General features: G+C 38.0%; 1 protein-coding gene across 26 annotated transcripts; it reads left to right on the plus strand.

Annotated features, from left to right (window-relative positions):
* The first annotated feature begins 11,358 nt into the window (after positions 1-11,358).
* Positions 11,359-105,676, plus strand: SNX14 (sorting nexin 14). 26 transcript variants are annotated; one of them, XM_015136867.3, is made up of 29 exons: positions 11,359-11,421; positions 31,373-31,493; positions 33,328-33,404; positions 33,485-33,563; positions 38,105-38,148; positions 40,847-40,934; positions 48,225-48,309; positions 56,140-56,296; positions 57,625-57,700; positions 58,445-58,489; positions 58,598-58,678; positions 58,769-58,883; positions 62,226-62,381; positions 62,684-62,808; positions 63,593-63,651; positions 66,692-66,718; positions 68,641-68,773; positions 74,871-75,072; positions 78,438-78,521; positions 80,357-80,457; positions 82,529-82,640; positions 90,364-90,404; positions 90,528-90,647; positions 96,078-96,201; positions 96,471-96,635; positions 96,811-96,906; positions 103,117-103,208; positions 103,886-103,942; positions 105,164-105,676. In XM_015136867.3, the coding sequence occupies exons 1-29, from the start codon at positions 11,363-11,365 to the stop codon at positions 105,200-105,202; spliced, it is 2,760 nt and encodes a 919-aa protein (XP_014992353.2). In that variant the 5' UTR covers positions 11,359-11,362; the 3' UTR covers positions 105,203-105,676.
* The last annotated feature ends 15,080 nt before the right edge of the window (positions 105,677-120,756 follow it).

Below are 120,756 nucleotides of genomic sequence, written 5' to 3' on the forward strand. Positions count from 1 at the left end.
CCTTCATTTTCCACTTGTTGTTAGGTATCCTTCCTTTCTTACTGTCAGGATTATAATACTTTAAAACTGATTACCTTATACATGCCTCTAGACTAAAGAGAGGCAAAACAACATATATAATGTACTTACTCATCTTTGTCCATCACAGCAGTTTATTTTATATATGCATAGTCTTGCTCACTCTTGAATGCTAGAAATTTTAAAAGTTACCACTTTCTTATATGATGCATTGAAATATTACTTCACATCAGTTTTCTCTTTGTGCTTCTGATTTCCTTAGATGTTTGGTGATTCTTTACTCATATTTATCAAATAAGGAAATTAGGAAAACTGGTGTTGTCTACTGAGATGGCTTTCTGCAAGTTCTGTGTGTGTGAGAAAATGAGGACTAATAGCCTTTATTTTTAGCTTTTGTGGGAGCATTGAGGCAAGTAGGGTACCCTCTCCAGTGTCAGAAGAGTTTTCAATTGCAGGAGTTCTGACCCCTCTCAAGGTTACTCACTTTGAGAGGGAGGTAGACCCTAAAAGCAATTTTACCTATCAAGTCTCAGCCCTTTCACTCCTGCAAACTAGGAGGTCTTGCTTTTTCCTTCCCACTCATTCCTCCCATGGAAATTGGCTCCTGTTGTTTGTAGCAAAATTAATATGAGCCTCATTTCTTCATCTTTTGTATGAAGGAATATGAATTTATCTTTTGTATCTAAATTGCAATTTAGTATAAAAGGTGCTAGTTTTAAAATAGAACTGGTAGTAAAACACAGTAGCATGGTGCATCTTCTGAATTAGGAGAAGTCTTAATCTGTATTATCACTTCCATGTTGCTGCTCATTTAAAATATATTGTCTTGGAAAAGTCAGTAAGTCTTACTTGGGAAGAGAACGGGTACATAGAGGACATTTTGTGACTAAGGATGCAAATTTAGTGACATTCTTAATTGGGAAAAGCATATTATTTTGGAAGACCTTTTTTGTTTTGTTCTGTTGTTTTTGAGACAGGGTCTCTGTTGCCCAGGCTGGAGTGCAGTAGTGCAGTCATGGCTCACTGCAGCCTTAACCTCCCCGGCTCAAGCAGTCCTCCCACCTCAGCCTCCTAAATAGCTGGGACCATGGATGTGTGCCACAATGCCTGGCTTTTTTTTTTTTTTTTTTGAGATGCTCTTGTTGCCTAGGCTGGAGCGCAATGGTGTGATCTTTGGCTCACTGCAATCTCCGCCTCCTGGGTTCAAGTGATTCTCCCAACTCAGCCTCCTGAGTAGCTGGAATTACAGGTGCTCGCCAACCATGCCCAGCTAATTTATGTATTTTTAGTAGAGATGGGGTTTCACTACGTTGGCCAGGCTGGTCTTGAACTCCTGACCTCAGGTGATCTGCCCTCCTCAGCCTCCCAAAGTGCTGGGATTATAGGTGTGAGCCACCGTGCCCGGCCAGTTTTTTTATTTTTTGGAGAGATGAGGTCTCCCTATGTTGCTGAGGCTGGTCTTGAACTGTGCTCAAGGGATCGTCCCACCTTGCCTCCCAGTGTGCTGGGGTTACAGGTGTGAGCCACTGCACCTGGCCTGAAAGGCCTTTTTGGAAATAGGTTCAGAAAATGTTTTCGCATTTAGTTTCTGAACATTTAAAGCTAAACCATTGAGAATTTCTTTTTCCCCATTCTATTTAACAGTTTGCCTTTCTGTCTTGTTATTTTCAGCAAGGCAAAATTTTTGGCAGGTAATGCAACATCATTTCTTACTGTGGCAGGGATCTCAAACCTACCTTCCAGATTTGATGTTCTGGGGTTTGATGAGAGTCCAGGTTAATTTACTTGTGGAATATATTCTATACTTCTGTCAACTCTGTGATTAGGGAGTCTGATTTTCTACATAAAGGCAAGTCAAACTTCTTGAGTCACTTTGCCTTGAAGATATTAAAACAGCTCTTAATTAGGTTTTGTGATATTAAATATTGACTGATACCAAGGAAGAAACTGACTTGCAGGGTTACTGGTACCAACAATCTTGGCTAATTTTTTTTTTCTTTCTTTTTTGAGACGGAGTCTCGCTCTGTCGACAGGCTGGGGTGCGATGGTGAGATCTCGGCTCACTGTAGCCTCCGCTTCCTGGATTCAAGTGATTCTCCTGCCTCAGCCTCCCAAATAGCCGAGACTACAGCTCAGCTAATTTTTGTATTTTTAGTATAGACGAGGTTTCACCATGTTGGCCAGGCTGGTCTTGAACTCCTGACCTCAGGCCATCCGCCCGCCTTGGCCTTCCAAAGTGCTGGAATTACAGGTGTGAGCCACTGTGCCCAGCCTAATCTTGGCTGAGTTTTCAGTGGTAACAGTATTTGGCCAGCCACACATACAAATGTACATACATTCATAGATATATACACACATAATAGGAAACTAAAGATGGAAATAAATCATCTTTAGTAGACCTGGATCTTTCAGTTAAAATTTATGGACATAAAATGCTCTTAATTTCTTATACTTGTGTCTTTTATTCATATGGCTTTCCCATTCTGACAAGCCTGATCTGTCTTGTATATTCATTTTCCACATATATTTACAAAGGTATAGGTTGGTGAAGTAAAATACTGTCTGTGCATTAATGTAGTTTCCTCATTTCAACGACTTAGGTAATTTTTTCAGTTCTAGATGAGACACTGAAAATCTGTTAATCATTGGGCCATTTGATGGAAGCAGCTATGTACAAACATTTAACCTCTGAGCCTGAGTTTCCTTGTAAAAGATATTTTTCCAGTCTCAATCATATCCTATGAATATAGGATTTGTAGGATCGGGCCTTTTTTTTTTTTTTTTTTTTTTTGGAAAATTCTGCCTAGAGAACTTTTGACGTTATTTCATTCATGCTTTTATGTGGAGATTTATTTTCACAAAAGAATAAATGTTGCATTAAAAAGTAGACTTAATTCACCCTGTAATTTCTTACATGTATGAACATTTGGTACATTATTTTTGTGATAGCTCTTTGAAATATGACTCTTGAAAGTTGAGGAAGCTAACACTGAAGCCCTGTATATTCTTATATTCTGATTCTGAGGAGGAATACTATCAAGCCCTCATTAGTCCACAAAGCATTATTCCAAGTTATTCCCAAACTTCCCTAAATTACCATGGTAATGCATGAATTGGCAGTTAACCCAAATCACATAGATGTTAGCTAATACATGAATCTACTTTGTGGTAGTAACACAATTTTAAAAAGTTTTAGAATAGGTGTTCATATATTCTATGTTTCTTAGTTTTGAAATTCTAGTCAAAATTCTCAATGCTAATAGATGAATGAACCTGATAAGGAAATACAAAACAGTCTAACTGCTAAACCAACCTCCTCGATTTTATTTATGTTAATAATTGTTCTCTAACAATTACAGGGCCACCATATAGTCCAAAATAGCATCGATGTTCTGATTACCAGTGACTCTACCCAAGTAAACTGTCTTTATGCTGAAAGCCCACATATTTAATTATCAGTAAAACATTTTATTGCACCTTTTCTAGTGAGCTTGGTGGTTTTGGAATGATGCTTCTTTTAAGTGGGTTTTCGTCTCCCCCCCCCCCTTTTTTTTTTTTTTTTTTTTTTTTTTTTGAGACAGAGTCTCCCTCTGTTGTGCTCAGGCTGGAGTGCAGTGGCACTATCTTGGCTCACTGCAACCTCCATCTCCCAGGTTCAGGTGAGTCTCTCAAGTAGCTGGGATTACAACTACCATGCCTGGCTAGTTTTTTGTATTTTAAATAGAAACCATAAGTTTAGGTTTAAGTTTCGCCATATTGGCCAGGCTGGTCTTGAACTCCCGCCTCAGGTGATCACCTGCCTGCCTCGGCCTCCCAAGGTGCTGTGATTACAGGCATGAGCCACCGCACCCGGCCTCCCCTCTTTTTAAGAGTTGTTCACAGGATACCAGTGTCCCCATATGAAAATTATATATTTTAAAGACTTAACCCCTATGGCATTAATTACATTTACCTAACCTTGAAAAATCTTGGCACTTTGCCAGATTATTTCATCTTCCATCCTTGTTTTTATTTTCCTTTTTTCTCTGTATACTTGTTTCCTTGATCACATCTACATTACAGTCCCATATCACATCTGTGGGGACTCCTGTTTTAGTGTCAGGGCTTCCTTGATCTCTGTTACGTGCAGTTTTGCATTTCAGCTGTCTGCTGAACACATTCAAGTGCTCTTCTCCATCAGCAACTGTCTCATTAATTTCTCATTTCATATCCAGTCACATTTGATTATTTACTTGAAGAGGCCTGAAATGTCCTCTGTCCAAGTCCTGCCAGTCCTTTAGGAAGTTCAGATCTGGCATAACTCCTTATAAATAAGTTAAACTTTTAAGTGGCACATTTAATTTTACTGGTTCTCTACATCTAGCTCCAGAGTCTACAACAGTATTGTCAAATAGAAATGAAATGCAAACCACATATGCAATTTATTTAAAGTTTTATGGTTTGGCCCCAGTTCATCCTTCCAGTGTTATCTTCCATTAATACTGTCTATAAAGAAACTGCCTGCGTTTTGTTTCTTTGGCTTGTCTCACAGTTTCTGATGTCTTGAATTCTGCCCCATTTTCTTCAACCAAAATAGGTTAAAGTCATCTTACTATAGGCACATTAGAACTACCAATATCGTATCCTTGAGGAATAAGTATAGTTTGGAGAACATTAAAAGTCTTGGCTTTGCCTTCTAGGGACAAATAAGGCTATTTGCTAATTTTTCTTCTTTTCTTGGTTTTGTTTTTTTTGAGATGGAGTCTCGCTCTGTCACCCAGGCTGGAGTGCAATGGTGCGATCTTGGCTGACTGCAACCTCTACCTCCTGGGTTCAAGCTATTCTTCAACCTCAGTCTCATGAGTAGTTGGGATTACAGGCGTGTGCCACCACACCCAGCTAATTTTTGTATTTTTTAGTAGAGACAGGGTTTTGCCATGTTGGCCAGGCCGGTCTCAAACTCCTGACCTCAGGTGATCCGCTTGCCTCAGCCTTCCAAAGTGCTGTGATTACGGGCATGCGCCACTGTACCCAGCCTTTATTGTGGTATAGGTTTGTGATACAAAAAATTTATCAACCTCTGCTTAAAGATAACTTCAGGAGCAAAAGTATAGTTTCACTATTGTTTTTTAGACAGGTCTTGCTCTGTTGCCCAGGCTGGGTTGAAGTGGCACCGTCTTGGCTCTCTGCAGCCTCCATCTCTGGGGCTCAAGGGATCTTCCCACCTCAGTCTGGGACCACAGGTGTGTGCCACCGCACCCGGCTAATTTTTTTTTTTGAGGCAGAGTCTTGCTCTGTCGCCCAGGCTGGAGTGCAGTGGCATGATCTCAGCTCACTGCAACCTCTGCCTTCTGAGTTCAAGTGATTCTCCTGCCTCAGCCTCTCGAGTAGCTGGGACTATAGGTACTCGCCACCATGCTTGGCTAATTTTTGTATTTTTAGTAAAGATGAGGTTTCACCATGTTGCTCAGCCTGGTCTGGAACTCCTGACCTCAAGTGATCTGCCGGTCTCAGCCTCCCCAAATGCTGGGATTACAGGCATGCACCACTGTGCTTCGCCCCTAATTTTTGTTGTTGGTTTTTTTCATGTACAGAGGTTTCACCGTGTTGCCTAGGCTGAAAGTCACTGTTTTAAAACATGTGATGTCATTTGAAAATCTGATATTTCTACGCTTTGCAATAGCAGGAACCTTCAATAGCAGGAACCTTCAGAATCATTTAAATTATAACTGCTACCCTTACAGTTTATTTTTTTGGCAGTGTGTATCTGGTAATTACAATCTTCTTTCCTCCACCATGGTAAATAATAGTTTCATATGTTGCTTTACATAGTAGAAAACACGATGGAACTTGGCAGAGGCTGAAGAGTAAATAGATTTAAACCAATTTAAAAATAATTGTGTTAACATCTGGAAACTCAGTACTTGCAAGGGACTATCTAGATAGGGATATTTGTCACAGGTGTCTTAACTCTAGTTAAAAATTGCTCTAGTTCTGCCATCAGTGTTTCTGTGAGCATTCTTAAAGCTTTCTTTTTAGCCACAAGAAATAACTGAAAGCTGATGTTTTTATATATAAGCATTTTTTTTTTTTTGGTAGTGATAGAACTGTTCTTTGAACATCTGGGGACAGCAGAGTTCTTAATTGTCTTGAGTACTTAAGGATATATCTTGAATTGTTTCACAAAATTGAAGACCATAGGCCATAACGCTAAAACTTCAGACTGTTTTAGAATCTTGTGTTCATGTGAGTTAAAGAAAAATTAAAATGGTAACTGTCTTTGAATATATAAGGGAAATTTTACAATAAAAAATTTCAGAATTATTATTCAAGATTTATACTTAGATATATTATGTTGAGCTTATTTTCTGGAATCAGCTTACCAAAAGAGGAAAAGTTTATTTTTAGTGAAGGTAAAAATTGATTTTAATTATTTGGTAGCAACCCTTACTAGTAGAGTAAAAGCTGAAGTACTAATATTAGTGATTTTCGCAGTTCTGAACCAAGCCTGGTTGCATGGTAGTTTTTGGGACAACAGCGAAGAGCTTTAATTTTTATGTTTTGGGAAATAGCTTGTGAGAGGTAAGAAGGATTGCAAAGTTTTTCCAAAATATTTTATGAAGTTAGTGAAGTCAGTTGAAATCTGTATTTAAACATTTGAAGGGATATATAGTTAACATTTTTTAAATGAAAGGAAACCACTGTCTGCAGTTCAGAAATAAGATGGAGTGTTTTATTTATTTAAGAGGTAATTTTAAAAGTAAACAAAAGCATTGGCCTACAAGCCTATAAGAGAATGATGTTAGATTGTAAGTGCTTTTTCTAATCTTTAATATTCATCAACAGGTGAGTATATTTTCAGTTTCCAAGCAGTTATTAACTTACATTTTCTGAAATTATAACTAACTTCCTACTTCTCCAAAAGTGAGACTTAAGAGGATGGCTATTTCATCATAAATTAGAAAAATGACTACAAATATGAAATGGTTAAATTTTTTGGTACTAAGATAATGAGACCATCCAGAATTTTATGATCAAAACATGGCTTTTAACCAGGGAGTATCTGTAGTTGAGCCACTGGCTCTATAACGTTGTTAGTTCTTTGTATCTTCCCAAAATGGAGGTTTTACCTCATGGCCGTAAAAATAAAAGAGGGTTAAATGTGAAAATAATAACTGCATTTTGAACATCTCAGACCCTCCACTCATAAAAATTACTTAATGTTCCTCTTCCTTGCATTACATACTTTCCATTGTAATAAGTTCCTGCTTTGAAAACCAAGGAAAGGAACATTTTTTGAAGAAGGCAGTTCAGTGGCTTCTTTAACAGGTGTTTTATCCAGAGGTTGATCTGTAGGGATAGGTTGTAGGGGAGAAGAGGGTGTTATGAAACATAAAATTAAGGCTGTAAAAATAACATTAGGGATGTCACAAAAGGTGAAATATAAACCATTATCATTTGAGAAAAGGGAAAAACAGGGCTTTGAAAATGCCTGTCATTTGATAGGAGGCATCTGTAAGGGAGGGACTGAAATGGCTCCCAGGGGTACCATCCTCTTCCCGATATACCTGTGCCATAAAAATAGTGACCCTCAGCATGTTAAAATGTGGTTTCCATTCAGGGTCATCAGAATTTAGGCCTAATTTCTGCAATTCAGGTATTCAGCATTACCTTGCAAAATTATTGTACCAACATAAAAAGCATTTTGTTGGTGTGGTGGGGAGAATCAGGTTAAATTAAGTAGAAGCATTTTGGAAACTGTGCCTAGTACTTCATGACTTCTGAAAATTATAAGCGAAAACAGAGATAAGTCCTATTCTTTGCTCACATTATTTCCCACAGGCCTTTCCAGATCTTTATAGCTAAAAATTTCCCTTTTGCCATTAACTGTCATTAAGAAAAAAAAAACGATTACAGTCTTTATGTATAAAACTGCTGCCCTTTATAACATTTTATGTGACTTGTTTGCTTCACTAGATTGTAAGCCTTTGGAGGTCAGAAAAAAATGCATCTAAATTAATTGTTATCTGCCACCACATCTAGCACAGTGCCTTACACTTACTTGCTATTCAATAAATATATTCATTAAAATAATGGACATATTACTGGATTGCAGTTTAATGTCTATGAGCCCTTTAAATACATTATCAAATTTTAAACTTTTTATAGTTTGTCAGTGTACACCTAGCACATATGTGACCTTTGCAGCATTTATTAAAAAAAAAAAAAACATTTAATTGTACTGGCTCTCCACAGCTAGCAGAGTCTATAACAGCACTGTGTAGTAGAAATACAATGCAAGCTACATATGTAATTTTAAGGTTTCTAGCTACCTTAAAGTAAAAATACATTTAGGCAATTATTTAATTGTAATTTAATATGTAATTTATACATATTAAATTACATTTTATATGTATAAATTTAATATGTAATTGCCTTAAAACTAACTTTAATTTACAATTAATACAGTTTTCATGCTAAGTCTTCGACATCTGATAGGTACTTTACACATCACGAGTTAACGAGCCACATTTCAAGTGCTCAATGGCCACATGTGGCTTCTGACTATTGTATTGGACAGTGCAGATGTAGAACTTTAGCATAGGCACTCAGCCTTTCTGGACCTCAGTTTTCCTAGAAATCAGGTATTTAATATGTCATTTTCATTTTAGGTTGTTGTAATCCAAATAAAAACTAATTGGTTTAGCTCATTGTCATGTTTATAAAGCCATAAAATTTGAAAAAAAATTTTTGTATTGTACAAAGATATTTAACAGGCACTTTGCAACTTTCCACGAATTTTAGTGGCCCCCCCCCACCCCCCGGTCAATTTTATGAAGATAGCTCTGTTTTAGAGTTGAGGTTGGAGTGAGATAGATCAAGTTAATCTTTTTTTTTTTTTTTTTTTTTTTTTGAGACGGAGTCTCGCTCTGTCGCCTGGGCTGGAGTGCAGTGGCCAGATCTCAGCTCACTGCAAGCTCTGCCTCCCTGGTTTACGCCATTCTCCTGCCTCAGCCTCCCAAGTAACTGGGACTACAGGTGCCCGCCACCTCGCCCGGCTAGTTTTTTGTATTTTTTAGTAGAGACGGGGTTTCACCAGGTTAGCCAGGATGGTCTCGATCTCCTGACCTCGTGATCCGCCCGTCTCGGATTACAAGCTTGAGCCACCGCGCCCGGCCAGATCAAGTTAATCTTGCTAACATGTTGCTAGTAGGAGATAGAGCTAGTTTCAGAACCAGCGTTGATTGTGGATATTCCATATAACCTCTCGAAAGTTCAAAACTTAATAAGGTTGGGGAAAAAGTTTTGAGCTCTGTGTGTGTAAAGGTGGATTCTACACCATAGGCTAAAGACATTTAATGAAATGTTATTTCCTTAGATCCGTAGCGACAAAAAAATTTAAGTTTCTTAATTTAGTTGTGGAAATTCTCTGCCATAAAGAATTTCCTCATGGCAGAAGTTTTTTACGTTTTTTTCCTTTTCTAATCAGAAGAGCAATTTGGAAATTTAAATTGTCTATTATCTAGTTAACTTATTCTAATTGCCTCTAAGAAATCAGATGGGAAATAAGTCTTTTAATTGGATATTGTAGTGATGTCTGATTTGAATAGAACTCAAAACATTTTGTCTTTAAAATATACTGGCTCTTGGTGAAAAGAGTAATTTCAAAATAAGGCTTTAAAAGGAAGCAAAAATTTTAAGCAGAATAAAAGGCAACATAATTTACCAGACAAGTTAATAATTTACATTATTTGTCATGAGATTAGGTTTTTAAAAAGTAATTTACAAAAGTGTAAAGCACTCAAGTCCATAGGAGGCACTTGATACATGTAGATCCACTCAACATACACCTCATATATTTTAGTATAAACAGATAATTCAAAGACGCTTAACTGCCAAAGTGAAATAAATGTTTAAATATGTATCTAGAAACATTTTTAAAAAGTGGTAAGCTTTCCTGTGATGTTACATTGTAGTCTTTTAAATGGTTTAGCCACAAACGGAAAAGTGTATTTGTGATGTTTAGACAATACCTAATCGTGAGGATCAGTGAAATTGTTTACTTTTATACACCACTGTGGAATTGGTACCACCATTTTGCAAAGCAGTTTGACTATCAAGAATATTTGTTTTTACACCCTTTGACCCAGTAATTGTATTAAAGTTGATTCTAAATAATTAGAAATGTGCATAGGTTTATGATCAAGTATGGTAATATCAGTGGACTTTAGTGGTTAGCAATAATGGAACAAAGGATGGTACATTCTGATAAAGGAAAATAATGCATCATTAAAGATCCATGTTTTTGTAATACGGTAAAATATTCATGAAACTACATACACCATTAAAAAAATTTGTTTCCCCACTTTGAAGGGTAAGATCCTAGGAAAGAGAGATGACAGGCGCAGGCTTTGTCCTTAGAACGTGTTCAAATCCCGGTTTTGTTAGTTTTATGATCCTAAGTTCCTCTGTCTCAGTAATTTACCTGTATAATGATTGAAACTATATTACTGTACCTATACCATGGGGTGAATGCATGAAGGTCAAATTAAAGTGCTTAGTGCCCCGCCTAAGTAAATTTTAGCGATAATAGTCTTACAGAAATAAAAATGTAGAAATGTGATGAATTAGTAAAGGGAAAACCCCATGAGACTCTATAAGACGGATTTTACCTAATCTGCCAACCTGCCTCGTCCAAGCACTCGGATTTTGGTTGGGTTCCCGAAGCCGGCGTGAATTGAGCTCTACCTTGCCCGTGAGCGCGCAAAAGAGATTTTGTTGGTGGGGTGGCGGCCTGGTGAGTTGTATTCTTTATTCTAGGGTTGTTTTACTCGCCACCCACCTGGCCCCCAACACGCCCCCTTTAAAATACCGACTCAAAGGTCCTCCCATCCCCCTCTCCCTTAGGCGTCACGCAAAGCTCGGACCTGGGCCGACCCGGAACCGAGTGTACGGTGAGGCGCGGAACGTTGCGGGGTCGGGGAAGCGCTATCACCCGCTCCATCCCTGTGCAGGTTCGTATCACGAAGACTACAGTTCCCAGCAGACTCCACGAGCTCCGGTTGCCTCTCAGGCAGCGCCCGGCGGCTACGGGAGGCTGTAATTTCTTCTGGGCTCGCCACAACCTTCTTCCCTCTCCTCCGCAATACAGCAGTTACCGGGTCCTGGGGCTGTCCTTTGATTTCCGGAAATGGCCAGTCGCCAGTGTTGTCAGAGTTTCCACGGAAGACTGCGCGCTACTCCGGCCAGGAGGGCGGAGCGGCGAGACGCTAGAGGCCGTGCGCTGGGTGACGACTTCGGGCACGTTCTACGGCCGTTCATCTGGTCGGCTGGGGACGGCGGCCGCGCACGCGCGGCGGGGGGCATGGGGCGTGGGGCTGGGCCCAGCCGGACGCGACCGCAACCTGCGGCGCCTGACTGCCGGTAGGCGGCTGTGTGTGTGCGCCGCCGAGTCGGTGGGGCGGGGACGCGAGGTGTGGATGGGGGCTCTCCTTGACCTCTGGCTTAGCTAGTAGCGCAACCTCGGCCTCGCAGTTACGGAGATGGTGCCCTGGGTGCGGACGATTGGGGAGAAGCTGAAGCAGCGGCTGCGGCTGGACGTGGGACGCGAGATCTGCCGCCAGTACCCGCTGTTTTGCTTCCTGCTGCTCTGTCTCAGCGTCGCCTCCCTGCTTCTTAACAGGTAACGCCGCAGCGCGGAGCCGGGGCGGCGGCTTTTCTCCGAAGCTGCGGACTCCCGGCCAGTGCTGCTTAACCGTGCAGAAACCGCGTAGCTGCGGGACTGGGGTCCAGTGGGGAGAGCGAGCTCCGCAGAGGAGCGGCCTCGGGGAGCTCGGCCGAGCGTTGGGGCCGGAAGCACAGGCCGGTGGGGTGGGGTTGATTGCCTCCTTTCCCGAGGCTGCTTCGTCTCCTGAGCTACCTTTTTCTCATCCATTTCTCAAAACGAGTCCTTCATCTTCGTTGCTTTTCAAAAGTGAAATCCGTGTGTCGACTCAAATTGAGACTGTACAGAGACAGTCAAGTCAGCTCACGGAGGAGGTTTCGATCGTAGCCGCAATTTTAGGCAAAATCCGCACACCCCCAGCGCGTTCTTCCATCCCCCCACTCCCCACACCCTCAGCTTGCAGCTGAAGCTTTTCCCGCAGTATTGTTGAATAAAACAGACGGCCATAAAGATTTGTTGGACAGAAATCAGAAAGCAAAGTGGTACCTGTCGCAACGTCCCTAGAATATTCTTAAGAGGACTTGATGCCCCCTCCCCCACCACAAAAAACCTGAAATATTCCGAAAGGTTAAAGTTGGTAAATTCAGTTGACATTTTGAAGTCAGAAGATTCTGCCCTCGAAAGAGACTTGTTTTCCTTAATTTTGCTGTTTCAAGAAATTGTTGCGATGCAATTGGTAGTATAGGAGACTTTTCCATTAAAATTAACACCAGATTTGCTTTTGGTGGAAGAAAATCTGAGAGTTGTCATTGACATTACTGTTTTCTCTGATGTTTTGAACAGACAGCCATTCTTACTCTATCTTTTTTTTTTTTTTTTTTTTTTTTTTTTTTTTTGAGACGGAGTCTCGCTATGTCGCCCAGGGTGGAGTGCAGTGGCCGGATCTCAGCTCACTGCAAGCTCCGCCTCCCGGGTTTTTACGCCATTCTCCTGCCTCAGCCTCCCGAGTAGCCGGGACTACAGGCGCCCACCACCTCGCCCAGCTAGTTTTTTGTATTTTTTAGTACAGACGGGGTTTCACCGTGTTAGCCAGGATGGTCTCGAACTCCTGACCTCGTGATCCGCCCATCTCGGCCTCCCAAAGTACTGGGATTACAGGCTTGAGCCACCGCGCCCGGCCTACTCTTTATCTTAAGGTAGTTGATTCCCAAGGATAGCAACGGAGGAATGCACAAGGAATTTGGTAGCTTCATTTTTCTCTGGCATAACCGTTATTTGTGACTATGTTGAAGTTGGAGTTCTTCCTTAGAAGTGGCCTTGCTTTCTTGTTGATTCTTGGTTTAAATATTATTGAGCTTAAATAGTAGTTGATGTTTTACTGAGAAGTGTGCTTTGTAATGGTGAGATGTTTGAACTGTAGAAGTGTGGGAGAAGTGGGATCCTTAACAGAGGGAAAACTAATTATTATTTGGTTTCTGTCATCTGGAAGGTATTCCAAGCTAGACTAACAGGTTTAGTACAAAAGACATGTAAGCTTAATATGATTTTTATTTTATTTTTTTTGAGATGGGGTCTCACTCTCTTGCCCAGGCTGGAGTGCAGTGATGGGGTCTCGGCTCACTGCAACCGCCATCTCCCGGGTTCAAGTGATTCTCATGCCTCAGCCTCCAGAATAGCTGGGACTACAGGTGGGCACCACCATGCCCGGCTAATGTTTTTGTATTTTTAGTAGAGACGGGGGTTTCACCATGTTGGCCAGGCTGGTCTCGAACTGCTGATCTCAAGTGATCCACCCAAAGTGCTGGGATTACAGGTGTGAGCCGCCGCACCCAGCCCATGTGATTTAACTTTTGTTCATGGATTCTTACCTACCTCTTTTGGTAATTGGGTCAGTTTAGGTTTCTAAGGTAGGACAGCCTTCTAGTAGGAGCAGGTTGAACTAGATTTCTGAGGTCATCTACTTATGGTCATAACATTGAGTGTTATGTGTTATTAAAAAGCATAGGATACCATCTGATCTGTATACCATCTAACCTGTACCCTGTATTTCTTTTATGCAGAGAAGGTAGGAAATACACGTAAATGTTACTTGAGTGGTTGGGTTTATGAGTGAAGCTGTTTTTGCATATGTTTTGATGTTTTCCATTTATTCCTGCTGTAGTCAGCAAAAGTGATTTTAAATACTGTAGAACTGTCTTGAATAAAGCAATGATTATGTATCCCTTTTGCAGGAAAAATCTTTTGGAAGGTGCCGGATGGTGTATGTAGCATGCTTTTCAGTGTATATGTGTGATTAAAAAAGAAACTTATGTGTGTATTCACGTACACACACACAGATGATAAGAGTATCTCTGAAATGTTGTTATACAAGAAAACATGGGCCCTTCTGAGATGGGGTATACTAGGTACATCTATTCTGAAATAAAAAATAATTTTATATGAAGTTGATCCTTGAACAGTGCAAAGATTAGGGCCACTGACCCCTGTGAAGTCAGAAATCCGAGTGGAACACCATGGGATCCATACAAAGTACCACTAATGATACTGGGAGTACTCCTGAGAAGCAGAGAAAAGTAATGACATTACAGAAAAAGCGGAAATGCTTGATATGTACTACGAATTGAGGTTTGCAGCTGTTATTGCTTGTCATTTCAAGGTAAATAAATTGAGTGTAAGGACCGTTGTGAAAAAAGAAAAGGAAATTCATGAAGCCGTTGCTGCAGCTATGCCAGCAGGTGTGAAAACTTTGTACTTTTTGCAAAATACCTTTTTATGTTGTATTGAAAATTTAGTTTTTTGTGGGGGCTGAATTGCTATGAGAAAGGTGTACACATAGACTAATGCTATTCAAAAACAAGTGAAGTCATTGTATAACAGCTTAAAGCAAAAGGAAGGAGAATGATCTAAAACTGGATAATTTAATGCCAGCAAAGGATAGTTTGATAATTTTAGGAAGACGTCTGGCTTGAAAAATGTCAAGAGAACCAGAGAAAAAGCCTCTGCTGACCAAGAGGCAGCAGATGAGTTCCCAAACACCATTCAGAAAATCACTGAGGAGAAAGTATTAAATATATCTTCCTGAACGTGTGTTTTTTTTTGTGAAAGCAAGTTTATTAAGAAAGCGAAAGATTAAAAGAATGGCTACACCATAGGCAGAGCAGCCTTGAACAGGTTTTTAATGCTGATGAAAGTGACCTGTTTTGGAAAATTTTTTAAAAAAAATTTATTAGTAAGGAAGAGAAATGAGCACCAGGATTTAAGGCAGGAAGATATATGCTAATTCTACGGTTTTATGTACATGCAGTTGGGTTCCTTGTCTATGAAGTGTCTAACCCCCTAGCTTTGAAGGAAAAAGCTGCTAGTCTTTTGGTTATATAGGAAGGCCTGGACAACAAGAACCTTTCTTTCTGAATTAATTTCATTGATGCTTTGTCCCTGAAGTCAGGAAGTACCTTGCCAGCAGGGATTGCCTTTAAAAATTCTTCTGATACTGGACTATGCCCCTGGCCAACCAGAACCCCATGAGTTCAACAACAAAGGCATGGAAGTGGTCTACTTGTCCCCAGACACAATGTCTCTAATTCAGCCTCTAAATCCAGGGGATCATAAAGACCTTTAAGGCATTACACATGGTACTCTGTGGAAAGGATTGTCAGTGCTGTGGAAGAGAACTCCAGTAGAGAGCACATCATGAAAGTTTGGAAGGGTTACACCATTGAAGATGCGGTCATTGTTATAGAAAAAGCCGGTCATTGTTATAGAAAAAGCCGTAAAAGCCATCAGGCTTGAAACAGTAAATTACTGGTGGAGAAACTACGCCCAGGTGTTGTGCATGACCTCACAGGATTTACAGCAGAGCCAATCAAGGAAATCATGAAAGAGATTGTGGATATGACAAAAAGGTCTTTCAGGATAAGGATCTTAGAGAAATTCAAGAGCCAGTAGACATCACACCAGAGGAATTAACAGAATACAACTTGATAAAGATGAGTGCTTTGGAACCAGTGCTAGGCAATGAGGAAGAACACTTTGAAGAAACAGTGCCAGGGGCCAAATGCAGTGGCTTATACCTGTAATCCCAGTGCTTTGGGAGGCCAAGGTGGATGGCTCACTTGAGCCCAGGAGTTCAAGCCTGGGTAACACAGTGAAACCCCATCTCTACAAAAAATACAAAAAATTTAGCTGGATGTGGAGGTACACATCTGTAGTCCCAGCTACTCGGGGGGCCGAGGTGGGGAAGATCAGTTGAGCCTGGGATGACAGAGTGAGACTATCTCAAAAAAAAAAAAAAAAGAAAGAAAGCAGTGGTGCCAGAACACAAACTGACAGTAGACAATCTGGCAGAAGGTTTTCAATTATCAAGACTGCTTTTGACTTCTTTTATGACATGGACCCTTCTATGATACTGGCCCTGAATCTAAAGCAAATGGTAGAAGAAAGATCGGTACTATATAAAAATGTTTTTAGAGAAATGAAACAGCAAAAAAGTCGGGCAGAAATTATGATGTATTTCCTTAAAATCGAGTGTGCCTGCCACTTCTGCATCCCCCTCTACCTCTTTCGCCCCTGCAATTCCTCAGACAGCAAGATCAGCCCCTCCTCTTCAGCGTACCTAATGTGAAGACAATGAAGATGAAGACCTTTATGATGATCCACTTAATAGTAAATATATTTTCTCTTCCTTATGATATTCTTAATAGCATTTGTTTTCTCTAGCTTACATCATTGTAAGAATACAGTATATAATACATGTACAAATTAAGTGCTAATCAACTGTTACTATATTGGTAAGGCTTTTGGTTAACAGTAGACTATTAGGAGTTAAGTTTTGGGGGAGGAAAAAGTTGTATGTGGATTGTTGACTGCAGGGAGACCAATGTTTCTATAATGTCTTTATCAGACTTAGGAATTAAAATTATATTAGCCCTTTTATTTATTTTTTTGAGATATTCTCACTCCATCACCCAGACTAGACAGTGGCATGATCTTGGCTCACTGCAACCTCCACCTCCTGGGCTCAAGCAGTCCTCCTACTTCAGCCTCCCAGTAACTGGGACTATAGGTTGAACTAATTTTTTAAGTTTTTTTGTGTACAGACGAGGTCTCACTATATTGCCCAGGCTGGTCCCAAAAACTCCTGACCTCAGGAGATGCACCTGCCTCTGCCTCCCAAAGTGCTGGGATTATAGGTGTGAGCTGTCATGCCTGGCCTAGCCCTTTAAATGAGCAGTTCCCCCGCCCCCACTGAAACAGTTTGTATAAGGTAGGTATCTATTTCATGAAAGTTTGGTAAAACCATTTGGGCCAGGGGCCTTTTATTGGTAACCAGGATTCTAATCACTATTTTAATTTCTTTAATGATAATTGCTCTGTTCAAACTCTCTAGTTTTTCACTTACTAGTTGCCAGCATTTTTATCTTTTAAAAAATTTATTTAAGGTGGAATGTGGTGGCTCATCCCTGTAATTCTAGCACTTTGGGAGGCCAAGGTGGGAGGATCACTTGAGCCCAGAAGTTTGAGATCAGCTTGGGCAACATGGTGAAATCCCGTCTCTCCAAACAAGTAGTTGGGCATGGTGGTGTGTACCTGTAGTCCCAGCTACCCAGGTGGCTGAGGTGGGAGGATCACTTACTTGAGCCTAAGAGGTCGAGGCTGCAGTAAGCTCTGATCATGTACTTGCATTCCAGCCTGGGGTGACAGAGCGAGACTCTGTCTCAAAAAAATTTTTTTAAAGTTATTTTCTATAGGTTTTCCATTTATTAATATATAGTTGTTCATAGTCTTATTTTTTATTTCAGTATAGCTACGGTTACTTTTTTCATTCTGTGTTTTATATATTTGTATCCTTGATCTGTCTTGTTAGAAGTTTATCTTTTTAATTAACTTTTGATTTTGAAAATTTCCAAGCATACGTAAGAGAGTGTAAAATACTTGCAAGCATCCATTACTCAACTTTAACAACTATCCATATTTTGCCATATTTTTTTTTTTTTTGCCTAATCTTTTAAAGAAACATCTTGTAGAGTGGGTGAGGTGGCGCATGTCTGTAATTGTAGCTCTCCGGGACGTGTAGGTGGGAGGATCACTTGAGGCCAGGAGTTGGAGACGAACCTGGGCAACATAGAAAAATGCTATCTCTCTCTCTCTCTCTCTCTCTTTTTGAGATGGAGTCGCACTTTGTCGCCTAGGCTGGAGTGCAGTGGCAGGATCTTGGCTCATTGCAATCTCCACCTCCTTGGTTCAAGGAATTCTTGTGCCTCAGCCTCCCAAGTAGCTGAGTAGCTGGGATTACAGGCGTGCACCATCATGCCTGGCTAATTTTTGTGTTTTTACTAGACTCCCAACATGGGGTTTTGCCATGTTGGCCAGGCTGGTCTCAAATTCCTGACCTCAAGTGATCTGCCCACCTCAGCCTCCCAAAGTGCTGGAATTACACACCTGGCCAGAAAGACCCTGCCTCTACCAAAAAAGAAAAAGAAAAAGAAAAAGAAAGAAAAAATAGCCAGCCTATGGTCCTAGCTACTTGGGAGGCTTAGATGGGAGGATTGCTGGAGCCAAGAGTTCAAGGCTACAGTGAGATATGATTGTGCCCCGACACTCCAGCCTGGGTGACAGAGCAAGACCGTGTCTTTATAAAAGATAGAAAAAAAAAAATCACTTCTATATAAAACTATATTACAAAATTAACAATAATTGGTTAATACCATCTAGTAACTACTCCATAATAAAATTTTCCTTGTTGAGTAAAAATGTATAGTGCAGTTGTTCTAATTGGTATCTAAACAAGTTCTCCTCCTATTTGGTTGCTACATCTCAAGCTTTTCTAAATGTCTTATCATCTAGAATAAGGGTTGACACATTTTTTTCTGTAAAGTGTTAGGTAGTAAACATTTTAGGCCTTGTATACCATGCTAGGTCTCTGTTGCGTATTCTTCTTTGTAAAAAACCCTTTAAAAATGTAAAACCTTTCTTAGTATGAGGGGTATACAAAAACAGGTATACTTTGGCCCACAGGCCATCATTTGTCAACTGCTGATCTGGAAGGTCCCTCCTCACCATTTCTTTCTCCTTCACATTGACTTGTTGAGGAAACTGGATCATTTGTTCACATTCTGGATTTTGTTGATGGTTTCCTTGTAGTGTCTTGTTTTTTAATGCTCACATTTGTATTTTTGGTAGTCAGAGTGTTTGATCTATAGGCTCAATTGGATGTAGTTTTTTTTTTTTTTTTCCGTGGGGGGAGTGGTGCAAGTGGGGGAGTGGTGCAAGAAGACTTTAGTGATGCCATGTACATTCCATTGCATCACATCAGTGGATATGTAAGATGGGGTTGCTTCGTTTTTAATGGATTCAGTTAATGTCAGCTGATAATGTGTCCAACAAACTTACTCTTTGGTTTTGCCATTTATTTATTTCCTGAATCAGTTACTTAATTATGAGTTACAACATGGTTATTCTCTAATTCTTTCATTTCTTCTGTATTTTTAAGTTTGAATTCTTTTTTGTAGAATTGCTTTACTCCATCCATTAGGTCTATTTAGTTATTCTGATAGACAGTTCAAATTGGAAAAGTAGGATAAATGATTATTCTTTATCAATTCTTAGAGGAGTAATTGGTACCCTACTAAACTCCCTTAGTATCCAGTTAGAAGTTTGGTTGTTTTATTAATTTTTCCAAAGAATTAGCTTATATTTTGTTAATTTGTCATTGTTATCTATTTTGTTGATTTCTGCTCTTGACTATTTCCTTCCTTTTTGTGTGATTGGATTTATTGTTTTTCCCCCCAAGTTTCTGAATGCTTAGCTTATTGGTTTTCAGTGGTTTTTTTTTGTTGTTGTTGTTTGTTTTTTTTTCATTATACTTTAAGTTCTGGGATACATGTGCAGAACGTGCAGGTTTGTTACATAGGTATACACATGCCATGGTGGTTTGCTGCATCCATCAACCCATCATCGACATTAGGTATTTCTCCTAATGGTATCCCTCCCGTAGTCCCCTACTCCCCAACAGGCCCTGGTTTGTGATATTCCCCTCCCCTGTGTCCATGTGTTCTCATTGTTCAACTCCCGCTTACGAGTGAGAACATGTGGTGTTTGGTTTTCTGTTCCTGTGTTAGTTTGCCGAAAATGATGGTTTCTAGCTTCATCCATGTTCCTGAAAAGGACATGGAACTCATCCTTTTTTATGGCTGCCTAGTATTTCATGGTGTATATGTGCCACATTTTCTTTATCCAGTCTATCATTGATGGGCATTTGGGTTGGTTCCAAGTCTTTGCTATTGTGAATAATGCTGCAGTAAACATACGCGTGCATGTGTCTTTATAGTAGAATGATTTATAATCCTTTGGGTATATACCCAGTAATGGGATTGCTTGGTCAAATGGTATTTCTGGTTCTAGATCCTTGAGGAATCGCCACACTGTCTTCCACAATAGTTGAACTAATTTACACTCCCGCCAACAGTGTAAAAGTGTTCCTGTTTCTCCACATCCTCTCCAGCATCTGTTGTTTCCTGACTTTTTAATGATTGCCATTCTAACTGACCTGAGATAGTATCTCATTGTGGTTTTGATTTGCATTTCTCTAATGACCTGTGATGATGAGCTTTTGTTCATATGTTTGTTGGCTGCATAAATGTCTTCTTTTGAGAAGTATCTGTTTGTATCCTTTGCTCACTTTTTGATGGGGTTGTTTGTTTTTTTCTTGTAAATTTGTTTAACTTCCATGTAGATTCTGGATATTAGCCCTTTGTCAGATGGATAGATTGCAGAAATTTTCTCCCATCCTGTAGATCGCCTGTTCACTCTGATGATAGTTTCTTTTGCTGTGCAGAAGCTCTTTAGTTTAACTAGACCCCATTTGTCAATTTAGGTGTTTGTTGCCACTGCTTTCGGTGTTTTAGTCATGAAGTCTTCGCCCATGCCTATGTGCGGCATGGTATTGCCTAGGTTTTCTTTTAGGGTTTTTATGGTTTTAGGTCTTACATTTAAGTGTTTAATCCATCTTGAGTTAATTTTTGTATAAGGTATAAGGAAGGGGTCCAGTTTCAGTTTTCTGTGTGTGACTAGCCAGTTCTCCCAACACGATTTATTAAATAGGGAATCCTTTCCCCATTTCTTGTTTTTGTCAGGTTTGTCAAAGATCAGATGGTTGTAGATGTGTGGCGTTATTTCTGAGACCTCTGTTCTGTTCCATTGGTCTGTATCTCTGTTTTGGTACCAGTACCATGCTGTTTTGGTTATGGTAGCCTTGTAGTATAGTATGAAGTTATGAAGTTAGGCAGTGTGATGCCTCCAACTGTGTTCTTTTAGCTTAGGATTATCTGGCTATATGGGCTCTTTTTTGTTTCCATATGAAATTTAAAGTAGTTTTTTTCTAATTCTGTTAAGAAAGTCAATGGTAGCTTGATGGGGATAGGATTGAATCTATAAATTACTTTGGGCAGTATGGTCGTTTTCACGATATTGATTCTACCTATCCATGAGCATGGAATGTTTTTGCATTTGTTTGTGTCCTCTCATATTTCCTTTAGCGGTGGTTTGTAGTTCCTCTTGAAGAGGTACTTCACATCCCTTGTAAGGTGGATTCCTAGGTATTTTATTCTCTTTGTAGCAATTGTGAATGGGAGTTCACTCATGATTTGGCTCTCTGTTTGTCTATTACTGGTATATAGTAATACTTGTGATTTTTGCACATTGATTTTGTATTCTGAGACTTTGCTGAAGTTGCTTATCAGCTTAAGTTGATTTTGGGCTGAGACGATGGTGTTTTCTAAATATACAATCATGTCATCTGCAAACAGAGACAATTTGACTTTGTCTCTTCCTATTTGAATACTGTTTATTTCTTTCTCTTGCCTGATTCCCCTGGCCAGAACTTCCAATACTATGTTGAATAGAAGTGGTGAGAGAGGGGATCCTTGTGTTGTGCCATTTTTCAAGGGAATGCTTCCAGTTTTTGCCCATTCAGTATGATAATGGCTGTGGGTTTGTCATAAATAACTCTTACTATTTTGAGATACATTCCATCCATACCTAGCTTATTGAGTTTTTAGCATGAGGGGGTGTTGAATTTTATCAAATGCCTTTTCTGCATCTAGTGAGATAATCGTGGTTTTTGTGATTGTTTCTGTTTATGTGATGGATTATGTTTATTGATTTGTGTATGTTGAACCAGCCTTGCATTCCAGGGATAAAATTGACTTGATCATGGTGGATGTGCTGCTGGATTCGGTTTACCAGTATTTTTTTGAGGATTTTTGCATCAATGTTCATTAGGGATATTGGCCTGAAATTTTGTTTTTTTGTTGTGTCTGCCAGGTTTTGGTATCAGGATGATGCTGGACTCATAAAATGAGTTTGGGAGGAGTTCCTGTTTTTCTGTTGTTTGGAATAGTTTCAGAAGGAATGGTACCAGCTCCTCTTTGTACCTCTGGTAGAATTTGGCTGTGAATCATCTGGTCCTGGGTGTTTTTTGGTTGGTAGGCTGTTACTGCCTCAATTTCAGAACTTGTTATTGGCTTATTCAGGGATTTGACTTCTTCCTGGTTTAGTGTTGGGAGGGTATCCAGGAATTTATCTATTTCTTCTAGATTTTCTGGTTTGAATAGAGGTGTTTATAGTATTCTCTGATAGTAATTTGTGTTTCTGTGGGATCAGTGGTGATATCCCCTTTATCATTTTTTATTGTGTCTATTTGATTTTTCTCTCTCTTCTTTATTAGTCTGATTAGCGGTCTATGTTGTTAATCTTTTCAAAAAAAAAAAAAAAAAAACCAAAAAAACCAGCTCCTGCATCCGTTGCTTTTTTGAAGGTTTTTTTTTTGTGTGTGTGTGTGTCTGTCTGTCTGTCTCCTTCAGTTCTGGTTTTCAGTGTTCTTTATGACTGATGAATATAGGGTTTTCCCCTTTTCTTTCCGATTGAAGAGCTACCTTTAATATTTCTTGTAGAGTAGGTCTGGTATTCATGAAATCCCTCAACTTTTGTTTGCCTGGGAAAGTCCTTATTTCTCCTTCATGTTTGGAGGATATTTTTGCTGGAAATACTATTCTAGGGTGAAAGTTTTTATCCTTCAGCACTTTAAATGTGTCATGCACTTTATGTCATATGTCTTTCCTGGCCTGTAAGGTTTTCAGTGAAAAATCTGGTGCCAGATGCATTAGAACTCTATTGTATGTCATTTGTTTCTTTTTTCTTGGTGCTTGTAGGATCCTTTCTTTATCGTTGACCTTTGGGAGTTTAATTATTACATTCCTTCAGATAGTCTTCCTTAGGTTAAATCTGCTTGGCGTTCTTAATCTTCTTGTACTTGAATATTGATACCTTTCTCTAGGTTTGGGATGTTCTCTGTTATTATCCCTTTGAATAAACTTTCTACCCTGCTCTCTCTACCTCCTCTTTAAGGCCAGTAACTCTTAGATTTGCTCTTTCAAGGCTACGTTTTTGATCTTGTAGATGTGTTTTGTTATTTTGTTCTTTTGTCTTTTCTGTGTATTTTCAAATAGTCTGTCTTCAAGGTTAGTAATTCTTTCTACTACTTGATCACTTCTACTATTGAGACTCTAATGCATTCTTCTGTATGTCAGTTGCATTTTTGAACTCCAGAATTTCTACTTGATTCTTTTATTTCAATATCTTTTTTAAATTTATCTGATAGGATTCTTTATTCCTTCTCTGTGTTATCTTGAATTTCTTTGAGTTTCCTTAATACATCTATTTTGAATTCTCCATCTGAAAGGTCACATATCTTTGTTTCTCCAGGATTGGTCCCTTGTGCTTTATTTAGTTTGGTGGGCCGTGTTTCCGTGCATGGTCTTGATGCTTGTGGATGTTTTTCAGTGTCTGGGTATTGAAGAATTATTTGTTGTAGTGTTTGCATTCTGGACTTGTTTGTATCCTGTCCTTGGGAAGCCTTTCCTGATATTTGAAGGGATTTGGGTATCATCTACATTTTTGGTCACCGCAGCCGTATTTGCATTAAGGGGTAATGCAAGCCCAGTAACGCTGTGGTTCTTGCAGAGTCACAGAGCTACATCCTTGGTGGTCTTGGATAAGATCTGGGAGAATTCTCTGGATTACAAGGTAGAGTCTCCTGTTCTCTTCTCTGACTTTCCCCCAATCAAGTGGAGTCTCTCTGCTGAGCTGCCTGGAGCTGGGGGAGGGGTGACACAAATAACCCTTTGACTGCCACCAGTAGGAGTGTGCTGAGTCAGATCTGAAGCCAGCACAGGCGCTCGGTCTCATCTGAGGCCCACTGTAACCACTATCTGGCTACTGACTATGTTAGGGCTCTATAATCAGCAGGTGATGAAGCCAGCCAGGCTTGTGTCCTTGCCTTCAGGGTGGCCCTGGATACGGGGTGGGTCCAAAGATGCCATCCAGGAGCCAGGACCAGGAGTTGGAAACCTAGAAATCTACCTGATGCTTTATTCTACTGTGGCTGAGCTGGCACCTATACCACAAGACAAAATCCTTACCACTCTTCCTTTTCCCCAGGCAGAAGAGTCTCTCCCCATGTCAACTACCACCGTAAGCCCATGAGAGTGCTGCTAGACTCTTACCAATCTAACTACTACTGTCAATGTTTACTTAATGCCCAAGGCCTCTTTATTCAGCTTGTGAATAGTGCCAGGCCTGCAACTCACCCTTCAGGGCAGTGGGCTCCCCTTTGGCCCAGGGTAGGTCTAGAAATGGCATCTAGGAGCCAAAGCCTGGAATTGGGGACCCCAAAAGCCCTCTTGGTCCTCTACCCCACTGGCCAAGCCGGTACCTCAGCTGCAAGACAACATCCCCTTTACCTGTTTTTCTGCTTTTTTGAAGCAGAGGAAGTCTCTCTTTGTAGCCATCAGAGCAGCGAATATGCTAGACACATCTGAGGCCAGCATATCTCAGAGTCTTACCCAAGACCTACTGTGTGACTACCTGGTTACTGCTGCTGTTTTATTCAGAGTCCAAGGTCTCTTTAGTCAGCAGATGATGAATCTGCCAGGATGGGTCCTTCCTTTAAAGGCAGTGGGTTTCCTTCTGGCCCAGGGTGTGTCTAGAAGTGTTGTCTGGGAGCTAGGATCTGGAGTGAGGGCCTCATTACTCTGCCCAGTTCCCTGTCTTCCTGTCCCTAAGATGGTATCGCGCAAGTTGAAAGACAAAGTTATCTTTACTTTCCCCTCTCCTCTCATCAAGCAGATGGAAAGGGTCTCTTTTGGACCTGCAAGCTGTGCTGCCTGGGACTTGGAGAGGGGTTTCACAAGCCTTCCCTTAGCTGCCCTGGCTGATGTCTCACTAATTCACATGCCCTCCAAGTCTACTGGCTTTGAGCCCCAGCACAGTAGTAGGACTTGCCTAGGCGTTACAGTCCTTGTGGCCTAGACTGCCTTTCAAGTTTACTTAAGACCTTTCAAGTTTATTTAAGAACTCAGAGCACTTTAACCTGTGGTGTCAAGGATTGCTGAAACTCAGGTTTGGACTACTGGGATGAGCGGTTGCCTTCTGGCCTGGACATGTGTAAATGCCCCCTTTCTGGGCATCAGCTAAGTTCTTCCTGGTGTTGGCAGCACTGAGTTTCAGTGCAAATTCTCACAATTGCTGTGTTGTCCCTCCCTCAAGCCATGTGCTTTCCTTTGCCATGTGGCCACTTCTGGGGGCTGGAGAAGGGGTATTGGCAATTTCAGGATTGCCTTTGCTACCCTCTTCCATGCCTCTTTAAGCAATATGAACTTAAAATCATGTACTGTGATCAGTCACCTGGTTTTTGGTTCTTAAATGAAGGTTTTTTTTTTTTTGTTTAGATGGTTGTTAAATTTGGTGTTCCTGTGGGGAGGATGATCAGAGGCTTCTATTTGGCTATCTTGTTCCTCCTCTCTCTCTCTTTATGATTCTTTTGTTTACTTTTTTTTTTTGCTGTTTGCTTGGCTATCGTTTCAGTTATCTCTGTAGGGAACAGGTATTTTTCTTGCCCATGCCTGTCACCTGGCTCTTGTCCTCTTTGGGGCTGGTCACTTGGGTGATGATGGCCAGGCCGTCTGTGGGTATGTGGGATGCCAGCTATTGACCTCTGAAATCTTTTTTTTTTTTTTTTTAGACAGAGTCCTGCTCTGTCGCCCAGGCTGGAATATAGTGGTGTGATCTTGGTTCACTGCAACCTCCGCCTCCCGGGTTCAAATGAATTCTCCTGCCTCAGCCTCTGGAGTAGCTGGGATTACAGGCACACACCACCATGCCCGGCTAATTTTTTTGTACTTTTAGTAGAGATGTGATTTTACCACGTTGACCAGGCTGGTCTCGAACTCCTGACCTCAGGTGATCTGCCCACCTCAGCCTCCCAAAGTACTAGGATTATAGGTGTGAGCCACTGTGCCTGGCTACCTCTGAAATCTTAAGAATCAAATATGTCACTTACTCACCAGTGTCAACTTCTTTCATTTAGTCAGTCACACTGTCCCTGCTTCTTGGCATTTCAATCTCTTGACTCTACTTTCTTTCTATATGTTGTCCCTCTTCTGTTGTTAGTTACTTTCTGATGCAGTTTAGAGTCAGTCTAGCTTAGATACATAGCCTGGTCCATCAGTCGCTTCATGCAGTATCCTTAACTCCATACCTTCCATTCTACTCATCTGTCAAAATCCAAATCTGGGATCAGTAGTGCTGTTTGCTTTTTTTAGGTTCATATTCTGAAAACTGAATATTGGTGGAAAAGATCCCACAACTGAAAGTTCATTGTGTTCAGCCTCAGTAATGTCCAGCAGTTCCCCAGGAACTTCTCTTCCCTTCTCCGTGGCAACTGTGTCAGAATTTCCCCCGTCTTCTAGAACCTCTGTTATTTACTCCCTGTCATGCTACCTTTGTCATTTACTCTCAGGATCTCCTGTTTTATTTAAAAGCCATTATATGGCTTTTAATTCTTGTTACCAAATCTACAAATGTAACTGCATATTCATTCTTCTATGCATCCTGTGTAGTATTGGGAAACAGATAGCTCTATAATTTATAACTGTTTCTTCCATTTAGATTCTGGATCCTAACAACTCCTATCTTGTATAAGATATTATTCACCCAATTATTTCTGTTTTTCTACTTCTTTCCCTCTTGCCTCCTTTTCTCCTATATCACCGTTTAAATGTCATCAGGTTTTTAACCAAAAACCTTAACTTATTGTCCCCCTCCAGTTACTGTGTTAGCTCTCCTTTTATTTAGAAAGAGAATTATCGGCCGGGCGCGGTGGCTCACGCCTGTAATCCCAGCACTTTGGAAGGCTGAGGCGGGCGGATCACAAGGTCAGGAGATCGAGACCATGGTGAAACCCCGTCTCTACTAAAAATAGAAAAAATTAGCCGGGTGCAGTGGCGGGCGCCTGTAGTCCCAGCTACTCGGGAGGCTAAGGCCAGAGAATGGCGTGAACCCGGGAGGCGGAGCTTGCAGTGAGCCGAGATTGCGCCACTGCACTCCAGCCTGGGCGACAGAGCGAGACTCCGTCTCAAAAAAAAAAAAAAAAAAAAAAGAAAGAGAATTATCTACATTTACCAATCCTGCTTCCTCACCTCCATGTCACTCCTCAATCTGTTGTAGCCCTTTGCCATTCTAAAATTGTTTTTACCTAATCAGTGCCTCTTTTATCGTGAAAACGAATGGGCACCTCTCAATCTTTATTTTACAAACATTTGGTCATGTTGTCCACTTCATTTCTCTAGAGTTTTTTGTTTGTTTGTTTGTTTGTTTTTGACCTTGCCAGTTTTTGTGACTTGACCCTTGGTTTTCTTTCCAACTCTTCTAATTGCTTGATTCCTTTATAAATTTCTTTTCCTCTGCCTAGTTCTTAAATATCTTATGCTCATTTTTTTTTTTAACTCTGTAGATTCTCCCTGGGTCGTGTCATTTATTCCTGTGGTTTCAGTGATATTTATGTTGATAATTTCTAAATCTTTATCCTTATCCCATATTCTCTCCAGAGATTGAGACTACCCAATATTTAGGTGCTTGTGGAACATTTCTGTATAGCATGTTTTAAAATACCTGGAACTTAACATGTCCAAAGAGAACTGATTTTTCATCTTTCTCTTCTGCTTACTTTATTTATGTATTTATTTATTTAGACGTAGTCTTGCTGTGTTGCCCAGCCAGAGTGCAGTGGCGTGATCTCGGCTTACTGCAGCCTCCACCTTCCAGGTTCAAGTGATTCTCCTGCCTCAGCTTCCGTAGTAGCTGGGATTACAGGCATGTGCCACCATGCCCAGCTAATTTTTATTTTTATTTTTAGTAGAGGTGGGGTTTCACCATGTTGGCCAGGCTGGTCTCAAACTCCTGACCTCAAGTGATCTGCCTGCCTTGGCCTCCCAGAGTGTTAGGATTACAGGTATGAGTTACTGTACCTGGCCCCTTCTGCTCACATCTAATCAACTACTTAATCCTCTTAATTTTTCCTCCCAGTGTCTCTCAAAATAATTCACTTTTTAAGATCTCTAAGTCTCTTTCCTAGTTTAGACCATCACTGACTCTCATAGATTACTGCAGTAGTTTTCTAACTAGCCTGTGTGTTTCCGGTCTAGGCCATTCTCCATATTTCAGCCAGAGTGGTCTTCCTATTATTTAATCTAATGATATCCTCCTGACAACTCTTGAGAATTCTTTTTTTTTTTTTTTTTGAGACGGAGTCTCGCTCTGTCGCCCAGGCTGGAGTGCAGTGGCCGGATCTCAGCTCACTGCAAGCTCTGCCTCCCGGGTTCACGCCATTCTCCGGCCTCAGCCTCCCGAGTAGCTGGGACTACAGGCGCCCGCCACCTCGCCCGGCTAGTTTTTTGTATTTCTTAATAGAGACGGGGTTTCACTGTGTTAGCCAGGATGGTTTCGATCTCCTGACCTCGTGATCCGCCCGTCTCGGCCTCCCAAAGTGCTGGGATTACAGGCTTGAGCCACCGCACCCGGCCGAGAATTCTTTAAAATCTTCTTAAATCTTTTCATTGTCTCATAGGTATTACTCTTGATGGTAGATAACAGAAACTCAGCTCACGCTAGGTTTAACAAAGGGCAAGCCTTGGAAGGTTTTGTAAGTGCAGAAATAACTGGAGTGTAGCTGGGCCCCAGAAACACATGGAAGCAGGATTTGGAATACTGCTAATACTTTCTTCCCCTTCCTTTTTCTCCTCCTCTCTGAATTCTGGCATCATTCTCTTCTCACTCCTCTTTCCTTTAAGTGACAAAGCATATGGCTGTCAGTTTTATTACAGCTTCACATTTCTAATATCATGAGATGAGTGAGACTGGTTGGACCCCAGTTCATGCAATTTACTCTGTTTAAAATGTCTGTTACCTACCAGGTTGTTTCAGATGGTGTCCATCCCTGAACCAGTCAGCTGTAGGTAGGGAAGAAGATGCTGTGATTGGCCTATTTTGTTGTTGTTGTCATTTTGTCTATTCTTAATCCGGTCTTGGGTGAGGGAGATAGAATCTTTTTTTTTTTTTCGAGACGGAGTCTCGCTCTGTCGCCTGGGCTGAAGTGCAGTGGCACGATCTCAGCTCACTGTAAGCTCCGCTTCCCGGGTTCCCGCCATTCTCCTGCCTCAGCCTCCCGAATAGCTGGGACTACACGCGCCGCCACCACGCCCGGCTAGTTTTTTGTATTTTTTTTTTTTTTTTTAGTAGAGACGGGGTTTCACCGTGTTAGCCAGGATGGTCTTGATCTCCTGACCTCGTGATCCGCCCATCTCGGCTTCCCAAAGTGCTGGGATTACAGGCCTGAGCCACCGCGCCCGGCCTAGAATCTTAAGGAGATAAAAGCTCTTGTTCCCATTTAAACTTCATGAATAGAGAGTGTAAAGAAAGAACACTTTGCAGAAGAGATGGTAGTCTCTACTGAAGCTACAAATTATTAGATCCCTACAGTGCATTTTCTTGTAAGATAATACGGGCAGTCCCTGCTTTGTCTGGTAATGAGGGTCTGTAAAAGTGATTGTGCAAGCAGAAACTGTGCAAAATGGTTTTAATCAATGGGAAAATTATGATTGAGTTTTAAAAAATTTTGTCAAAACATTGAGAACTCTCATTGTCAGTTGTAATAGTATAGAGAAATTAAAAAATAGTAAAGTGAGTAGTACACTGTAATTTTAAACATTAGAAACATTGAAAATTAAAATGTTTTATTTCTTTGTAAAAAATATATTAAGAGTAACTTAAACAGTGTTTGTCCTCTTCTCATCTGATAACATGGGATATGGAGCGGATATCTTTTTCATGCATATGTGAATTACCATACTCCTAAGTTTGGATCAACTTTCAGTGTTTTATCCAATGTTGTGAAATCTCCAAGAGTTCCTTTGCTGGTATCACTTCTTCTGGGACATTTTCATCCTTGTGCCACAACCACTCTTCTCATTGATGTCAGTAAGTTCACTACCTTTCTCTGGCTGCATAGAATCTGTGGAACAGCAGCACTGTCATCATTCCCACAGTCAACTATTTCTTCTGTAACTTCATTTACATTTGATTTGAATTTTACTTCTTGCATTATCACTGTTCATTTCTTTGTTTCTCTTTAATATTTGTGGGCCAATGGCCATTTTTGTAAAATGTATTGCAGATTTATTATTGGGAGACAAGGAGGTAACACAACTCCATGGTTTCCTGTCTGTGCATGCCCTGAAGAACACCAATTTGCAGTGAGTGACCTGTCACTGACAGAACCGATGTGATTGGTCACTGATCATGATGTACATCTGTTATTTATATAGTGATTTGTGGACTGATGAGTTAGCAGCAGAGTTTGTACTTTATACAATTACTCATAGTTTAATATATAATACTGGGGTCATTGGCATTTGAACTGTGTTGTGGGGGACTGGTGTTATTTAGTACAATCATGGTATCTGAATTTTTGCATATCAGAACTGCAATGTGAGGATTGCCTGTATTAAGACACACATTGCCTATTATATAACACTGTATTATTTGGCTTCTGCTTTTGCTTTTAGATTCATCTCAAGGCCTTCTTCCTTGGAACTGTGCTCACACAGACCTAAGCCCATGTGTTTCTCTCAAGTTTGAATTCCCCTGCCTCTTCTCCACATACCTCTATCCTATCCTCTTCTGTTTATTTGCTCCTACTTACCCTTTAAGTTTTTCTGTAGATATTGCTTTCTCTGAAAAAAATTTTTCTGTTCTTTTCAAATTTGTTAATCAGCCTGTGGTATTCCCATATCTTATAAATTTTCTGTTATAATATCACATATGTGATCACATAGTATTGTGCTTATTTTTACTTACATGTCACCATTACTAGACAGTGTTTTCCATGCAGGTAGAGACTATATGCAGTGCAGTTCTTTACTATATTCCCAAGGCACCTCTGTCTAGAACAAAATAGGTAATACTTAGTAAAATTTTGTTGATTTAGTGAAAAATAATCAGAATTTTGGTGGGATATGAATACTACAATATCATCAGAAGGTATTCTGTAAGAATGTAGTATAGACTAGTTAAACATAGGTACCAGTTATGAAATATTGATCATTTATTCTTCCTTATACTTTAAATGAAATATATATTTGATAGCATACATTTTATGATTCTTGTATTTAATACATTACAGAAAATTAATCATAATTGGAAAAATTGCTTCAATCTGATATTGTAGGTGCTTAATGAATGCTTGTTAAATCAGTGACTCAGTAACTTAGAATTATGCATTTTCTTTGGTTCTAATAATTATTTTCATTTATTTTTAAGGTATATTCATGTTTTAATGATCTTCTGGTCATTTGTTGCTGGAGTTGTCACATTCTACTGCTCACTAGGACCTGATTCTCTCTTACCAAATATTTTCTTCACAATAAAATACAAACCCAAGGTAAAATTATGTGTTCTTATTGTTAAGATTCAATGTGATCAATGTGTATGAGCCTAAGCTGTTTATTATTTGAAAGCCTGCTAAAGCAGTGTATTTTTTTAATTTACAAAAATTTTCTTTTAATTTCTTCCCTTTTTTTTTTCCTAGGTACTGTGCTAAAATTAGTGATTTAAAAAAATCCATCTAATTATTTAATAATGGAAGTCCATTAGAAAATTTTCAAAATAAGATTTGTATATGTGTATGCTTTTAAGGCATACAGTTCTCCTAGAGGAGCTATAAAGAGAAATTATTGTACAAAAGTTTCAGAAACTTGGAATCCACAATTTTAGGGTGTCCTCTATTAACCATGAGGACAATAAATTAAATCAGAGGTTCACAAAGCTGGTTTTACAGTAAATCTCCTGGGGAATTAACAGATTCCTGGGGTGTACCACCAGATTTTGATTGAATAGTTCTGGGTTAAAGCCTTGTTATCAGTACTTGTTAGAAGCTTTCCAGCTCATTCTGAGGCACAGACTCAGGAAATTCTGGGTTAAATGATCTAATCCTGTTAAATTCTTAAATGTTTGTGTGCTTCATAGAAACAGAGATATAATTAGGCAGTTTGTATAACCAAAGTAATTTATTTCCGAAATTTAATGAAGGGTGGTAATGTGGTGAATCTCTCTCTGTAAAGCAAGGTTCTGGTCTGTAGATTAGGGTTTAGTGGGATATCTTTTTCTTTTTCTTTCTTTTTTTTTTTTTTTTGAGATGGAGTCTTGCTCTGTCACCCAGGCTGGAGTGCAGTGGTGCCATTTTGGTTCACTGCAACCTCTGCCTTCCAGGTTCAAGTGATTCTCCTGCCTCTCAGCCTTCTGTGTAACTGGGATTACAGGCACATGCCACCACGCCCAGCTAATTTTTGTATTTTTAGTAGAGACGGGGTTTCACCATTTTTGCCAGGCTGGTCTCGAACTCCTGACCTCAGGTGATCCACTTGCCTCGGCCTCCCAAAGTGTTAGGATTACAGGCGTGATCCACTGCACCTGGCCTAGTGGGATATCTTTAAGTCTTAATAATTCTTTAAGTTGATATAGTATCTTGTCTTGGGATACTCAGAGGAAACACAACTGAAAGTGGTGCCCCATATTTGATCAGGAACCGTAGTAGTTACCTCGTACCTTTGGCATTGAATTCAAGATTTTGGAGAAAGAGAAAATAGTTTTTTCGTATTATACCTTTGCAGTAGAGTGTCACTTTCTTTTTTCTTTCTTTTATTGAGACAGGCTAGAGTTGCACAGGCTAGAGTGCAGTGGCAGGATCACAGCTTAATGCAGCCTCAAATTATTGAGCTCAGGAGATCCTCCTGCCTCAGCCTCCTGGGTAGCTGGGACTATAGGCATGTGCCACTACACCTGTCTAATTTTTTTTTGGTAGAGACAGTGTTTTACCATGTTTCCTAGGCTGGCCTCAAACTTCTGGGCTCAAGCCATCCACCTGCCTTGGTCTCCCAGAGTACTAGGATGATAGGTGTGAGCCACTGTGCCTGGCCAAGTTACCACTTTCAAATGTAGACTGAAGCTTTTTAAAGTGATCATAAAAATTGATTTTAACTTTAAACTTGGAAATTTGGGTTAGGTATTATAAGGCATTTCATGTGGTATTTTTTTCTCTGACAGTTTAGTTTAGCCAGTATTATGTATTACAAAGAAAGGTTTCACTGTTAAAGTAGACAGAAAATGTTCTTTGAATTTATACATTGATTTTAAAAACTTCTGAAAAGTTGATTCTTTTAAATAAAGATGATATGTAAAGACAGATCTCCCCACCACCTCTCATTTTCCTTTTTTAGCAGTTAGGACTTCAGGAATTATTTCCTCAAGGTCATAGCTGTGCTGTTTGTGGTAAAGTGAAATGTAAACGACATAGGTAAGTTAAATTTTTTTTATTTGTTGATCCTTCTAATTACATTGGATTTCAAGTGATTTAGTTGTATAATTTTTCTTTAGGCCTTCTTTGCTACTTGAAAACTACCAGCCATGGCTAGACCTGAAAATTTCTTCCAAAGTTGATGCATCTCTCTCAGAGGTAACTGATTTACTTAATATTATTAATAGAAAGTGTTAAATGTCTGTGGAAAATTTTTCCAGAATTTTTTATCAAAAAATTTAATTATGGAGCATCTTAATACATGTCACTTAAATCAGTTCTGAGTTAGGTAGTTGATTATTGCAGACTAAACAGCTTGAATAGTAAGTTAGAAATGTTTTTGAATCTCATGTTTAATTTAGACATTTTCAGCTAAGGAAAGCACTGGTTTATCTGAAACAGTCATAAAGATGAAAACAGTCATCTTTATGATAGGGCAGCAGAAATATCATTTTGTAATTCCAAAAGGAACTCTGGACTGCAAGGAGCAAATCAATATATATATCTTACTGAACTATTACCCCAGTTTTGACACTAACCGCAGGGTAGAGAAGGGAATGGGATATTTTTCATTATTTCTGCATAATACAGGAATGGAAAGCATGTTCTCTTATCTTTGTTATAGTCAGATTTTATATGTATCTTTTTGGTAACATGTTTTAGTTGTTTTAGAGACTTGTCTTCTCAGTGGATTTGACAAAACACTCAAGTCCCGGAAGGCAAGGAATGGGGTCTTATTTGTTCCTAGCACCAAGTATCAGGTCACGTATATTGTTGGTAGCTGATCAAAGTGTATTGAATTAAATTGGATGCTAATTAGTTGAAGAATAGCAGTAGGCATCTGAATCCCACTTAATTCTTCTTTCTCCCATTTTGTATCCTGCATAAAAGCCCATTAAAACTTGGCATTTTTTTCTTTGCTTCTCTAAGGCCTTTTTTTTTTTTTTTTGAGATAGAGTCTTGCTCTGTCACCCAGGCCGTAGTGCAGTGGCACTATCTCACCTCACTGCAACCTCTGCCTCCTGGATTCAAGCGATTCTCCTGCCTCAGACTCCCGAGTAGCTGGGACTACAGGCACACACCACCATGCCCAGCTAGTTTTTTTTTTTTAATCTTTTTAGTAGAGACGGGGTTTCACTGTGTTAGCCAGGATGTGGTCTTGATCTCCTGACCTCGTGATCCACCCACGTTGGCCTCCCAAAGTGCTGGGATTACAGGCGTGAGCCACCGTGCCCGGCCTCTAAGGCCTTTTTCATCTTGAAGATGCCCTGATTTAAGACTTCTAATATGGTAGCTCCTAGCCACGTGTGGTTATTAATAAACACTTGAAGTGTGCTAGTCCAAGTTGACATGTGTTCTGTGTATAAAATATATAGCGGATTTTGAAGATTTCGTAAGAAAAGACTTAGAAAAAAGGAATGTAAAGTATTTTTTTTTTTTTTGCGACGGAGTCTCACTCTGTTGCCCAGGCTGGAGTGCAGTGGCGTGATCTTGGCTCACTGCAACCTCCACCTCCCGGGTTCAAGCGATTCTCCTGCCTCAGCCTCCCAAGTAGCTGGGACTACAGGTGCACACCACCATGCCCAGCCAATTTTTGTATTTTTAGTAGAGACAGGTTTTTACCATATTGGCCAGGCTGGTCTTGAACTCCTAACCTTGTGATCCACCTGCCTCGACCTCCCAAAGTGCTGGTAGTATAGGAGTGAGCCACTGCGCCTGGCCAAGTATCTCATTTTTTATATTAATTACATGTTGAAATGATAATATTTTGGATGTGTTGGGTTAAATAAAATATAAAATTAGTTTCACCTGTTTCTTTTTACTTTGTAAAAAATGTAACTACTAGAAAATTTAAAATTAATGTGTGACTTACATTATATTTCTGTTGGAGAGTGCCAAGTTGAGGTTTGTTGAAGAAAACTTCTAACAAGAGTATTATTTGTGTCTTTGGCATGTCATTCATTCATAAAAATGAAAGGACTTATATAAAACCTGTGGTCCAGTACCTGGCACATACTGGTGCTCAGTAAATGTTAGCTGTCACATTTAAGAACATATTTTGGTATCTTATAGGTAGGAACTGGGCTAGGCCCTAGTGATTAAAAGTGAAGATGGTCCCTTTCTACCAGGAACTTTAGTCTAGAAGTGGAGGCAGGCATATAAACAGTAATCACAATATAATTTAATGCAGGCAATAATGGAAAAAAAATTAAAGTATATAGATTAGTATAGAGGAGAAGTTCATAACTATTGAGAGGGACAATGAGATCGGAGAACTAGAGGTTTGCCAGACTAATAGTGTGGGAAAGGGTATTTCAGGATTTGGGTAGAGCTTTCAAAAGGAAAGAGAGGCTTGAAACAAGGTGGAATGTTCAGCAAACTGGAGAGTAAAGTGTGAGGGAGGATATGGGCAATAAGGAAACAATATTCTAGTAGCTAGTATTTATGATATACTTACTGTATATTAGGCATTGTGCTAAGCTCATTATTTCATGTAATCTACATATAACCTATGAAGTGGGTACTATTATTGATAATTTTACCAAAGGTAAATGGAATTTAGAATTTTAATAATTTTCTCAAGTTTCATATTTGGTTGATTACAGAACTCAATAAAAAACTCAGGTCTGGTTAAGTTCTTAATCAGGATTGTATATGGCCCTTTAAAAATAAGACTATCAAATGACTTTAAGGGCTATGTTGATGGAACTTAGATTAATTGATCCAGGAAGTCGATGATTTTCTAGAATTTTTAGATGTGACTCATAGGGTACACTGGGAGTGAAAAGGAAGTGATGCAACTGCTTCATGCCAGCAGGTCCCTTTCAAAATCAGTGCAATTTCACCTTTCTTATATATTGAGGATTTCATGCAAGAGGATGATGTGGTCAAATGTATGTTTTAGGTTACTTTGGCAGCTCTATTTAGGATAGAGGGGAGCGAGCTTGGAAGCAGGGAGTTGAGAGGCCATTGCTGCAATATAAGGGGTAAGAAAATGAGGACCCACTGGGCGCGGTGGCTCACGCCTGTAATCCCAGCACTTTGGGAGGCCGAGGTGGGTGGATCACCTGAGGTCGGGAGTTCGAGACCAGCCTAACCAACATGGAGAAACCCCATCTCTTGTAAAAACACAAAATTATCTGGTCATTGTGGCACATGCCTATAATCCCAGCTACTCGGGAGGCTGAGGCAGGATAATCGCTTGAACCCTGGAAGCGGAGGTTGAGGTGAGCCGAGATCACGCCATTGCACTCCAGCCTGGGCAACAAGAGTGAAACTCCGTCTCAAAAAAAGAAAAAGAAAAGAAAAACACTACTTAGGATATAAAATCAGTAGGACTTGATTGGTTGGATGTGGGGAATAAAGGAAGAACAAATGTTTAATGATAACTTGTTCTAGTCTCCTCTCTATCCTATTCATTGTTCATTGTTATCCCTGTTTATATGTATTTTCATTTCCCAACACATATAAACAGTGCTTAGTGTTTGTACTAAAACATCTAAATTATTGTTCCCTTAATATTTAAACTAGAAAATTCACAATCTTTATTATTGCTGCCAGAGAAAATATATGATCTGATTTTGGAAGCATTAGATTAGATATGTTGTTTTCTTCCCTCCCTACTGCTTTTGTAAGTTACTGCCCAATGTTGCAACTCCTTGTAAAAATTATGACATACTGCTATACCCAAATCCAAGAAATGGAAGATTTAACACCCACGGTTTGTTTTATTTTGTTTTGTTACTTTTTCACTTACATAACTTATGTACTGATTTGAGTGTACAGGTAAAATTTTCACAAAGCGAACATATCTGTGTAACCAGCATTCAGATCAGGAAACAAAACATTACCAGCATCCCAGAACTCCCCTTTGTGTTCCCCTCTAGCCACTATACTCCCTTCAAAAGTAACCACTAACACCTAATTTTGACCCCTTATGTAAATCTTAGCTGCTTGTTTCTTCATTATATTCTGAAAATACTGAGTTACAAAGTTAGGAATGGAAAGGACTAACTTGCTGTTTTTCTTCTTTCCATAGCACATTTTTGGTTCAGTTAAGCTTCAGAGTCAGCAACAATTTATTTAACTTTTTGTTTGATTATGGAAATATTTAGAAATATGTGCATGCCATTCTAATAGTAACTTTTCCTATTTGTGAAATTTTTATGATTTTCCAAGTGTTTTTTCATATGTTTTCTTTGATCCTCACAATCATATAAGGTTGAAATATACATTTTGTTATGTGAAAATATTATATTACTGTCGTTTTTTTTTGTTTTGTTTTTTTTGTTTTTTGAGGCAGAGCCTCACTCTGTCGCCCAGGCTGATGTGCAGTGGCAACATCTTGGCTCACTGCAACCTCTGCCTCTCAGGCTCAAGCGAAACTCCTGCCTCAGCCCCCCAAATAGCTGGGACTACAGGTACACGCCACTACACCCAGCTTATTGTTGTGTTTTTTGTAGATACAGGGTTTCATCAAGTTACCCAGGCTGGTCTCTAACTCGTGAACTCAAGCCATCCACCTGCTTTGACCTCCTAAAGTGCTGGGATTACAGGTGTGAGCCACTGCTGCCGGCCTGCTGTCTTTATTTGTGATAATAAAATTGGTTCTTGGTAATGTTACATATTACCAAATAGTACCGTTTATTTTCCAAAAACTAATTCGTTTTATTTTTCTTTAAAAAATAATTTTTATGCAGGTTCTCGAATTAGTGTTGGAAAACTTCGTTTATCCGTGGTACAGGTATGTTCTTTTTATAAGATCTTTTTTCTTTGATACAGTGAATACTACTAAGTTAAGCATGTTAATGACATGTTTTTGGTGTAGACTAGGATTTTTCAACTTTGTCATTGTTGACATTTTAGCCAAAATAATTATTTGTTGTGGGGGCAGTACTGTGCATTACATAATTAGCACCCCTGGCCTCTCCCATTAGATACTAGTAGCAGACATCTCTGCCACCAGTTGTGACCAATAAAAATGTCTTCAGAGGTTGCCGGATATGACCTGGAAGGCATAATTGGCCCTAGTTAAGAACCGCTGATGTAGGCATCAGTCAGTTAATAATTTGGTGATAAAGAGGAAGAAAACTTAGTCTGTGTTTTGAAAGAAAAGTAACTTGTAGAATTCCTTATCACTTCTAAATATAGTGATTTAATAATTTTGTATGCAGTTTTCACATTTGAAATAATTATACCTTTTGGAGGGGAATCTGTATTCACATATTTCATTAAATTGAAAGATAGCTTCAGTAGTTTTCCTGGAGAATTAATTGGTTTTTTTCCCCCAAGTACCTTGTTTTTGGTGTATGCCATGTATGTACAAGGGCCTTATGCTTTTGAAGATACAGAAAATCCTTTAGATTTGACAGAAATCTATTTTGAAATTAGAGAGATCCAACTTATATCATGTAATAAATACATATTTTCTTTTTTTTTTTTGAGACAGAGTCTCGCTCTGTCGGTGCAGGCTGGAGTGCAGTGGCCGGATCTCAACTCACTGCAAGCTCCGCCTCGCGGGTTCACGCCATTCTCCTGCCTCAGCCTCCCGAATAGCTGGGACTGCAGGCGCCCGCCACCTCGCCCGGCTAGTTTTTTTTGTATTGTTTTAGTAGAGACGGGGTTTCACCGTGTTAGCCAGGATGGTCTCGATCTCCTGACCTTGTGATCCGCCCGTCTCGGCCTCCCAAAGTGCTGGGATTACAGGCTTGAGACACTGCACCCGGCCATAAATACATATTTTCTTAAATCAGCATCATGTGTTTAATATATATTTGAACACTTGCACCTCCATGGCTTGTACATATGATGTTTAATGACATCTACCCTAGTTTTATATTGATTCAGTCTATTTTGAATTTTCTTTTCTTTTTTTTTTTGAGATGGAGTCTTGCTCTGTTGCCTAGGCTGGAGTGCAGTGGCGCCATCTCAGCTCACTGCAACCTCCACCTCCCAGGTTAAAGCCATCCTCCCACCTCAGCCTCCCAAGAAGCTGGGATTACAGGTGTGTGCCACTATGCCTGGCTAATTTTGTATTTTTAGTAGAGACGGGGTTTCGCCATGTTGGTCAGGCTGGTCTCAAACTCCTGACCTCAAGTGATCTGCCCACCTCGGCCTCCCAAAGTATTAGGATTATAGGTGTGAGCCGCCATGCCTGACTGAAATTTCTAATTAAAAAAAAAAGCCGGGCTTAGTGGCTCAAGCCTGTAATCCCAGCACTTTGGGAGGCTAAGACAGGCGGATCACGAGGTCAGGAGATCAAGACCATCCTGGCTAACACGGTGGAACCCCGTCTCTACTAAAAAATACACAAAAAAACTAGCCGGGCGAGGTGGTGGGCGCCTGTAGTCCCAGCTACTAGGGAGGCTGAGGCGGGAGAATGGCGTAAACCCGGGAGGCGGAGCTTGCAGTGAGCTGAGATCCCGCCACTGCACTCCAGCCTGGGTGACAGAGCGAGACTCCGTCTGAAAAAAAAAAAAGCTACTAGTTGAATTCACTCAGAGTGTTTAAGACAAATTTAATATCGTTTCTATGCCATATTTTCCTGGAGAGCTATGTAAATTTAAACATTTGATTCTGCCTTAAATATCTGGCATTTGTCATTTAATTAAAGCTGATGGTGAGGCCTTTTGTAAAATGAATCTTTTTTTGAAGACTCCCTTACCTTCTCCCATCTCTGCATTATGACACTTTAGACATAAAATCTAGTTGTATTTCTAAGTGTGAAAGTAAATATTTTCTTCTCAGTTGTAGCTATTGATGCTGTAATATCCCTTTCTTTCTTTTGGGAAGCATGGTTGATACAATTATCTTTCCTATTCTGCCAAGAAAGTTAACAACACCATCATTGAGTTACAGATATCATCATTTCTTTTCTGCCTTTAATTAGGGAAGTGTTCTAATTCTAGGGCCCTTCAAACATCAGGAAAATGTAACTCCTCAGTTGAAGGTTGTCAGAATTTCTGTTTTACAAAATGTCTGAGTTTCAGTTCATTAAATTTCTTTTTCAAATGGAGCATACCTTTTTTGTTTTAATTTTAGAATTTATATTATTTTATAAGTATTTTAAACTAGTTAAAAATTTTGTATTAATTCTATTGCTTCTCCAAAGTTATTCATTGTTTTATTTCTTTGAACTTTCTTTGATGTTGCTTAGAACATGATCTCAGTATTGTAAAAATAACACTATGTAGTTGTGTATATCTGCAAGGAAATATATGTTATAATTTAGTTAATAGTGATTATGTCTTGATGCTAGATTCATGGTAGATGTTTTATTTTTTGTACATTTCTTACTGTTCTACAGTGAAATGTATTATTTGTAAATGAAAACAGAAAAGTTGCTTAAGTAAACAGAAAAAAGGAAAAATTTCCCTTGGTTTGTAGAAAGTGAAACTGTATTTCTCTGAACTTCTGAATATTTGTTTTTCTCCTTATTGAAGGGATGTGACAGATGATGAATCCTTTGTTGATGAACTGAGAATAACATTACGGTTTTTTGCATCTGTCTTAATAAGAAGGATTCACAAGGTATATATTTTTGATGAGAAATTTGGGAATTTGGGGCTTTATCATTTAATGAAAGAGATTTAAAACAATTTTTTGTGGGTACATGGCAAGTGTACATGTTTGTGGGCTACATGAGATACTTTGATACAGGCATGTGGTAAGTAATAATCACCTCATGGAAAATGGGGTATCTATCCCTCAAGCATTTATCATTTGTGTTACAAACAATCAAATTATACTCTTTTAGTTACTTTTAAATGTACAATTAAATTATTGACTATAGTCACCCTGCTCTATCAAATACTAGGTCTTACTCTTTCTAAGTGTATCTTTTAGGAGATTATTTCAAACTTTTTTTTTTTTTTCTCTAGACGGAGTTTTGCTCTGTTGCCCAGGCTGGAGTGCAGTGGCATGATTTCGGCTCACTGCAAGCTCTGCCTCCCAGGTTCACGTGATTCTCCTGCCTCAGCCTCCCAAGTAGCTGGGACTACAGGAGCATGCCACCACACCCGGCTAATTTTTTTGTATTTTTAGTAGAGACAGGGTTTCACCATGTTAGCCAGGATGGTCTCGATCTCCTGACATTGTGATCAGCCCACCTCGGCCTCCCAAAGTATTAGGATTACAGGCGTGAGCCACTGCGCCCAGACTTAACCCTTATTTTTACTTTCTCGTATACCATGTATATTTGTTTTGTCTTCATTATTTTAGATTAAAAAATTAGTGAATATTTTTTGATCCATTGATCAGTTTTGCTTTCTTTCATTTTAATGCTTAGTTATTTTGGTTTGTAGAAATTAGAAATGAAAAGACAGCTATAGAAAAAAGTCATGTTCCAGCCATCAGAGAAACGTAAATGAAAACCACAGTGAGATAGCATCTCACACCAGTTAGAATGACGATCATTAAAAAGTCAGGAAACAACAGGTGCTAGAGAGGATGTGGAGAAATAGGAGCACTTTTACACTGTTGGGACTGTAAACTAGTTCAACCATTGTGGAAGACAGTGTGGCGATTTCTCAAGGATCTAGAACTAGAAATACCATTTGACCCAGTGATCCCATTACTGGGCATATACCCAAAGGATTATAAATCATGCTGCTATAAAGACACATGCATACGTATGTTTATTGCGGCACCATTCACAATAGCAAAGACTTGCAAACAACCCAAATGTCCATCAATCATAGACTGGATTAAGAAAATGTGGCACATATACACCATGGAATACTGTGCAGCCATAAAAAAGGATGAGTTCGTGTCCTTTGTAGGGACATGGATGCAGCTGGAAACCATCATTCTCAGCAAACTATCGCAAGAACAGAAAACCAAACACCACATGTTCTCACTCATAGGTGGGAACTGAAGAATGAGAACATTTGGACACAGGGTGGGGAACATCACACACCAGGGCCTGTCATGGGGTGGGGGGAGGGGGGAGGGATAGCATTAGGAGATATACCTAATGTAAATGATGAGTTAACGGTGCAGCACACCAACATGGCACATGTATACATATGTAACAAACCTGCACGTTGTATACATGTACCCTAGAACTTAAGGTATAATAATAATAAAAAAAGAAAAAAAGTCATGTTCCAGTTAGATGAATTTATTGAGTAAATAGCAATGATTGTGGTCTACTTTAAAAAATATTTTTCTCAGCCAGGCGCGGTGGCTCATGCCTGTAATCCCAGCACTTTGGGAGGCCTAGGTGGGTGGACCACTCGAGGTCAGGAGTTCATGACCAGCCTGGCCAACATGGCGAAACTCCGTTTCTACTAAAAACACAAAAAATTAGCCAGGTATGGGGGCGGGCATCTCTAATACCAGCTACTCAGGAGGCTGAGGCAGGAGAATTGCTTTAACCTGGGAGGTGGAGGTTGTAGTGAGCCAAGATCGCGCCATTGCATTCCAGTCTGGGCAACAAGAGCGAAACTCTCTCTCAAACAAAATGAAACAAAATAAAACAAAACAAATATTTTTCTTGAGCTGTATTTTGTGCATATTTGGATCGTTGCCTATATATATTTGTAGTATATTGTCTGTAGACACACTTTTCTACTGCTTTGTCGGTTCAGTATTGACACATTGAACATATTGACAATGTATTAATATACAATATCTCTGCCACTAGTAATAAAGATTAATCTTGTTAAATTATTCTATACCTATTTGAGAAATGAACAATATAGTCAACTGCTAGAGAAAAGATGTGCAAAAAACATATAGTAGTTCGCAAAAAAAAGATACAAAATGGCCAGTAAACACTTGAAAGTATGTTGTCTCACAGCAAATAAATATGTTTTAATGAGATACTATTCTTTTACTTATCAGACTGGGAAAGGTAAAAAAGAGTGTTAATATCTAGTAATGGTGATGTATGGAAAACAAGCTCAAATTCAAATTGATATAATTCTCACATTTGAGGGCAGTTTGGTAATCTTTATTAAGACTTAAAAATATCTATACTCCAGGCCGTGCGCCGTGGCTCACGCCTGTAATACGAGGTGGCTGAGACGGGCGGATCACTGGAGGTCGGGAGTTTGAGATCAGCCAGGCCAACATGGTGAAACCTCATCTCTACTAAAAATACAAAGAAATTAGCCTGGTGTAATCGCGCGCACCTGTAATCCTAGCTACTTGGGAGGCTGAGGCAGGAGAATCACTTGAACCCAGGCGGCGGAGGTTGCAGTGAGCCGAGATCGCACCACTGCACTTCAGCTTGGGCAACGGAACAAGACTCCGTCTCAAAAAAAAAAAAAAAGTATGTTCAAAGATTTATTGCAGTATAATTTATAAGTAAAACTGAAAAGAAAAATTGATGTCTACTAAGATTGTTAGTTGAGTAAATATAATACATCCTAATTATAGAATTCTACACAACCATGAACAATCATTTTGTAGAATAATACTTTTTTTCCAAGGGAAAATATTTATCTTAAATAGTCAAGTAAAGGGAATGCTTATATGCTGCTGGTGGGAATGCAAATGAGTTCAGCCACTGTGGAAAGCAGTTTGGAGATTTCTAAAAGAACTTAGAACAGAATCCAGAGGAATATAAATTGTAGACATGGAATCAACCTAGATACAACCTAGATACCCATCAGTAGTGGACTAGATAAAGAAAATGTGGTACATATACTCCATGGAATACTACACAGCCATAAAAAGCAATGAAATCATGTTCCTTGCAGCAACATAGATGCAGCTGGTCCTAGGTGAATTAACATAGGAACATAAAATCAAATATTGCATGTTCTCATTTATAAGTAGGAGCTAAACATTGGGTACACATGGACATAAAGAAGGGAGCAATAGACGTGGTGACCTACTTGAGGGTGGAGAGTGGGAGGAGGATGAGGATCAAAATACTACTTATGGGTACTGCATTCATTACTTGGATGATGAAATAATTTGTACACCAAACCCCCATGACATGCAATTTACTCATGTAACGAGCCTACACATGTACTCCCTGAACCTAACATAAAAGTTAGAAAGAAAAAGGAAAAAAAAATACAAAAGAAAAAAGAAACAGTCAAGTGAACAGGCTGGAAACTTAGTATGTGTGGTATTTTTCCACTTTGAAAACAAAGTTCATATATTAAAGCTTATTAATCCATATATTAAGGACATATACCTCATCACTGTTAACTCTCAAGTGTGGTGGTGGGCTGATGCTGATTTTTTTTTCCATGCACTTCTTTATATTTGTCTTTTTCTATTGCACGTAGCTTTTATCACTTTTGAAAATAGTTGATAAACAGTAATCACGTTGTTTAACAGTCTTGGATAATTGACTCATAATATTTAAGTGGAATAAAAGAGTAAGAAATATCAATTGGTTGATGGCACACCATTTAAATTATACTTTGGAATAAGTAAAAATTGATTTATCAAAATTAATTTTGATTGCCATATTACAAGTAGCTAATAAACATTAGTTAATAGAACAATTCTGCTATGTTAACCTTTTCTTTTTTTTTTTTTTTTTTTTTGAGACAGTTTCACTTTATTGCCCAGGCTGGAGTGCAGTGATGTGATCTCGGCTCACTGCAAACTCTGCCTCCCAGGCTCAAGTGATTCTCCTGCCTCAGCCTCCTGAGTAGCTGGGATTACAGGCATGTGCCACTACTGCCTCGCTAATTTTTTTTGTATTTTTAGTAGAGATGGGGTTTCACCATGTTGGCCAGGCTGGTCTCGAACGCCTGACCTCAAATGATTCACCCGCTTCAGCTTCCCAAAGTGCTGGGATTACAGATGTAAGCCACTGTGCCCAGCCTTTTTTTTTTTTTTTTTTTTTTTTTGGGAGTCTTGCTGTGTCACCCAGTCTGGAGTGCAGTGGCACCATCTCGGCTCACTGCAATCTCCACCTCCCAGGTTCAAGCAATTCTCCTGCCTCAGCCTCCGGAGTAGCTAGGATTACAGGTGCCCGCCACCACACCTGGCTAATTTTTGTATTTTTAGTAGAGACAAGAGTTTCACCATGTTGGCCAGACTTGTCTCGAACTGCTGACTTCAAGTGATTCACCCGCCTCGGTCTCCCAAACTGCTGGGATTACAGGTGTGAGCCACTGTGCCAGGCCTATGTTAGGCTTTGGACTAGCTTAGTGGATTCTAAATTAATAGCACCTAATACTTGGAGTGTTTTATAGGTATATATGTATGTATTTTGTTAATAGTTTTATTGAGATATAATTTACATACCATGTAATTCACCCATTTAAAGTATATGATTTGATAGTTTTTAGCATATTCAGTTGTACAACCATCCCCATAGTCAATTTTAGAACATTTTCATCACCCAGAAAGAGACCTTGTACCCTCTAGCCATAAACATCACCTCTTCTATCCCTTCATCCATAGCCAACCACAAATCTTCGTATATCTGTGGATTTGTATGTCTATTCTGAACATTTCATATACATGGAATCATACAATATGTGGCCTTTTGTGACTGGTTTCTTTTACTCAGCATAATGTTCTCAAGGTTTATCCATGTTATGTTATAGTATGTATCAATATTTCACTCTTTTTATGGCTAATATTCCATTGTGTGAATGTACTACATTTTGTTTATCCATTCATCAGTTGATGGACCTTTGTATTGTTTCTACCTTTTGTCTGTTATGTGCCTATTAGCATTTGTGTACAAGTGTTCTTTTTGTTGTTGGATATATATTTTCACTTATCTTGGGTATATACATAGGAGTACAATTGCTGGATCAAATGGTAACTCTGTGTCTAACAATTTGAGTAACTGCCAGACTATTTTCCAAAGTGGCTCCACCATTTACATTCCCATCAGCAGTATATGAGGATCTCAATTTCTCTACATCCTTGCCAGAACTAGTTATAATCTCACTCTTTTATTCTAACCATCCTAGTAGATGTGACATGATATTCCATGGTGGTTTTGAATTGCATATCCCTGATGCCAATAATGTTGAGAACTTATATGTTTATTTGCCATTTGTCTGCCTCTGAAGAAATGTCCGTTCAGATTCCTTACCTGCATTTTAACTGGGTTATTTTTTTATGACTGAGTTGTAAAAGTTATTTATGTGGATACATGTCCTTTATCAGATAAATGACTCACAAAATATTTTCTTTGATTTTCTGAATTATATGATGGCTCCTATTTTATCTGCATCACTATCCTGGAAGATAAATGGGTCATTATTATATTCATTTTATAGAAAGGTATTAACTTTGTTAAAGTGTTAGCAGATGTTAGCAGATGTTAAAGGGCAAAAGATTAGGCCTTGGTCATCTTACACCTTCTACAATGTTCTGTTCATGATTCTGTTGCCTGCATAATGTAAATTGGAAGTTTGGGAATAATGAAAACAAAGAATCATTTAGGGTCTACAATTTTTTAAAAATCAAAGTTTAGTGACAGACCCATTATTTTACCATTTTAATTCTGACCTGAATTCCCTAAAGTGGAACTTACAAATAAAAATCTTACTGAGTATTCTCAGAAGACAAGATTTTACAAAATGTTTGAAAACTATAACATCTTGTTTATTTGATAAATATGAGAGTAATTTATAAGCGAGTACCAAGTGGCCAAGGGCAAATGAAGGAGTGATGTTATTTTCGACAAGGTGTAATACTAGCAAGAATATCCCTTCTTACTGAATGTGTTTGATCTGGGTTTTATCAGCAAATCATTAAAATTTGAGGGTTTATGATCCATCATACTTACTAGATTAATCACCCTGGGATTTTGTTCCCTTCTTTAATATGGAGTTTAAAAAGAATTGAAAAATTAACACTATTGTGATGGAATTTTCTCATGCCTTTGATAAAGGAAATATATAATGTATTAAGTTTTATGGTGGAAAACAGGCCTATTGAAGTCCAATAAATATGCTTTTTGTTGATTTATTTATAATTTATTTTTAGTTATTGTTTTTCCTGTTTTCCGTGTGTGCATATAAGCCCTCAGCCCTCCCTCACTAACCTATCATGATCACTGCAGCTTCTAGCCTTTAGGTTGAAAAATCTTGATGGGGAATGATGAAACTTAATTTTATTCTAAAATAGGATGTTTCCATATATCTTGAAGCCAGGATTCCTGCTGGGCATGGTGACTAATGCCTTTAATCCCAGCACTTTGGGAGGCTGTTGGGAGGCTGAGGTGGATGGATTACTTGAGTCCAAGAGTCGGAGACCAGCCTGGGCAACATGGCGAAACCCCGTCCCTACTAAAAAATACAAAAAATTAGCTGGGCATGGTGGCATGCGCCTGTATTCCCAGCTACCCCGGAGGCTGAGGTGGGAGAATCACCTGAGCCTGGGAGACTAGACTGCAGTGAGATGGTGCCACTGCTCTCCAGCCTGGGCAGCCGGTGTAAGACCCTGTCTCAAAAAAACAACAAAAACCCAAAAAACAAACCAGGATTTATCTTGTAAGCTGAATGAGAAAGTTCATTTTCAAGTAATTTCTTACTAATCACAAATTTACAACATCAAAGGAATAATAAGTTACTTAAGTTACTGGAGTTTTCCTTGAATGCATTTAATACGAAGAACATGTAAAGAAGCTAGGAATAAAGATACTATTTTGTGGGAAAGATTTAGTATTTAAGGTATACATATTAAGATTAATTTTCAGTACTGTGGGTAAAAAAAATTATCTAATGTTACAGTTTAGTATGATGCAGGAATATAAAGTGTTATTTTTGAAAGATTCTGAATACTTCTAATTTTTAAGATATATTCCAATATCATAATTGTAGTGTACTTGCCATTGTAACTTAGTGATAATTATTTTAAAAGTTTTAATGTTGAATTTTTTAGGTGGATATTCCATCTATTATAACCAAGAAACTATTAAAAGCAGCAATGAAGCATATAGAAGTGATAGTTAAAGCCAGACAGAAAGGTAATACAGTTTTCTACTATAGTTTGAGTGATTTTGTTTTTATACACCAATTTTCACCTGAAATATCTAAATATGAGTACTGATTCATTAACTTATATATTCACAGTTGATGTGAGAGTATTCTTTTAAACTGAAATCTCTTTCAGTAGTTTGTTAATACTGTGTGAAAACTTGAGAACCTTTAAAAATTAAAATAAAAGTTAACTTTACCGCTGACACTCGTAGTCAGTTTTGAATGATAATCTGTTTCTCTGAAGTAGCATTCATTTCTCTTCACCCTTTCTCCTTAATGATTTCGATGGTTTTGATCTATTCTAGCCCATCCTTTTTATTGCTGCTAGGTTACTTTTATGATATGACAAGTCTCATATTGTCTTTCTGCTAAAAAAAATTCAGTGACTGTCATAGCATCTAAACTGTGTATTTAAATCCTTTTCTGTCTAGTCAGATATTAGATCTAGTCTTGTCTTTCACTATATTATGCTTTAGCCATGATGACCTGTTTGCTGCTTCTCATGTATGTTCTGTCCTTTTTACTATCATGATTTGCACATAGCGTATGTTCATTAAATGTTTTCCCTTCCTTCTTTCCTTTCCTTCTTTCCTTACCATATCCTGCAAGATGTTTTCTGAGTGAATGAGTGGAATCCTCATTTGAGACTTTTCATGCTCTAAGATCAAGCTCTAAAATGTTTCTTTTTAACAAAACTACTTCTATGCACTATACTTAGTTTGTGAAACTGAGATTTTCCTTGTATTTGCATTTGGTATTCTTTTTTGTCAATGGTTTCTGAAGTATCTTCTGCAGAATACCACTCCACACACATGACCATATGACCAGAAGAGGTTTCATGGTCATATTTTTTGTTAATTACTATTGTATTCCCCTTGTAGAAATTCCCATAGGTAGGAGCACACCAAAAGCTTTGGGTAGTCCCGCAGCAGTGAAATAGCTTTAACCTTAACATAGCACGTTCCAAATTCATTTGAGCCTGGAACCACTTTTCTCCCCCACATAGTGTCAATTATTTTAATCAAAAAACATTTTGGGCAATTATGCTATAGGTAGATTTGAAGTTAAATGAAATTATTAGTTTATTTGCCCTTTGATATGAGTATTTCCTCAGATATCAGAATTGTTTTAAATTATATATTTAAAAATTATTCTGTGTTCATCTTATAACAAGTAAAAATAATTTTACCTTCAACATAGTTTAAAAAAAAGATGAGGCTGGGTGTGGTGGGCTCATGCCTGTAATCCCAGCACTTTAGGAGACTAAGGTGGGCAGCTCACTTGAGATCAGATAGAGTTCAAGACCAGCCTGGCCAACATGGTGAAACCCATGTCTACTAAAAATACAAAAATTAGCCAGGTGTGGCAGTGCTACACAGGAGGCTGAGGCAGGAGAATGGCTTGAACCCAGGAGGCGGAGGTTGTGGTGGGCAGAGATTGTGCCATTGCACTCCAGCCTGGTAGATAGAGCGAGACTCTATTTAAAAAAAAAAAAAAAAAAAAAAAAAGAATGTGAAAGAGTTTGAGTACACATAACTTTCTTTTTCTTTTTAAATTGGAAAAAATTTTTCTTTTAGAGATGAGGTCTTACTATGTTGCTCAGGCTGGTCTCAACCTCTTGGGCACAAGCAGTCTGCCTGCCTCGGCCTCCCAAAGTGCTGTGATTCCAGGTGCGAGCCACTGTGCCTGGCGAAGTACATATAACTTAATTGTCGTGTTGTAAAGGCTACTTTACTGTCAGAAGAATGTATAGGAAAAGTATTTTTCTTTAAATCAGTAGATACTATGTTTTAGAGCAATTTTACATTTACAGAAGAATTATTGAGCAGAAAGTACAGTGAGTTCTCATATACTCTCATTTTTTCCTAGCATTGAAATCTTACATTACTTAATACATTTATTATAATCAGTGTACCAATATTGATACATCATTATTAACTAAAGTCTGTAGTTTAGGTTTTTGGTGTTTTTTGTTTGTTTATTTGTTTGTTTGTTTTTGAGACAGAGTTTTGCTCTAGTTGCCCAGTCTGGAGTCCCATGGCACGATCTCGGCTCACTGCAACCTCTGCTTCCTGGGTTCAAGTGAGTCTCCTGCCTCAGCCTCCCAAGTAGCTGGGATTACAGGCCTGCACCACCACACTTGGCTAATTTTGTTATTTTTAGTAGAGACGAAGTTTCACCATGTTGACCAGGCTGGTCTCGAACTCCTGACCTCAGCTGATCCACCCGCCTTGGCCTCCCAAAATGCTGAGATTACAGGCATGAGCACCATGCCTGGCCGCATTAGGTTTTACTCTTTACGTTATGCATTCTATGGATTTTGACAAATGTATAATCATGTATTCATCATTACAGTAGCATACTGAATAATTTCCCTGCCCTAAAAATCCCCTGTGCTTTCTCTGTTCATCCTTCTTTCCTCTGAGAATCCCTGGCAACCACTGATATTTTTACTGTCTCTACAGTTTTGACGTTTCCAGAATGTTATATAGTTGGAATCATACAATATGTTTGAGATGGATTTCTTTCAGTTAGCAATATACATTTAACCTTTATCTTTTCATGGCTTGATAACCCATTTATTTTTACTACTCAACTATATTCCATTGTATGGATATACCACACTTCGTTTATCCATTCACCAATTGAAGGGCATCTTGGTCCAATTTTTGGCAATTATAAATAATGCCGTTATAAGCATTTGTAGGTTTTTGTATGGAACAATTATTTTTAATACAGTTTTAATTTTGTTCTAAAGACAAAGACAAGAAGCCTCTCAGACTATGAGTAAATGGGGTCATCTTTAAACTTTTAGTAGAATTGATGAGTTCAGTAAAATCCCCAAATTAGTTTGTCTCTATGAGAGTGACGTTATATATATATGTCACATTGGTAATCCCAGCACTTTGGAAGGCTGAAGCTGAAGGATCACTTGAGCCCAGGAGTTTGAGACAAGCCTGGGCAACATAGTGAGACCCTGTCTCTACAAAAAAATAAAAAAATTTGCTGAGTGTGGTGGCATGTGCCTGTAAGTCCTAGCTACTTGGGAAACCGAAGCAGGAGGATTTCTAGAGCCCAGGAGTTTGAGACTGCAGTGAGCTGTGATCACCCAATTACACTCCAGCCTGGGCAACAGAGCAAGACCCTGTCTGAAAAAAAGAAGAAAAAAAAAGGAGAGTGATACATAATATAAACTAATTTGACTAAAATTTATCATTGAATTTTTGTGAGAGGAGTTGCTAATTTACTACTATGCAAAAAATCATCCTCAATTATAAAGTCACCCTAAAATGTTAGATTGGATTCATTAATAACATTGTAATCATCATAATTAATGAAGTCCATAGAAGTAAAGGCTCAGAGAATTAGGAGGGCCCTTGTTTTATTCCAAGATCCCAGTGTTCTAAATATTATGATAGTAAATTAGATAGACTTGTAAAAAAAGGTTTTCAAATTTTTGATTTTTCATTTCTTTTAATGTATAAATTTGTTTTCTGAGTTCTTTGGCTCTACATGTGAGCATAAATCAGGAAGTAAAGTTTCATTTCTTCATCCATAGTTGTCTTCTCTGTCTTGGCATTCTCTGCTCAATCTTCTTCTTGAGAATAGGCATTATATAGAATTTGTCTATGTAAGTACTTCCATGGCTCTTAGAAATGTTGAATATATATATATGTGTGTATATACACATATATGTATGTATGCAATATATGAATATATGTGTATATTCAACATTTATATACATATATATATATATATAATGTAAATTGGATAATGATTGTGTGGGACTTTACTCCAGACTTTCAACCTGAAGTTACCTCTTTATCATGGATTTTGTGGACCTTTCCTTTTGTGGTCTGAAAACTGCCAACTGATTAGGCATTAAATATACTGGTGATCAGTGGAAATTAATCCGTGCTTTGTATTCTAGCATCTCTGTTTTGCTTATATTCCCAGTTACGGTGTTTTCCCCCACTTTAAAATATTTTGCCTGATTCCTTTAATTTCTTATCACCTAGGATTATAAAAGTCCCTTATGTCTGACCATAGTAGATTCCAATCTGGTGATTTAATTTATATATTATGTATGAATGCTTAATCACACTAAATATTATAATTACTTACCTATATTATATTATGACTTTTCAGTGTTAATAACTGTTTACTGATACAGATTCTTTTTTGTTTTTTGAGAAGGAGTCTTGCTCTGTTGCCCAGGCTGGGGTGCAGTGGCACAATCTCGGCTCACTGCAAGCTCTGCCTCCAGGGTTCACGCCATTCTCCTGCCTCACCCTCCTGAGTAGCTGGGACTACAGGTGCCTGCCATCAAACTCGGCTAATTTTTTCTGTATTTTTTTTAGCAGAGATGGGGTTTCACCATGTTAGCCAGGATGGTCTCGATCTCCTGACCTTGTGATCTGCCCACCTCGGCTTCCCAAAGTGCTGGGATTACAGACGTGGCCACCATGCCTGGCCTGATACAGATTCTAAGGCTCAAAGGGATTGTTTCATTTGTTTAAAATCTTATCAATAAAGAAGTAGAACTGGGACTTAGCACAGCTTACTGTGCTAAGATACTGTGCAGAGTTCTGACTTTTATGTTCATGATATAAATTTCTAAAAGACCCATGCCCCAAATTCTAATGAAAAACAGCTTGGCAAATAATTTAAAATGCATTTCTTATAAAAACTATGTCCTTTGCTAATCCCGCTTTAGACCCACAAGTCCAGATAGCCTTGATTTACCTTTTTAGTACTGTTGCCAAGCTGAACTCGGGTCTGCTTTCCCAGTGTGCAGAAAAAAAGCAAGCACTGACACTGGGATTTTCAGCAAGGGAACGTGAGGCATTTATTGCTAACAGGGAGAACAAGGAGCTACTGCTTACGACCTGAATTCCCCAGTGGCATACAAGCAAGGGTTTTTAGACTTGGGGTAAATCTCAAGAAGCAAAAGTTACATGTAAAATTGTAAGTCAGTACATGAAGGTTATACATGGGTTGACTCAGAAAGCTGGGATATCTTGAAGTGGGGGCTTACAAGTGATAGGTGGATTCAGAGTCTTTGGTTTGCAGTTGGTTAAGAAAGCAAGGCTTTGTCTAAAAACCTGGGGTTAGCAGAAAGGAATGTTAGGGCTTGATCTGTGGGTGTAACTCTCTCCAGGCCCCTCAGGAAGAAATTTAGAACAAAGAACAGTGGTTAGAGTTCAGTCCTCAGTTCCCCCTTGTCTGAGGTCTCCATGACAGTGGTTGACATGTTCTATCTAGTGGGTGTCCAGGTTTCTGAAAAATAATTCAAGGACCTATGTTACAATTTTATCTTTAGTTTCTGTAGGGAACCAAACATCTTGGGACTCTGGCTTACTTGGGTGGCTGTTGTTTATGTTATTATTTTATTGTTTAGCAAGTTATTCACTCACTTTCCTAATTGCTGGTTGTAGGGCTAGCTTAGGTGCCTGCAATTTCCCTTGGGACTCAAAAGTTTTTTCTTTATTTTTATGCTGAGGGTCCTGGCAGGCCCCTAAGAAGGATTGCTGCTCCATCTCAGTACTCACACTGTTGGAATGCATATAATGCCTTTTTTTGTGTGTATGAATATGCTTGCATTCTATTTCAATAAACACAGAAGGAAATAGTTCTAAAATAAATGCCATTGAATTAGGGTTAAGATTCCCAACACAGACTCCATGATTTGAAAAAACTGCACCGAGTGCAGAAAGGGAAAAGCATCACTTGCCTTTCCACTTAGTCTTTTGAGGTCTATAGAAGGAACAATACTATTAATTTTACATTTGAAAATACTAGTTATTGCCAGGTCTAAAAAAAAAACTTTGCTAACATAACTTTTATTATCAGTTAGTATTTATTAAGAAATCTATCCTTTCATGGGTTTCTACTTTAAATAGTATTATATTTCCTATGTCCTCTGCTCTGGGCAGAAGATCCAGAACTTAACCATGAAGCCAGATTCTATTGTGAACACAAGTTCTCTGAAAAGGGATTTGAGAGTAAAGAGACTTCGTTTCAGGAAACAGTGTGCAAACCAGGGAAACATAGCCTTCTTCTGAAACAAAGCTGCATTCCAGAGGACAAAGAGTTCTGGTTTTATAGCAAGAGTGCCTTCCCAGGTTCCCAATCAGGCCTCTTTATGCAGATGAAGGATTACAATCTGATTGGTCAGAGTGGCTGAGTTCTGATTGGTTGATACTGCTGAATCCTGATTGGCTGGGACAGGTGAGCTTACATTGGTTGGTTCAGGGGAGCCCTGATTGGTTGGTTTCCAGGCCCCAAACCAGAAATTTGACAGATGTTTCTTTGAAATCGCTTCTAGAGGGAGGGGATTTCCAGCCACAGTTCATCTTGGCTCCCAACCACAGGAACTGGTTTTGCTTGATTGTAGAAAGGGAGGTCGTATGAAAAAGTTTCATAGCATCTTTCTGAGAACACAGAGTATATAACTGCTTCCTCACCAGCTATAGTGGCCTGGATCTATTTTAAATTTGAGTTTCTCAGCTAGGGGGATTCCATTTTGTCTGAGGGCTGAGGGCATGTTTTGATACTCTAAATGCTTTAAAAGGTTACTTGGATGTGAAAGCAGATGCAATTGAAGACTTTTGAGGCCAGGTGCAGTGGCTCATGCCTGTAATCCCAGCACTTTGGGAGGCCGAGGTGGGTGAATCACCTGGAGTCAGGAGTTCCAGACCAGCATGGTCAACATGGTGAAACCCCGTCTCTACAAAATATATAAAAATTAGCTGGACGTGGCGGTGGGTGCTTGTAATCTCAGTTACTAGGGAGGCTGAGGCAGAATTGCTTGAACCTGGGAGGTGGAGGTTGCAGTGAATCGAGATCATGCCATTGCACTCCAGCCTGGGGGTAAGAGCGAAACTCTGCCTCAAAAAAAAAAAAAAAAGAAAAATTGAGGCCTATAATCCCAGCAGTTTGGGAGGCTGGAGTGAGCAGATTGCTTCAGTTCAGAAGTTTGAGACCAGTCTGGGCAACATGACAAAACACCATCTCTACAAAAAATACAAAAATTAGCCGGGCACAGGAATGCCCGCCTGTGGGCCCAGCTACTCTGGAGGCTCAAGTGGGAGGATCACTTGAGCCGAGGAGTCGAGACTACAGTGAGCCAAGATCACACCACTGCATACCTCCAGCCTGGGTGATGGAGCGAGACCTTGTCTCAAAATAATAAAGATAATAATTTTGAGTAGGATAGTTTTTGCTTTTGGAGAGGATAAAGAAGATAGAGCATTTGGCAATAAAAGCCTTATGTGTGCTAGAAATTGTAAAAGTTGTTTTCTCTAATTTTTTTCCACTTAATCATTTGCTATTATTTTATATAACTTGTAGAGACATAAGTTTAAATTTTTGTTTGCAAGAGGGTCCATTTATCAATTTATTGCAAAATAAACAGACTTCTAATAAAGTGCACATTGAAAAGAGGTTAGGAAAGGAATGACTTGGTTACATATTTTTTTTGGAAACATTTCCATTTACTGCAGCCTTGTAATCTCTGCCTCCTGGGTTTAAGCAATTCTCCTGCCTCAGCCTCTTGAGTAGCTGGGACTACAGTTTTGTGCCCCCATGCCTGGCTAATTTTTGTATTTTTTGTAGAGACGGGATTGCGCCATGTTGGCAAGGCTGGTCTCGAACTCCTGGTCTCAAGCGGTTTGCCTGCCTCGGCCTCCCAAAGTGCTGGGATTACAGGCATGAGTCACCACGCCCAGCCCATGCTTTTCTATTTGTTAGTGGAAATGACCGAAATTATTTAATATCACTTAACTTGTTTCAATATTTATCTTTGATCTCTATAGTGAAAAATACAGAGTTTTTACAGCAAGCTGCTTTAGAAGAATATGGTCCAGAGCTTCATGTTGCTTTGAGAAGTCGAAGAGATGAATTACACTATTTAAGGAAACTTACTGAACTGCTTTTTCCTTATATTTTGCCTCCTAAAGCAACAGACTGCAGGTATAAAAAGACTAGACAATATAATAGTATTTGCATAACATGCCATATGTATATTGCTATTTTTGATTATGATAGGAGTACACTAAAATTTGAGGTTAGCCTATGAATAGCTTTTCATTTGAAAAAATGTATTAAAGTATTAATATATAATTTATTAATTATGGTCTTAAAATGCCAATTTAAGTGCTATTTGTGGTGTGTTGTGTAGCTTAGAATTTTTCTTTAAAACTGATCTTGGACATAAAATATAAATATGAATAAAAATTTTTTATATCATTATATTTTATTTCATTGGTGTTCCCCTTTAAAGACATGCACATTATAACTATAATAGGCAAAAACACTTAAACAAACTGTATAGATGAGTTTATGTTTCAAGGTATCCAACTGGGAAAAAGAATTGGAGGTTATTTAGTCTGTTCTTCATTTTTCTGGCTGGAGCATGTTTAGATTATTCCGTAAGTTACCTTGTTACTCTTACCCTAATAACCATTAGAGGAGTAATCATGTCTTATTTTTAGTGATATTTAAAGTGATATACTTTAAATACTACTTTTTGTTTAAAATTTTTATGTGATTAAAATTATTTTAGTATTTTGAACTGCATGATTTTTATACTAGACTAGTTTATAATAGTAAATATGATTATAAATATATTAATAATATTAAATATTTAAATATGTATTAAACATTTAAGTACTCTAAGGTAGGAAGTATTTTCTTTTTATTTTTATTTTTTGAGATGCAGTCTTGCTCTGTCACCCAGACTGGAGTTCAGTGGTGTGATCTCAGCTCACTGCAACCTCCACCTCCCAGATTCAAGTGATTCTCCTGCCTCAGCCTCCCCATTAGCTGGGATTACAAGCGTGCACTACCACACCCAACTAATTTTTGTATTTTTAGTAGAGACGGGGTTTCATCATGTTGGCCAGACTGGTCTCGAACTCCTGACCACGTGGTCCCCCCACCTCAGCCTCCCAAAGTTCTGGGATTATAGGCATAAGCCACCCTGCCCAGCCAATAGAGAGTATTTCCTAATGTCCTCCACATTCCTCCTGTTAAGGAATACTTTTTTTTCTCTTAAGTAATATTCTATTTTAGCCACGTAAGAACTCTAACTCTTTGCTATTCAACGTGTGGTCAGCAAACCAGTAGCATGAACACTGGTTGAGAGTTCGTTAGAAATGCAGAATTTTAGGGCCTAACCAAGACCTACTGAATTATAGTCTCCATTTTAACAAGATCCTTAGGTAATTCATATGCACTTGAAAGTTAAGAACTAATATAAATCACTAAATATAAACAGTTATTATTGTTTCTTTTTCCAGATCTTTGACTTTACTTATAAGAGAGATTCTGTCTGGCTCTGTGTTCCTTCCTTCTTTGGATTTCTTAGCTGATCCAGTAAGACTTAAATTTTTTTTTTAAATTGTTACAAATTACACTTAATATAAAATTTAGTATCTTAAACATTTTTATGTATATAGTCAGTGATATTGAAAACATTCATGTTGTGCAAACATCCCCATTCCCCATCTCCAGAACTCTTCATCTTATGAAACTGAAACTCTACATCTGTTAACAATAACTCCTCATTCCTTCCTCCCTCCAGCCCTCCTGGCAACCATCATTCTGCTTTCTGTCTCCATGAATTTGACTACTCTGGGTACCACATATAAGTGGAATCATAAGTATGAGTCTTTTTGTGACTGGCTTATTTCACTTAGCATAGTGTCTTCAAGGTTCATCCATGTTGTAGCATGTGTCAGAATTTCCTTCCTTTACAAGGCTGAGTAATATTTTATTGTATGTGTATAACATGTTTTGCTTATCTGTTCATCCATTGATGGACACGTTGGATGCTTCTACCTTTGATCCAGTAAGATTTTGAAGAATTAAGAATGATTTAGAAATACTTTAAATGCCAAAATCAGAATAGCTTTTATTTGTCCATTTTCACAAAGGTTAAGAACCTCTTTTGTAGATGTAAAAAAACTGCTGTAATACATATGTACAGATTTTTTTACCACTGGTCCATTTATTTTTTCATTTTTCTAGAAACTTACATAATATGATACAAGTTGTGAAAATTCTTGGGAGAATACAGTAGTGGAATTATTTTGACTTATGTTTATTATTTTCCACTAGGATACTGTGAATCATTTGCTTATCATCTTCATAGATGACAGTCCAGTGAGTATTGAATGTATTAGAAAACAGTTCAGATTGCATTGAATTTTGATTTTGTATGTCAAATCAAGTGAGAATTTTACTGAGTTAATAATTCTCTTTCTTTCAAAGCCCGAAAAAGCAACTGAACCAGCTTCTCCTTTGGTTCCATTCTTGCAGAAATTTGCAGAACCTAGAAATAAAAAGCCATCTGTAAGAATTTTCAGCAATAACACCTTTTTGATATAAACAATTTTAGAACTCATTTATGTAGCTTAAACTTAATCTTTCTCTTATGTCAAGGTGCTGAAGTTAGAGTTGAAGCAAATCAGAGAGCAACAAGATCTTTTATTTCGTTTTATGAACTTTCTGAAACAAGAAGGAGCGGTGCACGTGTTGCAGTTTTGTTTGACTGTGGGTGAGGCTTACCTGTGTATTTTAAGAAAGTAATTTTTAAACTTTTTAATGTATTTGAATATTTTAAATCAGATCTGATGTTGTGGTACCCATCTATCATTGTACTAAATTTCATATGCTCCATTTTCTTTTTTTTTTTTGTTTGAGATGGAGTTTTGCTCTTGTTGCCCACCCAGGCTGGAGTGCAATGGTGCGATCTCAGCTTACCGTAACCTCCACCTCCCGGGTTCAAGCGATTCTCCTGCCTCAGTCTCCCGAGTAGCTGGGATTACAGGCATGTGCCACCACCCCAGCTAATTTTGTATTTTTAGTAGAGACGGGGTTTCTCCATGTTGGTCAGGCTGGTCTTGAATTCCCAACCTCAGGTGACCCGCCCACCTCGGCCTCCCAAAGTGCTGGGGTTACAGGCATGCGCCACCACGCCCGGCCATCTACTCGATTTTCTAACAGCATCTGTGAGTTTCTCCCAAGTGCCAACTCCTTTCCAGATTGGGAAATAATCTGTCACTAACTTCATTCAAATCCTAGTAGCAGAAAAATAAAAGCTACTAAAAGTACAGTATAATGAAAATATTTTAAAGACCCAAACTGTAACCCATGTCAATATCACTTCACAGTTTTTGTAAAGGGTTATTTTGTTTAAATTATCAAATATAAAAATACCTCATTTTGATTATAAGCTCTCTAGCTTTATAGATTATTAGATTTATAAGAAACTTTATAGACTATGAAAAAATTATTTTTAATGCATTTCTTTTTAAAATATAACTTAAAAAATTGAGGTATAATTTATACAGTGAAACTCAGAATTTAAATGTATAGTTTGATCAGTTTTGCACATGTGTGCATCCATGTAACCGGCATCTTTATCAAAATCTAGAACATTTATTTCTGTCAGCCCAGAAAATTCCCTTAGGATCCTTCCCAAGAGATCCACTCTTTCCCCTACTCCTGCCAAAGCAATCGCTAGTCTCATTTCTCTCACCACAGATTAGTTTTGCCTGCATAATTTTTTTTATATAGATTGAATCACATAATATGTATTCCTTTGTGCCTGGCTTCCTTCACTCAGGGTAATGCTTTTTAAAGTTCGTCTATGTTTTTGTCTAAATAAGTAGTTTGGGCAAGGCGCGGTGGCTCATGCCTATAATCCTGGCACTTCGGGAGGCCGAGACAGGTGGATCAGTTGAGGTCAGGAGTTCCAGACCAACCTGGGCAACATAGTGAAACCCTGTCTTGACAAAAATACAAAAATTAGCCAGGCATGTTGACTCATGCCTGTAATAGCAGCTACTCAGGAGGCTGAGGCAGGAGAATTGTTTGAACTCGAGTGGTGGAGGTTGCAGTGAGCTGAGATCGTGCCACTGCACTCCAGTCTGGGTGACAGAGTGAGACTCTGTCTCAAAAATAAATAAATAACATAGTTTGTTCTTTGCTGAGTGGTATTCCATTGTGTAAATACATATATCTTTTATTACTTTATAACTATTACTAGGTGTAGACACATTTGAGATTGTTATATCTTCTTAATGAATTTATCCTTTTATCATTATAAAATGCTCCTCTTTTGTCTTTGGTAATGTTCAGTCTTGAAGTCTACTGTGTCTGATGTTAATGTAGCCACATCATCTTTCCTTATGTTTGAGTGTGCATTTGTATATCTTTTTCTATCTGATTGAAATGTTTAATGTATTTCTAGTAAGCAGCACATAGTTGCTCTTGCTTTAAAAAACTAATTTAGTAATCTTTGTTTTTTAATTGGTATCTGTAGTACCTTTACACTTGATATATTTATTACATGTTTATTGTTAGGCCTTCCATCTTGGTGTTTGTTTTATATTTGTCCTGTATATTCCTTGCCTTTCTTTTACTCCTTTGCTGCCTTTCTTGAGGTTGAGTATTTTTTAGTATTTTGTTTTATCTTTCCTATTGACTTTTTGAGTCTGTTCTGTTATTTTTTTGATTGATCAGATATTATTTTTTTTTTCATTTATCATAGTCTTAATTTAAAAATATTTTACTACTTCAGGAGCAATGTAAGAACCTCAGTGTACCTCAGAGCTTCCCCTCCTGTCTATTGTGCTCCTGTTGTTATGTATTTTAATTCTTCATAGGCTATAAACCCACAGTACATTATTTCTTCACTAAATAGTCATCAGGCTTCTACATGTGTGGAATGCACATACACATTTATTTTTAAAGGTTCTTATAATTATTGGCATATTTACTGTCCCAGTGCTCTTCATTTCTTTCTGCAGAACCAGGCTTCTAATATCATTTCTTTCTGCTGAAAGAAATGATTTTCACAGTTCTTATAATACAAATATGCTGGAGATAAATTTTCTTAGCTTTTGTCTGTCTGAAAAGATGGCATGATCATGGCTCATGAAATACAACCTCAACTTCCTGAGCTCAAGTCATCCTCTTGCCTCAGCCTCCGAAGTAGCTGGGACTACAGGTGAACACCACCATGCCTGGCTAATTCTTTATAGAGACTGAGTCTCACTATGTTGCCTAGGCTGGTCTTGAACTCCTGGGCTCAGGTGATCCTCCTGCCTCAGCCTCCCAAAGTGCTGGGATTACAGGCATGAGCCATCACACCTGACCTTTAATCAATTTTGACAATTCCTGGCTGTCTTTTCAAATATCCTGCTCCCTTATATGCATGTTAACTCATACAGGAATGGCAATTATATTCTGTGGCCTCACAAGTCATCAGCTTTTTTTTTTTTTTTTTAACTCCCTTTTTCCCCCTTTATATTTTGGTTTGAATGATTAAAAAGTAAATGGTAAACTCCTTATTAACACATCTTGAAATAAAATGAAAAAACAATTGGTATTTTGGCTGTCCTAATACAACCATCTTTTATTTTGGAATAAACATTCATTTGTTCAAACTGTCAGTTCTGCCACTAATTTGCAGCGTTCATGATGGAGAGAAATATTGTTTAAAAACATTGATTGGAACTAAAAACAGTATTCATATTTATTTTTGTTTAGTAAATCAGATTTCAGAATAATGAAAGACTTGTGGTATAATAAATTAATCCAATATTGTTCTTTAAGGAAACTATTAGAAGTGTGTTTAGTGTCCTGAATTTCAGCAAATTTGTATTGCTATTTATGTATTTACATATTTTCTGTTAATGTATAAAAACTGGTTGATTGCATTTCTCTTTTATTGAGTAATCTTATTCTCAAATATTTTTTAAAAACTTAGATGAATTAGATTGCTTCTAATTGCTGCTGTTAGTGTTGGCTACAATTAGAATGGGACTATTAAGTGTTTATGAATAGTTTTATATTAAAATTATTTTTTCTTATTCTTTCCCTCATTTGTTAGAGGAATTTAATGATAGAATTTTACGACCAGAATTATCAAATGATGAAATGCTATCTCTTCATGAAGAGTTGCAGAAGATTTATAAAACATACTGTTTGGATGAAAGTATTGACAAAATTAGATTTGATCCCTTCATTGTAGAAGAGATTCAAAGAAGTAAGTCAAAGACGATGAGAATGACTTATTTAGCATTCTTACAGTTTTCCCATTTATTCTCTGCTTACTATTGCAGTGGCTATCTGCAGTACATGGGCAGCTATTCTATTTTACTAATGAGATGAAAGCTTTAAAGAAGAGACTTGTTTATACTTTACGTATTTGTCAGAACTAGAGCTTGGTTGGTCTAATTTCTCAATCTAGTGTGTTTCTTACAGTGGAGTTTCAGTAAAACGTAGTTTTAGAACTGTATATGTTTATGCTATTTATAAATAATTTCTACAATAGAATTTTTTTAATAGTTGCTGAAGGCCCATACATAGATGTTGTGAAACTTCAAACTATGAGATGTCTTTTTGAAGCATATGAACATGTCCTTTCTCTTTTGGAGAATGTATTTACTCCTATGTTCTGCCATAGTGATGAGGTAAGTCAAAATATTAAGCTTGTTTGAGGATTTTTATACATAATTTAGTAGTAGCTCTGATTTCATTAGATGAGTGATTCAAATAACAAAATAAATAGAAAAATAAAACAAGATTGCTGGGCACGGTTGCTCATGCCTATAATCCCAGCACTTTGGAAGGCTGAGATGGGTGAATCACTTGAGTTCAGGCATTCAAGACCAACCTGGCCAACATGGTGAAACTCCATCTCTACTAAACACAAAAAGTTAGCTGAGTGTGGTGGCACATGCCTGTAATCTCAGTTACTCGGGAGGCTGTGGCAGGAGAATAGCTTGAACCCAGAAGGCCAAGGTTGCAGTGAGCTGAGATCACACCACTGCACTCAAGCCTGGGCGATAGAGCAAGACTCTGTCTCAGTGGAAAACAGAACAAAAAGACCAAGTCTTTTCCTGTATGTAATTAAGTGAAGATTAAAAAATAATTGCAAAACAATTATCAATACCAAAACCTGTTTATATTTATGTAAGTAGATAGATTGGGACCAAATAGGTCTGCCTGGTTTGCCATATGCCTGAGCAGCTTTGTAGTATTGCAGTGATGCAGAAATCTCATTGTATACACGTTATTTACAAACCTGTGGAAATCATCTGCGTTTGCAATATTTTCATCCTTGCCCTATTTGACAATGTCAAATTGAGATAGCTTTTTTTTTCCCCCAAAACTGGAAAGTAGTAAACTAAGGTAACATGTTTTAATATTAATTGTAAGTGTAATAAATGATAATTACTGTTTGTTATTTTAAAGTATTTCAGACAACTTTTAAGAGGTGCAGAATCACCAACACGCAATTCAAAATTCAACAGGTAGGTTGTATGTTTTGTTTTTGAACTTGCTGATGCCAATCATTCTATGATAGCATCGTTGTCTTTATTAGCTATTTTTCTGAATGAATATGTGGTTCCATTGTTATATGAGTAGACAAGGCATTTTACTAGTGAATTGTAGAACTGTCTTCTATATAGTGATCTGAAAATGCCTGAAATTCTTTTAGAAAAATTTAACAAGATACATAATGTGGCCTTGTTAATCTCATAATTAATATATATTAGTTTTGATTACCGGCTTTATTGGAGACTAGGGACTGAATGCATAAGTGGCGTCCACAGATAACTCAGAATTAAATGTTTTAGAGAAAACTTTTTTTTAAGAGTGCTTACTGGGTACAAAAGTGGAGGAATGTTTATTTCTTTTTTTGGCTCTCTGGAAACCTAAGTGTACAGTTAAGATATCTAAAGAAAGGTAATAGAAGAGAAAAGCTTTATCTATTTGTAAACTGGATAATTAATATTCTGATTTGTCTTTGCAAGGTTACATGTACAAAATTGACACAGATACTAAATGTATAAATCTACAGAATAGATTTATAAATAAAATATATGAATAAATATATATTTTAAGTCACATAATAGCAAATCAACAAACCTATTCTGAATTTCCAATGAAAGAATATTAATGGCTGGGCACGGTGGCTTACACCTGTAATTCCAGCACTTTGTGAGGCCGAGACGGGTGAATCACTTGAGGTCAGGAGTTTGAGACCAGCCTGGCCAACGTGGTGAAACCCCGTCTTTACTAAAAATATGAAAATTAGCCGGGCATGGTGGCACATGCCTGTAATTCCAGCTACTTGGGAGGCGAAGCAGGAGAATTGTTTGAGCCCAGGAGGTGGAGGTTGCGGTGAGCCGAGATCACGCCACTGCACTCCAGCCTGGGTGACAGAGCGAGACTGTCTCAAAAAAAAAAGAAAGTTAAGAAACTCTTTTGACTTCTTATATATAAAGTAAATGAATCATTTCATTTACTTTTCATTTTCATTTCTAATCATTTCATTTACCTTATATATGTACAAAATTGACACAAACATCTCAACACCTTCCAATTTGAGCAAGCCTCTAATAAACATATAAATAAATTGGATATGTACTACAAAGAGAGAAGTAGATAAGTCAAGAAATGGGGCAGTGTTTTAGATAGTTAGTAGAAGGAAAAATGTGAAAACCTTAGCCATGAGGGGAATATATTGTATTTCTTGACATAACCAAGTGTTATGGGAATAGGTGTTTCTTTGAACATTGAATATTAATTCTGATTTAATGCCTCAGTAGAAGTAGCATACATGTAATAACTTTTCTGAAAGGTAGAAAATACGTTTAGGATTATTTGGAAAAATGCTACTTTTTAACTTTTTCCTAAAAATTTATATGTTATAGCCATGAAGCTTAGATTTTATTTAACAAAAATCATACTCATACTATTTAATATAACATTCTTTGCCCAGGCCACATGCCTTTTCTTGCATTTGAATTCTTTTCTAAGGAGTTTCCTCGAATTTACTGGCATACTTGAGAAGCAGGTAGAATTTATCCTTGTTTATAGACATAAGATGTTTGGAGTTTCATACCAGGGCACGGAGCTAATGAAATGCCCTTTTCTAGGACCATTTAAGGGGAAGTGGTTCTGTGACCTTAAAAGCCTGCTTGGTAGATGGCTGGGCGTGGTGGCTCACGCCTGTAATCTCAGCAATTTGGGAGGCTGAGGCAGGCGGATCACCTGAGGTCAGGAGTTCAACACCAGCCTGGCCAACATGGTGAAACCCTGTCTCTGCTAAAAATACAAAAATTAGTCAAGTGTGGTGGAACACACTTGTGATCCCAGCTACTTGGGAGGCTGAGACAGGAGAATCACTTGAACCCAGGAGGCAGAGGTTACAGTGAGCTGAGATTGCACCACTGCACTCCAGCCTGGGCAACTAAGACTCCATCTCAATTAAAAATAAAATAAAATAAAATAAAAAGCTTGCTTCGTAGTTAAAATTTAAGTCAAGGTCATAACTTCAGAGATGAAAAAAGCCTTCTTTGCTACTTTGAGAACACTTGATTATTTTCAGCATATTAAAGTACTAATTTTGTTGGCTTTAAAATATAAAAAAGACAGATTATATGGGTTCTTTTCATTCTGGATACTGATTATGACTTTTTAAAGTATGTTTTTCTTTATGGTGATCTGATTTTAATAGTTAACTATCAGTCTTGTCAGGACTCTGCTTCTGTGATAGTTAATGATTTATTTACCTATATACAATAAAAGTTTTTTAACATTCTTTCATTGGAGATTTAGAATAGCTTTGTTAATTTGCTATTAAATGACTTAAATTACATAAAATATGTATTCATATATTTGATGTCCACATTTTATATTTTCGAAGTAAAATTCTAATGCGTATTATTTATCATGTTCTCTGTTTCATTCTACACTTAAAGTACAACTTTTGTTTTTTAATATTTAGAGATCTTTTGTTAACTGTGCTTCTTAGCTTAAAACATTTTTTTACTCAAGCTAAAAACATGTGAAGCATAAATGATTCTATCTAACATGGACACAAATTTAATGTTGGAAAATATGGGTTTGTTTTTTGTGCCAGATTTTTAGTGGTTCAGTCTCTGCATACTTTCCACTGTATGAAAGAAATGGTATGCCTGAGGACAAAGAAAAGACAGAATTATTTCTGGATATTTAATTTCTAAGAACCTTTTTTAATGATGTAGAAAAAAGTCAGTTATTTCCTGATATATTTAATTTTTTTCCATGTCACCCAAGAGATAACATATTTAAGAACCGTTTTTAGTAATGTAGACTTCATCCAAACACACAAGACAGCTATGTGCATTTATCTTATCTTTATCACCTTATTCATTAGATTCCTTCCCTTTGGAAAGATGAATGTTATACACCTGTGTAACTTCTGAAGCTTTTAAATTTTGTTTTGTGTTCTAGAAGTTTATATAATATCTGGGCTTTCTTTCTTTCCTCTCCTTGTATAATTTCACATACCTGTTATTGCAGAGGTAGCCTAAGTTTGGATGATTTTCGGTAAGTCTTGAGCATGTGATTCTTTTCAGTATTAAATGTTTTTAGAAAGTACATTGTGAACAACCTAATAGAAATAAAAAGGAAAAAAATGAAAAACTATAGTATTAACTGCCATTATATCCTAGTTATTTAGGATAATCTTTTAAAAGGAATACCTACTTTTAGTCTAGATATGTCCTCTTTGAAATAGCATATGTCATCATAAAATAAAAATGTCCTGATACTTCAAAGATATTTTCGTTATTTAATTTGTCAGTATCTTGTTTTTTAAGGCTGTTGACTCATTTTTGTTCTTGTTAATTTTGCTAAATTAATTTTAGAATTATTTATGTTTAAATAATCTTTTTTTTTTTTTTTTTAAAGAAGTATCATGTTTCTGTATTTCTGGGCATAATCACAAGTGAGACTTTTTAAATTTCATATTTCAACAACCCCCATTGTTTTGTAATATCCATGTTGTAGAGACTAGAATAAACCATTTGGAGTCTAGAGATTTTAAAAATGTTTTGTTAACATTTTTATGTCTTGGGAAGCTTTTTTTTTTTTAAATCAAGGACAGTTGTGTCTACAATTCTTGTTTAAAAAAACCCTAATTGTATGTTTGTTTAGATAAAATAATCTAGTTTAAGTATCCCTTTTACTGCTTACTACTTACTATTAGTGTTTTTCCAGAAGTTTGATTTACTTCTTGGATGTGCGTAAAATACACATTACTACATATTGGTGTATTTGAAACTTGATTAATTTTCTTTCTGTAATTATATTATTTTAGTAGATAACTTAATTTTCCTCACAGGAGTAATAGCTATACACTTGAGCATTCAAAACAAACTTTCTCAGATTATTTTAAAGTAGTCATTTTTATTTGGATATCTGTTGTAAGAGCAGCATTACATAGTGAACATGACTTTATTTTATTTTATATATTTTTTCAAGATGGAGCCTCACTCTGTCGCCCAGGCTGGAGTGCAGTGGTGCCATCTCGGCTCACTGCAACCTCTGCCTTTCGGGTCCAAGTGATTCTCCTGTGTTAGCCTTTGCCTTTCATCTCGCTTGGCTAATTTTTGTATTTTTAGTACAGGTGCGGTTTCGCCATATTGGCCAGGCTGGTCTCGAACTCCGGACCTCAGGTGATCTGCCAGCCTTGGCCTCCCAAAGTGCTGAGATTACAAGTGTAAGCCACTGTGCCTGGCCTTGAGCATAACTTTTAAATTGGATAAAAGTTATGGTTTTAGTTGCTGAAACATTGGGCAGTAGGCTAACGGACATTTTTGCTACTTTTAGCTTATTTATTTTGTTGCTTTTCAGCTATTTCTGCTTTCAGAAATTCAACTTAAAAAAATTGCAAAACCAACATTTAATATTTATGGCAGAGCAGACTGCTTCCTAGGGCTACATTTGCTTTTATCCCTATGCTCATTGCTAACCTTTCCCTTTGTCACTATTATTTTTCTTAAAGTTCCTTCTGAAAATGAAGTAGTGAGAAAACAATAGTTGACATTTTTTTCTGTTGCATAATTTTAGTACAGTTACTCTAAAGGGATGTTTTCCGTTTTGAACAGATCTTAAACATTTTTTTATCTATTTCAAAATATCGCAATAAGAACTATATTCCGCTAGGGGGCTCTCATCTTTTAAAAATTTTAATCCGGTTAATATTTTGAAGTTAATAGTAGGTAAATTTTGAGTGTTTATAAATAAATATTGTCCCGTTTATTCATCCACCAAATTTAAACTATGTCATTTTTGGCTTCTGAGATGTTACTTAATCCATGGATGAAAACTCCAAAAGTTATGTTAGCTATACCTTTAGTTTATCATTTTCAAAACTGTTTTTCTTTTTTTCTAAATAATGGTTTTCAGTAAACCAGACTGTTGTGATAATTTGCTATGTACTTGATACATGTTTGTTTAATATTCAGGAACACACAGAAAAGGGGAGAATCATTTGGAATCAGCAGAATAGGTAGCAAAATTAAAGGAGTATTCAAAAGTACCACAATGGAGGGAGCTATGTTGCCTAATTATGGTGTAGCTGAAGGTGAAGATGATTTTGTAAGTAAAATGTATCAATTTGATTTATTTATAACTTCACACTTACTATGACATAAAAATTAGAGATACTCATTATTTTCCTTTTTTTTTTTTTTTTTTTTGGAGAATCTGTATTCTCATACTTTCCCTTTATCTTCTTACTTCAGACTTCCTTTGTATTTCTCATTCTTTACTTAGTTGTGATAGTTTCATGACGTGAATCTAATTTTTAAAATTCCTGGGAACTATGTTATTGCTTATTAAGGCAGAATGGTTCCTGTTAAGCTGAGACACTTCTAATATTCAAACAGTTTACCATCTTTTGGTTAAGCTTCAAATTCTGATGTTACCTTTTTCCTACCATGTGCTCCAGGTATACAGAGCTGCTAATAGATGCTCTAGCTCCTTGCTTACTTAAACTGCGGTCTGTTGACAAGCAGCATTGGCATTACCTGGGAGCTTGTATAAATACAGAATCTCAGGCACTCTCCTAGACTTACTGAATCAATTTGCATTTTAACAAGATTTCCGGTTGACTTATATGCACATTTTACTTACCATGCTATTTTATTTCTCTGTGTCTTTGTCCTGCTTGAAATGCCCTTCATTTGTTTATTGACCTGGAAAATTCATGTGCATCCTTCAAAATGCAGCTGTTCCCCATAAACCTTTACCCAAATCCCCAAGTTGAACTGAACATTTCCTCCTTTTGTGTCCCTATTATATCATATGTTAAAACTTATACCATAATGTATTTGAAGTTATATGTTTATGATTGTCTTTTGTATCACATAGTGCCATAAAGGCAAGTATTGTCTCATTTGTACTTTTTATTTTTATTGAATAGAGATCTTGGATTCTCATTTTGTCTTTTAATGACCCTGGGCACTGGGGATGAAAACAAGATTAAGATGCAGACCTTGGCTTTAAGAAATTCACTTAACTTGGGTGTAAAAGGGATGTTTAGTACTGATTGGATTGATGATGACCAAGAAGGAGGAAAGGTGGGGAGACAGCAGTAAACCCTTGTCTTTTACCCCTTCCTTTTGACCTTTGTCCCATTGCCTTGATGTAAGGGTCACTGATTCTTCATAATAATTTAAATGGAATAAAATGTTATTTAAACCTTTTTTATTAATTCAAATAAAGCAGTTTTTTTATGCCTTTATTTTTTCCCTATAAGTGTGGGTATTATTATTATTTTTTGAGATAGAGGCTTGCTCTGTCACCCAAGCTGGAGTGCAATGGCACGATCTCAGCTCACTGCAACCTCCGCCTCCTGGGCTCCTGCCTCAGCCTCCAGAGTAGCTGGGATTACAGGCGCCCACCACCATGCACAGCTAATTTTTATATTTTTTTTGGTAAAGATGGGGTTTCACCATGTTGACCAGGCTGGCCTTGAACTCCTGACCTCGTGATCTACCCACCTGTAGTCCCAAAGTGCTGGGACTACAGGCATGAGCCACCGCACCCGGCCTTGGTGTGGGTAGTATTTTTATGCTGGGTGTGGTGGCTCACATTTGTAATCTCAGTACTTTGGGAAGCTGAGGTGGGAGGATTGCTTGAGCCAAGGAGTTCAAGACCAGCCTAGGCAACATGGCGAGACCCTGTCTTTACAAAAAATTAAAAAATTAGCTGGGTGTGATGGTGCACAACTGTGGTTGTAGCTACTTGGAAGGATCACTTGAGCTCAGGGGGTTAAGGCTGCAGTGAACCATGTTTGTGTCACTGTACTCCAGCCTGGGTAACAGAGTAAGAGCCTGTCTCAAAAAAAAAGTGTGGATAGAAGAAAGTAGATCAGAGAAAATCTTTTTCAAAATAATGTTTATGTTTTCTAATTTTAAGCATATTTTCAGTTTTTAAATAATATAGAACAGTGGAAAAAAATTAAATGCCATGTACATGCATAATCTTACCACCCAGTAACCACTTCTATTAATAGTTTGGTGATTTTCTTTAAAAACAAACAAACAAAAAAACTTTCCCTTTTCACCCCGGTAGACAAGACTACATTTTATATATATAGTTTGCTATCTTTTCTCTCTATTCAGTATTATAACAAAAGTATTTAACCGTGTTATTACAAACTTTTAAAACATAATTTTTTGTGGAGGAAGATGTGTTTTTTATTTTTTGCCTTCCCAACTGCTTGATACACAAGCTGTACTTTAGCTTCAGGAATAGGAGGCTATCTTTAAAAAGCTGAGAGAATTTGCTTTGTTTTGTAGTGACCCAAGAAGAAGGAAATTCTTGATTGGGATTAAAGATAGTAGTAACAGAAAGTTGGAGAAGCAGGCAAACTAATATTTAATACTATCAAAGGAAAACTCAGGGACAGTGAGGTGCTAACGCAGACTAAGATGATGCCATTTAGGATTTAGAAGACACTATGTTAGTTCTAACTTGTGGGACCTTGGGGAATCCTCTTTGTCTTGTTTGGAAGTTGAGGGAAAAGAAAAGTTTCCAGTTTCATTGCCGGGTGATCCTAAATTGGTTTGTGATCCTAAGTTGGACATTTAGGATGACTAATTGGAGACTTAGGAGACATTATCTCAAACTCCTGACCTCAGGTGATCCACCTACCTTGGCCTCCCATAGTGCTGGGATTACAGGCGTGAGCCAACATGCCCAGCCTGACATTATCTTTCAGAACCCTCGTTGTGATCATTTGGCGGTAGTGCCTGCTTGCTGTGTGGTCTTGGGCACATTCGTTAATTTTATTATGATTTGTTTCATCACCTTGAAATGGAGGTAATTTTATCTTTCATAGGGATGTTGTAAGGAGTATTAAGCAAGTAATATATACGAAGCACTGAGAACAGTGCCTTGCACATAGTGAGTCCTGTAAGCACATCAATTCTCGTAGCTGTGTGATCTCAAGTTAGGGATTAAATTAGCATCCGTCCATATGCTGGCCTGGGAACCAAAGCCTAGTATATAAGATTGGGTCAGGGCTGGGTATGGTGGCTCATACCTGTAATCCCAGCACTTTGGGAGACTGAGGCTGGAGGATCACTTGAGTTTAGGAATTCGAGACCAGCCTGGGCAACATGGTGAAATCCTGTCTCTACAAAAATAGAAAAATTAGCTGGATGTGGTCTACTCAGGAGGCTGAGGGAGGATCACTTGAGCCCGGGAGGAGGAGTTTGCAGTGAGCCTGGCAACAAAGTGAGACCCTGTCTCAAAAAAAGAAATTGGGTTGAAAATTGGGTTGGTGTATCAGAAAATGTATTTCTGTCCAAGTTCAGAACTGGCTTACAAATATACTTATGGAATATAATATGCCTGTTGGTAACTTGGCAGATATCTCTGTACAGGAAAAGAATAGTCAGAAATATTAACATTTCTTGAGGAAATTTTATTTCCATCTTCCATAATCCCCATCCTCTTGGTAGAGATAGCAGGTGTTTGGAAACGAAAAAGTATTTAAAGTACTTGATTTTCCTTTATTAACATTTTGATTACAATATTTTCTTTTTTTTTTTTTTTTTTGAGACGAAGTCTTGCTCTGTCGCCCAGGCTGGAGTGCAGTGGCCGGATCTCAGCTCACTGCAAGCTCCGCCTCCCGGGTTCACGCCATTCTCCCGCCTCAGCCTCCCGAGTAGCTGAGACTACAGGCGCCCGCCACCTCGCCCGGCTAGTTTTTTGCATTTTTTAGTAGAGACGGGGTTTCACCGGGTTAGCCAAGATGGTCTCGATCTCCTGACCTCGTGATCCGCCCGTCTCGGCCTCCCAAAGTGCTGGGATTACAGGCTTGAGCCACTGCGCCCGGCCACTTGTTTTCAAATAGCATTAAAGGATGCCCTGAAAATTCTTAGAGAAATATTTCCCTAGAGATTTTTCTTTAGGCTTTGATAAAAATACCATTTAAGTAGTAACAGTAATAAATTGCAAAACTTTGTCCCTTTACATTGCTAAGAATTTTGTTCTCCCATTTTGTTTCTTAGATTAATTCTGAGGAGCTTCTTTTAATTTAAGAATGCCCCCCCCTTTTTTTTTTTTGGCTTTTAGTCAGCATTTTCAACAAATTCTCTGTTATTGTATGATTCACTTTCCCCTCTCCTCAGAAGCTACATCCATTAACAAAAATATACTTGTATTAACCATGGAAAATGCTACCTTGAACCTCAGGTTTTAAGCATTGGGTGTTTCCTTCACACATCTCTCTGTGTTTCTTCCAAGATTGTAAGAAGGTAACCTTGCCTTTTAAAAGGCAAAACCCAACATCTGTCATCTGTTTTAATAGTTTTGTTTTTTAAGGTCTTGAAGTTGTTTTCAACAGAGCATTAAGAAGTCTTCCTAAGATCAGTGAGAGTCTTATTAGAGATTTTGGAAAGCCAGTTTAGGATGAGAACAGAAAAAAGCAAAGCAGGAGCCAGGCGTGGTGGCTCACGCCTGTAATTCCAACACTTTGGGAGGCTGAGGCGGGCGGATTTTGAGGTCAGGAGATTGAGACCATCCTGGCTAACACGATGAAACCGCGTCTCTACTAAAAATAGAAAAAATTAGCTGAGCGTGGTGGCGGGCGCCTCTAGTCTCAGCTACTCGGGAGGCTGAGGCAGGAGAATGGCATGAACCTGGGAGGGAGAGCTTGCAGTGAGCAGAGATTGCGCCACTGCACTCCAGCCTGAGCGACAGAGCGAGACTCTGTCTCAAAAAAAAAAAAAAAGAAAAAGCAAAGGGGTTTTGTGGGGGAGGAAAGGAATTTCCTTAGAAGAGAGGGTAAGTACCCGGGGTAAGAGGAAAGAACTGAGAGTGAGGGTAGGGCTAGAATTCTGGAAATAAATTCCTCTGTACTACTGATTTGCTCTGACTAGGCTATTCAGAATTCTTTTAAGTGCTACAGACTTTGACTCATTGCCTTTAAAAAGGTGTGTTCCAGATGAATGCATTTCATTTATAATATTTTGCCCTTTCTAACATGAATAAGAGATGTCTAGGTGAGTCAGTGTTTATAATATGCCAGATTCAAATAATCTCTTCCAATTTAAAAAATGGAGACAGTTATTTCCTTCTTCCTATGTATCTATTTCTAGAACATGTGGTTTTGTTTTTAAAAATAATTTTTATTTTATTTTTTCAGTATTTAAAAATATTTAGCATTTTAAACATTTATGTTGTTAAAGTTTAAGAAGTGATGAAATAAAAAACTCTTAATTCTGTAGAGGTGGGTTTCTTCCAGACGTTTTTTTCCAATTTTTTGTTACTTATGTTACAGTTTTTACTTGGGTCTTTTTTATGGTTAAAAAATTTTTGGAGTAAATATTTTTATTAAAATAAATTTCCAAAAATGGAATTACTTGTTTGAAATCATTTTATGACTCTTTATAGATACATATTGCCAAAACACTTTCCAGAAGGGTTGTGCTGGTATACCTTGTAACTGGTAGTGTGGCACAGATCTAGTTTATCTGTGCAGTCTCCATGAATGACTGCTATCATTTATAAAATTTTACTTCTCGAAATGAGAAAAATACCAGAACTTTACTTTTTATTTCTTATCACAAAGGTTGAACAGTTTCTATATTTGTGTATTTTACATTTTTTTCCCTAATCTCTGAGGTGTATATTCTTTATCTTCTATTATATTTTCTTTCTTTCTTTTTTTTTGAGACAGGGTCTCACTCTGTCACCCAGAATGGAGTACAGTAGCACGAACCTGGCTCACTGCAATCTCAGCCTCCTGGACTCAAGCAGTGCTGCCACCTCAGTTTCCTGAGTAGCTGAGACTACAGAGGCGGGCCACCATGCCCAACTAATGTTTTAAAAATATTCTGTAGTGATGAGGTCTCACTGTGTTTCCCAGGCTAGTCTCAAACTCCTAGGCCCAAGCAATCCTTCCACCTCAGCCTCTGTGAAAGTGTTGGGCTTATAGGTGCTGTCCCCAGCCTATTATATTTTCATATACAGATGATGTAAGAAAACTTGGAGTTGATGCTAGTAACTTGTTTTTAGCTTTTTACCTATACTTTTTCAGTAGAAAATTTAATATCACCTAGCTTTTAGAGTCTTAAAAATTATCAGTTGATATGGGCATATTACTTTATACTTGTATCTCATATGCTATAGTTCTAAAGGTATTGGGAATATTAAATTTATCCTGGTAATTTTTTTCCAGATTGAAGAAGGTATTGTTGTAATGGAAGATGATTCTCCAGTGGAGGCTGTGAGCACACCTAATACTCCCCGAAACCTTGCTGCATGGAAAATTAGCATTCCATATGTAGACTTTTTTGAGGATCCCTCCTCTGAAAGGAAGGAGAAAAAAGAAAGAATTCCTGTGTTTTGTATTGATGTTGAAAGAAATGATAGAAGAGCAGGTAGGAAGCTTTCTGAGCACCTTTCTTAAAAGATACCCGTGAATGAGTCTGTTGTTAGCAAGTGTGATAAACATTTTGCCACTTCTAGCTAGCAAATATGGCTGCATATCCAAAAAAGAAGTGTCCAGAACAGAAAATTGAAAGAAAGCTTAGGATGTCCTAAGTTATCTTCATAGCAGTTAACTAACTGATTCAATCAGCACTTATTGAGTGATGCCTGCTAGACACCTGACAGTCCATCAGGCATTCAATGTAATGTTCTTTTAATGGTTTTGTTGCCGTCATTAGCGATTGTACTTACTTAATTATCATTAATCCATATAGCAATATATCAGGTATTATTCTAGTTTAATTAAGACAGCGTTTTCTCTCACCCATTTTGTGGGCTAATTAGAAAATATGGCCAAACATGGTGGCTCACGCCTTTAATTGCAGTACTTTGGGAGGCCAAGGTGGGTGGATTACCTGAGGTCAGGAGTTTTGAGACCCACCTGGCCCACATGGTGAAACCCTGTATCTACTAAAAATACAAAAATTAGCCATGCGAGGTGGTGCATGCCTGTAGTCCCAGCTACTCTGGAGGCTGAGGCATGAAGATTGCTTCAACCTGGGAGGCGGAGGTTGCAGTGAGCTGAGATTATGTGACTGCACTCTAGCCTGGGAGACAGAGTGAAACCCTGTTTCCAAAAAAAAAGGACTGATGAAAATATGGTTAAAACTACAGGTTTTCTTCATGTTTTGCTATACTTTTTCTTTCGGTTATTTCAGGTATAGACTGTCATAGAGACCAGGGTTAACGGCATCTGTAGCAGGATAAACAGTCACCACTTTAAAGTCCTACTTATAACATGATAAAAAGAAATCGAATTAAAAAATAAAACAGTGACCACTTTGCACTTTTTCTAAGAAGTGGGGCAGTGAGTATAACGAAAAGCACCACATTTTGAGAATGATGAGCAGAAAATAAAGTTGAGCTCAGGAAGAGGGAGTTATGAGGAAAGAAGGAAAAAAAGTGGCAATGTTAGAAAATGGTTTTGAGAGGGTAAGTGGTAGGGTGAAGATCAGTGCTAATTATTTTTATTTTTCAAAAAGTATTAGGTTTTCTGATTTTCCTCAGAAGTTGATCCTGTTTCAAGAACATGAGACATAGGAATTGGGAGGGAAGAATGCCCAGAGTAGCTAGTTACAATTTTTCCTATCATAACTAAATATCAGGCAGAGTCTTACTCTGTCCAGGTCTTACACCATACTGCCTGATTTTGCCGGAGTTACTGTTCAGTCTTACTAGTTGCTGTTCTTTCAGCATTCTGACAGGTGGACAGCTAAACTGTTGTTAATTCTGACAGGTGGACAGCTAAACTGTTGTTAATTCTGACAGGTGGACAGCTAAACTGTTGTTAAACTGAGTCAGATTTCCATTTCAAACTTAGTTTTGTTTGGAATATACTTTTGTTTTTGCTTTAGGACAACTATTTTTAATTTTTATGCTTTATCTTAAAAGGTTAATTTAACATAAATTATAAATTCATGGCTCAGTAATTCGAAAATAAAAACCAAAAAATCTTAAAACTTGTATTTTATTTTATTTTTTAATTTAATTTTTTTTTTTTCTTTTTGAGAGGGGGGTCTTGCTTTGTTGCCCAAGCTGGTGTGCAGTGACGTGACTGTGGCTCACTACAGCCTCGACTTCCCAGGTTCAAGCAATCCTCCCACCTCAGCCTCCTGAGTAGCTGGGACTATAGGTGCATGTCACCATGCCCAGCTAATTTTAAAACTTTTTCGTAGAGAAAGGGTCTCACTATGTTGCTGAGTCTGGTCTCGAATTCCTGGGCTCAAAGTGGTCTTCCCGCCTTGGCCTCCCAAAGTACTGGGATTACAGGTGTGAGCCACTGTGCTGGGCCAAAAGCTTGTATTTTAAAGATAATTTTTTTGTCACCAGTGCTGCAGACTTCTACTGTCAATGAAATGTGCTCTTAGAAACCATGATCTATTAGGGAGAAAAAAGTATATCATTTAGTGTATTGATTTTATGTGGGTAACAAAATAACAATTTCAGCATTAAAAACCTAGCCTAAATATACTATGGATCTTTTAAGACCAGTGTTGAAGAAGAAAACTAGGATTTGCTTTATATGTTGTGATCAGGTTGATTTTTTTCTAAATAGACGTGTTGTTTTGGATGGTTGTGGTATTGCTTCACTCGATCTACTGCATTCTGAAATCTATGGTACAATGATGTTAGATGTTAACAATAACAGTTAACATTTATGAGGTATTTACTCTGTGCTATGCTGTGCTATGCACTGTACAGAAGTGCTTTGTGTGGATTATTTTAGGTGATAGACACAATTATTGTTATTCTACATCTACACACTGCAAGGTACACAGTGGTGTTATTTGTTCAAGGCCACATAGTAAATGGGGGCAAGGTGAACTGGGATTAGAATAGGCAGTCTGATTCCAGATTTACTCTTTAAACCATTACTATGTGCTGCCCAATTTAGTAGCCACTAGCTGCATGTGGTAATTAAACTCAAATTAAATTGTATTAAAATTTCAGTTCTTTAGTTGCATTAGCCGCCTTTCAAGTACTCAGTGGCAACATGTGGCTAGTAGCTAGTATATTAATGCAGATCCATGGAGCATCTTCCTAACTGCAGATAGTTCTGTTGGATAGTACTGCTTTATACTATATTAAATTAGGACAATATGGTAAATGTTTGAGAAACCCCAAATCAATAAAAAACTCTTATGAAATACATCTTTTGGTGACAGTTTAAAAATAATCATAATCGCATGATATTTTAAAGTTTCTGTCAGCTCTGATTCTGTTATAGAAAAAGTATATTTGAGATAACTTCATAGATGAAATTTATCAGTCACTTGTAGGTAACTAAAATATGGGATAAAATGTGTTAATAATGTTATGCCAAAAATAACAAATTACGACTGTGGAATAATGTCCAGCTTTGTATTCTTTTTTTTTTTTTTTTTTGAGACAGAGTCTCACTCTGTTGCCCAGGCTGGAGTGTAACAGCGCGATCTCAGCTCACTGCAACCTCTGCCTTTTGGGTTCAAGCGATTCTCCTGTCTCAACCTCCTGAATAACTGGGACTACAGACGCCTGCCACCACGCCTGGCTAATTTTTGTATTTTTAGTAGAGGTGGGGTTTCACCATGTTGGCCAGACTGGCCTCAAACTCTGGACCTCAAATGATCCACTCACCTTGGCCTCCCAAAGTGCTGGGATTATAGGCATGAGGCACCGTGTCCAGCCAGCTTTGTATTCTTAATGTATTAAATACAACATTCTTTTAGGGTTTTGAAATTATTTGTTACTCAGTGTGTGTGTACTCAATTTACAGTTGGACACGAACCTGAACATTGGTCTGTCTATAGAAGATACCTTGAATTCTATGTACTTGAATCAAAACTAACAGAATTTCATGGTATGTTATTCTTTTTGGATAAAACATTACATTTCAGCATTAGCATTCTTTAAAGCTGTGATACCAGATTAATTTTTTTATTTTAAGTAATTGAAATACAAGAAATACAACATTGACGCTTGTGTACACTTTTATTGATAACGGAAATGTACTGTTTATCTTCTTATTTTTATTTATCTGTATATTTAAAGTTCTTGCAATGCACATTTATGCTTTTTTTAAAAGTAAAATCAAAATTTTAAAATAGCTATTTTAAAACTATATTTTAGAAAGGGCTATTTACTCTTTTTGTTCTTCCTGTCTCATCAATGTATTTATTTTAGTTAATATCAGGGATATCGTTACAAAGAATTTCCAGCTTTTTTTTTTCCTTGTATGTAGCTTGGTGAATTTTATTTGTGTGTTCTAAATTTTTTTATTTTAGAAAAGCTCTGTAGAGTGTCCCCTGATGCAAATTCAGGTTGGTTTTTAATTGAGAAGGGTAAGGAACATTCCTTTCTCTGATGTAAGAGCAAAGCCTGTGATAAGGGTGATTATTATAGGAAGATAAAGAATACAAGGTCCCACTCCATATTTTTGCCTAGATTTTGAGTTTCTACTTGTGTTCAAATGGTTTTATCTTTCTCTCTACCAATCTGGTGCAGGACCATCGTCATTCTTTCTCTGAAAACTACTTTTTTTGTTTAAGGCTGAGAGAAGACAATTTATCTCCATACTTTTCTTTTTTGATACTAAAATTTCTAAAGCCAGCCCTATCTGAGAAAGCACATTCTCCTTCCTTCCTTCCTTCCTTCCTTCCTTCCTTCCTTCCTTCCTTCCTTCCTTCCTTCCTTCCTTCCTTCCTTCCTTCCTTCCCTCCCTCCCTCCCTCCCTCCCTCCCTCCCTCCCTCCCTCCCTCCCTCCCTCCCTCCCTCCCTCGTTTTCTTCCTTCCTTCATTTCCTCATTTCCGTCTTGTTGCTCAGGCTGGAGTGCAATGGCACGATCTTGGCTCACTGCAACCTCTGCCTCCTGGGTTCAAATGATTCTCATGCCTCAGACTTCTGAGTAGCTGGGATTACAGGCATGTGCCACCACGCCCAGCTAATTTTGTATTTTTAGTAGAGATAGGGTTTCACCATGTTGGTGGCCTTTTCTTTTTTTCTTTTGAGATGAGTCTGGCTCTGTCACCCAGGCTGGAGCGCAGTGGTGCGCTCTCAACTCACAGCAACCTCCGCCTTCCAGGTTCCAGTGATTCCCCTGCCTCAGCATCCCAAGTAGCTGGGATTACGGGCATTTCCCACCACGCCTGGCTAATTTTTTTTGTATTTTTAATAGAGATGGGGTTTTACCACGTTGGTCTCAAACTTCTGACCTCAAGTGATCTGCTCACCTTGGCCTCCCAAAATGCTGGGATTACAGATGTGAACCACTGTACCCAGCCTACATTTTGATTTTAAGCCATTTATATAGCATTGACAAAATGCTATCTTTTTTCCCTATGAGAAATTAGTTATTTCTTTAGTAAGGTTTTGTCTAATAGAATCTCACCAATTTCAAAACAATCTCATAATAATTTTTTGAAGCTGTTTTACTAGGATAGAAAGCTAAAAAATCTACGTCAAACAGTGATTGTTACAAGAGTGATATTTTTGTTTATCAGTAGACTCAAGTTCTTTGATCTGGACTTCTGACTTGAAGCTCTCTGGTTTTGTGAAGATTATTCAAAGAATAATGTCATATCTCTACAAGGCAGTATTGCTAATCTGAATGTGCCATAGTAAATTTTAAATCCTAATTTAAGGTTTTAAAAATAGTAGCAGAACACAGTAATAACTATAATATATGCTAATTTCAGGTACATTTCCTGATGCCCAGCTTCCTTCTAAGAGGATCATTGGCCCCAAAAATTATGAATTCTTGAAGTCTAAGCGGGAAGAGTTTCAAGAATATCTACAGGTATAGCATCAACTGTATTAATTCCAAACGTTGCTAATCATAGCATTCTCTAATTTGTCTCTTTTTCTCTTGTACATATGTGCTTCGGTTTATAAATACCTGTCCATGTGGATTTTAATTTAAAAAACATTTTTCCATGTGAATTTTAGAACGAATTTTTGTCAAAAGTATATTCCTTCCCCCCTCTCCAAATTGAATGAAATACAAGATATTTTCTTAGGGTGAGAAAAATCTTTACTTAATTTTAGGCTAGTTAAAACTTTGTATAGGACATTAAAAAAAGAAACTTTTGGTGTAAAAGATTAGATGCATTTGAAGAATATTGGATAGTATTCTTAGAATATTTGTTACTGTTCTGTTTTCTGTTTGATTTTTGTGTTTAGCTTTTTCTGAACATTGGAGTCTTCTGTGTTATTCCTTAGTCCCTTTTCTTTTGGGTTCATAGATATTTTTCCAATTTCCTGGGATCAACTCTACCATTTGCTACGTGGAATCGAATTCCATTTTTCTCAGTGTGTGCACGTTACATTATGTTAAATGTATGGGTATATTATTTAAATACATGGTACAGTCATCATAAAAGTTACTTGAGACATCAGGCTCTCCAGGATTAATAACCATCTTTCTTCTAGTGCTTACAAGGGAGGATACTTTTATTTATTCAAAAAATATTTTATTTGGGCATGGAATTTTATATTTTAAAAAAATTGTCGATTCAGTTAAATTTGGATGCTTCCTAGCTGAAAAGAAATACTTTAAAATTAAAAATACTCAGCAGTGTCAAGGAGTATTTACACTTTATTTCCTCTCTCTGAACTGTTGAATGCTTTCAACTCCAAGTTGAAAAATATATATATATGTGTATATATATATATTCTACGTAAATTTTTGGTGATGTGAATATTGAAATATGAAATAATTAGCTACTGCAAGGATGTGTTTGGATAAAACATAAAGCCATGTTTTTGCTGATACTGTTAACTCTTTATTTGAACCAGCTAATTATTTCTACAAACTAGAGTACCTCACTCTAGAAGAAATATTTTCTCGTAATATGGATTTAAATTAGAGATAGCTGTACTGGTTTTTTAATGTAGATTTCTGCTTATAAAGTTTTGTAACTGTCTCATAGTTAGGAAACTATTAGGTAATTTTGGGTTAATTTTGGCTTTTAAAGGTCTTTTTTTTTTTTGAGACGGGGTTTTGCTCTTGTCATCCAGGCTGGAGTGCAACAGTGCGATCTCGGCTCATTGCAACCTCCGCCTCCTGAGTTCAACCGATTATCCTTCCTCGGCCTCCCAAGTAGCTGGGATTACAGGCCCCCACCGCCACTCCTGGCTAATTTTTGTGTTTTTAGTACAGACGGGATTTCGCCGTGTTGGCTAGGCTGGTCTCGAACTCCTGACCTCAGGTGATCCACCTGTCTCAGACTCCCAAAGTGCTGGGATTACAGGAGTGAGCCACTGTGCCCGGCCCGTGTTATCTTATTAGAAAATAGTGTTGCAGGAAGAACAGACAACAGATTTTTCAAGTTATTTCACATTTCCACATCTAGTTTTCTGCAAAACCCTTTATGCCGACTTCTAAAAATTTATCGAGACAATTGTATCATACTATCATATTTTTCTATAGTTTAGAAACTGGGAAATAATAGTAGCTGATGTTTAGTTTTACTTCCTGTGTGTCAGATACTGTGCTAAATGCTTTATATAACAATACAATAAAGTCGGTAGTGTCATTATTTCCATTTTGTAAGTTAGGAAACTGACTCTTGGGCACTTTAGGAACTTTTCTGGTGTCACTTAGGTGTTTTCCAAGTGTTTAGGATTTAGGTGTTTTCCAAGAATCTAGCATGTGGAAGAGCCAGAATTCGAACCCATTCATATCTGACTATAAAGGCCAAGGTCTTACCTACTATCCTATACTCTTCCCTCTAAAAATGCAGTTGCTTTGTTATTTTAAATATAAAGTAGCTTTTGGGGATTTAAAATTAAAAAAAAATTAAAATACAGTTTTGATTACTCTTCTAGATTTCTAAACTGTTTTTTCCCTTTTTTTTTGTTCATTCAAGAAACTTCTGCAGCATCCAGAACTAAGTAATAGTCAACTTCTGGCAGACTTTCTTTCCCCTAATGGTGGGGAAACACAATTTCTTGATAAGATACTACCAGATGTAAATCTTGGTAAGTCAATTTAAGGAATCATTATAAGAGAATAAGCTGAAAAGAATCAGCATTTTCAGATTAATTTAGAAAAATATTTATATACTATAGCCTATGGTAAACTCCGAGGGCCCTTATTTCTGCATTTAGAGAGAAATTGTCAGATGCTGACCTTAATCTGTCCATTTGGAGTTCTGATTATTTAAGCAGTCACTTCTACCCATTTGTCCTCATCACAGAAAATTATATTAGTCAATGTATTTATAAATTTTTTTTCTTAAATTTAAATATAAGAAAAGTAGAGATGGTATTTTTAGCATAGGTGAATCAGTGTTTTCATCGTACAGTATATGAATAGCTGTGGTATTTGAAATTTCTCATTAAATATCTCAAAAAGACTAGATCTGTTCACATTTAACTTGGTTTAAGACTGTTGCATTTTTCCACATCTTTAGGTTATATCATGCTCTTCCTTTTTTGTATTATAAAGCATTATAAATATTCCTTAAAACCTAATTTTTGGGTCACTTGTAGTAGTGATTTAGGTAAGTAAACTTTGTATAAACTGACTTTCAGTTAACTTGAATTAATCTTAATGTCATTCTGAGCAAATTTCATTTCATGGTACTTCTGTACATGAATTTTATTTAAAGTTTAAATGTTGGCTATAAAACTGGCATGGAATGTACACATGAGATTGTGGTAACATTTCTGCTTTGAATGTCGTTGTTAATTTGTTTTGAAGTTTTCATTAGTAACTTAGAAAAATAATTTAGGTTTTTAATCTTTAATTTCAAAGTAACTTTATAATTAGTAAAACCATTTTGCAGTTAGTAATTGCCTTATTTCTACTAGTACTATTGTAAAGGAAATTAAGATGTGTCAGAAAGCTTATATTTGCTCTATTTTTTAAAATACTAATTTTTATTATGACAGATATAGAATCTGTAGTCAAAGCACAGTCTGCTAGGTTACTGAAGACATTATTATGTTTTTACTACTAGAGATGGAAGTTAGTATTTCCTGAAGATAATGTTTCAGAAAGTGTTTTTGTGTTGTAATACTCGAGCACTTAATTTCAGCTATCACTTTTGGATGAATTATTTATTATAGTTTGTCTAAATAGCAACGAGTTCAACAGAAATCCAGACAGATCATCTTCTCTAACCACTAATATAGTACATACGTTATAAGTACATGTATAAAAAATAGAAATATAAAAAAAGGATTCAATTAAATGTAGTCTGAAATTTTCCAAAGAATCATCTCATAAACCCCTGGCATGCCTCCATTCTGTTTTAAAAACTGTTCCTTAATTACTATTCCACCTGCTGGTTATCAGTGATTGGATTTTTTTTTTTTTTTTTTTTTTTTTTTCTGTGGTGGAGTCTTGCTCTGTCACCCAGGCTGGAGTGCAGTGGTGTGATTTTGGCTCACTGCAGCCTCCACCTCTCAGGTTCAAGCGATTCTCCTGCCTCAGCCTCCCAAGTAACTGAGATTACAGGTGCCCACCACCACACCTAGCTAATTTTTTGTAGTTTTAGTAGAGACGGAGTTTCACCACATTGGCCAGACTGGTCTCAAACCCCTGACCTCAGGTGATCCATCTGCCTTGGCCTCCCAAAGTGCTGAGATTACAGGCGTGAGTGAGCCACCATGCCCGGCCAGTGATCTCGTTGTTAACAGAGACATCTTCTCACTCCTCAGTCTTCTTGACCTCCTTTGCAGCATTCTTTCCTTTAGAAATTCTTTGCCTTTGGCGTTCATTATTGCATATTATTCTCTTAACTGTTTCAGTCCCATCACTACATTTCCGTTCTACACAATCCTCCCTTATCTCTATACACGTAAATATAGGTGTTTTCCAAGCTCTGTCCTCAACTTTCCTCTTGCCAGTCTCCACAGAACCTATTATTTTAATTTTTACCTATATGTAAATGTTTATTTTTCATTCTTTTTTTTTTTTTGAAACAGAGTCTTGAAATGTCATCCAGGCTGGAGTGCAGCGGCGCCATCGTGGCTCACTGCAACCTCTGCCTCCTGGGTTCAAGCAATTCTCCTGCCTCAGCCTCCCTAGTAGCTGGGACTACAGGCGCACACCACCACGCCCAGCTAATTTTTATATTTTTAGTAGAGACGGGGTTTCGCCATGTTGGCCAGAATGGTCTTGATCTCTTGATCTCGTGATCTGCCCACCTAAATGTAGTCTGACCTTTAGTTATACCTTTCTGATACCCAGTTGAATGTCACCATCTGATCTCCTATCATCTTTTCAGAACCAATGTGTAATTTTGTTAATGATGCTACAGTCATTTCAGTCATGCTTGAATTTTTACCGTTACCTCTTGGATTTTCTCTCCCATGCTCTCACTACACATCTTTTTTTTTGGAGATGGAGTCTCTGTCTGTCACCCAGGTTGGAGTGTGGTGGTGTGATCTCAGCTCACGCAACTTCTGCCTCCTGGGCTCAGGCATTCCTCCCACCTCAGTCTCCTGAGAACTATAGGTGCGCACCACCATACCCAGATAATTTTTGTATTTTTAGTAGAGATGGGGTTTCACCATTTTGCTCACGCTGGTCTTGAACTTCTGAGTTCAAGTGATCTACCTGCCTCAGCCTCCCAAAGTGCTGGGATTACAGGTGTGAGTCACCATGCCCTGCCTTACATATCTTTTTAGTTCCCAGATTCTGTAAGTTTTTCCTATTTGGTGTCTAACTCATGTCTTCCTCTTCATTCCCTTTACTCTGTCCTTAGTTCAGTTTTCATTGCCTCTTATTTGAACTGTACTAAGTTTCCTATCTAGTCTCCTGGATTCCCATCCTCCTCCTGCCCTCTATCAGTTTATCGTATATAACACAGCCAGATTAATCTTCCTAAAGTACATGTTTGACCATATCTAAAATCCTTTGGTTTTTCTCTCTTTATTAACTTAGGAAATCTTTATTGTTTAATATGGAACCCTCTGAAAATCACTATGTGCTTTGATACCAATATATCTTACCAGTATTATTTCTTACTACTTCCTTTCATACTTTAATAAAATTGAATCCCCTATATTCTTTTGCTCCAGTGCCTTTATTTATACTCTTGTCTTCTACTTTAAATGCTCTTCCATATTACCCATCTTTGAAGATCCAGCTGAGAGAAAGGAATGGCTGGTTCTTCATAGGGAAACAGGGAAGCCTTTCTTAGGAAGGTATAATTTGTCTAATCTTGAAAGAGTAATATAAATCAGCAGGAGATAGATGAGGAGATCATTCCACTTGGAGAGACGGGCATGTACAAGAAGCATGAAAGAGGGAATCAGCTGGTAATGTTTGGAGTATCTTGAACATAGAGTACATGTAAGAGAGTGAGACTAGAAAGATAAGTTATGGCCACATGTGTCATGGTAAGGAATTTGTACTTGATCATCTAGGCAGGGAGAAAGAGATATTGATAGATTTTAAACAATGAAATCTAATCGGATTTAGGTTTCAGAAATCCAACTCTGGCAGCAGTTTGAAGGATGATACTAAAGGTACTTAGAATCGTATCTGGGCATAAACCTAGTAGAGTATGTGTGTGCATGACCATTATAGAGAAAATTGCAAACTTTTATTGAGAGATGTTAAAGAAGACCCAAGAAAATAGAAATCATATTCATTGTTTAGAAACCACAATATTGTAAAGATGTAAATTTTTCCCCAAGTTGATTTCTAGCTATAATATAGTCCCAATCAAAATCAAACAAGTTGTATATGTGTATATACCTTGAAACTGAATCTATAATTTATATAAACATGCATAGGACCAAGTAGATAACACATTTTAGAAGAAGAACAAGGTTGGAGAGCTCTATCATATGTCTTGACTTATAACACTAAATTAATCAGTAGACCCTGGAACAGAACAGAGAACCCCAAACCTATCTGTACATCTGTGGACACTTGATTTGTGAGCATGGCTCTGCATAATGGGGAAGCAATCAACTTTTCAAGAAATGCTACTGGGACATTGGGTATACATTTGAACTCTTACGAAGTAGCCATATTTAAGTAGACTAGAGTCCTATATAGAAACCCGTAAAGATACTAGAAGATTGCAGAGATAAATTCATATATTTACAATCAACTAAATTTGACAGAGGTGTCAAGACATGGGGGAATGGATACCCTTTTCAGTAAATAGTGCTGGGAAAACTGGATATCCATATGCAGAAGAATGAAACTAGACGCCTATCAATCATAATTAAAAAATCAAACTCATAGTGGATTAGACTTAAATGTAAGACCCCAGATTATAAAACTGCTAGAAGAAAATGAGGGGAGGATGCTTCACGACTTTAGGCAAAGATCTTATGGCTAAGAGTTCAAAAGCATAGGTAGCAAAACAAAAATAGACAAATGGGGCTAGATTAAACTATTAGGTTGGTGCAAAAGTAATTGTGGCTTTTGCCTTTTTTTTTTCTTTTAAACAGCAAAAATCTCACTTTTGCACCAACCTAATAAAAAGCTTCTACACAGCAAAGGAAACAAGCAGCAGAGTGAAGAGACAACTGTAGAATGGGAGGAAATATTTATGGATATTTTACCTGTATGTTTTGCGACTATTTAGCCTGTACAATGGGAGAAAATATTTGCAAATATTGCAAATTCAATTAGAAGACGATACAGTAGAAAAATGGACAGAAGAAAAATAATTTCACCAGCCTGGGCAACGTAAGTGAGACCCTGACTCTACAAAAAACAACAAAAAATTAGCTGGGTATGGTGGCAAGCATGTGTAGTCCTGGTTGTTCCAGAAACTGAGGCGGGAGGATCACTTGAGCCCAGAAAGTTCGAGGTTACAGTGAGCTATGAGCACACCACTGCTCTGCAGCCTGGGTGACAGAGTGAGACCCTTTCTCTAAAAACAAAAGAAAAAACACTTCACAAAAGAGGAAATCAGATGGTCAATAAATATATAGAAAGATGCCTAATTTCATTAATAGGGAAATTCAAATTAGAATCATATTTGGGAAACACCACATTCACCAAAGTTTTTAAAAGTCTGATTATACTAAGTGCTAAGTATTGGTGCAGATGTAAAGCAACAGGAACTCTTATACACTGTTAGTAGGACTATAAATTGAAAAACTACTTGGAAAAATTGTTTGGTATAAAAACTGAAGGACCCAGCGGTTCCTTTCCCAGATATATACTTTGGAGAATCTATCCATGTTTAAGAACGTTCGTAGTAGAATTGTTTGTATAGCCCAAACTAGAAACAGCACAAATGCTCATCAGCAATTGAATGGACAGGTAAACTGTGGTAAAGTCATAACATTGAATACCCATATCATGAGGCTACTAGCAACAATGTAGATGAACTTTTAAAAATGTTGAATGAAAGAACCAAAACATGAAAGAATACGTAGAGCCTGATTCTTTTTACATAAACATCAAAACAGACCAAACTAATATAAGCTGGACAAATCTGAATAAAACTGTTAAAAAAATGGTTGGGCGTGGTGGCTCACACCTGTAGTCCCAGCACTTTGGGAGGCTGAGAGGGGTGAATCACCTGAGGTCAGGAGTTTTAGACCAGCCTGACCAATATGGTGAAACCCTGTCTGTACTAAAAAGGCAAAAATTAGCTGGGCATGGTGGCGGGCGCCTGTAGTCCCAGCTACTTAGGAGACTGAGGCAGGAGAATTGTTTGAACCCAGGAGGTGGAGGTTGCAGTGAGCCGAGATCGCACCACTGCACTCCAGCCTGGGCAACAGAGCAAAACAAAAAACAAAAACAAAAAAAGTTAAAAAATAATATAGCATTGGCTAGGTGCAGTAGCTCACACCTGTAATCCCAGCACTTTAGGAGGCCGAGGTGGGTGGATCACTTGAGGTCAGGAGTTCAAGACCAGCCTGGCCAACATGGTGAAGCCTTGTCTCTACTAAAAATACAAAAATTGGCTGGGCTTGGTGGCGTGCACCTATAATCCCAGCTACTTGGGTGGTCTAGGCAGGAAAACTGCTTGAAACTGGCAAGTGGAGGGAGCCGAGATCATGCCACTTGCACTCCAGCCTGGGTGACAGAGTGAGACTACGTCTCTAATACTACTGCTACTATTACTGCTACAGTATAAAAACAATATTTCTAAATATATTTTATTTTTTGTTCATTATGTTTTTTTGAGACAGAGTCGCACACTGTTGCCCAGGCTGGAGTGCAGTGGCACAATCATAGTTCACTGCAACCTCAAATCCTGGGCTCAAGTGATCCTTCCTGCCTCAGGCTCCCAAAGTAGCTAAGACTACAGGTACACACCAGCACACCAGGCTAATTTTTAAATATCTGTAGAGGTGGGATCTCGCTATGTTGCCCAAGCTGATCTTGAACTCCTCTCCTCAATTGATCCTCCCACCTTGGGTTCCCCAATTGCTGGGCTTACAGGCATGGAGCCACTTTGCCTAGCCTCTAAATATATTTTATATGATGTAATCTGAAGTAATGTATGTGGAACTAAATCAGTGAATTAAATAGTGCAGGGGGACATTTGGCTTCTGTCTATACCCACCCCCCCCCACCCAAATCAATACATTTATTTAAGTCAAAATATTTAGTGTGTGTGTATCTTTTTATTAGGGGAAAAAAGTGAGGACAAAATATTTGGTTATATATGGTGTCTAGGAGATTTGGATATTCCTGATTACTGACTAGGTTTGATTGAAGAAGAAATGATCAAGGATGATCCAAGTTTCTATTTAAATAACTGGATGAATGCTGTTACTTGTTGGAATAGGGGCTACATTAACATTAGCTTTGAACTTACTGAGTTTGTAGAATCCAGTTGAAGTTTTATAAAGTAGGAGAGTCCAGGAGACAGGCAGGGATTAAAGATTTGAATTTTATTTGAAATCAGATTGAGCAAATAATTTGGCTCAGTAAGAACACATAGAAGACAAAAAAGCATAGGATGAAATCATATAATTTAAGGAACTTGGGAACATTCTAAGGAGGAGGTGTTATGAGAACCAGAAATACTAGAAATAGCCAAGTGGGAAGGTTGGGTGGTTTGCCTGTCACAAAACAGTATTTTTATTCTTTATTATTAATGTCCCTTTCTGTTGCCATAAATCTACTTTTTTCCAATTTATTTGGAAAGCAGTTTAAGTTGTATTTATCAGTTTTGATTGATTTTTAACAGTCATTTCTAAATGCTGGAGAAAATCTCAAGATATTTGATGTTTTACAGTAAGGGAACCTGGAGATCAAGAAGTAATTTTGGCAAATATAGGATTTAGAATAGAAATTCTTAATCTAAAATTCAGAATATAAATTACTGAAATAGTTTTAAATATTGAGGCAATTCTTAAAACTTTTTTTGACTGGCCTTTGCATATCTTTAGATACCATTATATATTCACTGTTACTGAAAATCCTTTGAAAATATTTCTTATGGAAATTTTCACAAAAGTAGACAAAATTATGTAATAAACTTCTCACTCAATTTTATTATCAACCCTTGGCTTATTCCATCCCTTCTCCCACCACCTACCTCACTGGATCATTTTAGAGTAAATCCCAAATATTGTATCTATAAATATTTCAGAATACTGTATTTATTGAAATTTCCATAGAGTGTGAAATGGTCAATCATAAATACTTTTTATAGTTTTAATTTGGCTATTTCGTATTTAAAATTACCTGGTAAAGTATTCATATGAGCAATTATGAAGAGTTTTATGCCTTCCTAAAATAATGTTTTACTTTTAATTGCAGGGAAAATTATAAAATCTGTTCCTGGAAAACTAATGAAAGAGGTGAATAACTGATTTATGTGTGTTCTATAACATAATCATAAACATATTTAAATATTGATAAATTTTGATGGATTATATACTAAAAATTATTTTTTATTTTCTTACAATAATCTGTCACCACAGAAAGGTCAGCATTTGGAACCTTTTATCATGAATTTTATTAATTCATGTGAATCTCCAAAGCCTAAACCAAGTAGACCAGAACTGACCATTCTCAGCCCTACTTCAGAAAACAACAAGAAGGTACTGCACATTGCATTAAAGAACCATTAAGTTTTAAATTGCCCTACTAGAGATGACTTTTTCATTATCAGGAGAATGAATACTTTGTTAATGAAATAGATTGAGCTATACATTTCCTTTATGTGGAAATCAGTTGCACAGTAAACAGAGGGTATTGTGTATACTTACTTGGTTCTTTGCTTTAATATGGTAAATGTTTCTTTGGATACTGTATTTGCAAACTTATGCTACTTCTGTGTTTGGGGATTTTTAAAAGTGGTTTTCTTAGGTTATATGTCACCAACTTTCAATAATAATAAATTAATTGCTATACTGTGTTTATGTTTATTGGATGGCATTACCTAATTTTCATGGCTTATAAAGTATTTTATCCATTCATTAAACAAACATTTTATTACATGCCTACTATTGAGTGCTAGGCACTGGGAATATAAAGATACATTCCTTGTCCTCAAGAAGCTGTTTCATGCCAAGGTGTAGTGCCAGCATGGGGAGCTATGGGAGCTCAGAGGACCTCCATCCTTATTTTTGTTGATACTTTGAATAGTATCTTTAATATTATTAATATTTTCATTTTTATAACTTTCTTGTATATATAGATGGAAATATTTTTATTTCGTAATCTTGCTAGACTTAACATTAGTTTTAGTAATATCTGGTAATTCTTTTATATTTACACAATTGTCACAAATGATTGCAGTTTTGTTTGATTCCTGACTAGGACTGCTCTATACAAAGGAAATTGTTTAATTATTTCACCATTGAATAGTATAGTGTAGCTCTTTTTGTATTAATAGATAACCTTTATAAGATTAAGGAAGCTACCGGGTGCTGTGGCTCACACCTGTAATCCTAGCACTTTGGGAGCTGAGGTGGATGGATCACTTGAGGTCAGGAGTTCGAGACCAGCCTGGCCACCATGGTGAAACCCTGCCTCTACTGAAAATACAAAAATTAGCCAGATGTGGTGGTGGGTGCCTGTAATCCTAGCTACTCGGGAGGCTGAGGCAGGAGAGTCGCTTGAACCCAGGAGGTGGAGGTTACAGTGGGCCGAGATCGCACCACTGCACTCCAGTCTGGGCGACAGAGCAAGACTGTCTCAAAAAAAAAAAAAAAAAAAAAAAAATTCAGGAAATTTACATTCATGTTTATGGGTAGAAATAGCCTATAATTTTTCTTTCTCATTCTCTCCTTGTTAGGTTTTGGTATCAAAGTTTTATTAGTGTTTTTTATTTTTGGTAGACTTTTTATAAATATTTGATAAGAGTTGGTAAAGTCATCTAGGCCTGCAGTTTTGTTTGTAGGAAAATTTTTTATAACCAATTTAATTTCTTTAACAATTATAAAATTCTTCAGGTTTATTATTTCATGAGTCAGTTTCAATAGGTTATAGTTTTTGACAAATTTTGTACTTTAAGTTTGTAAGGTTATTGGTGTGAAGTTGTCAATAATTTTGTCTTGTCATTGTTTCTGACATCTGTAGCTATGTCTCTTTCTTCTCGACATTTTATCTTTTGGCTTTATTGAGCTTTTCTGTCAGACTTTTAAAATTACCTTTATTTCTGTTATTTTGAAACATTCTTTGTATTTCTTTGGGCTTTTGTTTGTATTACAGTTTTAACTTCTTGTGGTGAAACTAATGCTTAACTTAGCCTTTCTTTTCTAATGTAAGCACTAAAATGTGTACATTTTTCTTTAAATCTGTTTGAACACTGACTTGTAAATTTTAATGTATGGTATTTTTGTTATTCAGTTCAGAATGTTTTATTATGATCCCTTCTTTGACCTCTGGGTTATTTATAATTTTTTTTTTTTTTTTAGTTTACAAACATTCTTGAATTTTCAGATTGTTCCTTTATTGTTGTTATTGATCCTAGTTTAATTACATTGTGGTCAAAGAATACATTCCATGTGATGTAAGTTTCCATTTCCAAGAACAGCGACCTCATTGCTTTCTGATTCGACTAACAGCTTGTCATTTTTTCCAAGTTTTACTACAGACTCCTGCCATTTATCCAGCCTCCACCTACTCCTAGCTTCCAAAGCTAATACCATGTATTTTAGGTTTATGTTATGGCAACACACTACTTTTAGGTACAAATCACTTAAACATTGTTTTAAACAAACCACTCCAAAAGTGAATGGTTTAAAACGACTCTCTTATTTGCTCATGATTCTGTGGGTCAGCAGTTTGGACTTAGCTTAGCTGCATTGTACTTCTGGTCTCACTTGGGCTGCAGTCTTAGAGCTTCTTGAATTGGATGGCCAAAGGTGGCCTCATTCACATGTCTGACTGTGTATGTTTCCTGTTGGCTGGGCAATGTGTCTTCAGCAAGCAATTCTGGGCTCTCATGGTACCAGCATTCTAAGAGGGCTCACGCCAACACACAACTTTCCAGGACTCCGTTGAACATTTTGCTCAACATTTGTCCCAAAGCAACTCATGTAGCCAAGCCCAGAGTTGATGTGGGAGGGGACTGTATCAGAGTTTGGCTATAGAGAAGCTTGATCACTGGGGGCTGTTACTTTAACAGTCTACTTCAGTTTACCAGTTTTGAAAAATTCTCAGCTATTGTTCTTTAGATATTGCCTTCTCTCTATTCCCTCTCTTATCTCCTTCTGTTTTAGTTGTTCTGTTTTCATTTAGTTATCATTCTGTTTTCCATATCTCTTAAGCCTTCCTCCATATTTTCTGTCTTCATTTTCACTACTTTTTGGTGGTCTATGTTAACTTTTTCTGATCTGTCTTCCATCTCTGCCTCTTCAATGTTGTCTGATCTTCTGCATAAACATATCTAAACCTAAAAAAAATTGTTACTGTGTTTCGTATTTTTAGAATTTGTTTGATATTCCCCCCAGGTCTACTATGATTTTAAATAATGGTTTACTATTAGCTGCAGATGTTTTCCAGCAAAACAGATTCATTGCATTATAAAACCCTGGTTGGTACTTAAGATTCTTGAATAGTAAATGCACACGCAGATCGGGAAGAGCAGGAGAAGATAACCTATCTAGTGCTCTGAGGAATATAGTGGCTGAAAACTTGGCTTACGTTGATTTTGTTTGTGGTTTGTCAATATTAATGCCCATTTTGCTTTCCTTGATCGTTACGTTTATCTTTATTGGCATGAAAATTCAATTAAATGTCATTATAAAATAAAAATGTTAAAATGTTAAAGAGGAGAAATTGAGATATGAGCCCTAATTCTTTCCTCTCCTCTGCTCAGGCATCTTAAGTGTCTCTTAGAGAAAGTCTTCAGCCCTCCTCAGTAATAGCTCTGTCTCCTAAGAAACAGACATAGTGTAGTTCATCAGTCTTAGTAATATTTGTCTTCTCCCTCAGGATTATTGAGATTGATATTCAAAACTGCTTGAAAAGATGTGAGAGATTCTTATGAAATTCTTTTTTAGGTGGCCTTCACTATATATGCATACTTTTGTGAAAGATGAAATACGAAAGACCTAATGGGTATGATTTCAGAGGATTAACCAGGCTGAACATAGGGAAAGAAGAATTATATTGGAGTGTGAATTTTAGTACATAGGGAATATGTTTGCAAAATGATTGATGAGTTTGGTCAAACTGGATATTTGCTTTCCTGGTGACTAATAAATGGGCCCAATCTTTTGGGAAATAAATCGATACTATGTAACAGAATAAATCAGGTGTTTATGTTCTTTGACCTCCTGACCTGAATGCTAGGAATTTGTCAGGGAGAAAAATAAGAGAAGAGCTTATAACATGTAAAGGTGTTTATTAAAATATCATTTACGTAAGTGAAAAATTGGAAACAACATGAAATTCTAACATTGTAGGAATGATTATTTTAAGGAAAATCCATTCAAGGAATGTTTTGCAACAGATGAAATTGTGCTTATGAAAACTATAAAGCAACATAAAGACATTTGATACGATGCTAAATGAAAAAGTAGGATGTGCTATTTTTTGAACCTCATTGATTTGTGGCTATGTACATAGAGAGTACAAGTTAATATATAAAAGTTTAATAGTAATGCTATTAGGTGGTTGAGTTTTAATTTAAAGGTTTAAATGCCTCTTTGCTCTGTGTCACTTTATTTAACCTTAGTGATTATTGTCAACAGATGTAATAAACTATATATCTTTTTATTATTCCAACTTTTATTTTAGATTTCTGTTTAAAAATAATGCAAACCGTGCTGAAAATACAGAGGGAAAACAAAATTGAGTTGTTTTTCTCCTCTCTTTTCCAGACTTACTGTATAATATCACTGTTTTTCAATGAAAAAAATTAAACTGAAAAAAGAGTAGAGGGAATAATTTATCAGAAGAGAGAGCCCTTTTCCTATTTTTTGGGTTGTGGAAAAATGTTTTAAGTTTACGCCTCAGCGTTAATAATATCTGACATAAGAGCCAATAGAATATATGGTCTTTGTTCTCAGGATACTTTTCTAGGAGGCTTTTAAAAAAATTCATCTTAAGTGTATTCAGTGAATACACTTTCCTCCACAGTCTCCTTACCTCTCCTCTCCCCTCCCTTCTGCTCCCCTCCCCACTTTTTTTTTTTTTTTTCACAGAGCCTCACTCTGTCACCCAGGCTGGAGTGCAGTGGTGCAATTTCTGGCTCACTGCAACCATTAATTCTTAATATCTTGGTTCCCCCGCTGCCACACATTGATTAGACCTTTCTGGGCTTTGAATATTGTCCAGATAAATTTCATCTGAAGCTGGATTTTTACCTCTACTCATAGTGATTTATAATCTTTAAATCATGTTAGTGGTTTTTTTTGTTTTGTTTTTGTTTTTGTTTTTGTTTTTTTGACAGTCTTGCTCTATCACCCAGGCTGGAGTGCAGTGGCATGATTTTGGCTCACTGTAACCTCTGCTTCCCAGGTTCAAGCTATTCTCCTGCCTCAGCCTCCCAAGTAGCTGGGACTACAGACACGCACCACTACACCTGGCTAATTTTTTTGTATTTTTAGTAGAGATGAGGTTTCACTATGTTGGCCAGGCCGATCTCAAACTCATGACCTCAGGTGATCTGCCTGCCTCGGCCTTCCAAAGTGCTGAGATTATAGATGTGAGCCACTGTGCCTGGCCTAAATCATTAGTTTTAAAGTTAGCTATCAATAATATATTTGTACATCTTTTTATGTTAACTTTTGTGGTATATAAAAACAAAGGAGGGGTCTTTTATGGATGATGAATTACGGACTGTAACTAAAATGAATATTTTAGTTTTTATGTAATATTTTTGGGGAACATGTATTTTTTATTGCAATTTGGGGCATAAATGGGGAATTTTAGAAACATATATTAACCTATCTAATATTCTGTTTTGATTGGAAAAGGTTTAAATGCCTTTGCTGTGTGTCACTTCATCCTTATTGATTATTGTCAGCAGATGTAATAAACTACATATCTTTTTATTATTCCAACTTTTATTTTAGCTTTTCAATGATCTGTTTAAAAATAATGCAAACCGTGCTGAAAATACAGAGAGAAAGCAAAATCAGAATTATTTTATGGAGGTGATGACTGTAGAAGGAGTCTATGATTACCTGATGTATGTAGGTAAGATCTAAGTGGTTTAAGACTTGTTTTTCATTCATCTTACTTCTATGATGCAAATAATGTTCTTGAGTATTGCCCCGTCATAACTGTTTTTTTAATTGAAGATACCTTTCATAATAATTCAATACAATTGTCCTTGATCATATTAAAGTTGCTAGTGTTTACAAATAAAAGATAGACCGTGGTCATCTGTGTTTTCTACATTGGCAAATTTTCAAAAATACCAATTTATCTGGAACAATGAGGTATCCCATTTGATCCTTTCTCAGGACGGGTAGTTTTCCAGGTTCCTGACTGGCTTCATCATCTCTTAATGGGAACTCGAATCCTCTTTAAAAACACCCTGGAAATGTATACTGACTACTATCTTCAGTGTAAACTAGAACAGCTATTTCAGGAGCACCGTTTGGTCTCACTCATAACACTTCTCAGAGGTTTGTATTTTCTCATGTGTTTGTTTCATATTTTGTGTACTCTGTAATTTTAATTGAATCTAAAAGGGGAAGAAATCTTGTTTTGCTTTGGTTTATTAGTACTTCTACTATGAGGAAATCCTTTTTGTATAAGTAGATGAAAATTCCAGAAATACTTCTTTTTACTCTTTTTTAGATGCTATATTCTGTGAAAACACTGAACCTCGTTCTCTCCAAGATAAGCAAAAAGGAGCAAAACAGACTTTTGAAGAAATGATGAATTACATTCCAGGTGTAATATTTAAGAAGTAACTTAATTTCATATAGATAAGCCGTCTTTTGAGGTCACAATGTATAGTAATTATTGAAGTTAATTTTTACTGTGAGTTTTCATTTTACAAATAGTTGCAAAGATCAGTTAAAATTAACACACTAGTTAAATAATTCTTTCAGATGTTATCACTGAGACTGAGATGTTAGGACTTTAAGGCAAGGCTGTTGCTACTCACATAATAGCCAGATTCATTCAAAAATAACTTATAGTCAGACTGGTCAAAGTGACATGTTGTGGGACCATTGAAAGCCTGTGTCTACTACACCATAAGAATAGCTCACTAGTGTGTATGACTAAAAGATCAGAATTCATGTACTGTGAATTTATTGAGCACCTACCATATTCCAGGCATTATGCAAAATGCAAGGGATATAAAAAATGTACTTGAGTAGCTCAGTCTAGAGGAAGACAGGCATATAGACAAAACATACATGTGATAATAGAGGCATTTTCAAGTTACAGAGATACCACAAAGGAGGAGGATGGCCACCTCTTCTGTAAAGTTGGTAGGTTTGGGACACTAAGGAAATGAATGGTAGTAACCTCTTACTGTGATGGGAAATAACAAGGAAGAAATGTCAGGGGGTCAAAGCAGATGATTCTTAGTTTAGAACATTTTGAATGAGAGGTGCCTATAAATTACTCAGGAGGAAGTGTCTGTTAAGCACTTAGATTCGAGGTTCAAAAGTTGGAGAAAAGGTGGTATAGGATAGATTAGTAGAGATATGGGAGCCATGTGTGATTAGATAATAAAGCACAGGGAGAAAGTATGGAGTAAGAAGAGAAAAGGGTGATTTCCAGTTTCTGGTCTGGCACATAAGAACCTGGCCGTCATCACTCCATCCTAGTAACAAGCAAAAAGCTGAATGCACTAAAAAAACTAAACAGCGTTTAGATTCACCAGAGAGTGAGGTCATATGGCAAACCACTGCCCCCCAGATTGGAGAGAATCATAGCTAGCTGGAGCAGAGAAACCCGTGAACTCAAAACCCCTGGAGAAGCCAGTGCTGAGCTAGGGAAATTTGAAGTATAACTGACAAATTGCTACAGCCTTTTAAATCTCTTTTTAAGAGATTAAAAACTCCAGGGGATCACGTCATGGGATTACCCATCCACATTTTTTTTTTTTTTTTTTTTTTTTTGTGATACGGAGTCCCGCTCTGTTGCCAAGGCTAGAGTGAAGTGGCATGATCTTGGCTCTCTGCAACCTCCGCCTCCTGGGTTCAAGCAATTCTCCTGTCTCAGCCTCCTGAGTAGCTGGGACTAGAGTCCCACGCCACCACGCCTAGCTAATTTTTGTATTTTTAGTAGAGATGGAGTTTCACCTTGTTGATCAGGCTGGTCTTGAACTCTAACCTCAGGTGATCCACCTGCCTCGGCCTTCCAAAGTGCTGGGATTACAGGCGTGAGCCACTGTGCCCAGCCCATCCACACTTTTTTTGTGAGTTTTACCTCCAGGGCCTTGACCAAGATCCCACAGTGAATATTGGAGAAAAATCCCCAGGTGCTTCTGGCAGGGGGGCTAGAAGGGAACCATTTTGAAATACATTAGTCAGGGCACTCTGTTCTTGACAAGGCCCTACCCTCAGGAGAAGCTATTTAACCAGAGCCTGACTGACCTGAGGGAAGGGAAATAACCAACTCTAGCCCTGGCCTTCCACATGGAAGAAGGGAAATACCCAACTCCAGTCCACTCTAGCCATCTTGTCCTATGCAAGGGGGACCGGGGGGCCTGAGAAGCATGTGTGAAGTTCACAGTTCAGTGGTACAGGTTCACTAAAAGATTGAGACCCCTTCTTAGGACTATAGAACCCTTCCTCTCCCTCTATATTTTATCACCACATTACTAAAGGCCTGTTTGCAGCAGTTCTGCTTAACTTGTGCATCATGTCCAGCTATCATAAAAAAGTTACAAGACATATTAAAGGCAAGAAAATACAGTTTGACGAGAAAGAGCAAGTATCAAAACCAGAGTCAGATATGGCAGTGATGTTAGAATTATATACCAAGTAGGATTTATCCCAGGTATTCAAGGCTGGTTTAGCATTCATTCAAAAGTCAATTAAGGTAGTCCATCACATCAGCAGGCTAAAGAAGAAAAATCATGATCATAACAGTAGATGCAGAAAAAGCATTTGACAAAATCTAACACCCACTTGTGATATCAGCAAACTAGGAATAGAGGGGAACATCCTCAACTTGATAAAGAATATCTACAAAAACACCTATAGCTAACATCACACTTGATGAAAAACTTAAAAGCTATCTCACTAAGATGAGGAGCAAGGCATGCTCTCACTACTGCTTTTCAACATTGTACTGGAAGTCCTAGTTAGTGCAGTAAGACAAGAAAAGGAAATAAAGAGCATACTGATTGGGAAGAAAGAAATAAAACTATCTTTGTTCACAGATGACATGATTGTCTATGTAGAATATCCAAAAATTGACCAAAACACTTCTGCAAATAATAAGTAATAATACACAAAATTCAATTACTTTTCCTGTATATCATCAATGAGCAAATGGTATTTGAAATTAAAAAAAATACCATTTGCATTAGCACCCCGAAAAGTGAAATACTTGGGTAATAATCTAACAAAACATGCACAAGATTTATATGAGAAAAATTGTAAAACTTTAATTAAATCAAAGAACTAAATGGAGAGATACTTTATGTTTGTGGATAGGAAGACTCTTTTTTTCAAGATGTCGGTTCTTTGAACTTCATGTATAGATTCAATGCAGTCCCAATCCAAATCCCAGGAAGTTGTTTTGTGGGTATTAACAAACATTTTAAAGTTTATATGGAGAGGCAAAAAGACCCAGAATAGCCAACTCAATTTTGATTGAGAACAACAAAGTCACAGGATTGACACTACTTTTCTTCAAGACATACTATAAAGCTACAGTGATCAAGAAAGTGTGATATTAGCAAAAGAATAGACAAATGGATGGATGGAACTGAATAGAGAGCCCAGATATAGACCCACATAAATAATGTTAAATGATCTTTGACAAAGTTGCAAAGGCAATACAATGAAGAAAAGTAATGAAGAAAAGTTAGTCTTTTCAACAAATGGTGCTGGAACAACTGGACATCCACATGCAAGAAAAAAAAAAATCTAAACACAGACCTTACACCCTTCACAAAAACTAAACTCAAAATCAATTATAGGCCGGGCACGGTGGCTCACGCCTGTAATCCCAGCACTTTGGGAGTCTGAGGCGTGTGGATCACCAGAGGTCAGGAGTTCGAGACCAGTCTGGCCAGGATGGTGAAACCCCATCTCTACTAAAACTACAAAAATTAGCCAGGCATGGTGGCGGGCACCTGTAATCCCAGCCACTCAGGAAGCTCAGGCAGGAGAATTGCTTGAACTTGGGAGGCAGGGGTTGTAGTGAGCTGAGATAGCACCATTGCACTCCAGCCTGGGTGACAGCGTAACTCCATCTCAAAAACAAACAAATCAATTTTAGACCTAACTGTAAAAAGCAAAACTGTAAAACTTAGAGGATAACAAGGGAGAAAATGTAGATGACCTTCTGTTTGGCAATGACTTCTTAGTTGCAACACCAAAGACATGAACCGTGGAAGAAATAATTGATAATCTTTACTTCATTAAAATTAAAAATTTTGCTTTGTGAAAAACACTATAAAGAGAATGAAAAGAGAAGCCACAGACTGGGAGAAAATACTTGCAAAAGACATGCCAGATAAAGGACTGTTACCAAAAATGTACAAAGAAATCCTGAAACTCAACAGTAAGAACACAACCTGATTTTAAAATTGGCCAAATATCTTGACACCTCACCAAAGAAGATTACACATAAGCATATGAAAAGATGCTCTACATCATATGTCATCAAGGAAATGCACATTTAAAACCATGAGATACCACCACACACCTGTTAGAATGGCCCAGATCCAGAACACCAACACCACCATTTGCTGGTGAAGATGTGGAATTCTCATTCATTGCTGGTGGACATGGAAAATGGTACAGCCACTTTGGAAGACAGGTGAGCAGTTTCTTACAAAACTAAGCACACTCTTACCATGAGATCTGGCAATTATCTTTCTTGATATTTACCCAAAGCAGTTGAAAACATGTCCACCCAGAAACCTGCACATGATTGTTTATAGCAACTTCAAAATTGCCAGAATTTGGAAGCAGCCAAGGTGTTCTTTATTTAGGTGAATGGATAAATAAACTCATACTTCTAGACAATGGGATATTATTCAGTGCTATAAAGAAATGAGCTGTCACATCATGAAAAGTCATGGAGGAGCCTGAAATTCATCTTACTAAGAGAAAGAAGCCAATCTGAAAAGACTGCATACTGTATAATTTCAACTATCTGATATTTTGGAAAAGGCAAAACTAAGAAGACAGTGGATTGGAGGGGAGGGAGGGATGAATAGGCAGAGCACAGAGGATTTTTTAGGGCAATGAAACTATAATGGTGATTACATATCATTATCTATTTGTCCAAACCCACAGAATGTCCAACACCAGGAATGAACTCCAATGTAAATTATGGACTCTGGGTAATAATGATGTACCAATGTGTGTTCATCAGTTGTAACAAATGTGCACTCTTGTTGGGGATGTCGATAGTGTGGGAGACAGCATGTTTTGGGACGGGGAACATATGCGAAATCTCTTCCTTCTGCTCAGTTTCACTGTGAACACAAAACTACTTTTAAAAAAGTCTATTTTAAAAAGAGAAGAGGGCTTAGGACAGAACCTTAGAGAATTCTTAATATTGAAGAACTAACCTTAGAATAGTTCTGCTGTTCCTTGTGAAAATAATTAACTTAAATGTCTGCTCTGAATATAAAAGTGAACGTAAGCTGTTTTTAGTAAATTTTCTGTAGGCAAATGATGAAATAATTTTTTTTTTACCTGTTTTCTGATATAGTGACCCTTAGTGTTCATACTTTTAACAGTCTCAGCTTTGATACTCAGAAACAACATGGAGAACCAGAGAATATAGTGATTTGTTATTTTGCTGAGGCACAAATTCAAACCACATTCACTTTAAGACTCCTGTTTGGGAGAGTAACTTAGCTCTTAAGTAAGCTTAGCATTCCTTTCTGTAAGATTCTCTGCTCCTCATCTCTTGCTTAGTGACACCTGAAGTATCTGAAGGAATCACGTGTCTGTGTTCATTAGTTTCATGCATATTAATTGGGAAATTCCATGTAGTATTGGTGAGTTTGAGGATTAACAAAGATTTGTATTGGGCCACATATCTTGAAAATACCAAGGATATACTATGCCTATTGTAAATTAAATTTGGCCTTGTCTCCTAGCATTAGAATATTTTATGACTAACACTAGGCGTTTAGTTATGATAGGGGAAAAGGATAAATATTTGAGTACCTTGTTTATATAAGAATAACTCCTTTTTTTTCTGCTTGGGGAAAACATTCAGTGGAGATCTTAATAAGGACTGACTTGGTAACAGAATGGATATTAGTGGTGGATGACATCTATACAGCCAGACACAAATCTGTACTTGTTGGACCCTAAATAAGTGTATAAATATTTGTTATATTTCCTAAAATGATTGGTCTGTAAGATAGTTAATAGTAACTTATGCAAAAGTCCAGAAATTAGGTGTTCATATTCACTGAGAAAAGTCTGCCTTAAAAATTAAACTTCTTTTTTCTGATATTAAGAGCACTATGAAAATATATAGAATAAAAAGTAGAAGCTATCCTCTGCCCACTGTGTAGAAGTCGGCTTATCCTCCATTGGGTGTTAATGTTTACATTTTCCATGCGTTTCTATACGTGTGTGTACAGATGTGCAAACATCATTTTGGGGTTTAATTTGTTTTGTTTGCCCTTAGTGGGGTAATACAGTAAGTATTATTTTCCAACTAGCAGTTTTTTTTTTAACTCCAGCATTTCTCAGAGCTTGCATTATGCATTGTGCATTGTGAATCTCCAAAAGTGGGATACATGATACTGCATGTGTCAACTTGACCCTAAAAACCTCTTGTCCAGGAGCCTCTTATAGACACACTGGTTTGGGGAGTACTGATTTGCAGTTTTTGCCTAATATCTGGGAAACAGGGTGGTGATTTTGCTTTATGATCCAGTTAATGGTGAGTCATTTTATAATATAAAATTATTTCACATGTGGCCTTTTTGTTTAGATCTGTTAGTCAAGTGTATTGGTGAAGAAACCAAGTATGAAAGCATCAGACTTCTGTTTGATGGCTTACAGCAGCCAGTACTCAACAAGCAGGTAAAGCACATTAAAGCTGATAAACTCGTGTTGGCTAGGTTTGGTGAATGACATAGTAAGGTGTCTGGTAACTTATTAGCTGTATAAATGACACTATACTAAACCAAGGCAATATAATTTTAAACATTCAGATAGAAAAGAAGTTTTATTTGTGTTACTCTTTTTATGTCAGTTTTTTTCTTAATAAGATGAATTATTTTGATTTAAAATTAATATATAGTAATTGCAGAAAATTTGGAATAGAAAATTCATGAAATACAGTAAAAAATTAAAAATTGATAATTCCATTGTTCAAGTCACATAGAATAACCAGTTAATATTTTTATGTTTATGGTTTATGTAAACTATATATAAGCTTTACATATTCTGTTGAGATCTTGATACGTTGTAATTTTGTCTTTTTGTTTTTCTAAAAATTAAAATATTTAACATAAAAATGAATTAATGAGGCATAATAGAGTGTCCTTACGCAAACACATGTGTACTTATTACTTATTTTGGAAATAGAACAATATTGATACTACCGAGGCTATTTTTGTGCTTGTTTTATATTATCAGTCCCATTCCTTGCCTTCTCACTTAGAAGTAACCACAATCTTTAATTTTGTGTTTATCATTTTTATGGTTTTTATGTTTAGTGCCTAACATTTATTATTATTCTTTTTTTGGTGCTTTAGCTGACTTATGTTTTATTGGACATTGTGATACAGGAACTGTTTCCAGAGCTCAATAAGGTAACTGAAAAGCAGTAATTTTATTCATTATTTTCTTAATGGTATACTGACATTTATTTTAATTAGGGACATAAATGTAAGAAAACCCTTGTCTCTGTTCTCTGTGATTCTTTAAAAAATTAACCTCAGCAAGTTGCCTTTTATATTTTCTTTATTAAACATGCCCAAACAAATGTGGGGGACAGCTATTGAATAGCTTCTGCTTTGACTTCATCCCTTTTTAATTACAAGCAGATAGGGACCCTACAGTCTTTCCAGGAGAAGTGAGTTTAAGTCCTAGCACTAGAATAGGCCAAGCTCAGTGTTGTCATCTGCACCATTGTATGCTGTATAAGTCAGAAACTGGAGTATTTTTGAAGCAATTTTTATATAAACCCAAGTACAAAATGAACTAAAATTAGAGCACGATCATATTATTATGTTGAATCTTGAGGATTTTGAGTTTTGAGCAAAGTTTCAAGTCATTATTTTCTGTCTTATTTTTTGACTAATCCTTTTGGTTGGATGAAACAACTATTGTTCAGTGCTGTGGTGTTGCAATGAAGTGTCACTTTTGCAGAGTAGAGGAAACCAGATTTGTGCTATTTACTTATTATAAACTTTCAAGTTGGCCAGGCGCGTGTCTTACGCTTGTAATCCCAGCACTTTGGGAGGCTGAGGCAGGGGGATCACGAGGTCGGAAGATCAAGACCATCCTGGCTAACACAGTGAAACCCCGTCTCTACTAAAAATACAAAAAATTAGCCGGGCATGGTGGCAGGTGCCTGTAATCCCAGCTACTCGGTAGGCTGACGCGGGAGAATTGCTTGAACCCGGGAGGCGGAGGTTGCAGTGAGCCGAGATCGCGCCATTGGACTCCAGCCTGGGTGACAGAGCGAGACTCCATCTCAAAAAAAAAAAAAAATTTCAAGTTATGATATTAAGTGCATGTTAAAACAGAGTGGCAGTTACAGACTTTATATCTTTAATTTTCATGGGAATCAACAACAGGAAACCTTTAGCTATGTTTGAGACTTCATAAGGTCTGTCATTAAATATTGCCTTTTTTTCTCATATCTAGAACATAGATATTACTTGCTCCATATGCCAACCAATTTATTTTGGTTTACAATATATATATGTCTTAGGTTAGAATTTTAATTCTAACTAGAGCTGTTAGGCAATTTACAAATGAACCTGTGTCTTCTTGTCTTATGTTAAATGGATTTATTTTTACTTTAGGTACAAAAGGAAGTTACCTCTGTGACATCTTGGATGTAAACACTTGGATTTGGTATAGAATAACCCATTGAAATTTCTGCTGTGCTAGGGTGGTATAAGTGTACTTTTTTGGGTATATTCTTATATATATTATGTACATTGCTGTCTGAAATTTTAATTATTTTTTGTTTTTAATAAAGACTAACATAAACTTAATAATGATTAAAAGTGATTGAGTCTCATAGCCTGTCATTTGCTAGCTATGATCCAAATTTTATTAGAACATACGTCACTTGTTATTGCCATTTTTAAAAGAGAAAATTCGTAATGATAGGGCAAACAGATAAGACTGATAAACTTCGTATTGTATAACTTTGAAAATAATTATGCCTAGTATGGAGAAACAGGAGTAAGATCTGATTTTCTTATGTAGAGTTAATATATTTTAGTAGATTGGTTTTCCTTTTTTTATTTTGTACATAGTTAACTGTGTATCTATAAATAAAACATCCTGTATGAGTTTTTCATAATAAACAAGGGACTTCTCCTTATTCTTGCTGGGTGTCTGACAGGCCGTAGCCCTGTTCGGTGTGAAAACTGAATACTTACAGATACTTGTGATTGTGTGGTTGCCTCTAAGTTTCACTGAATTGTCTGTAACTATCAATATATTCCCAAAGCTCATATAAACAATTTAGGCAAGTAGGTTTTTAGTTTATGTTGTCTGTTATCTCTTCAAAAGAAAAATGTAGAATTACTTATACTTCTTGAAAGTTAACTTAAAAGATTATTTTTAAAGAATCAGTGTTTCAGAATTTTTGCAGTTCCTTACCATGTCTCACAGTTATCCTTGAAACAAATTTGTCACGATTGAGCATTTTGCATTAGGTTATTGGCTGTAGTGTTTATTCAGAATATTTATTGAGCTTCATCCATGTATTAGACACTAAGCTGGGTAATGTGAGAACACTGAATATAATTTAGAAAATTAACAAATTTAATTATACCATTCATTTTTCTCAAGATTTCAAAAAATGGTTGTTAGGTGTTACAAATTTTTTAAAAGGTTTTCTTAGCAGTTCTGTTATACTTTTAAATACTTGAAAGTTCTAGGATATGTATGAGTTTCCGTGAATCAGTGGGTTTTTTTTCTTTTTTTTTTTTGAGACGGAGTCTCGCTCTGTCGCCCAGGCTGGAGTGCCGTGGCGGGATCTCAGCTCACTGCAAACTCCGCCTCCGGAGTTTATGCCATTCTCCTGCCTCAGCCTCCCGAGCTGCTGGGACTACAGGTGCCCGCCACCTCGCCCGGCTAGTTTTTTGTATTTTTTAGTAGAGACGGGGTTTCACCGGGTTAGCCAGGATGGTCTCGATCTCCTGACCTCATGATCCACCCGTCTCAGCCTCCCAAAGTGCTGGGATTACAGGCTTGAGCCACCACGCCTGGCCCGAATCAGTGGTTTAATACCAAGCCTTAATGAACAGTTACTGATTTCTCAGGGACAGGTGGAAAATTGATCAAACCATTCACATTTAAATCCATGGCATTTTGAATATTATTATTTAAAATGTCATAGGTAAACTGGAAAAATGAAATATTTTACAGCCTTTTTTATGTCATCCTTACCTATTCTTCTTTAAATTGTGATATTCTCTTTATTTAGATAAGAAAAAATTTGTGGGTGTATCATGTCTACTCGAGTTGCCTTAACAAAACACTAGACACTGGGTGGCTTACCACAGACGTGTACTTCTCACCGTTATGGAGGCTGGGAATTCCAAGATCAAGGTGCCAGCAAATTAGGTTCCATTCTGAGGCCTGTTCTCTTGGCTTGTAGGTGGCTGGCTTCTCGCCGTGTGCTCACATGACCTCTTGTACACATGTGGAGAGGTAAAAAGAAATCTCATTCTTTCTTCCTCTTCTTAAAAGGCCACCAATCCTGTTGAATTACGGTCTGACTCTTTGGACTTCATTTAACCTAAATTATCTCCTAAAGGTTCTATCTTCAAATATAGTCACATTGGGATTTATGGTTTCAGCATATGAATTTTAGGATATAGTACAATCCATAACAGTAGGTGAGCTCTATTTAAAGAAGATGTTATGTATAAATGTCTGAACATATACAGTTAATAAACCACATTATGAAAGGTGAAAGGAACTAAAATGCAATCCCTATTTAATTTGCCAGGCACTTTATACACATCATCACAGCAACTCTGAGGTGGTGGTTCTTCTATTTTATAGATGAGGATATGGGGGCCTGAACGAGTGGTAAAATTAGAATTTGAATTAGTATCTCTCTAGTCTTCACGTTCTTGTCACTGTTGCACCTTGAAAGGAACTTGTTTTCAGATGTAGTCACTCTCTGGATCCCTTTAAAAAGTATGCTCCCTGATTTATTTCAAAAATTTACTTTGCACATTCCTTTCTATTCATGTTTGTGTGTGTCCTCTAGTGTATGAGCTTCATGAAGAACACATTTTTAAATGTGTTTACATAAACAGAGCTGTCAGTTTTTCTGGTTGGGGGAGATACAATGAAGTTAAATAGATGTGAAAACACTTTGAAATTTATAAAGAACATGTAAGATTGTGTTAAAAGTATTAAATTTTTTTTCTTCAACTTTTAAGTTCCGGGGTACATGTGCAGGCTGTGTGGGTTTGTTACATAAGTAAACGTGTGCCATGGTGGTTTGCAGCACAGATCAACCCATCACCTAGGTATTAAGCCCAGCATCCATTAGCTATTCTTCCTGATGCTCTCCTTCCCCCTGCCACCTCCTGGACCCCCACCACAGGCCCCAGTGTGTGTTGTTCCCCACCATGTGTCCATGTGTTTTCCTTGTTCAGCTTCCACTTGTGAAAACATGCAGTATTTAGTTTTCTGTTCCTGCATTAGTTTGCTAAGGGTAATAGTTACATATTAGAAGATTCTGATTGAAAGCATTTAAATTACCATTTATTGACTTCCTAAAAAATGTTATATTTTTACAATAGAAGTATAAACAGAAGTCTGATTTGCCCACTGTTGTTCTTAGCAGACTGTATAATGACATATGTACAAGTTATAATTTCAGATATAATCAACATGAGAATAAAAAATGACTGACTGAATGAAGAAACAAATGAGTATGTCTTCTTAGCCCACTATACAGTAGTACTCCTTTATCTGCAGTTTTGCTTTCCAAGGTTTCAGTTACCCAAGGTCAACCAAGGTCTAAAAATAGGCAAGTACGGTATAATAAGATATTTTGAAAGACCGCACTCACATAACTTTTGTTATAGTATGTCATTGTAATCATTCTATTTTGTTAATCTCTTACTGTGCCTAATTTTACATTAAATTTTATAGGTATGTATGTATAAGAAAAACAGTACAGTCATGTGCTTCATAATGATGTTTTAGTCAATGATGGATTGCATATATGACAGTGGCCCCATAAGATTGTAATGGAGCTGAAAAATTCCTGTCGCTTGGTGATATAGCCAACTTAATGTCATAGGACAACATTTGTGGTGATGCTAGTGCAAACCTGTATTTCCAGTCACAGAAAATTGGTAATAAACCACTGTATTACTGGCTTATATATTTAGTATACTTTTTAGCATTACTTTAAGGTGTACTCCTTCTGCTTATAAAAAAAAGAGTTGACTATAAAAAAGCTCAAGACAGGTTTTTCAGGAGGAATTCCAGAAGAAAGCATTATTATCTTAAGAGAGGACAGCGCCATGCATGCTGCTGCCCCTGAGTACCTTCAGTGGCATAAGATGTGGAGGTGGAAGATAGTGATGTTGATGATCCTGTCCCTGTGTAGGCTTACACTAGTGTGTATGTGTCTTAGTTTTTTGTTTTTTTAAACTTCTGTGAGACAGGGTCTCACTTTGTTATCCAGGCTGGAGTGCAGAGGCGTGATTGCAGCTCACTGCAGCCTCAAACTCCTGGGCTCAAGGGATCCTCCTGCCTCAGCCTACCAAGTAGGTATATTCCCAGGCGTGAGGCTGAGGCGGGAGGATCCCTTGAGCCCAGGAGTTTGAGAACAGCCAGGGCAACAGAGTGACATCCTTTCTCTGCAAAAAAAAAAAAAAAAAAAGAGAATTAACCGGACATGGTGGCACATCCCTATAGTCCCAGCCACTTATGAGGCTGAGGTGAGAGGATTACTTGAGCCTGGGAGGTTGAGGCTTCAGTGAGCAGTGATTGTGCCATTGCACTCTACCCTGGGCAACGGAGTGAGACCCTTTCTCTAAAGAAATTAAATAAAAATAGAAAAAAAGCTTATAGAGTAAAATATAGTAAAAGAAAATACTTTTGTACAGCTGTACAATATGTTTGTGTTTCAGGCTAGGTATTAGAAAACTGTCAAAAAGTTAATGCTACTCTCTTTTTTTTTTTTTTTTAATTTATTTATTATTATTATACGTTAAGTTGTAGGGTACATGTGCATAACGTGCAGGTTTGTTACATATGTATACTTGTGCCATGTTGCTGTGCTGCACCCATCAACTTGTCATTTACATCAGGTATAACTCCCAATGCAATCCCTCCCCGCTCCCCCCTCTCCATGACAGGCCCCGGTGTGTGATGTTCCCCTTCCTGAGTCCAAGTGATCTCATTGTTCAGTTCCCACCTATGAGTGAGAATATGCGGTGTTTAGTTTTCTGTTCTTGTGATAGATTGCTAAGAATGATGGTTTCCAGCTGCATCCATGTCCCTACAAAGGACACGAACTCATCCTTTTTTATGGCTGCATAGTATTCCATGGTGTATATGTGCCACATTTTCTTAATCCAATCTGTCACTGATGGACATTTGGGTTGATTCCAAGTCTTTGCTATTGTGAATAGTGCTGCAATAAACATACGAGTGCATGTGTCTTTATAGCAGCATAATTTATAATCCTTTGGGTATATACCCAGTAATGGGATGGCTGGGTCATATGGTACATCTAGTTCTAGATCCTTGAGGAATCGCCATAGTGTTTTCCATAATGGTTGAACTAGTTTACAATCCCACCAACAGTGTAAAAGTGTTCCTATTTCTCCACATCCTCTCCAGCACCTGTTGTTTCCTGACTTTTTAATGATCGCCATTCTAACTTGTGTGAGATGGTATCTCATTGTGGTTTTGATTTGCATTTCTCTGATGGCCAGCGATGATGAGCATTTTTTCATGTGTCTGTTGGCTGTATGAATGTCTTCTTTTGAGAAATGTCTGTTCATATCCTTTGCCCACTTTTTGATGGGGTTGTTTGTTTTTTTCTTGTAAATTTGTTTGAGTTCTTTGTAGGTTCTGGATATTAGCCCTTTGTCAGACGAGTAGATTGCAAAAATTTTCTCCCATTCTGTAGGTTGCCTGTTCACTCTGATGGTAGTTTCTTTTGCTGTGCAGAAGCTCTTTAGTTTAATGAGATCCCATTTGTCAATTTTGGCTTTTGCTGCCGTTGCTTTTGGTGTTTTAGACATGAAGTCTTTGCCCATGCCTATGTCCTGAATGGTACTACCTAGGTTTTCCTCTAGGATTTTTATGGTATTAGGTCTAACATTTAAGTCTCTAATCCATCTTGAATTAATTTTCGTATAAGGAGTAAGGAAAGGATCCAGTTTCAGCTTTCTACTTATGGCTAGCCAATTTTCCCAGCACCATTTATTAAATAGGGAATCCTTTCCCCATTTCTTGTTTCTCTCAGGTTTGTCAAAGATCAGATGGCTGTAGATGTGTGGTACTATTTCTGAGGACTCTGTTCTGTTCCATTGGTCTATATCTCTGTTTTGGTACCAGTACCATGCTGTTTTGGTTACTGTAGCCTTGTAGTATAGTTTGAAGTCAGGTAGCGTGATGCCTCCAGCTTTGTTCTTTTGACTTAGGATTGTCTTGGACATGCGGGCTCTTTTTTGGTTCCATATGAACTTTAAAGCAGTTTTTTCCAATTCTGTGAAGAAACTCATTGGTAGCTTGATGGGGATGGCATTGAATCTATAAATAACCTTGGGCAGTATGGCCATTTTCACGATATTGATTCTTCCTATCCATGAGCATGGTATGTTCTTCCATTTGTTTGTGTCCTCTTTGATTTCACTGAGCAGTGGTTTGTAGTTCTCCTTGAAGAGGTCCTTTACATCCCTTGTAAGTTGGATTCCTAGGTATTTTATTCTCTTTGAAGTAATTGTGAATGGAAGTTCATTCCTGATTTGGCTCTCTGTTTGTCAGTTACTAGTGTATAAGAATGCTTGTGATTTTTGCACATTAATTTTGTATCCTGAGACTTTGCTGAAGTTGCTTATCAGCTTAAGGAGATTTTGGGCTGAGACAATGGGGTTTTCTAAATATACAATCATGTCATCTGCAAACAGGGACAGTTTGACTTCTTCTTTTCCTAACTGAATACCCTTGATTTCTTTCTCTTGCCTGATTGCCCTAGCCAGAACTTCCAACACTATGTTGAATAGGAGTGGTGAGAGAGGGCATCCCTGTCTTGTGCCAGTTTTCAAAGGGAATTTTTCCAGTTTTTGCCCATTCACTATGATATTGGCTGTGGGTTTGTCATTAATAGCTCTTATTATTTTGAGGTACGTTCCATCAATACCGAATTTATTGAGCGTTTTTAGCATGAAGGGCTGTTGAATTTTGTCAAAAGCCTTTTCTGCATCTATTGAGATAATCATGTGGTTCTTGTCTTTGGTTCTGTTTATATGCTGGATTATGTTTATTGATTTGCGAATGTTGAACCAGCCTTGCATCCCAGGGATGAAGCCCACTTGATCATGGTGGATAAGCTTTTTGATGTGTTGCTGAATCCGGTTTGCCAGTATTTTATTGAGGATTTTTGCATCAATGTTCATCAGGGATATTGGTCTAAAATTCTCTTTTTTTGTTGTGTCTCTGCCAGGCTTTGGTATCAGGATGATGTTGGCCTCATAAAATGAGTTAGGGAGGATTCCCTCTTTTTCTATTGATTGGAATAGTTTCAGAAGGAATGGTACCAACTCCTCCTTGTACCTCTGGTAGAATTCAGCTGTGAATCCATCTGGTCCTGGAGTTTTTTTGGTTGGTAGGCTATTAATTATTGCCTCAATTTCAGAGCCTGCTATTGGTCTATTCAGGGATTCAACTTCTTCCTGGTTTAGTCTTGGAAGAGTGAAAGTGTCCAGGAAATTATCCATTTCTTCTAGATTTTCCAGTTTATTTGCGTAGAGGTGTTTATAGTATTCTCTGATGGTAGTTTGTATTTCTGTGGGGTCGGTGGTGACATCCCCTTTATCATTTTTAATTGCGTCGATTTGATTCTTCTCTCTTTTCTTCTTTATTAGTCTTGCTAGTGGTCTGTCAATTTTGTTGATCTTTTCAAAAAACCAACTCCTGGATTCATTGATTTTTTGGAGAGTTTTTTGTGTCTCTATCTCCTTCAGTTCTGCTCTGATCTTAGTTATTTCTAGCCTTCTGCTAGCTTTCGAATGTGTTTGCTCTTGCTTCCCTAGTTCTTTTAATTGCGATGTTAGAGTGTCAATTTTAGATCTTTCCTGCTTTCTCTTGTGGGCATTTAGTGCTATAAATTTCCCTCTACACACTGCTTTAAATGTGTCCCAGAGATTCTGGTATGTTGTATCTTTGTTCTCATTGGTTTCAAAGAACATCTTTATTTCTGCCTTCATTTCGTTATGTACCCAGTAGTCACTCAGGAGCAGGTTGTTCAGTTTCCATGTAGTTGAGCGGTTTTGATTGAGTTTCTTAGTCCTGAGTTCTAGTTTGATTGCACTGTGGTCTGAGAGACAGTTTGTTATAATTTCTGTTCTTGTACATTTGCTGAGGAGTGCTTTACTTCCAATTACGTGGTCGATTTTGGAGTAAGTCCGATGTGGTGCTGAGAAGAATGTATATTCTGTTGATTTGGGGTGGAGAGTTCTATAGATGTCTATTAGGTCTGCTTGCTGCAGAGATGAGTTCAATTCCTGGATATCCTTGTTAACTTTCTGTCTCGTTGATCTGTCTAATGTTGACAGTGGAGTGTTGAAGTCTCCCATTATTATTGTATGGGAGTCTAAGTCTCTTTGTAAGTCTCTAAGGACTTGCTTTATGAATCTGGGTGCTCCTGTATTGGGTGCATATATATTTAGGATAGTTAGCTCTTCCTGTTGAATTGATCCCTTTACCATTATGTAATGGCCTTCTTTGTCTCTTTTGATCTTTGATGGTTTAAAGTCTGTTTTATCAGAGACTAGTATTGCAACCCCCGCTTTTTTTTGTTCTCCATTTGCTTGGTAAATCTTCCTCCATCCCTTTATTTTGAGCCTATGTATGTCTCTGCGTGTGAGATGGGTCTCCTGAATACAGCAGACTGATGGGTCTTGACTCTTTATCCAGTTTGCCAGTCTGTGTCTTTTAATTGGAGCATTTAGTCCATTTACATTTAAGGTTAAGATTGTTATGTGTGAACTTGATCCTGCCATTATGATATTAACTGGTTATTTTGCTCGTTAGTTGATGCAGTTTCTTCCTAGCCTCGATGGTCTTTACATTTTGGCATGTTTTTGCAATGGCTGGTACCGGTTGTTCCTTTCCATGTTTAGTGCTTCCTTCAGGGTCTCTTGTAAGGCAGGCCTAGTGGTGACAAAATCTCTAAGCATTTGCTTATCTGTAAAGGATTTTATTTCTCCTTCACTTATGAAACTTAGTTTGGCTGGATATGAAATTCTGGGTTTAAAATTCTTTTCTTTAAGAATGTTGAATATTAGCCCCCACTCTCTTCTGGCTTGGAGAGTTTCTGCCGAGAGATCTGCTGTTAGTCTGATGGGCTTCCCTTTGTGGGTAACCCGACCTTTCTCTCTGGCTGCCCTTAAGATTTTTTCCTTCATTTCAACTTTGGTGAATCTGGCAATTATGTGTCTTGGAGTTGCTCTTCTTGAGGAGTATCTTTGTGGCGTTCTCTGTATTTCCTGAATTTGAATGTTGGCCTGCCCTACTAGGTTGGGGAAGTTCTCCTGGATGATATCCTGAAGAGTGTTTTCCAACTTGGTTCCATTTTCCCCCTCACTTTCAGGCACCCCAATCAGACGTAGATTTGGTCTTTTTACATAATCCCATACTTCTTGCAGGCTTTGTTCATTTCTTTTTCTTCTTTTTTCTTTTGGTTTCTCTTCTCGCTTCATTTCATTCATTTGATCCTCAATCGCAGATACTCTTTCTTCCAGTTGATCGAGTTGGTTACTGAAGCTTGTGCATTTGTCACGTATTTCTCGTGTCATGGTTTTCATCTGTTTCATTTCGTTTAGGACCTTCTCTGCATTAATTACTCTAGCCATCAATTCTTCCACTTTTTTTTCAAGATTTTTAGTTTCTTTGCGCTGGGTACGTAATTCCTCCTTTAGCTCTGAGAAATTTGATGGACTGAAGCCTTCTTCTCTCATCTCGTCAAAGTCATTCTCCGTCCAGCTTTGATCTGTTGCTGGCGATGAGCTGCGCTCCTTTGCCGGGGGAGATGCGCTCTTATTTTTGGAATTTCCAGCTTTTCTGCCCTGCTTTTTCCCCATCTTTGTGGTTTTATCTGCCTCTGGTCTTTGATGATGGTGATGTACTGATGGGGTTTTGGTGTAGGTGTCCTTCCTGTTTGATAGTTTTCCTTCTAACAGTCAGGACCCTCAGCTGTAGGTCTGTTGGAGATTGCTTGAGGTCCACTCCAGACCCTGTTTGCCTGGGTATCAGCAGCAGAGGCTGCAGAAGATAGAATATTTCTGAACAGCGAGTGTACCTGTCTGATTCTTGCTTTGGAAGCTTCCTCTCAGGGGTGTACTCCACCCTGTGAGGTGTGGGGTGTCAGACTGCCCCTAGTGGGGGATGTCTCCCAGTTAGGCTACTCAGGGGTCAGGGACCCACTTGAGCAGGGAGTCTGTCCCTTCTCAGATCTCAACCTCCGTGTTGGGAGATCCACTGCTCTCTTCAAAGCTGTCAGACAGAGTCGTTTGCGTCTGCAGAGGTTTCGGCTGTGTTTGTTATTGCCCTGTCCCCAGAGGTGGAGTCTACAGAGACAGGCAGGTTTCCTTGAGCTGCTGTGAGCTCCACCCAGTTCGAGCTTCCCAGCAGCTTTGTTTACCTACTTAAGCCTCAGCAATGGCGGGCGCCCCTCCCCCAGCCTCGCTGCTGCCTTGCTGGTAGATCACAGACTGCTGTGCTAGCAATGAGGGAGGCTCCGTGGGTGTGGGACCCTCCTGGCCAGGTGTGGGATATGATCTCCTGGTGTGCCTGTTTGCTTAAAGCGCAGTATTGGGGTGGGAGTTACCCGATTTTCCAGGTGTTGTGTGTCTCAGTTCCCCTGGCTAGGAAAAGGGATTCCCTTCCCCCTTGCGCTTCCCAGGTGAGGCAATGCCTCGCCCTGCTTCAGCTCTCGCTGGTCGGGCTGCAGCAGCTGACCAGCACCGATCGTCCGGCACTCCCCAGTGAGATGAACCCAGTACCTCAGTTGAAAATGCAGAAATCACTGGTCTTCTGTGTTGCTCGCGCTGGGAGTTGGAGACTGGAGCTGTTCCTATTCGGCCATCTTGCTCCGCCCCCCTTCCAGAAGTTAATGCTACTCTCACTCATTTGCATGTTGTGGGCTTTCCTGAATAGGGTGGGGATGGGTAGAATTTTAAGCAGTGATCAGATAATCAAGGGACCAGCAGCCTGTGTTAACAGTGCTGTAGTTCTAGAGAACAGCAGTTACTGAAGTTACATTACTAGTTTGTTCATTATGTCTTTTATTCCCCAGTAGTAGATGGGATCTCTTTTCAGTTTTATCCAGAGATAGTTTTTTTTTTTCTTTTGAGACAGAGTCTCACTATATCGCCTAGGCTGGAGTGCAGTGATGCGATCTCGGCTCACTGCAACCTCCACCTCCCAGGTTCAAGTGATTCTCCTGCCTCAGCCCTCTGAGTAGCTGGGACTACAGACACCTGCTACCAACCCTGGCTAATTTTTGTATTTTTAGTAGAGACGGGGTTTCGCCATGTTGATCAGGCTGGTCTCGAATTCCTGACCTTGTGATCCGCCCACCTTGGCCTCCCAAAGTGCGTGATTGTTGGCATGAGCCACCCTGCCCGGCCTCAGAGATAGATTTTCATTGAGGAATGAGGCAAGGCTAGATGAAGAAGACTTAAGGAGATTAATGATACATCTATGTTGTAAATGAGTAGGAATAATGCTATTTGTATTTCTTAGTGCTGACACAAAATTTGTGATCACATAATCACAGTTTCACAATGTGACGAGTTAGTGAAATTTTCAGCAGCACTGTTTGTATTAATGCTAATATAAAGTCTGTGCATTGTGATTTTACCAGTAAAATAAAACATATGTTTATCCTTCAAATGTATAGCCTTCCCTACTTCATCTGTGGAGTTTAGAGCTGAACAAAGAATCAACATCCAATTAAGAACATCAAGCTCAGTAAAAAATTTGATTAGTTGTATTTATTTATTCCTATAAAATAATACTTTGAAATATCTTAGGGGCCGATATCATTACTCACATGCTTACAGATTATTTAATGATTTGTCTTACCAAAAAAAGGTTATTTTGTTTACTTCTCTGACATTTTTGACTTTCATGAAAATCTGGATATCTCACATGTGAATATACATTATTGGAGGGAAAGTTAAAAGTGTAGTTTTTAAGGAAGACTTAGAAGGTGATTTTTTTTGTTTTTAACTTTTTTTTTTAATATGTTTTGTACATGAATTCATATTCATTTTAATAGGGGCCATTTCTTGGTAATTTTTAAAGAAACCGGGTTTAGTTGGCTCATGATTATGCAGGCGGTATAGGAAGTATGGTGGTGGCATCTGCTTTGCTTCTGGGGAGGTCTCAAGAAACTTAGGACAGAAGGCAAAGGGGGAGCAGACACATCACATGGCCAGAGCAGGAGCAGGAGAGAGAGCAGGGAGTTGCCACACACTTTGAAATGACCAGTTTTTATGAGAACTTACTGTCACGAGAACAGTACCAAGGGGATGGTACTAAACCATTTATGAGAAATCTACTTCCATAATCTAGTCACCTCCTACTAGGCCCCACCTCCAATGCTCGGGATTATAATTCAACATGAGATTTGGGTGGGGACACATATCCAAACTGTATCAGAAACCAAAAGGCTGGAGTTCATTCCTCAGTCAGCCTTCTATCTTTATGAACTTGGGCTTGAACCAGGCTCAGCAATTTAGATGTTCCCGTCTCTATGTAGGCAACATACCAAGGCACAAGAATAGTCAAATGTCTTTCTGGGTTTTAGCTGACAAAGATGATCCCAGCAGCTCTCCAGGCCTTAGTCTGGGACCTGCAGCACCAGGGCTGTGTACTAAGACTGTTCTTGCCGTGGCATTTTAGCCATGCCTCACTTACCTTGCTATCCATTTTCTAGGATAGCTTTCCAAGTTGCTTGATTTGGGGAGCAAACTAATACCCTTCTGATAATGTCTGTGTTTACAGAATATATTTTTCTCCAACCAAGTATCCTAATGAATAATGAGCCTAGTATAATTTTCACTGTGGTAACTAATATGCCAGCCATGCTTGTCATGGATTAGAGTTAATTGTTTTTATATTCTAGCTAGCTTATTTGTTAACAATGTCTTTCATGAAGTATTTAATTTAGGTTCTTAGAGGCCTCAGAGGCACTACTCACTAGAAATTTGAGATCCTCCCAATTTATTGTAAAACTCCAAAGCTCCTTCCTTGATTGCATTGGGTAAGAAAACTGGTTCCTTTTGCTGTATAGGAGCTAAAGGAGCTCAAAATGTCTTCGATTTTGTCAGGGAAAAAAACCCAAAAAACAAAAAAACACCATAAATTATAACCTCTCATTTACAAAGTATATGGGACATAGAGCTGCAGGTTGCCCCAGGGCTGCTGCAGCTGATTAGGGAGTTGTACTGAGGACTGGCAATCAGTTGAATTGTATCCTCCAAAAAGATCTTGAAGTCCTGTGGCGGGACTTCCATCCTAACCCCCCAGTAACTATGAATGTGATCTTACCTGGAAAGAGGTTTTTGTAGACAATTAAGATGAAGTCACTATAGAGCGGGCACTAATCCGGTATTATTGACAGCCTTATAAAAGGGAAATTTGGGCACAAATATAATCAAGTAAAAAAAGAAAAGGATGTAAAGACATGGAGAGAATATCATATATAAGCCAAGGATGCCTTAGGCTAGAGGCTACCTGGTGCTAGGAAAGAGGCATGGAACAGATTCTCTCCCACTGCCCTCAGAAGAAACCAACACTGCCAGCTTGACCACAGACTTCTAGCCTCCAGAAGTGTTAGATGATACATTTCTGTAATTTAAGCCAACCAGTTTGTGTATAGGAACCTTTACCTAATCTTGGCAAGCAGCTATGGCTTCTTGCCAAACCAAACATCCATGGGACTACTTACTCACAGAGGTAGCAACTTCTTCTGAAGGACACCTATTAGCAGCCTAAACTTTCCTCCAAGAAACCCAGCCTACTCTTGTGGCAGACTGCTGAAGGCAGCTACTGCTGTGATCTGAATGTTTGTTTTCCCCCAAACTCTGAATGTTGAAACCTGATCATCAGTGTGATGATGTTGGAGTTTGGGCCTTTGGTAGGTGATTGTGTAATGAGGGCGCTGAATGGGATTAGTGCTTCCAATAAATGAGGCCCCAAAGTCACCTGCCCTCTTCCATCTTCTGATGACACAGTCAGTTGGTGCCGTCTATGAATCAGGAGGCAGGCCCTCACCAGACACCAAATCTGCTAGTGCCTTGCTTTGGGATTCTGCAGCCTCCACAACTGTGAGAAATAAATTTTCTGTTGTTTATAAGCCACCCATTCTATTGTATTTTGCTATAACAGCCTGATATCATTTGGCTGTATCCCCACCCAAATCTCATATTGAATTGTAGCTCCTGTAATCCCCATGTGTCGTGGGAGGGACCCGGTGGGAGGTAATTGAATCATGGGAGTGGGTTTTTCCTGTGCTGTTCTTTGGATAGTGGAAGTCTCATGAGACCTGACGGTTAAATGAAGGGCAGTTCACCTGCACATGCTCTCTTGCCTGCTGGTATGTAAGATATGCTTCTGCCCCTCCTTCACCTCCTGCCATGGTAGCGAGGCCTTCTCAGCCATTTGGAACTGTGGGTCCATTAAACCTCTTTTTCTTTATAAATTACTCCGTGTTGGTTATGTCTTTATTAGCACTGTTAGAATGGACTAATATAGTAAATTGGTACCAGTAGAGTGGGTTACTGCTATTAAGATCCCCGAAAATGTGGAAGTGACTTTGGAACTGGGTAACAGGCAGAGGTTGGAACAGTCTGGAGGGCTCAGAAGAAGACAGGAAGATACGGGAAAGTTTGGAGCTTTTTAGAAACTTGTTGAATGGTTTTGTCCAAAAAGTCCAGGCTGAGGAGGTCTCAGATGGAGATGAGGAACTTACTGGGAACTGGAGCAAAGGTGATTTTAGCTATGCTTTAGCAAAGAGACTGGTGGCATTTTGCCCCTGCCCTAAAGATCTGTGAAACTTTGGACTTGAGAGAGAAGATTTAGGTTATCTGATAAAAGAAATTTCTAGATGGCAAAGCATTCAGGAAGAAGCAGAACATAAAAGTTTGGAAGATTTGTGCTCACTTCAGCAGCACATATACAAAAAAAAAGTTGGAAGATGTGTAGCCTGATGACGCAATAGAAAAGAAAAACCCATTTTATGGGGGAAAATTCAGGCCTGCTGCTGAAATGCACATAAGTAAGGAGAAGCCAAATGCTGATGATCACGACAATGGGGAAAACGTCTCCAGGGCAGGTGGGAGACCTTCATGGCAGCCCCTCCCATCACAGGCCCAGAGGCCTACAAGGAAAAATAGCTCCCTGGGCCAGGTCCAGGCACCCTCTGCTGTGTCCCGACTAGGGACTTGGTGCCCTGCATCCCAGCTGCTTTAGCTCCAACCGTGGCTAAAGGGGGCCAAGGTATGGCTTGGGCCATGCCTTCAGAGGGTGCAAACCCCAAGCCTTGGCAGCTTCCATGTGGTGTTGAGCCTGCAGGTGCACAGAAATCAAGAATTGAGATTTGGGAACCTCCTCCTAGATTTCAGAGGATGTATGGAAACACCTGGATGTCCAGGCAGAAGTTTACTGCAGGGGCAGGGCCCTCAGAGAGAGCCTCTGCTTGGGCAGTGCTGAATGGAAGTGTGGGGTTGGACCCCACACACAGAGTTCCCACTGGGGCACTGCCTAATGGAGCTGTGTGAAGAGGGCCCACTGGGGCACTGCCTAATGGAGCCATGAGAAGAGGAGCTATGAGAAGGGGGCTGTGAGAATGGTAGATTCACCAACAGCTTGTACCATGTACCTGGAAAAGCCACAGGCACTCAACGCCAGTTCATGAAAGCAACCAGGAGGCCGGGAGTGGGGTGGGGGTGGCTATACTCTGAAAAGCCACAGGGACATAGCTGCTCAAGACTATGGGAACCAACCTCTTGCATCAGCATGACCTGGATGTGAGATGTGGAGTCAAAGGAGGTCATTTTGTAGCTTTAAGATTTGACTGGCCTGCTGGATTTTGGACGTGTATGGGGCCTGTAGCCCCTTTGTTTTGGCCAATTTCTCCCTTTTAGAATGGCTGTATTTACCC

The sequence above is a fragment of the Macaca mulatta genome, chromosome 4 (genome assembly GCF_049350105.2).
Source record: "Macaca mulatta isolate MMU2019108-1 chromosome 4, T2T-MMU8v2.0, whole genome shotgun sequence".
Taxonomy (NCBI): Eukaryota; Metazoa; Chordata; class Mammalia; order Primates; family Cercopithecidae; genus Macaca; species Macaca mulatta.

Bases quoted from the DNA above. Each gene is read 5' to 3' on its own strand.
- SNX14 (XM_015136869.3), top strand. From the start codon at position 11,541: ATGGTGCCCTGGGTGCGGACGATTGGGGAGAAGCTGAAGCAGCGGCTG. The intron at 48,310-56,139 runs GTAATACAGTTT...TGATCTCTATAG, and splicing joins AGTTAAAGCCAGACAGAAAG to TGAAAAATACAGAGTTTTTA. The intron at 96,202-96,470 runs GTAAGATCTAAG...ATCCTTTCTCAG, and splicing joins TGATTACCTGATGTATGTAG to GACGGGTAGTTTTCCAGGTT.